Source organism: Eucyclogobius newberryi, unplaced genomic scaffold (genome assembly GCF_026437365.1).
Source record: "Eucyclogobius newberryi isolate DKJ021-1_F unplaced genomic scaffold, fEucNew1.0.hap1 SCAF_18, whole genome shotgun sequence".
Lineage (NCBI taxonomy): Eukaryota > Metazoa > Chordata > Actinopteri > Gobiiformes > Gobiidae > Eucyclogobius > Eucyclogobius newberryi.
This window is the reverse complement of record NW_027315812.1, coordinates 20,308,254-20,452,432: the sequence shown is the minus strand read 5'-3', so window position 1 is coordinate 20,452,432 and position 144,179 is coordinate 20,308,254. Positions and strand designations below refer to the sequence as shown.

Sequence of the window (144,179 nt, the reverse complement as noted above, 5' to 3'; positions counted from 1 at the left end):
TGTGATACAGAATCAGTAATGAGCATATTAATAACCTACTCCAAACCCTAAAAGGATCATGTTCATAGCTGATTATTATCAGATTTCTTTTGTTACAAGATTAAAATGATATGTAAAGACCACAACCATCTGATTTGTTGTATGAGCCCTCCAATTACAATCAGCTTTTGCGTTGCATGTGCATGTCATTTAAACAATATTAAATGTCCAAAAATCATTATAATCAGATTTTGGTGTGCATGTGAACAGTGGCAGAAAGTGTTTTTTGTATTAATGTCATTTGTGCATTATTTTAAAGGTTTGAAAATGTCATACATGGTAAAGTGAGAAGGTTGTACAGGCTGAAGTTAAAAGGATTTTGTTGGTGCTACTTCCATAAGAGATATTCTACTAAGAGCCTCCTCACTCAGGATGAATTTTGAAATGTGTCAGTACAATCAAATGATGCCTTAATAAAACTCTGCAAACAAAATAGTCAAATCTTTTGAGTCTGTAATCTGCAAACACTTTTTGTACTTTTATTTTTCCAGCTTTGCTGTGTTTCCAATATTGTGACTGAAAGTTGTTTTGTTTGAGTTGACCAGACTCATTAAGAGGTACAAGGCTGTCAGCATGAGGCAGCATCAGCAGAATGCCTAACGATGCAAAATGATTAATAATTATCATTGATAAAGCTTCATCTGCCTGTGTCCTAAATCTGATTAATTAAACAAACTGTGATGTAACGAACCACAACATGCCTCTGGTGTTTACATGCTTAAGCCCAGCCGCAGATCATAAAAACACTGTGTTGTGCTGATCGGAATTGTAAAGCGTTCTCTGGCTTCGTTTCATTTATGATTCACAAGTAAATACATTTTGCAAATCTTTTAATACTTACTTTGCACCCTGTATCATCTTTCATATGTTTGCAACTACCTCCATTGGTATGAATTATTGATAAATAGCTGGCTGTTGCACGCTGTGCCTCTTGCATGGGCCAAACCGTGGACCGGATTCCTCTGGAAGGGATCGCCAGTAAGAACGAGGGCTTGGATGTTGGTGTTTTTGTCCATATATTATTCTATTTTCTCAAGGGATTTTCCATTTCTGACAAGCTGTGTGTATATTTTGCCTCCACACATGTCACAGTCCAGTTACATAATAAACTTTGATGTGCAAGCCAGCGTCACGGTTGTACTTGAAACATAATGTGACATGAATAAGATCACAAATGCCTCCTGGGGGAATCTCAGCAGCATCACAAGTTTCATTAGAGTCTAGCTCACAAAGCGATCATGAATTTGCTGCATACTCCAGAGCGGTTTGATGCCAGCAACACTATCAATGTTGTCTTGTTGTTCTCCGGGGACAATGCTTAAAGATTTGATGTGGTCCGCTATGTGCAAGTGATTGCTCAAGGAACATTTTCCATGACATGCTCAGATCAAACCAAACAAGAGCATCGCACTGACAGGGAAAGTCCACCCCGCAAAACAAGCTGCCAGCTGGAATTAGCCCTGTGCATAGCATTTTAGTTTGAGGTAATCTTTAATGTTCCACTGTCCGCACAGCTAATCCATCTTATTTGCATACAGTGTGAATGTGGCACCTCATTCCAGCTCAGTTTTTGCTCTCAAATCCATCTGCCTCGCTGTGGCCTGTGTTGTGTCACAGGAGAATATTGATTTCACTTGCACTTCCAGGGAACGCCTTTATTGACTGACTGCCACCAATAAATTGTTGATTGCTGCTTGATGAAAAGGCTATCGCTACAGTCAATCCCCATATCATATCAGCATGCACCTTTGAATCTCTCATACAACTACACTTGTATATTATATTTTTCAAAAGAACTGGTCCAGTACAACTCTGATTATTTGAAGTCCACACTAACCGTGCTGGTAGCCAAAAGCTAATGTTGGGTACTGCTGCTGTTGCCAGGGTTTTTCTATTGAAGTTTGCATCCTTGTTATTAGATGTGGGTTGGCTGGCCAGCAGGCACAGAGCTGGTGCTGCTCTGCTGCTGCTTGTGCTTGCTCCCAGCAGACTCCCTCCAGTCATTCATCAGTTCAGTGCTCTGGAGTGACGCAGACACTGGCTGATGTGCTGCACAGCTGTCCCTCTGGTGTACAACTTGTGTTTGAAATGAACACTTTGCAAAAAAGCAGGATTAGCTTTGGGCTCTGCAGCCAGAGCCGGCTGAATGAAACTTGTTTTACTTTAATGAGACGTCATAATGCCAGAGTATTGGGAACCTGGAGATATAACCCTCCATGATGTGATACATGACCAGACAAACAAACTGCATTAGGCTTGTGTTACAGACACACATTGGATTAGACTTTTTTTGTTGTGGTACTATTATTTACAGACACAGTCATTCATAATAATGTTTATAGTGATAATTAAAATGAACTAATTTATAAAACAACATCAGAATTACTGATGCTTAGGTCTTAAAATAACATATAACAGACAAGTGTTGAGGGGCCGGACCACTGAGCGTTGAATCTGTATAATCGCACTGTGTATGTGTGTGTGTGTGTGTGTGTGTGTGTGTATGTGTGTATGTGTGGGTGTGTGTGTGTGTGTGTATGTGTATGTGTATGTGTGTGTGTGTGTGTGTGTATGTGTATGTGTGTGTGTGTGTGTGTGTGTATGTGTGTGTGTGTGTGAGTGTGTGTGTGTGTGTATGTGTGTGTGTGTGTGTGTGTGTGTGTGTGTGTGTATATATACAATTATATACTTTTGAAGGAAGAAAATTACATTTGGACATTAAAAAAAATATACACTATCTGGTGAGAATGACTATTGGATGGAAGTTGAAGCATTTTGTTTTTTTGAGTCCAGATGACTACAACTGAATCTTTTTCTACAATGGAACACTCCTGGAATGAGGGATCACACCGACAAATCTGGTGAGTGCTAACCTTATTAGCAGTAAAAAGCTAAAATAAAAATAAAATATCTGTTTTATGTAATGTATTTTTTGTTAATAGTGCCGTAAACTAATTGCCACAACCATAGCACATTTACCATGCATTATTAAAACAAACCTTCTTACCTCAGTCCCATCAGCTCACAGCAGAATCCACTCCAGCCCGGTTGGCACATCCCACTCCAGCCCGGACTTTCCCCGTGTCCGCTCATGTGCAGCGCTGGTTCAGACGTTCAGTGATGCCTTTGCAGCCCACAGACGGAGCGATGCAGGAGGATACTACAGTGTGTGGGACCTTACCATCAAAGTGACATCCTACTGGGCCGGCTCTGACTTACATTCGCCATAAGAACAGCGACTTATTTCATCGAAAGTGCGCGCATTGCCCCTGAACGCGACTGTTGGACACTGCGCTCATCGTAAGGTAAGCGTGAAATGCGTAAACTCATTCTTTCATTCATCCTTCTTCTCATCATACACCCCCATACTTTTCTTTTTTTTTTTTAATACAAATGCCAACTTTTTCTCTTTTTCTTTTGTGCATTTGAAGTTGAATTCCCCTATGCGCAGTCCTCTGTCATGACAAGAACGTGCGTGATGCGTTGCCCGCACCGCGCAACACTTCAGAATGTGCCACTGTAAGTTCCATCTTCGCTTTTAACAACTGTGTATTTGATGTTAACTTGAGTGACTGCGGTTCGTTTACCGTCACGCAGCACCGTGGAGCTCTCCGTAGTGTCCGATCAGCCCATCCGTGCACCTTGACGATCAGCCGCGTCTGCGATTGCGTTAATGGCTTGTCATCGTTTAGCCTGGAACGCGCAGGGTGAGAATTTATTCCGCGACCACAAACTACACTGGCGGCTTGTGCATTTGTGCTGTGCCTGATGGCGTTTAAGCTCTTATGTGGACACGTCTTTCTTGCATTATTGCTTGGTTATATTGTTCTTTCTGGTCCCTGTAAATTGGCATGAGTAAAAAAGACATCGGTAAATGATTTTCCATAGCACAGCTCCTCTGAGGATGGATGACTTGCCTGATGAAAATGTAGCAGTGGCTCATATGTGAGATTAAATAATAGCTCCTGGTGTGGATGGAAATAATATGCTATTAGAACACAGTCTATTATTTCTGCTGTGTGACCAGGGCACAGAGCCAATAGCGGAGTGCTGAAAAGATGAAGGCTAAAGGTTGCTTGAGTATGAAAAAGTCATTTAGAGCAGGATACAATAACTAATGGCAACTATTGAGCATCGTGGAAGTCATGTATTTAATTTGACTTGGTAAGTCATTCTGCACAATCCTCTCTACAAAGGGCAGGCACTGTGTCTTGTAATTGCAGATATACAGACAAGTACTGATATACTAAAGTACCAGCTACTAATCCATACGAGTATCTAAACTCCATACTCAGGAGCAGGCATCGATTCTGGGAAACAAACAAACAAACAAACAAACAAACAAACAAATAAACAAACAAACAAACAAACAAAAGCATAAAATAGACAAGATCTTTCGTAAAATACTTTTAGAATGATGTTTGTTTATCAGAAAGAAAGCTGCATAGTAATTTTATAGAAACGGTTATTGGTGTTGAAAATGTCCTTCTACGGTATAATGTATTATGTTTTTGTCATAATTGTAAGTGCAAATCGTGTATTGCGTGTAAAACGTTTGCTTTTGTATTGAAATCAAGTTCTAGGTTTTACTAGGCTCACGACATAGAGTGTGGGGCCCAGGCAGACCTGAAGTTAGACTTATATTGTAAAGCTGCATGTAACACTCTGGTGGGAGATCGAGAGCATTGATTTGATTACATGTGTTTTATTGCTCCAAAATACCTCGTAAAACATGCATTCTTCTGCATTTGACCCACGCTTCACTGCCGCCGGGGCATCTTGTCCGGAGCAGTGAGCCGCTGCAGCGCTCGTACACTCCACATCTACCAGGGCCAGTATCGCTGGAGGATTTGACCCATTGTGCATGTTTTGGGTTGATAAGAGAGCGCCCGGAGTGGACTTTTAATGGCTTCTCTGGCACAAGAATTTCCTTTTTGGATTAATAAAGTGATATCAAATCTAATTTAAACTCACCTAGACACGGGGAGAAATAGCACCAGAAAAGTTGACCTTGAATGCTGCTCTGGTAACAACTGATAAACATGTTTGAAGTTTTATCACCAGGAAACATAGACTAACCCTACAATGTGTTGATCTCTGTTCCCTCTGCTCCTCATGACCACCAGACATGGAGGCTTTCCTTTGTGGAACACCTTCCTGAGAAGCCAGTGTGCTTCTGATACCACTATGTTCTAATGATCATTAACTGGCTCTTCTCTTTGTCCATCATACAATCATGAGCTCTGTCTGTGCTGAACTCTTCACCCGGCTCCAGCGCTTCATTATCTTAGTCTTTGTCTCCGAGCTGCAATCAGATGTATGATGTCGCACGCTGTCTAACTCACAGGTTGGAATATAAAGGAACAATAACCAGGCCATGTGTTTGTTGTGGCATGTTATTATCGCTGCATTAATTTGATTAGTCTGGAATGCTTTGGCTTTAATTACGCTGCCATTGAACTGAAAGCCCTGAGCTGCGAGGAGGATGTGATTGGCAATACACATGACCATAGTTCACGGATTGATGGATTTACATTTTCATACATTTACACTACATTTCAGGAATGAAACAGCTTTTGATTTCAACACACAAAGGTATACTCAAAAAAGAAAAGTAGAAATATAATGAGGCAGCACATCACGTTGGACCTCTACAAATATAAGTATTAGTTCAGCAGTTCATTTCAGTCTTCTCTCCAAAGTAAATGCTCTTGGTGCTTCCCGGTAGTTTAGTGGTTGAAGCTGCAGCACATATGCAGGTTCTCTGTTGACATCAGTGTTGTAAGATTGATTCCCGAATCCTGGCTCTTAACGGTTTGCTGAATGTCGTCTCTGCTCTTCACCTTACTTTCCGATACTGTCCTGCCAATGAAAACTTACCATAAAAAAAGAAGATAAATACAAGTCCTGGGTGTGTTTAGAATGTGAAATTAATCTGGATGTGACAACATAAATCTGGATTCTATGGGTCTAGTTGTGTCATGTTATGGTAACTTGCCTTTGTCCACTTCCGATCATTAGATAATGTAGATCTACAAGCTCCATCTACAATGCAGAGTATGTTTGTGATGTGTTTGTATTGTTGTTGTTTTAAACTTTGTTACATTTTAATTGGGAACATCAACTTGTCCAAAAACAACTAACAGAAACTGCATGGCCTGTGGCATATTTACTTATGTATCAGATTATGTTAATTATTATGCACAGTAAATAAAGAAGACTTTTGCCTGCTATACAGTTCCAATCTATGACACCGTGGATTATGATCATTATTTTATATTTTAGACATTGATGTATAAACAATAAAACAACAAGTCCGCTGACTTCTGGTTGAAAACTGCTTTGCTGAGTTCACCATAAATGTGACGTTCCATGCTGTGCAGAGCTATTAGCTCACAGAAGTTGATTTAGCATTATATGTCCCTTTAACATATCAACAAGCAGTCAAAAACAAGACTTGAGAAATAAATAACAATATTTCAAGATCCTGTTGATCCTTATGAAAGAAAATACCACCACAAAGATGTAAGTGAATGAAATAGTAGTGGCCTGAATATTGCTTTGTACCTCGGGCTTTACAGTTACAAAAGGCCTGATGTCGGGGGAGCAGATTGGCCCATGTGCAGTGATGACTTGAGCGTTACTAAGAACTGGCCTGAGGTTTGATGACCGGTGATGATGGTGTCGGAGGAGGACAACAGGGGATGAGTCAGCTCTTCCACTGCCCCCCCAAAATTACTCTTTTGGGGAGAACTCTGGGACTTCATGTTCTTCCTGCTACTTTCTAGGCTTTTCTAGAATACAAGATAATATGGTTGAACAATTTTGAGCAATTCTTGAATTTCACTTTTTTGGATACGTTGCGATTTGATTTGCATTGAGTTTACAAGTTAACTACATCCAGGAGCAGATACATTGGAACATCACTGAAGCGTTAACAGTTAAACTAATACAAGAGTCACATGTAGGGATTGTCCAATATGGATTTTTTTGAGCCGATACTGGGATTGGGCTATGGCTATGGCCAAAAACAGATTTGTTCCCATATCAATATTTATAAATTAAAACCAATCGAAGGCCCTCTATTTCAAGTTGAAGTAAACAAAATAATAAAATAATGATTGTGTAAACATACAGCAATATTTTAGCTCTTATATTTCCATGCAAACTTTGCATTAGTTTGTTCAAAAAAACAAACCCGATGCACCGAGGAAAAACTGGGAATGACACATGGTAAAATATTGGCCGATTTTTGTTTTCATTTTAATTTAGTTGTCAATATTGGAACCGATATGATGCCCATCTACATGCCTTTTGAGCATGTTCGTCTAAATCATAGTGAGCAGGTTTTATACATACTAATAGATGAAATAAGATAAGCTGATACCCATTCAAATTGTAATTTCACTTCAAATCAAACCACTATTGTAGCTTTACAAGAAAATGCAGGACATTTTCAATTTCTAACACATTCCTCTCACATGTTCTCTCAGTGACGCATCGCTAGTTTGACTTGAGGGGGCTCTAGAAGTCTATAATCTTAACCAGCCCCTCTCCCTGCCCCCCCCTGCTCAGGATATGTCAGCAGGCCAGTGTAATTTCTTTGGCTTTTCTCTGTTGTAATTGTTTTTAAAGCGGGAAGAACAAGCTAGCCCCGGGGTGATTACCGGACTCTTGTGTGTTAAGCTTTATAGACACCTTCTTTATGGAGCCCTTCCAAAGAAAGAGAGAGAGAAAGCAACTGCCTATAGAAAAACGCTTCAGTGATAGAGGTGTGGACTGGCTGTTTCTCACATGCTGCAGTGCAAACTTGTACATATTGTAATTTGCATGGCATAAATAGCTGTTTATGCTGTTGTATGGCCATAATGTGCAACAAATATGCATCAGAAAGCGTAACGTATAGAGCGATGTTTTATTTATTATCAGCTTGTGGCATGACTGGGTTACATATGAGACAATATGGATGTAAGAAAAGGAAAGCCAACAATATTTATGTTTTCTTTATGTTAATGGTTATTATTTAATTGTAAAGGTAGACTTTTATCTATAAATCGACGGCCTCATAGCATAAGTGCCTATTTCATTTTTCTGTTTCAACTCCAGAACCTACTGCGTCTGTAGGATTGGTTCAATCCTTGGCCAATCAGAACAATTTTTACATTTCTTATTGTTTGAAAGATTTATTTCACTATTTGGGCTCCAATGAGAACCAATACGACGAAGTGTAAAACTGCCTAAGTCACAGTCAATTCAGAGACTCACAAATTGTGACTTTTTACTGTAAAAATTGAAAGATGACTGAGGCTATTGACATTTTTGTATGTATAAAACCTGCTAACCCTGTAGTTTAGACCTCAAAACACATGTTCTGAAATACATGTCAATTTTCTATTCATATTCAAAACAGAATCATGATGTTGAAATATAAATCAAGAATGTAATCAATCAAAATCGTAAAACAGAAAGAGAAGTCACATGTTTCGGTCAGCGTAGAGGCAGTTAATCTCATCATAAAACTGTTTTGCTTTGACTGCTTATTTATGAACGCCAGTGCAAATATAGACATGAGATCAATTGCATTACATTTGCTTTACAGTCATTTTCTCATTTGAGTTTGATTACTGATTTTCACGTTCGGAGTGGCTAAGTGCTGTTGAATTCGCTCTGCTGAGTGATATGCCTCTTCGTGCTTACACATGCCTGCGGGTCGCTCAGTATTTCACCCGGGGCTGTTCTAGTACGTGCTTACAGTCAGCAGCGTACAGTACGGCCCCATCACATCATCACCGCCACACCGTCTCGTCAAACCTCATCCCTTGTCTGTCTTTTATCTCAGTCACATCCATCCAACCCTTTTGTCATTACAAACATGGCTACCCTTTGTGTACGCGTTTCTATTCACGCTCGGCTGAACTATACGGCGCGATTGCTTGCTTTTCTATGGCCTCCTCCCGAGAACTAGGCCACACGTTTGTTGATATAAAGACGTGCTACGGACCTGCGTTTTACCACTGGGACGGGGTTGATTCTGGGGGGAGCGCCGGTGATGAGGAAGAGGCAGACGTGTTTGTATCGCTCCCAGCTATTGGAGCGTGCCCTGCCGCTGAAAGGCCACTGCCATTGTTGGGTAACATAATCCACCAGGGAGGCCATTGGCGAGACACAGGCTGGACTCTCCACTCGCGCTCTCTCCTAGCTTCACTTTTACCACCTCAGTATCAGCGGTGGGAGATGTTACAGTATGTGATCCTCCTATTTGAAAAGATAAACTCATATAGGAGTCTTGGTTGACTAAAGACATGCTTTGCTGTTCGATTAGGTGACTCTCTATGATCTGACACAAACAGGACTGAGGCATATCATATTGTTCATGATATATACACATTTCCTTTTTGGGCAATATGAAATATGAGCCATTGCGATATGATTCCTCAAGCGCTGCAGCTGATTTTCCTAATATTGATTGAAAATGGGTGTGAGGAGTAGGGTGTCAAAATTATTGACATTCAGATACTAATTAATACTAAAATTAGTAATAAAACTTGATACTCACTTTAACAAATACTGATTCTAAAAAAAAATCACATAAATAGGACACAATAAGATCTTTCCTGAACTGATTTAGAATGATCTAGATTTTTTATCAGAATTAGGAGAGTTGGAGTATTGTACTGAGCCTTTTTTTGAGCATTAAATGTTAGTATTGTGACTACACTAGTGAGGAATGGAAACATAACTTATATAGCTAGCAAATGAATATCTATTAATATCCTTAAAAAATTGTACAAAATACTTTAGATTGTATTTAAATGATTTAAATGACACTGCCCTGGACCCAAACGTCACTTGCCACAACCACACAGAAGTTCATGCAAAAACAACTACAGACAAGTACTAGGAAATTGTGTGAGTGGGTTATTTTTAAATATATATGTATTTTTCTCTTCGGAAAAACTGTTTTATAAAAAGGCAGATTAGACTCCTGATTCACAAACCAATCCATCCCACTCCATATCTTCACCTTTGGGCATTAATCCTTCAAATTGAAATAAAATGATATCTGAGTAATACGGGTTAAGGTTAGCTCAACTAAAACGGTCTAAAACAGACAGTCCTACTCTCACATAGTTATTTATCGTGACTCATTTCTTATCAGTTTATTGTTGCCTTACTCTTTATAGTGATCAACCTCTGACTGAGTGACACAGATTCTACCACTCGCAGTGAAGTGTGAACCATCAGAAGAAGGATTGCATTTAAAAGCTGGGCGTGCAGGACTTTTTTACTTGTCAAATATTATTATTGTATTTCCCAAATTGGTTATACAACTGTTCATCCATCGTAACTCTAGAAGTGTTAGCGCCGGATCAGAGTGTGTTGCATGGGCGGTCCACTCTCCTTCACGTCGCTGTGAGGCTGGGTGAACTGCCAAAAACATGAAACAATTATTTTTTGTGTATTGACTGATTTTAATTGGCGATTGAAATGTATTTTGTCTTATTAAAATCCAATTAAATGTATTTAATTCTTCCTGATAATCAAAATGCTCCAAAACCATATGCTTTTACTGAAGAATGTTTTGACTGGGACCAGAAGAATTGAGATATTTTGATATTATATCTTGATCAATATTCTACATTATGTAACAGTTGAATTTATCCCTATGTGTCATACTGTAAGCACTTTCCCCTACTCTGAGCAAAAGAATTTGGTCCAAATTACAACTCTCAAGTGTTTATCAAACGTAATATTAATCATATTTTTTTGTATAGAATTTGGTTTAATAAAATGATCAACCCTGAACACTTCACATTTTACTTTAAAAACAATGTAGAGATTCATTGACACAATAAATCGTCATCTTCATGTTCCAAAATGTGTCACATCTCGAGCTCAGTTTTGCCTCAATCTTATTTATTCATTTGTTGGAGACTTACATAAGCCCTTCTGGGTTCTTGCCTCTTCCGGAACCTACTTTTTTTTATCCAATGCATCTTTTTCTGTTATATCAGCATCAGAATCAGATTTATTGCCATTGTCAGTGAGCAAAACTCATAGACTAGGAGCTTGCAACGTACAACAATGAACATTAGTAACAGCAAGATATACGAAATAAGGAATATATAAAAACAAACAAATGAGATTTACCAATAAGATAAGAATAGACCTAGTATGTACTGTGGCACAAAAGTTTTTTGCATCCTCACCCACCCATCCTCTGAATGTTAAGCAGCGCAGTGCCTCTTGGAGCTCGCTGGCTTATTTACAGACACCGCTAGCTACATTTTGAAGCTTCTCGCTAATGGTAAAGCCTGGGGCCAGAAGTGTCTAATCTGGAAGCTTTCTTGAGATAACTGCCGCCTATCTGTAGTACTTTTAATGAAGTAGTCAGTGTATATGTGTGTGTGTGAGCGTACAGTGCTGCTCATGGTCATCTGAGAAGTGCCGGCAATAACCAGGAGAAATGAAATTGCACTGTGCTATCAGCGGCTCATAATAGATTAAAGAGGGTGCTGTGCTCCACTATCAGATATCCTGTGATCTAATAAATCGAAACACTACGGCTGCGCCTGAATGTCCACCCTAGTTCCCAACCCGTCCTTCACTACATAATCTCACACTATTTAGCGTACTCTTAAGTGCACTCAAGTGAACATTTAGCTCACTACTTTCTCCTCGCCGCGGGTCATGTGACTCTAGCGTCCGGGTGAAAAAAGTCAGCAAAACTCAGATATAAATAGGTTTCTGTAATAAATATTGGTCAAATCCGTCTGACACGACATGTTTATGGACTTAAAATCACCATGAAAGTCACCGATCTCACATTAAAGAACAAACTGTGATGGCATTCTCAAGCTACGGTAAGCGGCTAACGCTAGCAACTTGGCGGTGTAGCGTCTGTTTTGTCCATGTTCTGGAGTCGACAGTGCGTGACAGAGCCTCTGTTTTCATTGAGTCGTGTTGTGTCCAGTTAAAGACCTGCCGTGGTACGCTCTTCACTGTTGTTTTTCCTACTTTCGCAATACATTATAGTCTATATATCGACCGGTCTAGTGCATCAAGGTGCATTGTGGGAAAGGTTTAGTGCATTCGTTTTTTACCTAAATAGTGCCCTATGTAGAGAATAATGGACATTGCAATGCAGGACATTTCTCCGTCGAGCATTTGGCTTTACCCTCAAAAACGCAGCATTTGGCAAGTTCAGGTTTATATCCGTGCGACTCATGGAGCTACTTAAATATCCGGATAGGGTATTAGTAGCTTAAACCTGTTATGGATTGGACAAGTGGCCAGTTATTCACGTCTTTCTTATTCATCCAAAACATACATCTATAGTAAAGCATGTTTTTATCTAGATGTTTTTGCTCTTTTGTTTGCTTACTGTAATTCCTTGTAATCATCATCATCATCATCAACAGTCACATGATCAGTTCACCTGTCCCGTATGTGAGCCTCTGAACACAACGATGTACTTCATGAGTATTTTGGATAGTGGTGGACTGTAATAATGTGCAGCTTGTTGGTCCCAGACTGCAGTGTGTCATGATCATGAATCAGATCATGATCAAGATGTCTTTTCCTCTCTGTTTGAGAAGCACAAACTCCAGCATGTATCACCTCCACCCCACTTTTTAATAGATACAAAAAACAAAACCACCACAGTTGGAACTAACTCGATGATATGACTCGACGATATTATGTTTTAATAAACTTTTATTAATCAATATGCAACCAATGAATCAGTTCAAAAGAGTTGTGTACCGAATTACTACACTTTTAGTACTAGTAATACACTTCAAACACTTTTAATAACTACAGTTTTTTTAACAATGCAATAAACAAACCGTTTATTAAGAATGATTCAGGTTTAGTAACTACTTAAAGACACATTATGTAACTTAGTATTTTCAAAGCCCAACTCCAAATACTCTCAATTTTATCACGGAAAAGTAAGTTGATTAAATAGGTAAATTGATATAGCGCTGCCGTCCACATGCTCCCGACCGTTGGCACGGGCAGGTCACATGGGCGCAGGTGTCTCCCTAGGGTTCTCCTGTCATGTGAGCGCCCATTGAAGAAAGCCTCTGTGAGCGCAGCACCAGTTTATTTAAAGCACGGGGATTTATTTAAGAGGTCGTTACACAGGATAAGCTGCAAAGTTTCAGCTCTAAATGGACGAGTGGAGGCTATTTGTGAATGTTTACACACTGGAAGCTGGCTCCTGCAGCTGCCTGCCAGAAGAATAGCTGGGACAGGGACAATCACACGTTATATTGATAATGGTCTCATCATTTTTGAGGTCAATGTTTAATTGAGCTCTCACCTCAGCTACAGTAGTACTCATGACGACTGAACAAAACAACACACTAACCTTTCAGTCATTCATTTCACATTGTGCTTCCTAATTTTTAACCTTTTCTCAGTTAAAAATGTGTTCAGAATTAGGACAAACACTTTTCACCGAGTTAAGTCGGGGAAAGCAGACACACAGAGTGGCCAATACCAGTACAGTAAGGCTAAATGATGATGAGGCTTAATGATAATGAGGCTTAATGATACAATCTCATATAAAATTGTAAAACATAAAAGTAGCTTTTTTACCCCTTTATTCATCAATTTCATATCTATTATAATGTGAGGGGTTTAGACACAGATGGGGTGCCATGTTCCTGTCAGTCAAACCCTATTGCGGTGTGAGGGAATCATGCGATGTAAAGTGCTTCTTGTGAGGTGCAATTAGACAGAGGCGTTATTAGGATTAAAGGACACATATTAGGCTTGACTTTTTGAGCTTTAACCATGATATGACACTGTTCGCTCATCAAAAACCTGCCTGGAGTTGTCTAGCTTCATCCATGCTTCTTTCATTAATCCTGTTTACGATGCTCCTTCTCAGAGCCTCAAAAAGTCCACAAATCATTGCCAGACCCGTTCTGCGCAGTTCTGACATCAAAATCGTATTCATTGCAACTGCGTGTTTACTGTATATTATATTAACATGCTGGGTCAAGCTAGCTTTTGTTTATTTCCCCACAGTAATTTCCTCTGCTGCCTGAAGAGAGAATGTAAACACTATATCCTGCAAGGACCTGCCAAACCTACAGAAAGTAATTGGTCGTTTTCAACAAGTACATTGTAAAATTCTAAGATCAGTAAACAAGTAAACAAGTAAATGAGTAAAAGAGTAAAAGAGTAAAGCAAAGGTACTCAAGGGCATGTTTAAAGGACAATTACACATACATTATTCATTTGACTGACTGACTTTAATATGTATTGCACAAGTGTTCTATCATATTTACGGCAGCATGAAAACAAACAATTGGCCTCACACTAATAATTGATAAAGAGTCAACGTGGTGGACGTAGATGTAATCATAACATGCGCTGGAGTGTTACACAGGCTCATCTGCAGTGGAAAACCCATGTGAGGAAAGGCAGCCCCTAAAACTCTGCCAGATTTCATTTCACGCACCGCGGCACACAGCCTTTGAGATGCTGACATTTACATGGCCCTCTATACCACTGCCAGTGCTGCCGGCCCAGGGCTCCGGCTAAATCAGGCACAAGGGCCAAGAAATGAGGAGCCAGGGAGAGCAGAACAACGAGAGGGCTGATGGGCTGCTGCCTCTGCTGCCCCTGCTGCCTCTGCTGCCTCTGCTTCCTCTGCTGCCTCTGCTGCCTCTGCTTCCTCTGCTTCCCCTGCTGCCCCTGCTGCCCCTGCTGCCTCTGCTGCCCCTGCTGCCCCTGCTGCCTCTGGTGCCTCTGCTTCCCCTGCTGCCCCTGCTGCCCCTGCTGCCTCTGCTTCCTCTGCTGCCTCTGCTGCCTCTGCTTCCTCTGCTTCCCCTGCTGCCCCTGCTGCCCCTGCTGCCTCTGCTGCCCCTGCTGCCCCTGCTGCCTCTGCTGCCTCTGCTTCCCCTGCTGCCTCTGCTGCCTCTGCTTCCCCTGCTGCCTCTGCTGCCCCTGCTTCCTCTGCTGCCCCTGCTGCCCCTGCTGCCCCTGCTGCCTCTGCTGCCTCTGCTTCCCCTGCTGCCCCTGCTGCCCCTGCTGCCCCTGCTTCCTCTGCTGCCTCTGCTGCCCCTGCTGCCCCTGCTGCCTCTGCTGCCTCTGCTTCCTCTGCTTCCCCTGCTGCCCCTGCTGCCCCTGCTGCCCCTGCTGCCCCTGCTGCCCCTGCTGCCTCTGCTGCCCCTGCTGCCTCTGCTGCCTCTGCTTCCCCTGCTGCCCCTGCTGCCCCTGCTGCCCCTGCTGCCTCTGCTGCCCCTGCTGCCTCTGCTGCCCCTGCTTCCTCTGCTGCCTCTGCTGCCCCTGCTGCCCCTGCTGCCTCTGCTGCCTCTGCTTCCTCTGCTTCCCCTGCTGCCCCTGCTGCCCCTGCTGCCCCTGCTGCCCCTGCTGCCCCTGCTGCCTCTGCTGCCTCTGCTGCCTCTGCTGCCTCTGCTTCCCCTGCTGCCCCTGCTGCCCCTGCTGCCCCTGCTGCCTCTGCTGCCCCTGCTGCCTCTGCTGCCCCTGCTGCCTCTGCTGCCCCTGCTGCCTCTGCTTCCTCTGCTTCCCCTGCTGCCCCTGCTGCCCCTGCTGCCTCTGCTGCCTCTGCTTCCCCTGCTGCCCCTGCTGCCCCTGCTGCCTCTGCTGCCCCTGCTGCCTCTGCTGCCTCTGCTGCCCCTGCTGCCCCTGCTTCCTCTGCTGCCTCTGCTGCCCCTGCTGCCCCTGCTGCCCCTGCTGCCCCTGCTGCCTCTGCTGCCCCTGCTGCCCCTGCTGCCCCTGCTGCCTCTGCTGCCCCTGCTGCCTCTGCTGCCTCTGCTGCCCCTGCTGCCCCTGCTTCCTCTGCTGCCTCTGCTGCCCCTGCTGCCCCTGCTGCCCCTGCTGCCCCTGCTGCCTCTGCTGCCCCTGCTGCCCCTGCTGCCCCTGCTGCCTCTCAATATCAATATTCAGATTATCCAACAGAAAAGTCACAAAAGTTTACAATTGTTTGAAAGTTTACAATTTAACTTTTTTTACCAAATAATCTTGCAAAGTGACAAGAGCTATTACACTACGTACAGTTTATTGCCCCTGTTGGGAAACTTGTCCTTGGATCATCCCTTAATGCTGCTGGGGTAACCGTGGCAACCGCACTGCAGCATCTTCATGGGTCCTCTTCTCCAGAACTTGTGCGCTCATGGTCAGGAATGGTCAGGAAATATGCAGAACATGCAAACTCCACACCGATTTTAACAGTCATGTATGATTTCATACTGGGAAGTAACTGAGTATGCGTACTGAAAATTGTATTCAGAATACCTTTCTTTTGGTGGTATTCAGAATACTTACATGAAATTCAGGCTTTGAACTGCACTGAGTTAGTGAAACAAATAGTGAGAGCTCTCTAGTGGCCCTCTCCACTTTGTTATACAGGTTCTCTAATCTTAAAAACGGGTAGGAATACTTTGAAAATGTATTTAGTTACAGAACACTGAAAGTTCTGCATTCAAACGTGTTTTGTAATTATGTTGTTACTTCAGAGAATACTAGTGTGGAAACATGACATAAAAGAGCTGTATTTTCAATTTTTCTCACAAATTCAGAGATGTTTGAAGCCTGAGTAAATGTTTGAAAAAAGTAAATGTATTCCAAATATTTAAAAGTATTCTTCTCAACACTGTATTTGGGGGAATAAAGCTTGATTTCTCCATAATGATGGTTTTATGGAGCAGTATTAACTGAGTGGGGGAGGGTGGAGGTTATTGTTCAGACTGTAACCAGCTTTTCCAGGGATTATCTGCAGTAAAGTCTGACGGCTCCTCGCACAACTCGGAGGTCATCAGGCTACTTTAACTCACGCTTTGACCTCGGTTAATGTGATTGGCCCTCGTGTGTCAAAAGTTCAGTCTTTAGTTTGAACATGGGGTTTTTTCAGGTGCTGTACATTCAGAATAATACATGTTTGGAGCATATTTGAGTCAGTTTATGATGGCACTTTTCCAAATAATAGATCATATTTCTGTTACTCCAGTGGGATAGAGTAATGAACATTAGCAAATCCCAAATGCTGCATGTTTGGATGTACCATCATTTTCTTTTCTGTCTTATTCATAAAATGTATAACAAACAAATGGGATTATTTTATAGATTTTTCAGTCCATAGTCCTATTTCATTCTGTTTGGTAAATCTATTGGACATGATTAAAATGTGAAATTCATTCAATAGAATTCTACAGTTAAAACAAAATCGCCACTCTAATTGTAATTGCAATAATAATATTATAGTAAAACTTGATAGAATCCTGTCTTAGTGGTCTACAGACAGTTCTTTGGGCTTCATGTCTGGTTTGTGCTCTGACATCACTGTTAAGTGTGAGACCTTATGTAGACACGTTTGTGCTTTTCCAAATCATGTCCAATCAACTGAGTTTACCACAGTTGGACTCCAATCAAAGTTGTAGAGACATCTTCAGGATGATCAGTGGGAAAAAATGGACCTGAGCTCAGTTTTGAGTCTCAGAGAAAATGCTGTGAATATAAATGTACAAGTGCTTTAAAAAAAAGTTTGGAAATAATTCTAACAACATTCTGTCACGTTGTCATTATGTGGTATTGTTTGAGGAATTTTGAGGCGAACAATGAATTCAATTCATTTTGTAATAAGGCTGTAACATCAATGAATTCCAGATGCACTGTATATGCCTCTTTCCATGAATCGAAATTAGGCCTGTAACTCATTTTAATGTGCGATACATTGTTCCAGAAAATATCAGAATAAACCATAATATTGAAACAACTTACAGTAACCAGAACTCCCAGGATACACTATTCCAAATGAGCCATATCATAAAAATAATTAGCTGTAGTAAATAAATAGCAGTAATATATATATATATATATATATATAGTATACATTATATCTACTACTAAAATTGTAATATTTATATATACAGTATATATATAATACAATGATGAAAACAAGTCAGAAATGTTTCTCATTGTTCTATTATTGTTTATCTATAAGGCACAATTCATGCACAAGCCCCAAAAGACTTCACAAAAGACAAATAATACAAAAATGATAAATTGTATTTATTCATCATGCGAGACAATAAATGACAAAAATACAATAAATAGATATAAGAAATGAATTCAATTCCATATTCCTAATATCTGTACGGACTCTTGCTGCTGCATTGTGGATCAGTAAAAAAGACCTGTAAAAATACCATTACAGTAATCCAACCTACTGTAAAAGCATGTACACCTTTTTCAAAGTTGTTTAGTAAGAAATTGTTTTACTCAGGCTATATTTTTAAGATGGTAATTGATGGTAGAAAAAGCTTCAGTTGTAGTCATCTGGACTCAGTTAGAAAAAATAGACGTTTCGACTCTCATCCAAGAGTCATTGTCAATAAGAGAATTTAGGTCGAGAACTCCGATATTTATACTGTTCTGTGGTAAGTCCTAAATTCTTTTATTGACAATGACTCTTGGATGAGAGTCGAAACGTCTATTTTTTCTAACTGAGTCCAGATGACTACAACTGAAGCTTTTTCTACAATGGAACACGCCTGGACGAATGAGGGATTACACCGACATGGTAATTGATGGTTTTAACAATTGAATTTAGATTGCCATAAATTTGTTATCAGAGTCGACACATTTCTGACTTGGTTTGTTTTATCTTTCCCACCAAAGCAAGTTCCTATGTTTGTGAATTGTGTTCATCGGCAATGGTAATAAACACTTTTGGATTCTGAGTCCGATCACCTAAGAACAGTCCTGTCATGTCCCCCAGATTGACCCACACCTCCAGTTCCTCTAAAAGCTGTAAATCAGATTGAATCACTTTAGTAGCTGCTGTAACGAGGCGGTAACTAAGTTGTGTGATCATTAGTGACTGGTGAGCATGTGTCTCGGTGGGATGGCCAGGCAGAGCGGAGTGGCAGATGGCTGCGTGTGTGTCAGCGTGTGAACCAGTCAACACTTCATGCCATGTTTTGCTTAAAAACAAGAACATGCTGAAGCAAAGTGTTGTTTAGCCTTTCAACAAACTCTACAGTGATTTCATGCTGTGCTAAACAAAACAGTAGAGCTTAGTTTGACATATTTGTGTGATTCAACAATATTTCAATAGCAGATGTTTTTTTTTTTATGGGGGTTTTGAGTGAAAAGGTCAATTTCTTAGATTGCAGTTCCGATGATGCACCTGTACCGAGAAAAATGGATCCATTCAAACGTTTTGACAATGCGCCTGTCTAAAAAAGGCTCTACTGTAATTGAAATCTTCAACAGCTGAGTCGAATTGTGTGTTAGTCGCCTTTTTGCATAATTCGTTATTTCTAAACGTTGTGTGGTTTGGCAATATTTTGAATGAAGTGTAAAAGATATGGAATAAACCACCAACAAAATACATTCCTGTGTATATATAATATGCAATACTGAATTAACCATGTGCAATACCGTCATATTCATATGCAATACTGACTTAACCATGTGCAATACCGTCATATTCATATGCAATACTGACTTAACCATGTGCAATACCGTCATATTCATATGCAATACTGACTTAACCATGTGCAATACTATCATATTCATGTGCAATACTGACTTAACCATGTGCAATACCGTCATATTCATATGCAATACTGAATTAACCATGTGCAATACCGTCATATTCATATGCAATACTGACTTAACCATGTGCATTACCGTCATATTCATGTTCAATACTGACTTAACCATGTGCAATACTGTCATATTCATGTGCAATACTGACTTAACCATGTGCAATACCATCATATTCATGTGCAATACTGACTTAACCATGTGCAATACCGTCATATTCATATGCAATACTGAATTAACCATGTGCAATACCGTCATATTTATATGCAATACTGACTTAACCATGTGCATTACCGTCATATTCATATGCAATACTGACTTAACCATGTGCAATACTGTCATATTCATGTGCAATACTGACTTAACCATGTGCAATACCATCATATTCATGTGCAATACTGACTTAACCATGTGCAATACCGTCATATTCATATGCAATACTGAATTAACCATGTGCAATACCGTCATATTTATATGCAATACTGACTTAACCATGTGCAATACCGTCATATTCATATGCAATACTGACTTAACCATGTGCAATACTATCATATTCATGTGCAATACTGACTTAACCATGTGCAATACCGTCATATTCATATGCAATACTGAATTAACCATGTGCAATACCGTCATATTCATATGCAATACTGACTTAACCATGTGCATTACCGTCATATTCATGTTCAATACTGACTTAACCATGTGCAATACTGTCATATTCATGTGCAATACTGACTTAACCATGTGCAATACCATCATATTCATGTGCAATACTGACTTAACCATGTGCAATACCGTCATATTCATATGCAATACTGAATTAACCATGTGCAATACCGTCATATTTATATGCAATACTGACTTAACCATGTGCATTACCGTCATATTCATGTGCAATACTGACTTAACCATGTGCAATACTGTCATATTCATGTTCAATACTGACTTAACCATGTGCAATACCGTCATATTCATGTGCAATTACTGTCGTACTCACAAGCAATTAAGGCCATATTCATGTGCATATAACTGATGTAAATAAGAGTGTTTTATTTTGTTTACTTACATTAGTATTATTTAGTCTTATGCTAGCTATTTTTACTTTATTTTATTTTATTTTTATCTTGATCTTTTTATTTTATTTTATTTATATTTTATTATATTTCCCCCCCTCCATTCCCTATTACGATATGAGAGGAGTTTTGTTAATAAGAGTTTTTAGTTTTGTTTATAAGAGTTCTTCTATTAAGAGTGTTTTTTTGAAACTTCCTATAATCTGTCCTTTCCTCCTGTATCTACTGCGTTGTAACACTGAAATTTCCCCATGTGTGGACAATAAAGGATTATCTTATCTTATATATGTCAAGAAATGTCAGTAATGATATAAAACATGTTTGGTTTAATGTATGTCATATGTATGTAATTATTGCCCACCTCAGTTACACAGATAATAACCCATTTTTGAGGGCCACGAATGGTCAATGTGGGCTGTGTTTGTTCTGTCACCCTCACACATTTTGGTAACACACATAATCTGCGTCTGGACGTATTAGTGATTTCATTAGTGTGGAGGTAAAAAGGTCACGCGTTTGGTAAATAGTGAGAGGAAGTGGTTTGCTAATTGAGCACAAAACGGGCCGACAGCTGGAGGTCACTCTGGTCCTGTGAGCCCTCCGCCTCCTATTGGTCAGCACCCACCAAGCTGAGCCTTTTCAGGGACGAGCCATTTTTAGTATAGATAATCTAGATATACATAATAAAAGTGGTTTGGGATTGAAGTCAGGGCGGCAGATTTGCAGACAGATCAAAATCTGTGCGCGCTGAAGCTGTGTTGTGAAGATAGAATCTGAAAAGAAGATGAATGACTATAAGGCGGTTATGAAAGGATATATTCAGCACCGTGGACAGCACCTGTGCTTCACCCGTGTCACTGTGGTGTATTTGATCTGATAGCCTGACACTTAAAATGCAAATACAGTTTTAAGGATTACCTTTATGTGCATACAATAATGGCCTATCTGATTGCAGTAGCCTTTGATGTTTATCTGAATATTATGCATATTTTATACAAGTTCTTTACAATTCAAAAACACATGTGCCTAGAACTACTATTATGTAATTGAGCATATAATATCATTCAATATTTCTGCCATATTTTTTTACTTATACCTTTTTATAACTGCATAAATCTGCATTTTCCCACATAAAGCTATACATTAATTCAATCCTATGTGCAACGAATTATTTACCTTGAGTAATGAGCAGGGTTCTTCACACTCTGCTTGAAATTATATTGTAACAGTATGTAATCTTAGGTGCCAATTACATACTTTTCCCCATCATGAATTACAGAGTCGATTCGCTGTATTACTCTCCCTGTGTGATCCTCTAAAGACTGTGTAATGCTCATTTATTGCTGTGCATGTTTAATAGCGTTTTTATCTGGCTTACTCAAACTGTTTATGGGACCCTGGATGTGAATTTTATTTCTAGGACAAAATACAGGACATGTTTGTAATTTGCTATTGAAATATATTATGATGTTTGTTCCATTTAAAGAGGATGTACCCAATTGATTCCACGTTATTTGTTTTGTATGTTATAACAGCAGCTCTGATGGTCAAAGTGAGATGGCTGAGTGTGTTCTACATCTAATTAAGGAGCGTTTTATTCTCTGAAAAGCAGGAAATGCACTGAAGACATGTCCCCTGTGTTCTTCTGTATTCTTCTATGTAGCTGTTTTACTCACCTTGTGCAATGAGTTTATGTTTTCTTGTATGGAAGAAAGGTTTCATTCATTGATTAAAGGTTTCATCAATTCATTACCATGCTAATTGTCGTTAGCTATGCAACAACAAAACTCGCTCTGGCCTCTGAAGGTTGTGAAAAGCTCTTGTAAATTCATCGCGGTGAATAATTTGGATGTTCAGAAGATGTGAGAAAACCTTTGGTCTGCTGCAAACAGATCAAAATGAACAAGTTCTGTCTTTATGTAGAGCACCTTTTAATGTAGACCTTTACAGACTGAAATACTATTGTTTAAATCATGAAAATAATAGAATGTAAAATCACAACTGGTCTCTTAGAGCTCTGTCTTCTTTTCTGTCATGTGATTTCTGCTCCTCTATCAGCCCTGTTTGAGAGAGCGCAAGACCTGATCAAAGCCGTCACCCACCTGACAGACCCGTGACCATCCGGCACTCATCTTCATCTGCACTCTAATAGAATATTTATTGCCATCTCACTTGCTCTAGCATTTTCATTCAGACAGGCGTTTCATTGAACTCGAATGAAACCAATGAATGACTTAAGAAGTTCTAGCCTCCAAAAGCACAAGCTGAAAACACAAAACAGACACACATTTTGCTCGCTTGTTTTAGCGCTAACAGCAATGCAATGGATCCAATGCATTATGAACAGAAGGTGGGTTTTCATGCCGCAATTAGCAAGAGGCAGGGAATTGGATCGCTGGCGGTTTTCTGAGCTCTCTCTGAGCAGACGGACATGCGTGAAATCCTGGCATTGGTTCGCGTGGACAACCAAGTCTCCTCTGGCAGGGAGACGGGCGCAAAGACAGCAGAAAGTGGCTTAGTCTTGGTCGTCAACAGCCAATACCTCTGGACGGCTGTGACAAAACTGGGCATTTTCTCAGGCTCCAATAAGCTAAGTGAGAAAAGATTGTCAAACAGGCTCCAACAAACACTTTTCTCACGCTCTTAATCAGCTCAGCTACTGTCGTTAACCTGATTTTTGTTTTCCAGCATGGTTGTTGATATGTCAGTTGGGGAATAGATTGACCCAGGCTGTTGTCGATCTATATGTGTGTGAGAAACGCGGGTGGTGTGACAGCTGTGGCCATAGGGTTTATGTTTCTGGGTTATCCATATGCCCTCTGTTAATTATCATGAGCTGTGGAGATAAATAAGTCATTATTATAACACTAATGCAATCCGATCAAATGATCCCTGGGTTCATGTGAATGGTTTACAGTAGCTGGATGGCAAGAGAAGAGGTAAAACGTGTCATAAGTTGTGTAAATGTATACTACGTAACGAGAAATCCATGTATTGCCAAGTTGTGATCGAACATGCAGTGAAATGTGCTGTCAAATCTATAATGGTGCTATATTGGTGTTTGCCAAATCGTTGTCGGGCTATTATAGTGATCTGATCCTGTGACGATCTGCTTTTTTGACGAGTTGTCCAAATTTGAGCCCAGTTTAATTCTGATGTTGACTTGATTTGGTCCTTTTTTAGTCTTGGCTTTTGCCCTGGTGTTTAATGATTAGTCTTAATTTAATTCCAATTTTGATGTGGTGTTTTCTCATGCGAGTTAAGTTTCTTTCTGTTTAAGTAGCTCTAAAGCTCAATCATAGACACATTTCTTCACCTTTTTGACAGACTTCGTTGTGCTGTGAGTGAGTGACGACCAATCCCAGTGAAGTGTGAACCTCAGAAGCTGTAGCTGACGTGTAGCCGACATATAACAAGATAGTAACCGCTTGAATCATGATATAATGTTTTTGGCACGTCGCCCATTCGAAATATAAACTTTGATCTAGTTTTGTTGATCAGTTTAGACTTTAATTTGGCTATTGCGAAACAAAAAATAACATTATGCATCATTACATATTTGATTTTACATCCATAGTTGATCAGGAAATGTCAGGAAACATTGACTTGCAGGTAAAAAAAGATATATATATATAACGACATGATCATTTGCAGTAGTAATGCACTTATTTTTCTTGCATATTCGCCCCCCACAGGCTCCCTCTGCTCCTTTGCTCGCATAGTAACCATCTATGTACCATCTATACTTCAAGAAATGCAAGTCAATGCTACGACATGGTATAGCACTGTTCAGACTAGTTTGCGTCGTGTCTTCAGTATTAGATTATAGAAAAGCGGGTACGCGTGCATGATTCACTCACCAAAAACAAACGCACGATGATGTCATTTGTATAATCTGCTGGAATCTGGGCCAGTGTTGACGAATGAGGCGGCAGCAGGCTGAGCAGTGGCTGTCAGAGTGATGCTGTGTGTAGGAGGGGATGTATGGAAGCCATGTCACACTTATTTGGGTGTAGATTGCGTGAGGCTGTATGACAATGGAAGGTGCGAATACAACGGAATACATGATGTGGTTTTTCTGAGACGAGACACAAATATCACATTTTTGTGTCAGGATTACAGTGATATATGTGAATCATATACTTAAAATATTTCAGTTAACATTAGCTTTTTGTACATTCAGAGTGACTTTTTAGAGTGTAGAGTTTACGGAAATAACTGTTTTACTTCACATGATTCTTTTTCAGGTTGTACGATTTTATTGTGACCTGAATAATAACTTTACCAAATCATTTTATATTATAAAACAACTTTTTTTTTGTTTTAGTGAAGAGATGAGATAAAAGATGCACACATTGGTTGTAGATCAAATGGCATATGAGATTTGAGACACATAAAGATTGTATGATTTTGTATTATTATTGACACCATGATCCAGAAACAGGGAAGTCCTACATTTGCTTTTGATGAGGAAATTGCACTTCTGTACCAGCACCACCAGCTCAGCTCATGTTGACAGTTCATTGACAATGGCTGACCAATGAAATCAACCTTTCTGAATATTACAGTTCATTCATGCCTGAGTTATATTCATGTGCATTTCAAACCTTCCAAATCGTGTTGTAAGAGCTGCAGTTTTATCCAGTGCAGCTTAAAACAATGGTTTGTGTTTTAAACTATGAGAAACGCATTAAAAACGTCTCAGTTAAAGCAAGAATTTGAACTGTTGCATAAGTTTAGTTAAGTAACTACACGTGGAGATGTTGGTGATTTTTCAAGCACTATTTGTCCCTTTAAAGTTCTACAATCAAACACACTCCTGCTGAAACTCAATATTTTCATACTTGACCTTTACATTTCGGCATTACTCTTGATGTCTATCATGTTTCCAAATGCCAGCCGTGGAAGTGATCATTCCTACACCTCCTCCTGGGGCCGGACGGTAAACGGAAAAACACTTGGAACATATCCTCTGAAAACGACACCAGCTTTCAGGCGTCTAATTGTGCTCTTCTGTGGTTGCCAAACATTATTATGCCAGTACCGGTGCTCACCAGATGGAACCAAACACAAGAATGGTTTGTTTATATCACATTTGAAGACCTAAATCATTCTTTAATAACATATATATATATATATATATATATATATATATGAGACCGGCAACAATCAATGTGTTTATTGATTTACCCACCAGCCCAACACAAACTAGACCACAGCAGTGTGATGCGTCCACACCTTGTGATTGCCCCAGAGCACGTGTCAATAAGAATTAGTGATTAGAGTGTGTGTGGATGTGAGAGAGACGTGTTTCCTGCCTGTTGATGTTCAGCGCTTTCTTTACTTTGACATATAATTCTATTTTTAAATCTTTGTCATAGCCACGAGCTACTTCCCATCTCACAGACATTGTATTAGCAAAATGTCACTTTATGTGATCCATGTTTTAGTAGCTATTTGTTCTCACATTAACCCCAAAGCAGGATAAGCACAGTAACTCCTTCTAAATATACAATACTGTTTAATTCTTTGTTAGTTTAACGAGGCATTAAAGTTAATTATTTGGCCCTTTACAGCTAAGCTCTTATCGTACTACAAATCAAAAGTTCCACTCTCCCGGTAGTTAACGAAGAGGTTCACACGCTAAACATTGAACACCCAAAATTATTGTTCTTCCAGTCGTTAATTGTGATTAGTAATTATTGTGACATTGTAACTAAGACATTTTAACTACAAACCGTATAAAGCTGCAGGAAGTATTGCCAAACCTAGAAGAAGGAAGTGTATCTCATATTATACAGTTCTCTCTTCACTCTGAAGTATTCAAATACAGCTGTAGGTTCTTTAGGCAGCAGGTCAACCAAAACAAAAGCCTATGCTGGAGATTTAAGGCCGATATGCAAAATATATGCAAATATCGGCAAAACATATATCAGCCACCAATGTATCGGTGTCTATATAGTGTCAAATAATACATTAAACTATTAAAATATGCTTTGTATTTGAAATTGTTGAATGCATCAACATTTTAAAGTGAGTGTGAGTTTATTTTGAAGACAAAGGGTTGTTTTTACCTTGACATTTTCCAGTGGCCCTTTGGTCCCTGGAGAAGGGCGACCCAGACGTGTGGGAGCAGAAAACGCCTCTGTTCATAGCTGTTGTAGCTCGTTTGCTGTTCCAGCGTTTGTACTTCTGTGGTACATGTTACTTTACTGAGTATTTGAGTTGTCTCAATAATTCTCCCGTTTGCAGTATTCTCCAGGTGTGCTCTCTCTTTTTCTACCTTTGTTAGTTCTGTTCTAGTTTTTCTTGTCACATTTATTTTGATCTTCCTTTGGTCTTGTACTGAGACTCCTCCCGTTTTCCCTGATGTAATTTAGTGCATATTTTCCTGGAATATCAGCTGATAAAGTGACATGTCACAGCAGCCGGATGACACTTCTGAGGAACATGAAAACACTGAAACATGTCAAGATAAACCCAACTTTGTGATTAAGAAGAAAATGTTCTGTATATAAAAATAAGACATGCATTTCAATATTATTTTTGTGGAGGTCCAGCCATTTATTCAATTAAATTAAGGAACTAAAAATGTCATCGAAGGGGGATTTCTTAAAACCAGGGTAGGTTACATCACTTCCCTGACCCTGTGTAACGTTTTGGACACATTAAAACAAAAAGTGCCGCACAGGATCACATTGAAACAGATGTACTGCCCTCTGCACATTTCCCTCTGCACTATGTGTGTCGCATTCTTCCTAAGCCTTATTTTGTTCAGCTTGTGTAATCCCCTTTAAATTCCCCTCTGATATCCCAACTACCTTCACTTCCGATTAGCCCAGGTGCAGATTAGGACTAGGTCTTCTCACTATACTGGATGTGGGACGACACAGATGGTCCACACAGCCAGTAGTATAAACAAAACACATACGGGGTGTGATATTATGGATATACTAACCCTCCGTGGTCACAAACTGTATGATTCTCCACGAGCATCTGTCCAGCAGCCTTATGCGCTGTATTGTATCAGATCGTTAGGCCAATAAACATGAATCTTTACAATATAGTCCTTTCCATTGCCAGGCCTCCTCCCACGCTGCATTAATCATGTACTCCCAGTCTGTTGTGGACAATTACACACTAGGTAACAAGTTAATGTCAGCCAGCATAGTGGCTGATGGGATGGCAGTATGTTCATCTTTGGGGACTTGGAGAGAGAAAGAGAAGCCAGATGGAGCGTGCACTGTTTGGGCTGCACTGTCCCAGCCACTTGAGCAACGTGGATAACAGTATGCAAGTGTACAAGAGGGCAAAAGTACAGGGAATTCTAAATGACTGCACTAGAAGGCAAAAAATGAATAATAAGAAAGCCTTGTGTGTGTTTTTTTAGCTGTTTTTATATGTTTCTAAAACCGTTGCCACTTGTCTGCTGGTACTGCTACTACGTTACTCTCCTACTTGCTACTGTTATCCTCGTTATGTCAGCTTGTATGTATTAACATTATATTTGGGCCAATATATATAGCAGGCCCAAAGTCACTGGGATAGGCTACAGTCACCCACGACCCCAATTTGAAGAAAATGAATGAATTACTAAACACTGTTGTCAATATAAAAACCTTTCATACTCTATTTTGACAAAGGAAAAGGCTTGATACTTTTATATATTATAGAATTGAATTTGCAACTCGACATAGAAGTTGCTGGGATAATATCATGTGGTTTCATAATAGTGCATTAGACTGTAGAATAGACTAATGAGGAAATTGAATGTTTTTCATGGTTCAAATTAGTATCTAGTTTTGATACTAGTTTTGTGTTTAGACTAATCATGTCAGAGTTCACATTTGGCTTGGACAAAAGAAAAACATTCACTTTTCTGAGGAGCTGTAGTTGCAGAAGAAGAAGTGCAAAAAACAACGTATAAAATTAAAGAAATACAAAAATGGGAGGACAAAATTGTAAAGTGCACAATTTATTATGACATGATATGGACATTGTATGGTATCATTCTTGGGACCCAGTCCGTGTCTTGTGTCTCGTCCCACGCCTACATAGTATACTATACTGAGCTTGACCTATCCATATGTACTGCCATCAAAGAAGCCTAACAACTACTTTTCAGCTTTACACTGTGAAGTATCTTCTTTACTTATTTAAAGACATTTTATGACATGCTACTCATTATTCTCAGATTCCCATGCATTATCCATGGTACAGTGGTCAGTACACTTCCTCCTCGGACCGTCCACTCAGGCTGTTTACCACGTCTATAAGGTTCAGTTGAGTTTAATGAAATGCGAGATACTGCGAGTACATTGGAGGTTACGAACAAGCGCCGCGGGCGACGGAGGCACTGTGCATGTGCAGAGAGGTGGAAGTATGGAAACAGTGTCGCATAAGAACGCTCATGAAAGAAGGAGCAGCAGCTAATGTTTTATTAATCTATTTCCTCGACAGCCGTGTGTGGTGTACTAAAGACTTTCAAGCCACTGTTATCCTATTATCTATTACTGCTGACTACGGTCTTCTCTCATCAAGATCTAGCGTTTATTCGAGAGCTACGCAGATGACTCACACGACTTTAATGCATATTTCATACTGTTTATTAACTCCCACGTTTGACTACTACAGCTTTAGTCCTGATGTCTTGCTCAGTTTCTTTACAGTGCAATATGCAAATTAATCAGAGCTAAGAATTTACAGAACTAATACACACAAACAAAATGTGCGACATAGTTTTGAAGAACCTGTTTAAAAAGTTAAAGTTCTTCACAGTGATTTAGTGAACTGTTAAAGCGATACATTTCTGGTCAACAAAGGGTTCATTCGAATACATTTCTTTATTTTTCCCATACATTGTTGTGTATATTTTTGTTTGCTCAAAGCTGGGGCTTGAACTCAAAACCTTTTGGCAGAATGTCACCATGAACGCGCAAAAAATAACTCCTCAAAGCACATTCAAAAATATAGTGGAGTAGAAAGTACATATATCTGATCTCCAGAATATATGTGGTGAAAAGTAAAGTACAATAGAGTACTGTCCTTAAGTAAGATTTTAGGTATCTTACATTGGATTATTTTTACTAACTCATTAACTAACCATTTGCTTGGTTTAGATCCATATTATTTTTTGCCAAGAACAAAAATAAATAAACAAATAAAGATACAAAATAAGAATGAATAAAAAATAAAGCCTGCTTACGTCAGCTGTAGTTTGTTAAAAGCAAACCCTGTGTTCCCCTAGTCTGCCATTGTGTTGTCATAGCAAAGTGGTTTCCTTCATAAAGACCGACAAAACCGTTGCTGTGGTAACGGGATGACAGACAATTATAGGAGTCCCAGGAGCACAAGCAACCAATCACTGCATGTCTAATGTCGGACTGCCCGGGTCTCATGGATTCAAGGGTCCAGCCGGTGTCATTGAGTGCATTTGGTCATTTAAGGACAGGATGAGCTAGAACTAAGAATAAGGATGTTTTGGGCATGTTTCTGTCTGGATTCTGGGTTCTGGGTTCTGGGTACTACATACTGCATACAATTCAGTTCCACAAAACCCAGTCTTTTTTCAATTATCTCAACATTATATAGACTCTTGGAAGGTTGTAAACAAGACCAAATGGAGGACAAAGTGAAGCGAAACATACTGTGATTTCAATGGAGAAATGAAAATTAATCTGGTGGATCCATGTGAGTGATTAAAGACATTTATATTTGTATTTTACATGATTTGATTGTTCACTAGGAGATTAGGATAAAAAGGCCAAATCCTGAAGTTTATGTTTTACTGCCAAAGGGTTTTGTAGTTTTCCCGCGCCGAGAAGGAGGGTCGAAGGACAGGGCATTATGGGACATTTCCTATGAACATTGATTAATCTGTTTTTCACTGTCGTCCTTTGGGGCAAATGCTGTTTCAGGCGTTACAAAAATAAATTCAATTAATTGAATTTAACTGGACAAATGCTTAGCTCACAATAGGGTTTCATTTAATCTTTGAATACATTACAATCAAATTATTCTGTTTGTGAAGCTCAAATACAAATGTAAGGCTTTTAATTTATTTTATTATTACTATTTTGTGTAATAGAAAAGCAAACTAACCTTGAACTAAACGATACTGAAATTTAAATGTGTTGCTTGTTTTGGTTCCAAAGACTTAATCCATTTAATGGATTAGAGTTGTGATCATATGTAATGGTGATGCTCGACTGCACTTTTCACGGCACCAAAATGTTTGAAATGTTCTAGTCACCACAGCCTCATACGGTGTGTAAAAAAATCCTGTAAAGTCGTTTTTATCTCTTAAAACACAATCTAAAATGCATTGGATGTCTTTATTTCGCATTATTTCAGTCTTCTCTCACATTTCGATATTTTCCCCAACATTGTTCAGCCCTAATCCACTTCCTTAAAAACAAATATGCAGCTCACACACCAACAGACTATTGACAGAATGTGTAGATGTGTCGTCCTAGCGCCACAATTCAAAGCTGCTCCGACTTGTCCTCTGCAAACACACTTCTAATCCTCTATTCATTGTTTTACGTTCGTCCAGTGTCCTGAACAGATTAAAAGAGCATCGAGCTTTTGGAAAATCTAGACTACTGCAGCTCTCCCGTGACTTCCGCACAATGCTCTCTCCCGCATGTTCACTTTCTTTCCTCTTCACCTAATCTGTTTGTTCCTTTGATAGTCCTCTGCGCAGCACAAAGCATCTGTCTTGGCTGTAGCTAGTCGGCTCCCGGGCCTCTGGCTGGATCCGGGCCGTTTTTGGAGGAGGGCGGGTTCGCTCTGCGCTCCCCTTCCTCACTTCACCCGTGTCTGTTACAGCGCGGTGGACACACACTGCTCGGGTAATGGGATATCTGCTTCCTCTTTATCTCCCTGTTTCCAGCAATCTGCCTCTGATACGCGGTGCAATGCAATCGCTACTTGAAATACTTAGACAAAGTACTGTAGAGGTGCTAGTACTCTATGCGCTCAAGTGCTACTAGAGCTACTACTACGTTAAATGTGCTATTATTCTGCGTTATGGGTTTAGACTGCAGATCTACTGCTTTGTCGGTGTCAGCGTTGTAAGATTTTGCTGAATATCTCCACACACTCTTAACCCCTTTTCAGGCTAGTGTCATGCAATTACAGAAAATAAAATGTGATGATGTTATACCCTTCAGAGCTTATTACCGGCTGAATATAGGCCACTTTTCTCATGTATAAACCAGCTTAAAGCGTTATTGTTTGGTTCCATTCAGCTTTAAAACAACTCACTGGAAACTGTGATATATTTTAACGTCAGTGATTATAATTAAACCAGACTTCGACCTGCTCCTGTTGCTTTCACGTCTTTCTGCGTGTCATTTGTCCCGTTGTCGATTTCTCACACAGGAGTTTGTTTTGATCCTGAGCCTCACGTGCGTCTCAGCGTGGCCCGCGTCACGGTCACTTCCTGGTTTTGTTCCGCTCTTGGGGTCGTTGGTGTTCACGAATCAAACGAATTGCGCCTGAGTTCAATCCAACTGGACGAATCTAAAGTGAATTCATCTATTGTGAATTGTGCACCCTGAGTCTCCACCCCCCACCTCACAGTCAGGGTCCACACAGGCACAAGCGGCTATGCCTGTGGTTAAGTGCAGTGCAGCATGAACAGAAGAAAGAGCAGGCAAAGTGACTTCAGTGTATTATAATCTTATGTACAATAAGTGGCTCCGACTATGATAATGTGCAGTGCAGCATATGGACAGACTCATGATTCACATGATTATTGCAGGAACAGAACTCCATGGATTTCAGAACATGTTTGTAGAAGTCTAAAGTACACGAGCTACAGGCGTGACAAGATTTCTCAGTAAACAGACAGGATATTTTGTTCTTCGCAGAGGACATTCTGTTTTCTAAATAATTTCAGCCCTTTTTATTTGATAATTGCCACCTCAAATTTCGATTAGATTAGTATTATTGTGCTGCCCTAGCTTTTACTACTACTACTACTACTACTACTACTACTACTACCACCACAACCACTACAACTACTAGTACTAATTTTAACAATTCTTCAATGTTTCTAGACTTTTTTATGTCTATTTTGAACTCAAAACCTTCAGACAGGATGTCACCATGAACATGCTAAAATAACTGCTCAAACCACATGGAAAATACTGCCTACTTTTCAGTCCATTTCAAAAAGTGGAAAGAGTGGAAAGTACAGATAGCTGCTTTCAAAAGTAATGAAGAAAAAGTATCCACTGTAAACTGCACTGAAGTTAAGTACAGACTCTTACTCTTAAATAGACTTATATACTTTACATTTACTGAGTTTACACCACTGCACCACCTACTACAAATATTACTACGCCTTTTATGGTTTGTTTGCCTCGGCCTCTTGGATAACCCAGGTGGCCCTCGCTCCACCGCAATTAATTTCCACTAAATGCCTTGTGGTGAGATGAGGGCATAGATAGTGAATAATGTAGCTGTGTGCATTATTGAAGAGGCTGCAGCAGAGGATTGACACTTCTGTCTTTCAACGGACTCATTCATTAATGTGTCACTGCTTATCAGAGGCATACCAGTCACAACTAGAGTAAGATTCATATTAAACAGATGTATGTTATTAGCGATGGTTCAATATGTCTGTTTTTAATATTCTTTCTTTTCAAACTAAAAAACTACAGACACAGAGAGAGAACAAAACGGTCAATCCCAACAGATATGTGATCAAAATATAAATAAAGTTGTTTTTTTTACACTTTTCTCTTTTCTCCTTCTCGGATATAATATAATTTGTTGTACTTTTTTATGATGAGCGTGTATTGTAAACTTGTGTTGAATGAAAACATGATCCAATATTTACAGTTCTAGATGAAAAAAACAAAATGCCAATCTAAATTCACAAGCTTATCCTTTCTTTATTTTTTATGCTCATTCTCTTAAGCTTCGGCTGATTGTTTGCACTCAATTCCATCCGTTTTGAGCCTGAGCTTCCTGTAGTTACTTTTGGAACAAACTGTACTCACAAGTGGTACGCGGTGATATTCCATCAAAAGTCTAAGCTGTTTTGCATTTTTTTTGTGTTCCGTGTGCTTCCAGTTTGCTTGAAAAGTACTAGGAATATTAGAAAGCTGGAAAAGTATTAAACACAAAAATACTGGCGATGCAAAATGATCCGAACAGAGTCAAAGAGGAGAAATAAAGTAATGCTAAAACTTGCCATTTTACAGTAAACCTTCTCTTGGGTCGGTCCTGTCATGTGGCTCGCAATCATGAACTCTCAGTCATTCCGTTCACAGATACAAGCGGACATGAATTAAATTAGGCTCTGGCCGCTGAAGCGCAGTTTCTTAATTGGCAAATTGATTTGGCCTGATTGGAGCCTTGCGTTTGCGTTAGCGCTTAATCACAGCACACGTCTCTCAGCCCACTGTATTTGCACGTGTCCTTGTGCTCCGGTCTGTCTCTGTCTCTCAGTCACTATAGTAACTAACTGACCTGTTCGGTAAGGATAATATATGACAAACGTTTCAAGGTTTCATGCACATTGTAGGCCAGTGAAGAGCCAAAATGAAGCCCCCCACTGGTCGCACAGCCCTGACTCCCGCTGTGGCATCGCCTGCGTTTCAGAATCAGATCAATGTTTATCATCAGTACACAACGTTTCATTTCGATTTTGATTCTACGGCTGGGAATCGCGGGGTCCCTGATGATGCACGATACATAGCTGACGATGAGATAATATCACCATATGGCAATACTTAGACGTGTATTGAACGTGATATTTGTTGATTTTCACAACAGAATTTATTTGTTAAATTGCTGCCTGTTCTTTTTCTCTAACTTAGCACCAGAATTGCAGGGCTGCTACAACTCGGTTATGGAAAGTATGCCAAAGAATATGGAGAAAAGTAGAAAGCAGAGGAGAAAAGTATTAGGCTACTTTGATTTGATGCACTTTGCTTGAAAGTGAAAGAAAGACCACGGGAGCTCCAGAGTGTTTGATGGAGCGCCAGGAGAGGCAGCAGAACAGTGTTGATCTGCTATAGACACTTTAAGAATAACGAATCATTAAACATTTGGATACATAAAGTACCAGTATTAATGTCGGAACACAAAAAGGTACTATAGGTCAAGAATAAAGTATAGGTTCTTAAAGTATAGGTTTTTAAAGTTTTATAATAAGTCAATTCATACGTAGAGAACATTAAGACCCCGTCGTTCTGCACAATTCAGTTTAATCCATATTTATAACCAAATTTGGGTGAACGCTTAATTTCTCATATCCTTATTTTATTGTTGTACTTATATAAGATTGCTTTATTTGTATTTGTATGCAGTATTTGAGTAATAATCAATGTTATCACAATTTGACACATTCACTGCGATGAGTTTGCGCCGCAGTAACGTTACTTCCTGGTTTGCGGACAATACGTGCTTCATAATTACATCCACTGCACAGAGTGGTCTCATTTTTGTCCCTGATATTATTTTATTACATGAACAAAAATAGGCACAGTCCCCTTAAATATATATGCAAACTGCAATTATAAGCAAGTTGTTTCCTTATTAATGACATTTTTGTGCTACAACATTTTAGCGGTATGGCTACATTTTGCTCTCATTATTGCATTTTTTCTGACCAGTTCTTTTAAGCAATCAGACTATAATCCGACACGAACCGTAGTGTAACCAGAGTACTCTTTTGTGTGTTCAAGGCCCCTGTATTGCCTTTATTGGCATTATTATTACTACAGTGCCTTGGTACAGCAAAAACCAGGGCAGTGCCAGCTCCGCAGAATCACCCCCGGCTGCACACTTGCCTGTGATAGATGGCCGCTGTTCCTCTGACTGAGGAGCGGAGAGCGATGTGGAGCGATTGTCTCCTGGGGAAATAAAGCAGAGGACAGGGGGAAAAAAACACACACGATTATGCATGGGAGAGAAGAAAAGAGAGGAGAAGGCAAAGATCACCAATAAGGTTTAGACCCAGAAGGAGCAGATAAGACAGGCAGTTATGAATGAGGCGGCTGAGGAGATATAGACCAGAGCTGTGACATGAATGACTATAAAACGTTTTGTGTCAGAGCCTGCAGTACATTCAGATTTATTGCATTAGTACAGGAAACTACCAGGCTATAAGGAAGCATGTCTACAGCCGTTTTCTATGGATTTTGCCATTACAAGCGTTCAAAGGAGCATTCAGGGCTTATTAGCACGGCTCGGTATAATAGCTGAACATGCAGTTACAGCAGTAATAACACAAAACACAGATTTTCACATGACAATACTAGTAATTATTCAGAGAAGGGGAAAACGGTGTTATTAGTGTATTGGGTTACAGGAAGTGTGCGTGCTTGTTAACCACATTGTGTGCTCCACTTGGTGTCGCTTTCTTGTTTATTCAAAGCAGGACAACACGACAAAGGTGTTTTTGGTGCTTTGTCATTTTAATAATGCTTGAATCTGAATGGTTAGAACAGTTGAACTTATGCATGTTTATTACTCACAGCAGTTGAAGTATTTTTTTTTTTTTTTTTTTTTTTTTGTGCCAGGAATGTCCCACAGTATTTTATTAAAAGCCTGACTTTAATTCATACATTATAGTTGTTCTTTTGTCTTAACCAAATTGATAAATTGATTACATGCTTTCCTCTCCACAGATCTGACCTAACTTGGTCTGGTTGTGTTACTTGCTTTGTCTCCATGGAGATAGAAATTGAATGACACACTGCAGAACAAGTTGGCAGGTTACATAATGCACCTTTAAAGTAGAACTAAACTGGTTTATTATTTACTATAAATCATGGGTGTTAGTTGCATTTAAATTGTACCTGCATTTTTGTTATAAATGTCGCAAAATGTAATAATTGATTACCAAACTCAGCTGTCATTTTTAACTTTTATTTTCATGTTTTCTTCACAAACGGCCACTTTTTGACAGTGTTTTGACTTCTGAATGTTTGCCTCAGGTTCTATTCCACCAAACTAAGTAATAATTACAATCACAATTTGAGCTGTGACTTGTTGCAGTGTTTCTTGATCCCTGCGAGTGAAACAGCAGCCGTCCCAAAATACTGCTCCTCTCTTTTCTGTTGCTGTAAAGTTTATGGTGGCAGTTGGCAAACATGGACAGGTAGTTTATAATAAATTGTGGTTTCATGGTGGAAAGTGCTCTTTGTACAGGCATTCAGCGTGTGTCACCAGCCCATTGACATGATGGGCCTTATTATAGCCCGTAAGAGACACTCCAGCTGAAATCTCAGTGTTCCAGACCTGCTCCAGGGACACGCTGCTGTGACAATCGAGACAGGAAAAGAGCAGGTTGTTAGGATAACCTATTCTAGTCGTTTGTCACCACCAAAGTGAACCTAAATGGGGATTGAAATAGACCTACATGTGCATTTTTGTATGTTTACAGTCTTATCCATTAACCTTTTTACCTTCACCAATGTGTGATTTTGTCTAATTTAAGAGAATAAAAGAAGTTAGGAGGTGGTGTGATGTGTGGTGTCATGTAGGACATACAGAAGGCACACTTTACTTTATCTCATAAAAAAACACATAAATATATACCTTTTACTACAGACATTTAATCCATTTAACACAAATTTATTCCTCCAAAATCTGAACTCCAAAAATATGCTTTTATTGCCTTAGAATAGTCTGTATAAACTTCACGTCAAGGTCATGAGGTGAAGGTAAAAAGCAAAGCCATGCAGATTTTCTGATACATTCCACGCCTTTAGTTTGTGCTATAAATGCTGAATATGTACAAATACAGTTGGCCAGTAATTTGGCTCTGGTTTTGATGTCTTACTTTGTTTTTGATCTGCCAGAAACAAGGAAATTAAAGAGTCCGTCTTGATACAATAATGTGCCATTAAAAACAGATGTGTTTATCTCTTGTCTGGTTATGTATGGTTAGTTTGACCAAAGGCATACCGCTGTGGCATCCATCTAAAATAGACTTTAAATGTATTAGTCCTGGTTGAATTATGGCAGATGCACGAGTATCGAACCGGAGACTTGCTGGAGTTGGTGTAAATCAGCCTTGAATATATTCTGATAGCCCATTGCCAGATAGGGCCAGAACCTGTGCTTTTCACAGTCTGGAGACTCGCTGAGATCAAATACTAGATCCGACTCATCCGTCAATCAAGTACTTCATGTGGAAGTGGGTATTGCATATATTTTGTCAGTACCACAGTGCAGAGATTACATTGGTATTCCGCTGCGCTCCTGGTCCAGTGTTCACACAGTGGGTCCTAATGTGCCATATGTCTCCTTTACTCTTCTCCTACACTCACTCCACAGGCCTCTCAGCCCATGCCAAATGTTAGGCTCACATCTGATTGCTTTGGCTGCTCTTGTTGTGTATTCGAGGATTTATCCTGCATCGTTCTCTAATGTGAGCTGACAGCAGAGTTAAAAAGGCAAATGCAAAGACACTTATACAGTTTTATTCTCTTTCTGTGGTCTTCTTGCCAACAGGTCTGACAGCACCAAACCTCTGATGAAGATGTTCTGCCATTTTCCATTTTGAGTATTAGCTGATTGCAGTTTTTCTGAAAGACATTATAATTAGACTGAAATGGAACAGCTAAACTAATAAGAATCACACTCATTTGAGAAATCATCTGTTTTTTGGCTATTAGGCTTTATTGTACAGGACTGCGTAGTGCGAAATGAGGATAAGAAAGGAAAGGACATTCAGGAAAGCCTGAAACAAACTCACGAGGCTGCGGGCCGGGTGCACATGGAGCCTGGCATATGTGCTATTCACTCAGCCACCAAACGGCACTCAAAATATTTTTTGTAAGTCTTAACTAGAGGTTTATCACGTTTTATAATTACCCAACTTTTTTAAAATCCAATGTGTTCCCTCAAGATTTTGACATTTTGTGATGAAATGAGACCGCTGTGCGCTGTCTGCATCTACTTGTTGTAATAATGTCTCGTCAACCAGGGAGTCAAGATGATGGTCTGATTAGCCACTGACTTGGGTTGTCAGTTTCACGAAAAAGCATTTTAAAGACACTCACCTGAAAGTCAAAGTGTGGATATTAACAATGTAGCACAGGGTTTGTTAGAGCCAGATTGAGTTACACAGATTTAAAAAACGGTTTCCAGCTTTAATAGGACTCAATGGAGATATTTTGGTATTTAAAGAAGCTTCCATCCTTTACCGTTTGCTATCGTAACTGTTCAAACTGTGATTTGTTTGCAATTTATCTGGCAGCATTACACCCTGGATTAGACTGGTAATGAGACAGCAGAGCCTTGGAATTCTATGGTGCCATTCCCGTCCTTCCTGAAGTTTTCCCCTTTGGCAAAGCACTGAACTCTCCATACTTTCCTCCTGCCGGCTTCATGTGATTTGAAAGCCAATAGCGGAAAAAAAAGGCCCTAAATAAATTCAACAATTTAGAGTTTTATGGATCAGAGGAGGAAATGTTTTTTTGAAGAAGTTGCAAATCAGACTTTCATATTTCTTGAGTCTGGATATTGGCTCTATATTTCTTTGCAGACAATGAACCTCCTCTGACATTGTTAGTAGAAATTGCCGTCTTTTGTTGGAGACTCCATTACAAATTGAACTCGGACGTTGCTTTTGCACACCAGTGTTATGAAAGCCGGCCTGTCACCAGCGTGTAGTCGTGTGATTATGGCGCTGTGAATTCATTAAGTGTGCCCTTTGGAGGCCTCACTAACCAGGTGGGGAGCCGTCAGCCTGCTCCACCTCTGGATCACGCACTGCATTTCAATTGCAAATGAAAAGTCTATATGCCCTTGAAATAAGTCCTCCGCTATTATGTTCAGCCTTTAATATCTTACCATTTAATCTCACTTGACTTTCGCTTGTTGCATTGTCCATTTCTCGTTCTTGGGAATAAAAACAAATGATCACAGTAATACTAGTCTGTGCTTTTCAAAAATCTGGGATATTAATCATGCAGAGATTTGGGTTGCATTTCGAGTAGGATTAGTGTATGTTTTGTGCAGAAAAAAGGCATTCTGTCGTTGTTTTTGCCTCATCCATTATGCATTACAGTGCTGTGGCCTGCAGATTTTCTGTGGATTCTGCTGTGTGGGACAGGAGTGAACACCCAGTTTATTTATGGTAACCCAAGACAGCGTCCCACCTCGCCGCTCTGTGCCAGTGTGTGGCCCTGTAGTCAAAGGGCCAGTGGGGGAGGCATAGGCTCTATTCCCTGTATTGAGGCTCTTCAAACGAATATGTCCCTGATAAAAACATTCAAACAACATATTGTTCCTACCAAGCTGCGTTTAATTCTGCTGTACAAGAAGTTATTATTGACTAAATATTCATATTAAAAACAAAATGAAGTAAAGTCAATTCAATCTATCGTCCAAAAGAGTAAACCTAAATGCCAAGTGATTTTATTTATTCAATTTTAAACAAAAACATTAAAAAACAACTCGGTAACATACATAATACATTACGTAACAGGATTTCAATGCACAGCCAATGCACATGTACAGTACCTTTTTATTGGGCTCCCAACTAGAAGTTCTAGTTTTTTCAGTTCATCAAAGATAATATTTCTAGTAAGGTAAGTTTATTTGTAGAGCACATTTCATACACAAGGCAATTCAAAGTGCTTCACAGCAGGAAAAATGCATTCAAATCACAAAGAAATTACAGAAACAGAAATACAATCAAATTAACTAAATTAAAAATGAAAAATTAAATAAAGAACACCTAGCCACCAAGGGTAACGTGTTTTCGGAGTCCAACTCCTTTTTAAATAAATCACAAACAAAAGAGAAGAGTGCAAAGAAAAAATCCTTTCAGTCATATGCGCAGCTAAACAAAACTGTTTTTAGCTTAGATTTGAACATTGTTCATTCTTCAGGAAGACTGTTCCAGATTTTAGCTGCATAAAACTGAAACGCAGATTCCCCATGTTTAGTCCTGACTCTGGCACCAGCAGGAGGCCGGTCCATGTTTAGTCCTGACTCTGGCACCAGCAGGAGGCCGGTCCATGTTTAGTCCTGACTCTGGCACCAGCAGGAGGCCGGTCCATGTTTAGTCCTGACTCTGGCACCAGCAGGAGGCCGGTCCATGTTTAGTCCTGACTCTGGCACCAGCAGGAGGCCGGTCCATGTTTAGTCCTGACTCTGGCACCAGCAGGAGGCCGGCCCATGTTTAGTCCTGACTGTGGCACCAGCAGGAGGCCGGTCCATGTTTAGTCCTGACTCTGGCACCAGCAGGAGGCCGGTCCATGTTTAGTCCTGACTCTGGCACCAGCAGGAGGCCGGTCCATGTTTAGTCCTGACTCTGGCACCAGCAGGAGGCCGGTCCATGTTTAGTCCTGACTCTGGCACCAGCAGGAGGCCGGTCCATGTTTAGTCCTGACTCTGGGCACCAGCAGGAGGCCGGTCCATGTTTAGTCCTGACTCTGGCACCAGCAGGAGGCCGGTCCATGTTTAGTCCTGACTCTGGCACCAGCAGGAGGCCGGTCCATGTTTAGTCCTGACTCTGGCACCAGCAGGAGGCCGGTCCATGTTTAGTCCTGACTCTGGCACCAGCAGGAGGCCGGCCCATGTTTAGTCCTGACTCTGGCACCAGCAGGAGGCCGGTCCATGTTTAGTCCTGACTCTGGCACCAGCAGGAGGCCGGTCCATGTTTAGTCCTGACTCTGGCACCAGCAGGAGGCCGGTCCATGTTTAGTCCTGACTCTGGCACCAGCAGGAGGCCGGTCCATGTTTAGTCCTGACTCTGGCACCAGCAGGAGGCCGGTCCATGTTTAGTCCTGACTCTGGCACCAGCAGGAGGCCGGTCCATGTTTAGTCCTGACTCTGGCACCAGCAGGAGGCCGGTCCATGTTTAGTCCTGACTCTGGCACCAGCAGGAGGCCGGTCCATGTTTAGTCCTGACTCTGGCACCAGCAGGAGGCCGGTCCATGTTTAGTCCTGACTCTGGCACCAGCAGGAGGCCGGCCCATGTTTAGTCCTGACTGTGGCACCAGCAGGAGGCCGGCCCATGTTTAGTCCTGACTCTGGCACCAGCAGGAGGCCGGTCCATGTTTAGTCCTGACTCTGGCACCAGCAGGAGGCCGGTCCATGTTTAGTCCTGACTCTGGCACCAGCAGGAGGCCGGTCCATGTTTAGTCCTGACTCTGGCACCAGCAGGAGGCCGGTCCATGTTTAGTCCTGACTCTGGCACCAGCAGGAGGCCGGTCCATGTTTAGTCCTGACTCTGGCACCAGCAGGAGGCCGGTCCATTTTTAGTCCTGACTCTGGCACCAGCAGGAGGCCGGTCCATGTTTAGTCCTGACTCTGGCACCAGCAGGAGGCCGGTCCATGTTTAGTCCTGACTCTGGGCACCAGCAGGAGGCCGGTCCATGTTTAGTCCTGACTCTGGGCACCAGCAGGAGACCGGTCCATGTTTAGTCCTGACTCTGGCACCAGCAGGAGGCCGGTCCGTGTTTAGTCCTGACTCTGGCACCAGCAGGAGGCCGGTCCGTGTTTAGTCCTGACTCTGGCACCAGCAGGAGGCCGGTCCGTGTTTAGTCCTGACTCTGGCACCAGCAGGAGGCCGGTCCGTGTTTAGTCCTGACTCTGGGCACCAGCAGGAGGCCGGTCCGTGTTTAGTCCTGACTCTGGCACCAGCAGGAGGCCGGTCCATGTTTAGTCCTGACTCTGGCACCAGCAGGAGGCCGGTCCATGTTTAGTCCTGACTCTGGCACCAGCAGGAGGCCGGTCCATGTTTAGTCCTGACTCTGGCACCAGCAGGAGGCCGGTCCATGTTTAGTCCTGACTCTGGCACCAGCAGGAGGCCGGTCCATGTTTAGTCCTGACTCTGGCACCAGCAGGAGGCCGGTCCATGTTTAGTCCTGACTCTGGCACCAGCAGGAGGCCGGTCCATGTTTAGTCCTGACTCTGGCACCAGCAGGAGGCCGGCCCATGTTTAGTCCTGACTGTGGCACCAGCAGGAGGCCGGTCCATGTTTAGTCCTGACTCTGGCACCAGCAGGAGGCCGGTCCATGTTTAGTCCTGACTCTGGCACCAGCAGGAGGCCGGTCCATGTTTAGTCCTGACTCTGGCACCAGCAGGAGGCCGGTCCATGTTTAGTCCTGACTCTGGCACCAGCAGGAGGCCGGTCCATGTTTAGTCCTGACTCTGGCACCAGCAGGAGGCCGGTCCATGTTTAGTCCTGACTCTGGCACCAGCAGGAGGCCGGTCCATGTTTAGTCCTGACTCTGGCACCAGCAGGAGGCCGGTCCATGTTTAGTCCTGACTCTGGCACCAGCAGGAGGCCGGTCCATGTTTAGTCCTGACTCTGGCACCAGCAGGAGGCCGGTCCATGTTTAGTCCTGACTCTGGCACCAGCAGGAGGCCGGTCCATGTTTAGTCCTGACTCTGGCACCAGCAGGAGGCCGGTCCATGTTTAGTCCTGACTCTGGCACCAGCAGGAGGCCGGTCCATTTTTAGTCCTGACTCTGGCACCAGCAGGAGGCCGGTCCATGTTTAGTCCTGACTCTGGCACCAGCAGGAGGCCGGTCCATGTTTAGTCCTGACTCTGGGCACCAGCAGGAGGCCGGTCCATGTTTAGTCCTGACTCTGGGCACCAGCAGGAGACCGGTCCATGTTTAGTCCTGACTGTGGCACCAGCAGGAGGCCGGTCCATGTTTAGTCCTGACTCTGGCACCAGCAGGAGGCCGGTCCATGTTTAGTCCTGACTCTGGCACCAGCAGGAGGCCGGTCCATGTTTAGTCCTGACTCTGGCACCAGCAGGAGGCCGGTCCATGTTTAGTCCTGACTCTGGGCACCAGCAGGAGGCCGGTCCGTGTTTAGTCCTGACTCTGGCACCAGCAGGAGGCCGGTCCATGTTTAGTCCTGACTCTGGCACCAGCAGGAGGCCGGTCCATTTTTAGTCCTGACTCTGGCACCAGCAGGAGGCCGGTCCATGTTTAGTCCTTACTCTGGCACCAGCAGGAGGCCGGTCCATGTTTAGTCCTGACTCTGGCACCAGCAGGAGGCCGGTCCATGTTTAGTCCTGACTCTGGCACCAGCAGGAGGCCGGTCCATGTTTAGTCCTGACTCTGGCACCAGCAGGAGGCCGGTCCGTGTTTAGTCCTGACTCTGGCACCAGCAGGAGGCCGGTCCATGTTTAGTCCTGACTCTGGCACCAGCAGGAGGCCGGTCCATAGTCCGAGATGGTTCATATGGCACAAACATGTCTGAGATGTACTTTGGTGCTAGGCCATGGAGAGACTTGTACACAAGCAGAGCTGCTTTAAAGTCTCTTCTCTGAGCCACAGGAGCCAGTGATTTGATGTGGCTGTTAAAGTTCAAGTCTGAGTCCATTATTACCCCCAGATTTCTAACTTGGTTTGTAGGTTTTTTAGAGCGAGACTCTGGAGGTGACCGCTAACACTACCGCTAGTAGTCGTCTAATAGAAGAGGGATCTTTTGTTTCCAGTTATCAGTAAGATACAGCGCCTTGCCAAGTGCTATCCTCTCTGTCACATTAACTTTACTTCATTATTCAAAATGCTGTTCAACACATTGTATCATATTAAATTACAGTAAAAAAAGAAGAAATTGGCTCAGTTTTGAACTTTTTTGCCAAAAAGTAGAGTAAAATAAACGCATGTATTCTGGCTGCGAGCTTACATCCCACAAACCTGATTCGTACTCGGCCTCAAAGAGGGTCGTCCTGCTTGTTTCCATGGAAATGTTGGTCATAACTATTCCACAGTATGACATAAAACATATTTCTCTCCATGGAGCATGTTCAGAATTATGGATTTAACTTCTCTCCATGGAATCATACAGTGAATGTGCCTCCTCCAGAAAGTTTAAGTCATGGTGTCATTTCAAGATTATGTGGCGCTTCTCACAACTATCCTAATACTAAAATTGAACATCGTGACATCCCTAATAGTGTTTCAGACATTCTGCACGTTTTTAGATGGCAAAATTGCACTGAATGAAGAGCGCCTTGCCTCTCTGTCCCGGGGCTAAAATAGACGCAGCTCTGATCCCACCACAATTTTTTTCACAGTAAAGATTTCTCTCTCTGACATAATCGTTTTTTTGTTTTTTTGCTCCTCTAATTCCATCTTTGTCCAAAACATTAGATCCAGTTTGGACTGCTGTGCCCTCCTGCTGTTTGGAGAACCCAATAAACCATCACATCATCATCTTCCGTGCAGCGTTGAATAATGGCCTGTACAATGGCTGCGCGCGCTTCCACTGTGCACGTTATGGATAGAGCAGGCAGACAGACGGCCCACTGCTGCTGACTCAGAGCAAGCTCGGCTCCGCTCTGGAGGGGTTAATGTGGGGGGCCACTGGCTCATCCTCGGCCCATCCTCATCTGCCAAAACTTCAAAGCAGGCGCGGACAGGGTCTAAACGGCCATCTCCCATGTTCCCCTGCTTTGCACACGACAGCTCCTCCCTCCTGAGGTCGCACCAGCCTCCTTCTTTATCTACACTAGCCCTTCACTCATTGTGCCGTGGCAGGTTCAGGAAAGTGTAGGGACATTTCCCCCCGCTGTCACTCAAACGTATGGATTTTTCCCCCCTTGTGTGATAAATTTGTGCTCAGCTTTGTCACACATTTGAATTTAATTTCCTTCCTTTTACTGGTGTGGTTACAATGGAACATATGTGCCTAAAGAATGCATTCATATGTAAAGCTAAACTGGACTGCTTTCCTGGCACACCTCTCTCCATGCTGGGAAAATGAGGAACTAAAGAAAAATAGGCTAGTAATCCATTATTGCTTCTTTTATACCGCATGGTTATTGCACGATTCATCAGTTATGGAAGTGGGCGACATGGTGGTCCGCCGCTTCTACTAAAATTGACTGAATTGGTAATTCATTAAGGACCTTTTAGCTTGAATGCGGAATAGGTTGCGTTCACGTTCTAGATTTTTGTAATGTTATAATCTGGGCAAGGGCCTCTCGCAACTCTTTCTCCCTCTCCTTCTCTCTCTTTCTCTCTCTTTTGCCCTTTTCTTTCTTTCTTTTTTAAATGTGGTATAGCGTAAAACACATACTTTGAAGACCTACAACTAGAGTAGGTGGCAGTAAATGCACCTTTTCACTTGACCGCCATTAAAAGCAACACAACAACTCTCTCTGTGGGAAATGTTCTGTTTCTGAAAGACACATCAAAAATAGAACTCCACATAAATTGATCCCATTATTTGTTGGGATTGCGTGCCCAAACCTGCATTATTAATCTTTTACGGCCTTTTAAAGTCCTTCCAACCGACAACAATCATGTCTTTAGTTTTGAATAATGCCACATCTTTCTGAGGCTGAACATTGCTTTCACTTTTGTTCGTTTGTACTTACAAAGAGCTGACAAAGATGTCGGACCCAACTTATTCCTTGTGCATGTGCTCGTCGAGGAACCAATTATATATTTTAGAGAATGACTTCCCCTTACTCTTGTTGATGCAGAAACAAATCCCCTCTGATGCCGCTTGTATCTTCATCACAAATTTAACAGAATAATAATTTCTTTTCTCACCTGTGTATTATCTTGGCTTTCTCCTCACTCATTTTTATGCTGTGGTGCTGTTTCTCATCTAAGCCTTTTTGCATTGAACTCCACAGTCATTTTCTCTTTGTGACAGATCCCTTTATCTGTTCCCTTTTTTGGGCACGCTGAATTATTGACTTCAGTGAATATGGTTAATATAGCGGCTATTAGATACGACTTACTGTTTTTGCTTTGGTATGTCGTACATTTTGACAAAACAACATGCAAATTATAGCACGCTTGAAGGCAGCCATTTTGCGGCGATGAAAAAAAAAGCTGTAATAAAATAAACATGTTAATAATTCATGCAGCTTTTTCATTTTGACATACATTGTACACTTATCTCTTACATAGCTTTGTTTACTGTGCTCTATTTTGGCTTTTCAGAACAATTTAAGCCTTGACATCATCTGTATATCTTGAAATGGTGTTGGAAAAACCTCAAAGTCTTAATCGAATACAAGAAATGCATATAAACATCAAGAAAGGAGCATCATCTGGCTAATTGAGGCATTATTGAGTGTGTAAACCTTTTGGTGTTTTATTTTAAGTAATAATTAGCAGGTAAAACTGTCATCTGAGCTAAAGGCGAGCTGACTTGGACTGAACATTGTCTTTTACTAGTGAAGAGAGTGCACAAATATATATAAAATGTAGTAATTTTGTAATGGATTTTTTTTTTTTTTTTTTTTTTTTTTATTATTATTTTTTTTATTATTATTATTATTATTTTTTTTATTTATTTATTGTTCCTCTCCATTCCTTATTAGGAAATAACAGGTTTTGTCTATAGGAGTTTTTGTTTATAAGAGTTCTTCGATTGAGAGTGTTTTTTAAACTTCCTATAAGTTATCTGTCCTTTTCTTCTGTATCTACCTGCGTTGCAACAATGAAATTTCCCCATGTGTGGACAATAAAGGATTATCTTATCTTATCTTAAAATAAAAGTGTAGGACAATACAGGATTACTCAAACATGCATGTGTCAATCAAAATACAACTTTGAGGAGGGTCAAAATCTCATTCAATTAAATCCTACACAATATGTCCCCTTTAAGATGAAACATTATAACATAGTATAGCGCTAGAGTTATAAGTCATTCCAAAATGTATTAGCAGCTGGTGTTCATTGGCGCTTCTCCTTAGGTTGTTTATGAACACATATGTTGATCCATTTTGAGAAGGACGCATGTGTTTAAGTGTTGTGTGTTATGCACCTCAGCCAAGTGTGAAATTGAAATTGTCCCCTGCAGAGGTGGCATGATTGACGGAGAGGAAAGGACACAGCAGAGAGATGGGAAATCTCATCTGTTACTCAAGTTGTTTCCACTTTTCCCCCGTCGACTCCAAAGCAGTTTATTTCCAGACACTTTCATCTCCTGATAGTATTACATTATACTACACTTGTCAACATGTTTACACTGGAGAGCTCACCTTATATGACACTGAGATTAAAACACAGTGTCGGCATCATTACCTCTCACAGAAAATAAACACACAATGACAGTAGAACAGGTAAGCACGGAAAATATAGAGCAAGATAGAATCCATAAAGAAAAGTCAGCACCAAGTTCATTGCAAACAGTATGGACCTCTTCTCATAAGGGCTGTACTGTTCACCCTTGTGCATAACAACATAATAAAGACATAATATACCAAAGTGTAGCTCCAGCTGAATATAAAAACACACCAGAGACAATGCTTTCTCCTGGGTAAACACACATATACATTGTTTGCTGTCCTGTCATGTGAAAGTTCCCCCTGGAGGCTGGGTGCCCTCCCTCTGACTTGTTTTGTTTTGCGGGTGCCAGTCCCACGTCCCGCCCGGGGTGTTCTGGACAGACCACCATCTGCCCATGGGCCGCACGCTGCTCAACACACAGTATTTTGACAATGCTGTGTATATGTTGCATAAGCGGGTTAATATAAACTGAAATCCTTGATGAGGATGCTCTTGAGGGAAGCACTTCATCCGAGTGAGTCACTGCCCTGAGAAAGTCTGGCTTCACTCCACATGGAAACACCTCGAGGAATTAACGCACACATTTAAATAAATGCAAATAGGCTGAAAATGAATTTCCACCTTTTCTCTCTTCTGCCTTTTCCTGACAGCAAATCATTCTCCACACATTCTCCTTCTGCTTTTGTGCTATTTCTGAATCCAACATGCTGTTGTTTGAGTCACAATGACTAAGAATGCATGTAAGACTAGTAAGTCAAGATCAGTGAGATCAAGTGAGACTTGGAGACAACAATGTTGTTCTTTACTGCATCAGAAAGTACAAATACGTTTCACGAAGACAACAATTTAGTACTATTTTCATGATAATATTGTGCTTTATGGTGCTGTAACTAGTGTTGTAGTCAAGCCAGCCACCACCACAAAAGTCCCCTACTTAAGTTCAGTACTCTGGTAAAGTAAAAGTACTGCTGAAAATCATTGCTTTAAGTAAGGTACAAAAGTACACCAAGTATTTTTTCTACCGCTTGTTCCCTTTCGGGGTCGCGGGTGACTGGAGCTCAGTGACTTCGGGCCTTAGGCGGGGTACTGCCTGGACAGTGGCCAACTCGTCGCAGGGTCATCCCAGAGACATAGACATTACAGACTATTCTCTGAACGCTGCCACTCAGTTTAGCTTCAAGGGATCAGTAAAGTCTCAATGCTGAAGCGAGACACCTGCATCTGCACTAAGACTTCAATATTCTATGTCTAGTGTGTGTGTGTGTGTGTGTGTGTCTTTGTGTGTGTGTGTGTGTGTGTGTGTGTGAGTGTGTGTGTGTGTGTGTGAGTGTGTGTGAGAGTGTGTGTGTGTGTGTGTGAGTGTGTGTGTGTTTGTGTGTGTTTGTGTGTGTGTGAGTGTGTGTGTGCCACTTCTCTGCCTGTCACCAGTGATTGCACCTAAGGGAGCCAGCCTCACGGTGGGACCACATGGCTCTTGGACCAGTGATGGAGCTCTCCTAGAAAAGTTGTGAGGACTTATCAACCACAATCTCTCTTTTGATTTGTTTTTCAGGGGGAGAAATGTGCACGCATGACAGACCAGCTCTGTGGAATTAAGCCCAGGAGGAAAACTATGTCCAAGATGCGACAATAAGAAAGGTAAGAAAGTTTGTGGATTGTTGACGTTGACAAGACATAGAATTTTCAACTTTCAAAAACAGCTTTTACAAATTAACAAAGAGATTTTTTTTCACATTCATTTCTTAAGAGACGTCTACTCTTGTGTTCTCAACGTGCAAATTGCTGTTGATGGGACAGACATGATTGCTGTGCTGAACCCAGAAGGGAAAAGCAACAAAACAAAGACAAACGTTAACTCGTGGTGCATATCCTGTGTCAATAGCTGTAATAAAGGATTTTAATTTTCAAATCCCATCATGCCTTGGGATGCTTTTCTCTTGTAAAAAAACACTCCTTCATCCAATTGAGCTCATGTTTTTGATAATATTTTAAGATTTATATTTTAGACACCTCTCTTGTAGTTCATATTTTACAATTCTGTGAAGCTAATCTGAACTAATTACTCTTATAGTTAAAATGTTGTAGATCACATTATTTTAACTGTGGTAGTATTTCTTTTCAACAAAAAAACATGTATTTCTCCTCAGTTATCCCCAAATCCAGCTGTAACATTGACCCCAGTGTTTATTTTGACCTGGTAAATTACCTTTAATGGACTAAAATGTGTTTTGTCTCCACATAGTATAATGTAAATGTAGTAGTATATATTTGTGAGCTATGACCTATGTGTAAGTGCTTTTACATTGTAGGATCTTGTGCTGAGAGAAATTTCTGGAATAGAAACCTTTACTTTTTAAGCTAACAGCTAACAACTAATTTGTCTGGTGGGGGTCCGGCCCCAGACCCCGCATATGGCCCAGACAGTATAGGCAAATGTGAAGGGCCCACAATGAAAGGTTTTATAGTCTACATTTAATGCACATGAAGAATTGTCACCTTGGAAATGAATTTTGTTGGCAAACAGTTTAACTCTTTTTCTCTGGGTTAGAAAACAAGAGATCTCTAACATTCACAGTTCACCTTTGACCTTTTGATATTGGCCTCCTGTGTGTCAGTGACAACAATGTGTTGTACTTTTATTGCACATTTGTCAGCCGGGTGACAGGCGGGCAGCGACAGAGTGATGTCAAGCCAAGTTCCCAGAATTCTAGAGACAAAAGGGGCTGAGAAGGTGGACAGTTGAGAACATGACACAGAACGGGGATCACACTCCCCTGTGCGCCCGCTGTGATAAGTGCTGACGCAGGAGATGGAGCTGGAGGCAACAGGGTCAAAAGTCTGTGTAATATCAAGTGTGAATTTAACTATAGCTTTGTGACGTCTTTGAGTGCTTCTGTAATAGTAGAAAAAGTTTCAAAGGTAGTCATCCGGACACTTTTTTTAAATTGAGATGTTTCAACTGCCATCTGGATGTCATTTTCACTCTGAAGGTACTGCTTTGAGGAGCCAGAATTTATATTGTCCTGAGCTACATTAGTCATGCCCTAAAAATAAGTTATACCCTATAATTTCTCTGCAGTTGTTAATGGGCTTTTCTGTGCTCTATTGTTCTCTGTTGTTCTCTACCTCGCAGCTGTTTACATGCTAGACTCTTTTTGGTCGTTCTACCCTATTGTTCTCTGTTGTTCTCTTCTGCTGTTTACCTGTCAGCCTCATAATGGTTCGTTCTATGCTATTATAGTATATATATATTATAGTATAGTTCTAGTATATATTATATTATCCAATTGTTCTATCCCCGAATGTCAGAGAACAATAGGTTAGAACAAATCATATGAGGCTAACAGGTTAACAGCTGTAACGGAGAGGCCAACAGAGAACAATAAGATAGAACGATCCAGAACTTTGACAACCATCAGACCATTTATGTATTAACCCTTCGGGGTCCGGAGCTTTTTGGGCCGTTTTTGGGTACCTTCAATTTTGCCCTGATATACTACATTAAGAAATGGTTACCAGACCAATGTTGGGTATCTTTTTTTTCAGCACAACCTCACCTATATGATGAGTTAGTTAGTTTTTCACTTTGACATACTATTTCAACACACTGGACCTAAACACACACAGAAAACACAAAGTCCGTCTAGAAAAATTATGTTTTTTTCATTGTGAAACCCTCAAACATGCTCAACCAAGCGTTTAAAAAGGTTCAAACTGAACCACAAGGTGCGAATATGAACATATAAAAGTATTTTTGTGATATATACAAGCAATAAACCACTATTTACAATAAAAAGTAGGTAAATCCTCAGGCGTTTTTCTATTTGTGCAACTTCTCAAAACAGTTTCAGTCCAAAATGACACAGAGAGCCACATCACAGACCTTGTACTTCCATGTGAGTGATGTTCAGAAGGAACTCTAAACCAGGTCTAAACCAGGTCTAAACCAGGTCCAACCCAGGTCTAAACCAGGTCTAAATCAGGACTAAACCAGGTCTAACCCAGGACTAAACCAGGTCTAAACCAGGTCTAAACCAGGTCTAAACCAGGACTAAACCAGGACTAAACCAGGTCTAAACCAGGACTAAACCAGGACTAAACCAGGACCAAACCAGGTCTAAACCAGGACTAAACCAGGTCTAAACCAGGACTAAACCAGGACTAAACCAGGACTAAACCAGGACCAAACCAGGTCTAAACCAGGACTAAACCAGGTCTAAACCAGGTCTAAATCAGGACTAAACCAGGTCTAACCCAGGACTAAACCAGGTCTAAACCAGGTCTAAACCAGGTCTAAACCAGGACTAAACCAGGACTAAACCAGGTCTAAACCAGGACTAAACCAGGACTAAACCAGGACCAAACCAGGTCTAAACCAGGACTAAACCAGGTCTAAACCAGGACTAAACCAGGACTAAACCAGGACTAAACCAGGTCTAAACCAGGACTAAACCAGGACCAAAGCAGGTCTAAACCAGGTCTAAACTTGATCAACATGAAGTGTGCCCCTCATTTTGCTTCACAACTATATTACTGACAATGAAATACTAAAACTCTCCAAAACTACTCAAAAACAGTATAATTCCTCTCGTTCGTTCTTCCTCTTTGACTAATTGTCATGTGACTAATGTTTACGTTCCTCGTGTGCGTCCTGAACATCCGGGTTAGCACAAGGCTAACGTTTTTTTCCGTTTCGTTGTATCACAAAAGACGACAAAGTTATTATAAGAAATGTAACGCGCGCAGAAAAGAGCGCATATTTTTCCGCAAATTTTTAATGGAATTGAAACGTTCATAACTTTGGTTTTATCTGGTGGATTCGAAAAAAACAAAAACTCAGATGTTGCTACGGGTCCCCACTTCCGTATGACGTCAACGGCAGCCGCCTACGTTGTTTGGTTTTCATGCTACAGGGTCCTAAACCCGACCATGTTTTCACACGCGCCGGCGCGGGCGTCGACCCCGAAGGGTTAATATTTAGTTACTGCTCACGTTTTAATAATAATCCGCTTGGAGGCACTGATTGCCCCCCACACTTCCATCAGTGTACCCCAGGGCAGCTATGGCTACAGACTTAATTTAAAGCAGAATTAAGTAACTTAAGCGATAAGAACTCACCTTGGAGCTCCATTGTCACTGTCAGAGAACAGATTCAAAATGTTTTTATTTCTTTTTTTATTGAACTTAGGAATACAAAAACATAACGTTGCCGGTCATGTCGCACGGGTGATTTTCTGCCCAAGGACAGCAGGGGGAGACGGCGGACGCTTTAAACACCCTGTAAATACATATTTAACCAGCACAGAGACTTATAAAGACGTTTAATAAGGAAAAAAAAAACACTTTGTTCTTTTTTAACACCGCTGAGTGTGCGACGTGAATAGTGCATGAAGCGTTTTCTTTTTTAAAGATTTTGTCGCCCGTAGGCTTTATTCGACAGGAGAGAACAGGGTGAAAAGGGGAAAGAGAGAGAAGGGAGGACATGCAGTAAACCGGGTCGGGATTCAAACTCACGACTGCACTTGGAGCCTGGCATATGTGCTGTGACCCAACCACTCGACCACTGGGCAGCACTGCATGAAACTTAGAGCATCTTGAAAAGCGATATATAAGATACACATGATTAAATTTGCTTAAAAAGTAATTCCTTGGCATGTTTAATATGTGTTTCTTTACCCAATTCACAGAAAATCCTCCTAAAGGGGCTGGTTTAAACTGAGCGGTGTAAGATCTCCAATTTCATATGCATTATTCTGTATTACTAACCCCAAAGTAGTGTTCTTCAATCTTGCCAGACAGTTTAGTGCTGGGTCATTACCACATGCGGTTAATGTATAATCAGGCCTGGGATCCCTTTTGTGGCTCCGTGCTCGTATACAGGCCAACTCTAAACCCTGACTTCCTGACTTGTGCCAAGAATCCGGATTTATGGCGACCAAAGTCGAGCTCCTAAAACACATCATTGCACTTGCTTGGGTCATCCACTTCAAAGACTGTTTTGAAAAACGCACTGTGGTTTACCGACTCACCGTGTGCAAGTGTGCGGTGTAAAGCAAGGATTTAGCACGGAGCAAGATAAACGGATAGCACAGAGCTCCCGCTGCAGAACTGAACATTTTCAATTCATGAAAATAGATGTTATCCAGTGAAAACAACATTTGGGGCGCTCTGACATAAATGATTGTGTGAAGTGTTTTTTGTAGAGATTTGGTGGGGAACATGAGTCTAATTAAAGACAATCAGATGAAGGAAGTCTTGGCCAGCGGGAACGGAGCCACGGCTGAAACTGGCAGTGCTGATGACAACATGGATACAAACAAAAAGGGACAAATATTTGAAAATATACTTCTGGTTTGCCTTTTTCTGTTGTTGTACTCTTGACTAAGAATGAAGATCCAATTTTAGTCATAGTATTTTACGTGGGTTCAGTAGATCTAATGGGGCAGTGGTTCAATGGCAAGAGCTTTTATCTAAAGTAGTCTAAATCAGGTACAATTCCAGCTCCAGCCGTTGCCTTTTCCAATTTTGTTCAATCATGGCCAAGATACGTCACCCGCCTTGTGATCAGTGTCTATGCACCCTGTTTTATGAATGTGTGAACGCAACAACTTAGTCTGCCACGTTTAAATGTACGTATTTCATGTGCTATTGACCCTTCCAGGAACAGCTGCATTCAGAGCATGGTACTTATGTAAACACTCCTCACCATTCATTTAAATATGAGAGCAAAATATGTAATTTTGTCATTTATAGACAACGCAGACTTATTGTTGTTGTTTATGTTCATTACATTAGTATAACATATTTGCACATCATTCATCACAAGAAATAATTATCAATATCTAATCTTTTCTTATCAAACTGTTGTGGCTCGCTATGTTTTTAGCGCACTATTGTCCAGAATGACGTTAGATTTAAGAAATGTTTATTATAAGGTTGTTAGCTTGTATGCTAATTTTGGCGCTAACAGTAATAATCCGTACAAAAAGCATTTCGTACTGTACTGGTAAATAAGTTAGAGACCAGTGCATTGGCAACTGATTTAGCAAAAAGGTAAACTGTGAAGCCTGTTTACACATTTTGCTCTGGAGATAATGAGACACTTTAATCACAGCCGGTCATTAATGCCCCAATGATGAATGCACAAATGACTCAAAATATTAAAGTACTTTTATCATCTCTATGCTAATGAGCTATTATTGGTGCACGCTGAGAACACGACTTATGCGAGATTATTTCACATGTTTTAGCTCATCTTTTTGGAGGAGTTAGATTGTGTCTCCTTGACCCACATCTTAAATAATACAAGCCTATCGCTCAAACTGAAATAAATGATGGTTGTTTTGGAGCAATGCAAAATTTGAATTATTCATATTCAGATGTTGCATATTCATAATAAAACTAAACTTGAATCCATTATAAAAACTAACCAAAAGGACTTTGAAGTAGTTGATTAAAAATAAAACAGACCAGTATAGTCAATTAAATAAGCACAGGGAGAGACACATTTCCTATAAAACAAGATGAGACATGAGATTTTTTACACAAAATAATGAATATAATCTGTGGATCCGTTTACAATTCAGGCTAACAATTTTTGATTTATTTTATGGAATATTTGAGCTGTTATTGTAAAACAGCTTTTTAAAATTACAGATCTCAAAAAGGTAACTCAGCGCTTAACCTCCTTTTTGTCCAAGCCAAATGTACACGCATGGGGGGGAAAACTTCCACGTTCATGTTTTGTGTGCATGATATTTCTGCAATTTCATCTTGTGAGATAAGAAACTATTGTATCTGTTAAGTCATATTTCTGCACTGTTGTGGTTCATTTTGCAGTTCAGTCACATTTGCGCGATATACAAACAATTACTCACATGTTTTAGCACAATTCTGATGGATTTCCACAATATGGTCTGAAGATCATCACAAGCATTGTGTAAACTGTACATCAGGATCAATATGGCCCACTTCTAATCCAGAATAGTCTTGTGCCAGGCCATCCTCCAAGCTTGGATAAATAGTAACATCATAACATAAAAATACATCACACACTAAAAGCACTAAAAATAACTGCACTTGAAGAAAAACATATTTGTAACTGGTTGTATTATAACAACAGCAGAGGACACGGTGCTCTCTGTACCTGGAGCTTGATATAGTTGTAGCTAATTTAAGTTTTTCAGTGAGGAGCACATTTCATGCTTCATTTGGTTGTTTATTAAGACACTGAACAGCACATCACCTCACACTGCTAAACCGTGTCTCTGATTCCAACGCTTGACTGTGCATACATATACATACTGTATTTAACACTACATCAGCCATCATGAAAAGGTGTTCATGTCCCTGAAATTACATCCAAAATTCAGATGAGGAGACAAAGTTGAGGTTTGCTCACTTTCCAGAAAGTAAAGTCCAGCTTTGGCCTACCACCCAAGGACCCAAGGATAGGCCAGTAGGGTTGACAACTCTCTGCGTCTCCTAAAATTATACTTTTGTCAATATGAAATAAATGTAAATACATTCAATACTCTCGCGTCCGCCTGTCCGTCTGAGGGAGTCGGATCGCTCCATCACTGTGGAACTCCTCCAGATTTCTACTTTTTTCCAAGGAGGTTTTGTAGTTTTTCCTGGCCGAGAAGGAGGGTCTAAGGACAGGGGACCCTGGGACATTTCCAAGTCCCTATGAACATTGTTTAATCCGTTTTTCTCTGTCGTTCTCTGAGACAACCACTGTTGTGTTTTTGGGCATTACAATATAAATTTAATTGAATTGAATTTGATATATTCAGTGTTGAGACTTGTGCAACAGTGTCCTCCTCTTGAGTCATTGATAGACAGTGGCTAAGCCTTGGTTGACAGGAGACATAATTGAGTCCATTCTGGTGACATAAGCTTTGCTGATTCCATTTCCTTGGGACAGTGGAAGCGCAGTCCTTCTCTGTCGCCTGCCTGTGATTTGGCGGTAGCTGGGAGCTAGCGCGTAGCTCTTACCTGATGTGACACCTGCTCTGTGCGCTACAGCATATTCTCCTGAGCTGGACTAGTGCCTGTAACCAGTGTGTGTGTGTGTGTGTGTGTGTGTGTGTGTGTGTGTGTGCGTGTGTGTGGCGTTATCGCTTTGTGGGGACTAGAATCTGCACTCATACTTCATGGGGACCTCTCTTATGTCTGGCTCACACATCCAGCGGTGCAACCATCCCATAGCATCCGAGAGGACCTCAGTTAGGTTGTGCTGGCAAAGGTGCCGTGGTGCTGTGGTTTCTTTCCGTTGGTATCAATTTTCACTGGCGGCTGAAGCCCACCGCAATCCATTTCCCCATGTTATTATTACCACGTGGTCTTGTGAGTGTGCGATCAAAGCCTGTGACCGCAACAGCACCACAGAGCTGTGGGCTTCAAGTGAGCTATACACCGCTCCAACACCGCTCCAATACCACACCGCTCCAAACCCGCTCCAACACCGCTCCCACACCGCGGCGACACCGCTCCAACACCGCTCCAACACTGCTCCGACACCGCTCCGACACCGCTCCAACACCCCTCCAATACCGCTCCAACACCGCTCCAACACTGCTCCGACACCGCTCCGACACCGCTCCAACACCCCTCCAACACCTCTCCAACACCGCTCCAACACTGCTCCGACACCGCTCCAACACCGCTCCAACACTGCTCCGACACCGCTCCGACACCGCTCCAACACCCCTCCAATACCGCTCCAACACCGCTCCAACACTGCTCCGACACCGCTCCGACACCGCTCCAACACCCCTCCAATACCGCTCCAACACCGCTCCAACACTGCTCCGACACCGCTCCGACACCGCTCCAATACCCCTCCAATACCGCTCCAACACCGCTCCAACACTGCTCCAACACCGCTCCGACACCGCTCCAACACCCCTCCAATACCGCTCCAACACCGCTCCAACACTGCTCCGACACCACTCCGACACCGCTCCAACACCCCTCCAATACCGCTCCAACACCGCTCCAACACCCCTCCAATACCGCTCCAACACCGCTCCAATACCACTCCAACACCGCTCCAACACCGCTCCAACACCAAACTGCTCCAATACCGCTCCAACACTGCTCCAACACCACACTGCTCCGACACCGCTCCAACACCGCTCCAACACCGCTCCAACACCGCTCCAACACCGCTCCAACACCGGTCCAACACTGCTCCAACACTGCTCCAACACCGCTCCAACACTGCTCCAACACCACACCGCTCCAAACCCGCTCCAACACTGCTCCAACACTGCTCTAACACGCTCCAAAACCACTCCAACACTGCTCCAACACCACACCGCTCCAAACCCGCTCCAACACCACTCCCACGCCGCAGCGACCCAGCGGCGACACCGCGGCGACACCGCTCCAACACCGCTCCAATACCGCTCCAACACTGCTCCAACACCGCTCCCACACCGCGGCGACACCGCTCCGACACCGCTCCAACACCGCTCCAATACCGCTCCAACACTGCTCCAACACCGCTCCCACACCGCGGCGACACCGCTCCGACACCGCTCCAACACCGCTCCAATACCGCTCCAACACTGCTCCCACACCGCGGCGACACCGCTCCGACACCGCTCCAACACCGCTCCAATACCGCTCCAACACTGCTCCAACACCGCTCCCACACCGCGGCGACACCGCTCCGACACCGCTCCAACACCGCTCCAATACCGCTCCAACACTGCTCCCACACCGCGGCGACACCGCTCCGACACCGCTCCAACACCGCTCCAATACCGCTCCAACACTGCTCCAACACCACACCGCTCCAAACCCGCTCCAACACCGCTCCCACACCGCGGCGACACCGCTCCGACACCGCTCCAACACCGCTCCAATACCGCTCCAACACTGCTCCAACACTGCTCCGACACCGCTCCGACACCGCTCCAACACCCCTCCAATACCGCTCCAACACCGCTCCAACACTGCTCCGACACCGCTCCGACACCGCTCCAATACCCCTCCAATACCGCTCCAACACCGCTCCAACACTGCTCCAACACCGCTCCGACACCGCTCCAACACCCCTCCAATACCGCTCCAACACCGCTCCAACACTGCTCCGACACCACTCCGACACCGCTCCAACACCCCTCCAATACCGCTCCAACACCGCTCCAACACCCCTCCAATACCGCTCCAACACCGCTCCAATACCACTCCAACACCGCTCCAACACCGCTCCAACACCAAACTGCTCCAATACCGCTCCAACACTGCTCCAACACCACACTGCTCCGACACCGCTCCAACACCGCTCCAACACCGCTCCAACACCGCTCCAACAGCGCTCCAACACCGGTCCAACACTGCTCCAACACTGCTCCAACACCGCTCCAACACTGCTCCAACACCACACCGCTCCAAACCCGCTCCAACACTGCTCCAACACTGCTCTAACACGCTCCAAAACCACTCCAACACTGCTCCAACACCACACCGCTCCAAACCCGCTCCAACACCACTCCCACGCCGCAGCGACCCAGCGGCGACACCGCGGCGACACCACTCCAACACCGCTCCAATACCGCTCCAACACTGCTCCAACACCGTTCCCACACCGCGGCGACACCGCTCCGACACCGCTCCAACACCGCTCCAATACCGCTCCAACACTGCTCCAACACCGCTCCCACACCGCGGCGACACCGCTCCGACACCGCTCCAACACCGCTCCAATACCGCTCCAACACTGCTCCCACACCGCGGCGACACCGCTCCGACACCGCTCCAACACCGCTCCAATACCGCTCCAACACTGCTCCAACACCACACCGCTCCAAACCCGCTCCAACACCGCTCCCACACCGCGGCGACACCGCTCCGACACCGCTCCAACACCGCTCCAATACCGCTCCAACACTGCTCCAACACCACACCGCTCCAAACCCGCTCCAACACCGCTCCCACACCACGGCGACACCGCTCCGACACCGCTCCAATACCGCTCCAACACTGCTCCAACACCACACCGCTCCAAACCCGCTCCAACACCGCTCCCACACCGCTGCGACACCGCTCCGACACCGCTCCAACACCGCTCCAACACCACTCCATCTCCACCCAACACCGCTCCGACACCGCTCCAACACCGCTCCAATACCGCTCCAACACCGCTCCAATACCGCTCCAACACCGCTCCAACACCGCTCCAACACCCCTCCAATACCGCTCCAACACCGCTCCAACACTGCTCCGACACCACTCCGACACCGCTCCAACACCCCTCCAATACCGCTCCAACACCGCTCCAATACCACTCCAACACCGCTCCAACACCGCTCCAACACCAAACTGCTCCAATACCGCTCCAACACTGCTCCAACACCACACTGCTCCGACACCGCTCCAACACCGCTCCAACACCGCTCCAACACCGCTCCAACACCGCTCCAACACCGGTCCAACACTGCTCCAACACTGCTCCAACACCGCTCCAACACTGCTCCAACACCACACCGCTCCAAACCCGCTCCAACACTGCTCCAACACTGCTCTAACACGCTCCAAAACCACTCCAACACTGCTCCAACACCACACCGCTCCAAACCCGCTCCAACACCACTCCCACGCCGCAGCGACCCAGCGGCGACACCGCGGCGACACCGCTCCAACACCGCTCCAATACCGCTCCAACACTGCTCCAACACCGCTCCCACACCGCGGCGACACCGCTCCGACACCGCTCCAACACCGCTCCAATACCGCTCCAACACTGCTCCAACACCGCTCCCACACCGCGGCGACACCGCTCCGACACCGCTCCAACACCGCTCCAATACCGCTCCAACACTGCTCCCACACCGCGGCGACACCGCTCCGACACCGCTCCAACACCGCTCCAACACCGCTCCAACACTGCTCCAACACCACACCGCTCCAAACCCGCTCCCACACCGCGGCGACACCGCTCCGACACCGCTCCAACACCGCTCCAATACCTCTCCAACACTGCTCCAACACCACACCGCTCCAAACCCGCTCCAACACCGCTCCCACACCACGGCGACACCGCTCCGACACGCTCCAATACCGCTCCAACACTGCTCCAACACCACACCGCTCCAAACCCGCTCCAACACCGCTCCCACACCGCGGCGACACCGCTCCGACACGCTCCAACACCGCTCCAACACCACTCCATCTCCACCCAACACCGCTCCGACACCGCTCCAACACCGCTCCAATACCGCTCCAACACCGCTCCAACACCGCTCCAACACCGCTCCAACACCGCTCCAACACCGCTCCAATACCACTCCAACACCGCTCCAACACCACTCCATCTCCACCCAACACCGCTCCAACACCACTCCATCTCCACACAACACCGCTCCAACACCGCTCCAACACCGCTCCAACACCACTCCATCTCCACCCAACACCGCTCCAACACCGCTCCAACACCGCTCCAACACCGCTCCAACACCGCTCCAACACCACTCCATCTCCACCCAACACTGCTCCAACACCGCTCCAACACCGCTCCAACACCGCTCCAACACCACTCCATCTCCACCCAACACCGCTCCAACACCGCTCCAACACCGCTCCAACACCGCTCCAACACCACTCCATCTCCACCCAACACCGCTCCAACACCGCTCCAACACCGCTCCAACACCGCTCCAACACCACTCCATCTCCACCCAACACTGCTCCAACACCGCTCCAACACCGCTCCAACACCGCTCCAACACCACTCCATCTCCACCCAACACTGCTCCAACACCGCTCCAACACCGCTCCAACACCGCTCCAACACCGCTCCAACACCGCTACAATACCGCTCCAACACCGCTACAACACCGCTACAACACCGCTACAACACCCGGACTGCACCCGGAAATGCTCCGTGAGGCACAAAAATCATCTCCCCATGACATAAATCAATCATCAATCGAGTAATACATCAGCAACTTAAGCAATTTAATGTTATGGGTTAAAGTTTAAAGGAATCAGGTTATAGTTAAATATAAATTAATTGTACACCACAATATTGATCTAAAACAGCTTAGTAACAGAAAAAGGTCAATTGACTTCCTGTTCAAAGCAGCAGAACTGTAAAAAGCAGATGACTTAAAAAATAATAAAATAATTAAAGTAGCTATGTGACATGTTTTAATCCAACATGTGTGACTCAGAGTATTAATCTTTCAATGTGGGCGGGAGTAGGGGGTAGATAAAAACAGGAATTTTCTGAGCGCTCAAGCCTCCGTTTCAGGAAAGTGCAGGATTAACTGCTTGAATCAACCAAATAAACCTTGTTAGAGTAAGATGAGGAAACACCATTGTCACAAGGTTACAAGCTCATTAAATGGGATTTAGCATTATATTTCCCCCTTAAATTAAACTTAACCAAGTAATTATGGTTAAGGTTAGGGTGAGTCTACAAGAAAGGAATGTAATCTACCCAAACAACATGAAACTTATGTATTTTTGTACATGCAGACAATGTTCACAGAGGATTATAAGTACATTTTGCATAATGCTTTAAGGGTTACGTTGTAAGATCCCCGCAACACACATGAGCCCAGCGTGTGTGTGTGTGTGTGTGTGTGTATGTGTGTGTATGTGTGTGTGTGTGTGTGTGTGTGTGTGTTCGTGTGTGTGTTGTGGCAGATATGAAGTAGGCCTAAATGCAGCAGCACTTATGTGAAGAGACAGTGGGTCAGACCCCCCTCTCGTCCTGCGCAGTCGGTTCCAACTCGTAGATTTGTCAACCATCTGCTGATGTGTCCGCAATGTGACAGGCCTCCCACAGCGAAGGAGGGGAACAAATCTGCCGCTGTTTTTTCAACCAAAATTCCTCCTCCTGCATGCACGCGTACGACCCTTGACCCAGGAAGTTAAGCAGATAGGCTGGTATTAGAGATTGAGTCTATTTAATCCCATCAAAAGGCTTCAGTTGGTCATCCACCATTTATGGGTCCACCAAAAATGCACTCGTTTTGCCAGAATCAAAAACATGAAATCAGTCATAACCAAATTGAATATTTAAAGGTGCACTATGTAGTAACAACAACAACAACAACAACAACAACAACAACAACAACAACAACAACAACAACAAAATACCTTGAAACACATGCATTCTTACACAGATCTGACCTGTGATTTACCCTGGTGTCTTCATGGAGATAGATAAGTTTAATGCCGCACTGTGGAACATTTCAGGCTAAGCAATAATATCTCCGTGGAGAGAAGCTGGAAGACCCTTGACCTGGAAAGTTACACAGTACACCTTTAAAACCCAATACTTTGTAAAATATACAAAAGATAGCTTTTACCAAGAACAGATTTAGGATGTTTCCATTTATATTTTCTTGAGACTTTTTAATTTAACATTTTGTCCAAATTTGTATTGTATTAGTACATTTGCTTGTACTTGCTTGTACAAAACTGCTTCTGCTTTTTACTACTTCAGGTACCAGCAACAGCAACTACTACAACAACTATAATTCCAACAACTACTAATCTTAGTGCCTCGTTGTTGTCATATTTGATTCCAAACGTGAAGACTTAATATGGATGTGGGGTTGGGGTCAGCGCTCTTGTTTGACACATCATTAACTGTGGATGAGTCGCATGAAATCACCTGACTCCTACAGCCTTTGGCCCGCTGTGACACTAACCTTCTCCGACAGCGGCATGTGACTATAATTACATCTCCATAATATTGTAGCAGCGGGAGTATGTAGTGTCTCAGTAATGTGAAGACTTTATACGGGGAATATCATTTGGTAATTCTTGAGGATGTGCGATTATGAATTCATGAGGGGGAATCTCATTGAGGAGGTGCCAGTCTTCTTAATTGAAACAACTAAAATAGACAGGAAGTAGGATAGAACGTTGCTTTTGAACATTCTATACTTTAAAGTTCTACTCATCCATTCTGAGGTTCAAACTATGCAGAGTAATTTGAATAGTATATGATGCTCGCCTTGAAGCAACCCTTATATTTGGTAAATGTGATGGTGGAGTCAAAATCCTGTTGGCTGCAAGTTGTCAGGAGCTCGGTGTTACCAGTGACACGTCTGCGGTGTGTTCTCAAGAGTTTCAGTTTGGTTAATGGTCAGGAGTACTGACATGGGGGATGCATGACTACAGATATTAAGGTATACTTTGGGTACGTTCATAGTTTTAAGCCGATTTAAGAGAACTCTGGTGCGTTTCCCAATCATTCAGCTCCACTGCTACTACACTGCTGTTCTTTTTACTACTATATTTCTACTAGGGTTTAACAATAACCAAGATACTGTGATATTGTGTGGCTAAAAGTGTCACAATAATATCAAATTATAAGCGTCTTTGCTTAAAAGCATATTTGTTGCAGCAAGAGCTAAAAAAAACAAAGGGAACTACTTAGACCATGCTCCTTTGCTCCTTTTCATTGCAAACCACACGAAGCAATTACTGCACTTAATTCTTAGACAGAAATTATTTACACCAAAGTCTTGTCACGGCATTTTAAAAGGAAAAATTAGCATATGTAAAATTGTTCTTCCATATCTTCTATATCGCTATAAATATTGTACGGAGTATCATGATAATATCTACCTCAAGATTTGCATAACGTCACAGCCCTAATCGCTAACACCCTCTTTCCCACCTCAGAGGCTTTTCTTAGTGCATACAAGAACATGCTCGCTATGATCTTCTCTCATATTTCATACTGCATGACAGCACGGGCCCAGGCAGTTTACTTTACAACCAGGCGATCACAATTATGGATGGAAAACCTATCCGCTTTCATCACTGCCACATCCTTAAGAATGATAATTTAGCAAGTTTTGAAAGCCTCAGTAGCTTGTGTTTTCTAAAATTATGTTTCAAACCTATCAATTAGCCGAGAGACAAGAGGCTCCTCAAACCATAACTGAAAAAAGGACGTCTTTTGGACAATCAACCATCTCCTGTACGAGCAGTAATCTGTGGAATTCATTACCCACTGAAATAAAGTGCATCTCTGAGGTAACGACGTTCGCCTCCAGACTTAAGTGCAGCGGATGAGTGAAAATGTATGAGTGAGGGTGAAAGAATGAGCTGTGTAGATCGAATAAATACATACATAAAAACACATTTCCTTTCATAAGATATCCTACAATATTTAAAGATATAGTCCCGATGCAAAAAGGCAGCATTTGTTGTTTATGTGTGTCATATGCCACTGCTTTTAATGGAAGGCGCTGTGTGGAGCAAAGGCAGAGAGAGTCACAACAGGCTGTCTCTATGGAGTGTGATGTAGTTATCAGCCTCGCCATATTACGCTGCTCTGCATACGCTCGGATTATTCGCCCCAGATTTCACACTTCTTAAGGGAACAGGCGTAGACGGGAAGCTTGTTATTCAGTGTATCTTCACATCCAAACGCCACCGGTGCTCTTACCTGCTGTATTATGAGTTGGTTTGCAAGCCCAGAATAACACAGAGAAAATACCTGGGACCCATTTTAATAGGAATACTGATTGAATACACATTTAGCAACCATGTATTTTTATCCCCTGTGAAGTAAATTTGCCATTGAATTAGAGTTTTGGCGTGTGTGGAAAATGACTCACTTGTTCCATACCTGGAATAAATAGAGCATCATGTTTTGTACATTTAGAGGCCATTATCTTTCCCCATTAAAAAAAAGCATCTATACATTCTTGTTATTTTTAAACACATAAATGAGAACTTTTATTAGCCTTAGTAAAGCAATGAACAAGCAGTTTATTTAGAATGATTCAGATTGTGTCTTTATTCATGCTTTATTAAGGCGAATTAGGCTGTAGTTATTGTTAAGTGGTACCAAAATGTTTAGTGTCTTAAATAAAAGGATAAAACAACAGTATGCACTAAGCACATCATTCATCATAAAAGAAAATCCCTGAATTCTGGAGGTATTAGATTATTGAAATGTCATATAAACTGTTATGTGGTGTGAGTAATCTGACTTCTCTCTGTAGTTTCAAAATACAAAGAGTAAGTCTAAAAATATGTTAATTAACTGGCGTGTCACCCTGTGTTTTTGATGATCACATGTAAACACACACCAACGATCAGATCTAGGGGTGCACAGACGATAAGTTTGGAGCCAGAACACCATTTCATGCACATTTAGTATCTTTATATTACCATGAAGAGCTAATTAAAGTCATCTTGCACTTCACTGCAGTTGGTTAAATCCACCTGTCACTCAGAGTTTTGCCGTGGCTGACCAATAGCAGGCGTGTGTGGTCCAGCTCCGTGTTCTTTGGCCTGCAACAATCATATAAAGATATAATACAGGAGAAACGGGAAGTGCCGTCTGCCCGTGATTCCACTGCATTGTACATAGGAGTTCTCATTAGGTGAAAACACATTGTTTTCAAGCAGAAAATCCATTTGTTTCCATAGTGATGTCGCCCTCGTCCAATTTCCTTGCCTTTTTATGGATACTTTTATTGAAGATTATACGCGAGGAGATGGAGGGAGGACAGGGACAGGGTAATTTTTACACTTGACAACACTTCGAATCATATTTTATTCATGACATGTTTAAGAAAGGCATACTGCTTGTATTAGGGCCCCATTTTTAACACAGGGCGTTTGTTCAAGCGCAGATGTCTGAATTCCAATGAGGCCGACAGAATACAGTGTCATACAGTAAGCCATAGCTACTTTAATTGCTTTGTAAAGCCTGTTGTGAAGCTTCCAATCTTTATAACTTAGTGCAAAGTATTTCAACAGAAAAAAGCCTCAGGGCAGAAAAATAACTGAGTGTGTATAGTCTGAAATAATTGGGTAAATATAACCAGATGTCAAAGTAAACTAAATATTGTGTTGCTGCTCTTTACAAATGGGATTCAGCTATTTTATTGATTCATTTTATTGCAATTTTATCGGAGGTTGAGAGAGTGTAGTTACAATAGCAGTACTTAATAAAGTAGAATCGCAATTGTCATTTTAGAGATATGCAAAATTATAATATCGAGGATGATCTATAATCAAAGCTTTAAAAATGATTGAACACAAACATCTAGTCTAGTCTTTTTGTTGTTGTTGTTGTTGTTGTTGTTTTATGGCGGTTGGCATCCGAGTGTTGCATTACCGCCAGACTTTATTCTCCAGACTTTGTCGTAGTCCTAAAAGCTGTTCTTCCAGTGCTTTGACAAAGCCCAAGAGGTCATGAGATCCCTTTGTCATTGAGATAAAACTGCGTCCTTTGGTTAATGTTATGGTCCATTCATGATAAAGAGTATTTCCTTGGCATTGTTTTCACTCAAACCCAGCAGAAAGTTTATCTAAAAATAAATGTATGTGCAAAAATAAACAGCGTATTTGAAAAATGTATTAATTCATTTGAATTAAAAATGGTAATTATTTGAAAAATTGTAATTATTATAATTTTTTTCTTGCATGAGAGTCGACACTTTTTGATACTGTATAAATCAAATATAGTAGAGTATAAGACCAGAGTCATAAGAAATGTTGAAGTGCTATTTTAGTTCAGTTTGATACTTTCAGCTAAATTGACAGTTTTCCTTACCTTTTTCTCACCTCTCTCTCTCTCGATTGGTTTTGCTGCATTGTCGATGTTGAAGTTCTTTTAACGAGCCACCAAAGTTTAGTGGCAGTTTGCGAGGCCTTAACCCTGCTGTTTATTTGTTTACCGTGATCAAATAGAGTCTGTCACTGGAGGATTTCTCCCCAGAACATGTTCCGAGGGTCTCTCCATCCTGAAGTCCACACAGCCTCTCCATTTGTCTGCATGAGCCCCGACAGTCAGGCTAATTAGTTTGGTTGTGACAAAGGAGCTGTCTGAGGAGAACTGGGAGCATACATCCAATTACGTACTGTGGTGTTTGTCTAAGCAGTAGTACATTTGGTCCAATGAGGTAAAATAAGGTAAAATGTTAAAGTGTATTGAAATGGCCCATCAAAACAACAAGAATGAAAAAACATAATGGAAATGAATGGAAGCCGAGGATACGTTGTCTTAATTTTAAGAGACAAAGTACCCCTGTTGTCTGCTGGCACACTGAGGAGGGAAGCAGTTCCAATAAGGCAAATAACAGCCATCTTCAATGCTTAATACGTTCAGTAGTTATCAGATATTGACACCAAAGAGTTTTGTAAAAAAATTTATTTAAACTCTAGTTTCAATCATTTTCCATTGGACCCGAGGCTTTCTTTTTTGAGCTTCTTTGATAGAGAAACATTAACTTTAAGACTTTTTAAGAATCAGTATTTTTGAAAGAGATTTTATACTTTTTCGTGCCTTATTAGTAACAAAATGTCAGTATTTTTTAATCGATCCGCCCATGTCTGGTTTTGAGCTGGTTATGGAAAAGGAGATTACCTAACGCATAAAGAAATGAAACAAAGTCTATGGTTTTGTTGAGGAATTTTAAAAACATGACTAAAAGTTAAAAGAAAAGAAAAAATGGTTTATATAACTTTAGGACCATTAAAGCCAGACGCACAGAGATTTCCCCTTGTTCTCTCTTGCCGTACAGGACAGTGAAGCGAAACAGCCATTCATCACTGAGCAGTTTAGCAGCATGACTCCTATAGCCTCCGCCGACATTTCTAAAAGCCACTTCAACATAATCCAGAATAAACACAGGGAAATTAGCCTATCCCTCAGAGCTGTGTGGCCCCTGATGCTGTCTGAAACCCTCGCCACATAATCCCCACGGAAACCACTCTAAAAGCACTTTTCACACTATAACAATTCCCTTTGTCACATACTTTTGGCAGCGCTTCTGGCTCAGAATGAGGCTCACCGTTTGATTTATTAAAACTTCAAATATCTGTGCAATCAAATATTTAGATAGCTAGTGGATTTCATCATTATTGCAATCACGAGTAAGAGGATTTCGTTGGATTCAGTGAGATTCTCCTATGCAATACTCAAAGACCTCTTCATTTGCACCTCTAAGCTGTCACTCAAAGCATTTTGGCTTTTGAATGTGAGGCAAACATCTTCAGAATGTAGAGGAAAGCACGGTGTTTCTAATCACAATCATATCACGACCACAAGGAGATGTTCCAAGTGACTATGTGTTGTATTTGTATTCATTTTTTAAAGTCCTTTTTTTTAAATCTGTGTAACTCGTCCGCTGCTCTCACAAACCCTTTGCTACACTGTTAATATTCACATGCACAGCTTTAAAACAGGTTTTTCAGAAGGTAAAGTTAAACTGGGGCGGTTTGCTGAAGCACAGCCAATCAGTTTGCTGCTTTCAGCTCTTAATTTCTGGCTGACGAGACATAAAATACATTATTATTAGATGCAGTCTAATTTTTGTCCCAAAGTCCGGCTTTCACAAGATTCTCTTTGAGGGGAAAAGACAAAATGTTCTTGTTTGCAAGAAAAGGTCTGGTACCTCAGCTTTATTTTGTATAGGATTTGAACTGGGGAAGGGCAGTATTGACAAAAATAAATATGTCAATATATAACAACCTATATATAGGTAGATAATGATATTTAGACAATTAATGTCAATTCAACAGAAATGTGGTAAAATGTCTTGTCATGTGAAATATAAAATTCCTCACAAAAGTGCAGAATTATCACTTTATATTTTTTCAGCATTTAATGAATTATGAAAACATTTAGCATATCTTCAAAGCAACATTTACAACACTAACTGAATTATTAATGTAACGTACTGTAGCTCCATTTTGCAGCCACTAATGTTGATTATCACAAAACTCTATTGTAAGTTTGTGTTTTAATCACTATTTTGTTTTTCTTGTGACTTATCTAAGCTACTTTTTACGGACTTACAAATGCTTCAGATATTTTTGTATACTTACATATTCAAAGTAATTGGTTTTACAGTGATATTACTGCATTAAAACACACCATTTTTCATTTAAGGTTTGCGTTATGTATAAATGTTTAGCATATTTCTGCATAAATAGCAATATGCCATTTGTGTATCCAGAGTATCAAGATGCATGTTTTGTTTCTAAAGCTTGCCTTGAGCGGTCGTGATGCTCCTAGAACAGACTGGTGTGGCATATCTGGGTCATAGTCAGTGGCCGTATACACGCTACAGTCCACACTTCTCCGCTCTCTGAGGCCAAACGCTGACAAACAAACAGTCGAAGCAGCACAAACTCCACTTTACAAGCTTGCACGCTCACAACTCACCCTGGACACACCTTCTGTCACATACATTATGCATTTGTGGCGTGTGACCCGACTTTTGCAGTTTGGCTTTAGAGCGGCGCTGTAGACGGCTGTGGGAGTATCACCGTGAGGGCCCTTTATTTAGGTCACATTTGGAGCTGGGGACAGAAGGGATCTCTGTCCAGGCTCATGAATACCTGTGGTCTTGATGCTTTTAAGTGGCCTGTGTGGAGTGGACACTGTGGGGATGAGAGTGAGAGATGTACAGGATGACTTAAAGGCAGAAGGAGTTGAGTACTTTCTGAAATGTGTGATCTAAAAAGCAAAATTAGTTTTAATCTTGGTTATGAGATTTTCAGGAAAGTTAATTTATGGTTGTGGGAGGGTTCATATATTTTTGCAATAAAGACTGAAGATAACAATTTTACTATCATAATAACAAGAAAGCATGTATTATTTGTTGTTTTTTCTTGGTTCTCAAAGATGCTTTATGATTTTATTTATTCACTTCCTGTACTCAATTGTGTTAAACCTGTGGAAGCGACTGAACCCCCAATGTTTTGTAAGAGAACAATTGATAAATTGAGCCACTGCCACTCGGCAGGATAAGCATCTAGTTTATATAAATTGGATATTTATTTACATGATATGAATTATTTAAAGGCGGTATGGACGATTTTTCGGCGATTTGAGAACGCAGGCGGAAGTGCGCATGCGCACTCCCCCGTGCGGACTGATACAACACACACGTGCGTTTGTTTATTAGCGCGACGGAGCGCATCGCATCGCTCGTCTCCTGTAGATTTCTGTCCACTTCTGCGTCAGCTCGAACTGTCTTTCTCCGTCTTCATTTTGCCCCGTACACTGAGGGAACTATATTATGATAGATCCATGCGTTTAGACACGCGGAAATGTGGGATGAGCCGCTCGCGGCTGCAGGTGAGCGGTAGGTGCGTTTTATGATTGATACGTGGTAGGACTAATCGGCTGTCCACGCCACGAGGAAATAAGACTTAGATTTATGCTAAAAAAATAATCCATTCAACCTTTAACAATTCATATCATGTTAGAAATTCATATCCATTGTATGTATGTGTTTTGTTAGAAACATGAGAATTCCTTTGCACATCTTCTTTAAAACTAGTCATTGTCCCATGCTTGTTTTACATTTTTATTTCATAGAATGCTTTGATCTTTTGTGTGAAGGTAATTGAATGAATAAATTCTCAAGTTTGCCATTGTGTTATAGCCACTTCAGTAATATTACACAAGCTTCCTCCTGAGTTATGCATGCAAATACAATGTTTATATGACCTGCATACGTTCCTGAGTATACGTACTGTACCGACATGACATTTCATTCCACACTGCAGTCTCCCTCATTTTCCCTTGTTTTGTCTGTCCTTCTTTTATTTACCGCTCTGGCCTTTGCGAGCATATTAAGAATTGCTTTAATGGATTCCCGAGCAACAGCATTGCTCCAGCGCATGGTCTCCTATTATCATCTTATTAGCTGCACCTCCAGTCAGTGGGTTCAGCTGCCGGCCTCCACTTCCCTGCAAGATGGAGGAAACGTTTTGTACAGATGCTATTGTGTAAAGAAAAGAGTTCATAGTGTTCCGTCACATCTTGCCATATCTTAATGTTAGCTTTTTATAGCACTAATTTGAGCAAAAAAAAATTGATCCAAGCTTCGTTATTTGTTTGTTTCCTGCGTCACCTTTTCACAGAAATCCACTCAGGCAAATGGAGAAGGGATAGAGATAGCTGGAGGACAGAGTTGGATGTCAGAGATCACATGCTGAGTTGCTATATTTAGATACGGCCTTTTTGAAGTTTTGAAGGACAAAAATACTGGCAGAGAAGAAAGGGTTCTCCGCTCATCAGCATCAGCAAGTTCTCTCAAGTCTAAAGGAGTGTCAAAAAGTGTATACTTCAAATTAAGGAAGACAAGGCAGCCACACTTTGAATCTAAGCAAATAAGAGATATTTATAATTCTGTCACAGTATCAAATAAGAGATATTTATAATTCTGCCTGTTTATCCTAATACCTTTGTGTGTTTGCAGAGTTGACGTGGGGCCAGCGCAGACTTCCTGTTGGATGTGCACCTCGAGCCCTCAGTCGCGATGACGATGAAAGGTCTGTCCACCAGCCGCAGTCACCACCACACCGTGACCTGCGACCCCTCCTATGACTCCATGACGCTGGGCCATGGAGATCGCCGCTCCTACTTCGTCACCTCCCCGGAGCCTCACCCGTCCGATCACTCCTGCTTCTCCCAAAAGAACTCCTTCGGGGCGGATTGCGTGGCCTACCCGGACTTGGCCAGCTGCACCTTCCCGCGCAGACACTACAACTCGCACCACGAGCTTAAAAATGAGTGCAACGCGGTGGTGGCTTACACGGGGCAGACTAAAGGGAACGCTGGCGGTGCCAATAATAATCGTTCGAACGCTCTGGAGCAGTTCGACCACCAAGGGCCTATGCGGAGGGAAGGCTACCACACACTGCAGTACAAGAGAACAGCCATAGAGCACCAACGCAGCGATAGCCCCGGCCGAATCCGCCATCTCGTCCACTCGGTCCAGAAGCTCTTCACAAAGTCGCACTCGCTGGAAGGGCCAGGGTTGGGGCCAGGAGGAGGAGGCAGCGGGAAGATGAATGGCAGCAAATCGAGCCCAGACGACCCGCCGTCTTCTTCCGGAACTCTCAAGCACAGCAAGAGGAGTAAAAGCAAAGACCGCTCCAAATCAGAGCCGAAGATGCGGACGGCAATATCGGGATACTGGAGTTCCGACGACACGTTGGACCGCGAGATGTGCCTCTATCACCATCACCACGGAGGCAGCAGCGGGGGCATCCCTTCCGGAGTCATGACCATGGGAAGGCATCCGAACAAGTCCCAGTCGCAATACTTCATGGAGTCCTACAACACCATCAGCGCCCACTCCCTGAAGACATCGCGGAGCAACAACGACGTCAAATGTTCGACCTGCTCAGGGGGTGGTTCGGCTCTGCCCTTGGTCCCGGTGTTGGACGGTCCAATGCAGGTGAAGAAGAGCTCATGGTCATCCACTCTGACGGTGAGCAGGGCCAGAGAGGTCTACCAGAAGGCCTCGGTCAACCTAGATAAGGCTCTAGTGAAAGCAGAGCAAGGGCGCACCTGCCATTTTCTACAGGTAGGAGGTCCCGGGATTCCACTTTTTGGCATGTCAAGCATCATGCATCATCTACCGCCAGCTCCTCTTGTTCTGATGTCCGCATGTGTGTTGTGCCGTGCTGAGCAGACAGGTGGTGCTGGGGGCAAGTGCACGGGCCCCTCGCTCTTGTCTCTCATTATCGGCAGTCACTGAGCGCTGTCGTGTGCTGCTTGTTTGTGTATGAACAAGCATGTCACTGTTTACATCATCACCTCTGAATGAATGATGGCATACGTGACCTTCACTGTTAACCCTCGTGTTTATTATTTTGCTCCCGCATATACTGTTATCTGTCATCACTCATGTCAACCATGAGCATACAGGAAAACAACAACATTTGACTTGGTTTGGTTTGCAATTTTAGAAACAAGATTGAATTTAAAGCACTTTGATGCGCATTCACGTTTGATAGTGTAGCTTTCTTTGTGTTTCCTCCCGCTTGTCACCATGGAGATGTCATTTCTTTGCCTTCAATGTTCCACAGTAGGGTATTAAACTAGTCTATATTGTATTTATTTGCTATAGTCACATAAAAACATGCTTTGTTATTGTGGAACATTCCAGGCGAAGCAATAAAATCTCCATGGAGACAATCAGACGGCCAGCCCTCCTTCCCGAAAAATGACATCACATTTCAGAACATTTTGGAGATTGAATATATTTGTTTGGGAATCTTAAATTAGTGCAGCCTTTGTAATTTGCTAAGATCATCATTCAGATATTGATTAATCTTGCACGCCAAATTCTAACACATTTACTTGTACAACCCAACATCAATACAGTGTGTACAATGTCTGTGCGGTCACATTATTAACTGAGTCTGGGTTGTGTGCTGCCGTGAAATCACAAAGAGACAAAAGATGACGAAAACAAGCTGCATTCCCAAAGCCCTGAGCGCCACTATCACACAGACCAGCTCCATGCTCCTACCCTTCTGTTTACACTTTCTGTTTTTGGAAAAATAAAATGTTTTAGATGCAAACCTTTGCCTCGCAGCTGTAAGAATTTCCCCCCAAGAGAAAAAGGAGGAAAAAGGTAGAGAAAGCAGCGAGGAGGCCTATAAAAGCATGTTTACTATTGGAAATGGAACAACAGAGAGCAGCTCAGGCCAGACTGTTGATCAAGTAAAAAACAGGCGCATTAGCACCCTGAAAAGCCCTGTGTGGTCGTGAATATTAACAACCTGTAAACAAGTAGACGTGCGAGTAAAGTTTGTGCCATGTTGGATTTCCTCCTGACTTGGTTTTGTAACGATGACGTCAACAGGAACAACCACACATTTCTTTTAAGCAGGTTAAGATGTCTTGGAGATGCCCAAGGTCGATATGATTTCACGTCTTTTAGTACATTTATTTGACGTCAGCTGCGTGTCAAGACTAAAGTGCTGTTGTCCCTAGCATCAAGGTCAGGTCGGTCTCCTAGCTACGCACTCGCTTGTTGAACGATCACTTTTTTTTTAAAGCCTGTATCTTATTTCCTTCCTCTCTCGGAGCTGGTGCCCTAACAGCCTCTCACGATGGGACCGCTATGGTTCGGTTCAACAAAAACCTCTTTGTTTTGCCTGGCTCTTCCTGGTTCTATCTTTGTCTCCCTCTCTCTCCTTTTCGATTAGAGCCAGGAGATAGGTTGAGGCGTTTTATTTTTACCTTCATTAGCGAGTGTGAAAAGTCGGGAGAAGCAGACAGGGCCCAGACTGCTGCAATGCTTTTTGTCGAAACAATTAAATGCTTTCAATTGATATTCTGCAAGGATTTCAAGAAGCCTTCTGCAGTTATAACCTCATGGTAGCACTATGTTTTTTCTTTGCCTGTGCCGAAATGTTACTTTTATTTCGATAATTTTTAAACCTATTTTTTTCGTAAACAGGTGCCTCAAGATGACTGGGGTGGATTCGCTCCTCTGGGAAAAGATGATGAGATTCCATGTCGGAGGATGCGCAGCGGCAGTTACATTAAAGCCATGGCAGAAGAGGACAGTGGAGACTCGGACTGCAGCCCCAAACCCTCTCCCAAAGTCCAGGCACGACGGGCCAGCTACCTGAAGGCCACACAGCCATCGCTCACGGAGATGACAACACTCAAGTGCGTCTACTTATGCATCTTCTTAACATATTGTCTGCCTCAAAGGAAAAGTCATATGTATAATTGTTGTCTTTTAACACCTTCTAACCTTCCCATTATGCATTTATATATTGTGCACACATATTATATTTGGAAAAGGCTTTAGAAAGTTAATTGGACACAGTATACAGTGGCTTTCTTCAACTTTAACTTGACATTTTATTGGTATTTTTTTGTGGAAGAGCAACATCATTGTGAAGTGAAAAGAAAAGTATACATGATTTCCAGATGAAAATAAATAAATTAACAACCGAAAAGTGCAGCGTGCTTAGGTATTCAGCCTCCCTGAGTCAATATTGTGTGCAACTGCCTTTGTCTGCAATTACACCTGCAAATATTTTGAGGTTTGTCTCCACCAGCTTTTCACACGGCTCATGTTCAGGCAGATTTGATGAATAGCATTTGGGAACAGAAGCTTTCAGATCTTGTCACAGATTTGATTGAATTTTGGGCTTGGACTTTGACTGGACACATGAATGTGTTTTATTGAAACCGTTCCATTGTAGCGCTGGCTTGTTTGCTCCCCAACTTTTCCTTCACAAACTTCTGTGGCCTTCACAGAACAGAAGCATTTATTCTGAGATTAGATTGCACACCAGTGGACTCTTATCATTAGGTCATCATTCAATCTTTCAGCAATCATCAGGAAACTTCTGACACCAACTGGTTGTACTGGAAAAGAGGCTGAATACTTTTGCAAGCTGCACTTTTTTATTTTTATTTATCTATCAATCTGTAAATCACGTACAAGTTTCCTTCCACTTCACAATTGTGTACCACTTTGTGTTGCTCTTTCACAAAAGAGACCAGTACAATGTATTTAGGTTTGTGGAAACGTTCCAGGAGCACAAATACTTTTGCAAGCCACTGGATCAGAATCACAATTTGACTTGGTGCAATTATCAAATCCCCATGGCTACAATTATTTTATTTCACAGAATGTGGAAAGACATCTCTCTTTTATGTAGAAGCACCTGTTGTAACTGTAGTTTAGACCTCTACAAACATCGCTTCATATTTCAGCTTCTCTCCAACATTGATGCTCCTGGAGGTGTTTACAATGTGCACTTTGAACAGAATTATGCTTTTCAAACATATATTGCAAACTTAAGGGCAATCGCTACCACTTATCAGAAAAAATGCAATTAGCTTATTTTATTTTATTTTTTTAATCACGCTGCCCTTCTTCTTTATGTTACCAAATTACAACCAACATGAGGAAATATGTGTAATTAAACTCAAGCTGTCAAATTATCTATAAAAAAAAAAAAAAATGAAGCCTTTAATGCCTTAAAAACTTGAGCCTGTCCCTTTGCCCACAGTGAAAAAACATCTACACAACCCTGGACATAACCTCTTAAATACAGTATTTAAATCACTCCATCTTTAAGCATAGATTATCTAAAATAATTATACTTTTTGCAATAATGTATTTAAATGTACTAGTACTACACAAATTTAAAGTTCTGCACTTCATAACACAACTTGGGGCTTGACAATAGCTGACAGTGAAAGAAACTGTTAATGGTGTCGGTCTCTATTGAGTGACTACAAACAGTACATTTTACAAATATGATGAAAACACATTTGACTGAGTGCACCTCAAATGAGAATACACAATGTGGGTTTCTTTTCTGAGCAGTCGCTTCAAAAAACAAATGACATTTTCCGCAGTACACTGTGAGCCCTGCATATCAAATATCCTATGCCATTCCCTTTGAATCTTCTGACGTGAAAGGTAAAAGACAAGCTTCATCATTTCATTCTTTCCGTGCATAAGACAGTGTTGGCTCGGAAACGGCATATTTTCCAGCGAGCTCATGAACTATTCAACAACATTAGCGCTAATGGAAAAAAAATAATACTGAATTAATAAAATCCCGAGCACACAAAGATGACAATGTTGTCCACAAAATAGATTCAATTAGACATGGCCAACTGAACAGCGCAGCATGAAATAATTCACTTTGCTTGTTTTTTACACTTGGGACAAATACGATGAAGTTTGCCTGCTTTGCCAGTTCTTTTTAGATCTCAACTCATGTATAATACAATACGGTTTGGTCTACGGTTTATACCTTTAAAGCAGACAGGAAACAGGAGCTTTTCACAGTTACTCTGGACAAAGTGAGACGTTATTCTGGCTGTAATTGACACAATGTGACGTGAGGTTGTAAATACTGTGGAATTATGACGCTTTAAGTCAATCTAAACAAGTTGTGTAGCAAAAAGGTTTATACTTAACTAGTGGACAGCTACAACAAACCCGTTTAACACCTCTTAGTTCTCGTACATGACTTTGAAGCCCTGCCTGGTGTTGCAGAGCTTTGTGACTGATGGCTTTGAAAAAAAAAAACACATATGAGAAGAACCCAGAGGCGCTCGCTCACTGGTGCTGCTCTCTTTCCCCCTCGATCTTTCTCCGTCTTATGAAAGAGCATGTGGCGCAGCTTGGGGCCCACTAATGACTTGAATTCAGCCCAAGAAACACTGTGATAGTTTGTCAGAACCCAATGGAAGACGCTGCAGAGCTGTGCAGTCAAGACATTCGCAACGTTCTTTTGCATCAGATGTTTTTTGGAAAGATTAAAACGTGCACTTTGGGTTTCTGTATGCTTCTGTGAGTGTTGACCTCTGGGGTTTGACAAAATCGGCTTTGCAATTTAGCAAACTAAAAGAGCAAATCAATTAATTAGATTGCCAAAAACGCAAATTAAAAATACAAACAACAAAAAAGTCTTTGCACTCTTTCAATCAAGGGTATAAGGTGATATTCTGCACTGTTATGTGGGTGCTTACAGTCTATTCTTGATTTGTGTGATATTTTACCATCAACCAAGACATTTACAGGCCCGCTGTAGCACATTTTTGATGGATTGACCTTAAGTCATTGGGATAATAGGGTGATCATCCTCATTTGGCATTAACACTGCTCATTCACTCTGTCAGCGAGGTACTTTTAAACATAGATCAAATACACCTTCAGAAACATATTTGAGCTCTATTGGCACACACCTACAGCGGAGACACAATTTAAGTGCCAAAAATATCACAGCAGCTCACGACTGGATAAAACTGATGAGAAGTTTGAGGCACACCGAAGAACGGATCTGTGCTGAGCAGCGGAAACCCTGATTGTGAGTGGCGGCGGAAGACATGTTCATTAACGTCACTTGTTCCAAAGACGGACACCCGGGGACACGCTGACCTCCCCCTAAGGTGCGACTGATTACACTTGAGTCTACTATTCAGGTTAAGCCAATACACTGCAGCCGGCTAGCTATAATCAGCCCCAGAGGGAAATCAGCAGAGATGTGGAGGAGCTAATGGAGCAGGTAGACTCTTCTCTGACGTGGTTTCTCCATGGCATCCACTCCAGGTTGACTCCAGGGTGATGATAGTGCTCAGGGTTCTACATGGGGTTCATTCATTTAGACTATGGAACAGGACAGATACTTACTACCAAAAGCAACAATTAGGACCTATGTCATCCTTGCTACTCTGACACATCTGTCTGTAAAATTGAAAAAAAAAAAAAAAAGTAAATTTTTTAAGTACAGGGATGTGGGCGGGGATAGGGGGTAGGTGAAAACAGGAATTTTCCTCAGTGCCGGACAATACAGGATTACTCATATAAAAGAATGAGTTAAAATACAACTTAAAATACACTAATGATGAGGAAACACTGGCTAAAAGCTTTTCAAAATGTGTCCTTAAGTCCATTGGGATTGTTCCTGTGGTAAATATTTATAAAAGAAACACTAAGCAACGTTCCAATTCAGCAACAAATGTCTTCAACACTGAATTTCAATTTGACTCTCGAACAATGTATCTGGGCTGTAGGGTTCCAGCGATGGAGATGCTTGATGGATACTTGTGGAGTGCACTGTTGGCTGGTGCTGAAAAGGCAATAACACAAAGTGGATGACAAGGATTTTTAAGGACTGGACTGAAAAACTCACTTTTACTTTGATCCAACGTGAACAAATGGGACAGATACAGGAATGGACATTTCTTTTCTGTTTCTTTTGTGTTGTATTTTCCTGAAAAAACTATAAAAGGAAAAAGTTTTAACACATTTATATGGATTTTGGCCCTTGTTTACAGTATGGTTGCTAGGGAACAGTTTTGTCCCATCTGCTACCTATGTCTAATCAGGAAGTAACATTAATCATCACCAAAATGGTCAAAACATATCTTTTTGTAGTAAAATCTTAAACATAATCATGTTTCTGTGTTTTAGTGAAATGTACAGTCTAGCCTGCCATATGCAATTAAAAATAATTAGATTTAATTAAATTCTCTGCTAGTCCAAGACTTTGATAAATTGAGTTGTTTTCAGCAGGTAACGAGGCCATCTGGTTTAAAAAGATGCCCCTCCCACTGACTAAAACTGATTTGTTGTAGGGCAGAGGTTACACCACTTTGTGTGCATACAAACATACATATATACATTATATTCACATACAGAAACCATATTTGTATTGAGCCTTTTCAGTTTGACTTCTCTGCCTTTTTGGCATCCATCTGTACTGAGCACACGTTTCTTTTTCGCTGCAGTAATGACAGCCTATTTTAAGACAGAAATGCATAATTAAACCCGACCTGGCAGAGGCTGAGGCCATCGTACGTGTGCATAAATAAAACCCACCTGACCCTGTACTCCGCTTAGTCTATTAAAATGGCCTTTCTATTTCAGGATGTATTTTGCCCTGTTTCTTTCTAAATGGGTTTAGTAGGCCGCGGCATTTATCAAAAGCCACAACCGCTGGCTTTTCAGGGGTTTTATCCTGATTAATGAATTGTTTAGCTAAATTCCAGCTGCTCTGTAACCTGCGCTCCTTTGTTTAATACAAACATGCAGAGGAAAGAGCCACGCTGAGAGTGGAGGCAGGTGAGCGGCACGCTAATGAGACAACTGTTAGAGCCAACACACACCTGAACACATCTGTCCTTCTGCTCATCTTCTTTCAACATCAAAGTCATTTATGTCATTCTTCTTTCAGACAAATATATGTGGTTTAGTAAGTGCTTTGAGGCCACACTACATAAGGCACTGCCGCTGTTTCAATGCTGCTGCACTTGTTGATGAGATAAAGGTGCTTTCTGAAGCAATTGTGCATTGATCCATATCTTTTGAATTATCTCCAGAAACTTATTTTCACTGTGCTTTTGCTGCCTTTTTCTGTTAAACTACACTAGGGTTAAATCATTTTGGAACATCTTCTGTAATAGCATTTTTTCTGACTGATATAATTGTGTTCCTTTATGTTTCAAAGGTCATTGTTCAGTTCAAAGAACACATTTTTAAACTCGTTCTGGAGCATTAACATGTGAGGGAAGTCAGGATTAAGAACTACCAAACAAACAAAAAATCTCTTGCGTTTGAGAACATTTGTAGCGGCTTAAAGTCCTTGAGCTCTTAATACGGTCTGTGCAAAACCTTTAAACCCTGTACCAGATTTTTGTGTTGTTCGTCAAGAAAATGTTTTAACATAAATAACTGCAGCCTTTGCGTTGTGCTACTTATGACCTTTCAAAGTAAACCCAGATGTGAGTGCTGTATTGAAAAATGTTTAGTATCACTATGGTGTCTTTGGAGATATGCAAACATTATTATATAGATCACACTTTCTCTCTTTCTCCTCCTCCTTCTCTCGTTTACCACATATCTGGTTTCAAATATTTCACGACTTTTACAGGCACATTGTAGCACATTGAAAAAAGACTGGCCTCAGTAGTGATGGGGGAGGCTGTCGTGGTGATTCTGGGCATTGTACTCCAGGTTGTTACCGCTGCACCAGGACACCAGCCTGTCCACCTCCATCATATAGACGGACTCATTCTGGTCTGAAATGAGCTCAATGAGGGTGTTGTCCGCAAACTGGAGGTGCAGCAGTTTGTGTAGAGGGAGAATAAACTGTCTGTACTTTGGTAGTTCATGGCTGAGATTCACCTTGTCAAAATCACCCAGGGAAATACACAAGGAGTCGGGGAAATTCCGCTCCACACTCAAAACCTGGTCCGTGAGCGAGCACTGTGCCTCCTGCAGGTTCACGCTGGGTAGAATGTAAATAGGGGCCGGAATGAACGAGGTGAACGTGGAGAGTAGAATAGTTTCCAGAGCAGGAGAGCAGTGCTTGGAGACCACAGTCACATCTGAAGACCAGGCGAGCGGAGCAGCTGGAGGCCCTCCAGCGGCACAGTCCGGGACCGACTCACTGAGCCATGTCTCCGTGATGCACAAAACAGGAGATGAAGAAAAGTCTCATTGTCGTCTCAACTGCAACGTCAGTTCATCCAGTTTGTTAGAAAGTGAGTTCACGTTAGAGAGGAAAATCCCAGGTAAGGGCGCCCGTGCGTCGCGCTTCTGGAGGCGCACTAGGGCCCCCAAGTCTCACTCTTTTGGCCAAAAAAGGACTAATTCTGCAGCAGATGCTAAACAAACTGGAACTAGATCCATAGGCGTTGTAGTTCTGAAGGTTACGAGCGCTTCACGGGTGTAAGAGCACGCTGACACACAATTTACGAACAAAAGCAGACAAAACAAAGTGCACCGAAACGCCAGGACATCCGTCTTTGTTTTATCTGATGGATTTGTCATAATGTCTGAATTGTGTCATTTTTCTCCATATCCCGTACCTAAACTACACTGTTGTCTTGTCTTTCTGTCTCATACTTTCACCACAGGATCTCCACGGAGCACTCGCCTAAGCTGCAGATCCGGAGCCACAGTTACCTGCGGGCGGTGAGTGAGGTTTCCATCAATAGGAGTCTGGACAGCTTGGACCCGGCGGGGCTGCTGGCCTCGCCTAAATTCCGCTCCAGAAACGAGAGCTACATGAGAGCCATGAGTACCATCAGCCAGGTCAGTGCAGCGCAGGCACATGCTTCAGAGATGCTTCAGCATGCAGTTTTATTAGGCCCCACAAGGAGGCGCAGAGGGGAGGAAGCACCTGGAGCCTTTCTGCTTTTGAAAGGCAAGAATGAGCAATCAGGTCGCCAGGCACTAAAGTATGTGCAACCCCAACTTTTAATTAGCATAAAGCTTTTCCGGGGCTCTGATGATTACAGACAAATTTGCATTGCCTAATTAAACAGAGCCATGCAGAACCATTTCCTACATTACCAGCTGTATATTCTGGGTCAAAATGACAAGGTCAAAATACTGCATAAACATGAAATATGGAAGATAATTTGTTCCATCAGATTTTTAAATGCAGGAAAATGTCTCACTTACATATTTTAAACTCTGAAAAAACATGATTGAATTTTAGATTTCAGTTGCAGATGTTTTGCAGTATACATTTTCATTGCGTTTTCCTTACTTTTACTTTTTTTTATAGCCAACTTTACACTTTTATTTTAGACTAGGCTTTAAAATCTATTGAATATTGCACTGAATATTACTGATAAGGTGATTTGTTTTCATTTTGAATTGTTAAAGTGAGAAAAACACATTGAAATTGTACATTGCAAATTGAATAAAAACTATTTAAATGTGTTTTTTTTTAAGGTTTTAAATTCAAATACCCCATATTCACCTCTTCTATAATGAAAAGTAAAAGAACACATTTGCAACGCTGCATTTTAATTGAATAAGCCACCATTTAACCAGACAGAGAGAGTCACCATTTGCAATAATTGACAGGGTTGAATGTATTAACATATGGCACAAAGAAAATGCAAAGCAGACTATCAAAGGAAAAAGTCTGACAGAACGAAATGACAACCCAATTCTGACTATAAGAAAAATATTACCGGATTCCTGCAAGACTCTTCAGAATGTATGTGACGATGGGACGGCTTTACTTACCTTTGCTTGGGGGAAATAGGGATATTGCTTCCTCCTTAAAAGCCTAGAGGGCACACCAGCCTCATGAGACCTGCCTTCAAGTCCTGATGCGATATCGGCCCAGTGGAGACGGACAAAGTGGACCAGGAGGTGCTGTTGTACCTGTTATTTCACTCGCTGTGTCATGGACAAACTGAGAATCGGGCTGAGGGCCAAAGCATTCTGATTCCAAGCTCGACAGAGAATATGTTCACTGCTTAACATTCCACTTATCACATTTCTGAAAACCACTGATATCTGTCTGTGAAAATGCATTCCACCAGCTGAGTCAAACGGAGCATATTTAACGGACATGACTAATCTTTTATAACGGGTAATTTTATCGAAGTGGAATGGAACTTTCAACAGATGCACTCAAACTGTCGTGATTAGAATAGCTAACTAACTCTCTCACTTCCTCTTTAGTCACCATGTCCCTAAAATAATAGTTTTCTCGCCTAGTTTTCAGCACTTGTACGCACCACTTTTACTGTTTTCTTCACTGTGTCCTCTGGTGGTCCCTCCCTTTCTGCACTCTTTGAATGCTATTAGTCATACTCCATAGTAGAGATGTCTTTTGCACAATGCACGCCAATAGAATCTGCATATCATGGGAAGTTGATAAATAATCAATGAATGATGTCTGGCAAATGCATTCATTTTTTGTAAGTATTCAGTTTTTTTGTAAATATTCAGTAAAATCCTACTTTATTTTTAATTGACTCATAGTTTGGATCCAACAAGCAAAGAAAAAAGGGGGTTAAAAGCAAATATAGATTAGTCTATAGTTATTCTCTGTGTTGATTTACAATGTAGACAGAAACTTCCTATGAAATTCTCATTTTAGTGGCATGTGCCTTGTCCTTACCACTTGCTTGCAGCACTAACGTTTCCACTTCCAAACGACTTTATTACCTGTGTTGATGATAAGCGTGCTCTCTGGCTCGCCCGGCTCCGTGCAGGTGAGCGAGGTGGAGGTGAACGGGCAGATCGAGGCCGTGTGTGAGTCGGTCTTCAGTGAGATGGAGTCCCAGGCAGTGGACGCCCTGGACCTGCCTGTGCCCAGCTGTTTCCGGATGCGCAGCCACAGTTACGTCCGCGCCATAGAGAAGGGCTGCTCCCAGGACGAGGCCGATGAGGACGGAGTGCTGGTGGTGTCCAACAGGGGCCCCAGCTCCCCTCCCCGCACCACCACCACTGTGAGGACCATCCAGAGCAGCACAGGTGGGTGGACTCGTGCACTTAACTCACAGCGAAGTACGCACTGGTGAACATGCGTGCATACATAATCCACTACTCATTATATTTTCATAAGTGTGGCTAGAAAAAGGGCATTATTTATAGACTCTTTGTCAGGTCTGACAGTATGTAGACATGGAAGGAGTGAAGTATTCTTATCCACGTTAAAAGTACTTTTAACTGTATTTAGTTAATCTGCACAAACTAAACTGTAAAGTATTTGGTCTTGATGGTTTATCGGGTGAAATTCCACGCACTCCTTGAAATCCAATCATTTATCTTCAGCTTCTTTTTAGTAGTAGTAGTTTTAGTAGCTGTTGTAGTAGTAGTAGTAGTAATAGTAGTAGTAGTAGTAGTAGTAGTAGTAGTAGTAGTAGTAGTAGTAGTAGTAGTAGTAGTAGTAGTAGTAGTAGTAGTAGTAGTAGTAGTAGTAGTTGTAGTAATAGTAGTAGTAGTAGTAGTAGTAGTAGTAGTAGTAGTAGTAGTAATAGTAGTAGTAGTAGTAGTAGTAGTAGTAGTAGTAGTAGTAGTAGTAGTAGTAGTAGTAGTAGTTGTTGTTGTTGTTGTTGTTGTTGTAGTAGTGGTAGTAGTAGTAGTAGTTGTTGTTGTTGTTGTAGTTGTTGTTGTTGTTGTAGTAGTAGTAGTAGTAGTAGTAGTAGTAGTAGTTGCTGCAGTCGTTGGTGTTGTTGGTGTTGTTGGTGTTGTAATTGTTGTAGTTTCAAAAGACTCTCAGAGCAGTTCCCAGCGAGATGCTATACTTTTCTGATGACTTGTACTTCTATACTTGTTGCTATTTTACCTCCTCGTGCTTATGCTGAGTGGGGTGGATTTTGAAGTGGAAAGCTGTAGAAATCTATTTGGCATGTGACCAAAATCATTTGATTCCAAATCTCCGCTCTAGTCCCATTCTCTCCAAGGCCTCGGTTCGCTGACCACTCTGTAGTTTCACTCTTCCAACCTAAACCCTGTGCTTTATTATCCATCTGACCCAGTTTCCCTCAAATACAAATGATGAATACAGAACAGAGCTTATTCAGCCAGTAACGCTCTTATTTTAGCCCTCCTGTTTGCCTCGTGGTCCTTCCCAGCGTCACTACATGCAGTTGTGATGCTTAGAGGCACTGGCATCGCTCCCTGAATACTTTTACTGCAAACACGACCCTGGTCCGCTTACATAGTACTTCCTGAGTCACTACGGGCATGACGCACACTGCCTTTGCTTCTACACCCTTTGTAATTATGCCAATTAAACAACAGCAATTCCCAAATCATCGCGGGGGATGCTACAGTCAGCTAATTAAGCCCATTTTTACTGCAAATTGGAAGAATGGTACAACTGGTTCAATCAATTCAAAGTTCTTAGCACTGAGTCGGCACAAGCATTAATTTAATGCTACTTTGGAAAGGCATTCAATTGACTGCCTCCATCTACACATTAAAAAATAAGGTGATAATAATAGGAAGCGGTAGTGCAGTATTTACTCATTACAGGGCTATTGACTGTACGGCTAATAACACAATTAAATGCAGCGAAGGATCCAGCTGATTGTTCCATTGTGTGAGGCTACTTATTGATCCATAAAAGAGACAGATACGATCAAGGCGCTGACAATCGGAGCCGTCTCCCCTGAGGAAGAGCAGGTAATGAAGCCCATCTATCAGATACTCCGTGCGGGGGACTAAACTGTGCTTTGCCGGCTGCAGTCGCTCGTGGTGCTGTGTACAGTACGTCTGCAGAAGAGAAGGGGATTTGCATAAGGGAATGAAAGCAATTTGTACCAACTAAAAGTCTGCAGTGCTGCTGTCTGGCTTGGCTCTGAATCAAGTCTCAAAGGACTACTGAGTAAAAACAGTATGGCTTTGCTTCTTAATAATTCATAAATCTTGTCATGTTTTCATGTGGAAATATGTTCAGATGAAAAGATGTCATTTTTATGGATAATTACAACAACATTTAACTTGTGTGCTTTGGTTATCACGCCAAGTATCCAAACAAAAATTAGAATGATCTTCTTGCATTAGGTTGCCAGATCCTACAACTAAAACAGTAACAATCCCAAAAGTGTTTTTTATTATAGCTATTTATTAAAAATAAAGCTACATATAAATGTGTATCTCTCTGGTTGTTTGCATTTGAAGAACAAAAACAGGACAAAGTTAAGTAAATCAATAATCTATGGCTATATAATGCAACATATACCGTATATATGATGAATATAGAGTGTTAATGAAAATACAACACTGATGAAAATAGAGTGTTTATTTTACCATTATTATTAGTATTATCTTGTCTTACGCTAGCTGTTTTTTATTTTATTTTATCTTTATTTTTCCCCAACATTCCTTATTAGGAAATGAGAGGTTTTGTCTATAGGAGTTTTTGTTTATAAGAGTTTTTGTTTATAAGAGTTTTGTTTATAAGAGTTCTTCTATTAAGAGTGTTTTTTAAACTTCCTATAAGTTATCTGTCCTTTTCCTCTGTATCTACCTGCGTTGCAACAATGACATTTCCCCATGTGTGGACAATAAAGGAATATCTTATCTTATATCTTATCTTATCTTACATATATGTGCAAACATAACAATAACAGAGTGAGAACTGTATAAAATATGCTCATTTAATTCCTCTAAGTAAACTATTAATTATTTTTACATCAATACATAATCACCACATAAGCAATTGCATTTTAACAACGCCATTTCCTCATTGTAGCTCACTTTTCTGTGTGTAATGGTGTGTATTCTCAGCAGCAGTGCCTTCATAGCCTCTCCGTAGGGCAGTTAGCAGTCATTCATATTGAGCCCCAGCTGCTCACATGATGAATGGATATGGTATAGGCCTCCATGATCATACAACGTCTGTCTGCAGTTTCCAAACGAGGTCAACTTTTTCGTCTTTTTGTCTTTTCTCACCTGCTCGGACGTGACAGGGTGATGCATTATGAGGCATTGTGCCGAGCGGTTTACAGTGGTCTGCAGCAAGCGTATGGATTACCCGAGATTACTGTCATAGATGAGTCACGGCGTCATTTGTCACCCCCTTAGATCTCCGCCCAGAGTCGTCAGTCAGAGTAATTAATTAGCTGCCTCTTCATCTGCTGTACCTGAGGGGAGGAAGCACTGGAGAACGGTGCTGGGAAGTTGAGCCGAAGAAGAGGGAGAGCAGAATCGGGATTTACCACGTGCATCGTTCACTGTAGGGAGTTTCTCTAATTAACACTTGTGGACTTTGCCTCCAATCCTCGGTCTTAGAAAGCCGGGGATCCCAAGTGGTGTGTGACCTATGACTGGCCTTCTTCTCAGGGTCTGTTCGAAGAAATCTCTTTTATACCTAGACAATGTAACAAGTGTATTCATTAGTTCAGCGGTGCAGCGGTTAGCACTTCAGCCTCACACCAAGAGGATCCCGAATTTCACTCTGTGGGGCTTTTCTGTGTGGAGTTTGCATGTTTTCTCTAAGTTTCTCACATGGGATGATTCTGCAGACCAGGAGGTTGTACTGTTATGAACTACAGTAGATGCCCTGCACTGGGACGCCCCACGCTTGGACGCCCCGTGTATATTTCTTAGTTGTGCTATGTATAAACCATGTCTCCTCTATTTTAACGTTATTATATATTATTTATTCGTAATTATTTCCTTCAGTCGTGTTCCCTTCTTAAAAAAGCTGTACAATACCCAAAAAAGTAACGCAGCTTTACAACAGCATCCACCGTTACTTTAGACATCTCTAAATAAGTCCTTTGACGTAACATCTAAATGGGCTGCTTAGTCGCCTCATTATCAAGCTTCTAAATTGTGCCTTTGGGTACACAAGACGAGGTATAATCTTCAATAATAAGCAAATAAAATAGCTCGATATTAGCTGTTATATCTACTTCTCACACACGTCAGCTCATTCCAAAAATGTATAAATGACTGTATAAAGAATACAGCGTTTATATAACAGCTTGTTCATTTCCGTCTCTGTGTAGTTTCTTGTGTCTTTCTTTCTGTCAGGACAAATAAGAGAGTAGCTCCAAGATGAGTCAATAGCCTGAAATAAAAGCAAACAGAGTAAATGAGCACGTTCAAGGCTCAAACACTGAACACTTTGCACAGGAAGTGAATCTGGGCTATCACATAGTCTAATAGTGGCCTCTGACGCTCTGCTGTGTTCTGAAATGCTCTGAAGCTCTCAATCGTAGAACGCATCACAAAACCTTTTTTCGTCATGTGTATTCCAGTACTTCTTCTGGACATGGTAGTACATGCACATATACATGATATTGGGTATTTTTTATTTGACAATCACTGAACTTTTGCTTTCTGTTTCTGCACATGGCTCAATAGTGGAAGACATCTGCTCTCAAATATCCTCTTGAAACGTATAATTCAAAGCAAAATCTATAACTTGTCTTACTTCTGTTCATACTAGGCACACACTTCCGCAGAAGTTTTCACAATCTTTTTATTTTTGTCTCCTTTGTTTTGACACAAACGGGCCGTGCGTTTCTCTGCTTGGTTAATCTGCATGTCAATCACAACCGTCAGAACTGTAGAGTCTCGGAAAAGCCTTTGGTCCGTGGCGAGACTGGCAACATTTCGAGTAACAGTTAAATTAGCTTTAGTCTAGTCCACTTCTGAGAGCCGTGTATTTCATCATTCTGTCTGCACTTCACATAACGTCTGCAGGATCCCAGAGTGCCAAGTTAAGATATTTTTGTGATGAATATTGCATGTCGCTTTTGAAAAACTGTTCAGCCACTGGTACCGGTCCCACTTACGCTTCCTGTCACCACTTCTCCTTCCGGCACAGTGCCAATCTCACACTGGGGGATTATCCTAAATTTAACCATAGTCACTTTGGTCTAAATCTGCGTAAAACCCTACTCTTATCCCATTTTAACCCATATCTTAACTTCAAACCATGTTGTTGATCTAATAATAAAGGAGTCATAGTCCCCACACCCCTGCTTTAACCGCGATCTTAACGTGGTGGAGGGGTTTGAGCACCCGAATGATCCCAGGAGCTATGTTGTCGGGGGCTTCAACCCCCTGGTAGGGTCTCTCTCAAGGCAAACAAGTCCTAGGTGATGGGTCAGACCAAGAGCAGTTCAGAAGCCCCTTATGATGTGTGCTGGAACGAGGCCAGTTACGCCGGAATGGCGTTACTGGGGCCCAATCCTGGAGCCAGGACTTGGGTTGGTGCTCGACGGCGAGGGTCTAGTGGCCGACAAGCAACGTGGGGCCATGCTCCCGTGGACCCACCACCCGCAGGAGCATCCGTAAAGGGGCCGGTGCAGAGAGATCTGGGCAGCAGTCGATGGCAGGGGCCTCGACGACCAGAACTCCGGACACAGAAACTGTGGACATGGAACTCTGGACTCTGGGTCATCTCGCTGGGGGGCAAGAGCCTGAGCTTGAGCAGGAAGGTGAGCGGTACTGATTAGATATAGTCGGCCTCACCTCCACGCACAGTTCGGGCTCTGGCACCCATCTCCTCGAGAGGGGCTGGACACTCCACGTCTCTGGTGTTGCCCGCGGGGAGAGGCGGGGCTGGTGTGGGCGGGGCTGGTGTGGGCGGGGCTGGCGTGGGCTTGTGTTGTGTCGGGAGTTCACCCCGGTGAAGGAGCAGCAATGGAGAGTACCCAACCTTCAGGAGTCCCTGGGAGGGGTACTGGACAGTGCACTGACCGGGACTCTGTTGTTCTACTGGGGGACTTCAACGCCTTGGGATCCCCCCGGTGGAGTTGGAGGAAGTGTCTGGGGAGAGGGAAGTCTGGGAGTTCGTGCTTAGACTGCTGCCCCCGCGTCCCGGCCCCAGATAAGAGGAAGAAGATAGATGGATGGATGGTCCCCACAATGTGATAAACACCTCCCACGCGCTACACCAGACCTGTGAGCTTCCGCTTGCACTCTGAGAGTCTTGGTCCATTATTATTGATGATCTTTTGAGCCTCAGAAATAGCTGTCCTTTGATCATTCCTCTTTGAAAGCCAAGTGCCTCTAGCCTGATCAGACTAACGCGGACAGTGCTGCCATTATGAGCACTCACTTTATTTCTTGAAATGCAGTGGACACGGTTTTGGGTTTTGTCTGACTCCATTAGAAGGTCATTTGAAAACAATTACTGATATTATAAGATATAATTATTGCTACTACTAATTATAATCTTTTTTTTATTTTCTCTTTTAAAGATATGACATTTATAGACATGAATAGAAAATAAGATATTACTTCCATTTCTTGAAGTATGTAAGACACATTTAGTACATTTTTAATTGAACGAGAGTCTGGATGACTCATTGAACTAAAATGCAGTTAAGATGAATATATTTTGAATTTTAACATTTAAACCTTTTTTTAAATGTTATCAAAGAATAGCAACATTTTTAGGTTTATAATGTAACTTCCTGTTTGTAATTGATGACATCACACTAGGAAATTACCCAGCAAACACTGGGCAAAAACTGTCACAATATTTTTAATTTGACAAATAAAAATATATGAGAGCGACGAAAAACGTTGTTGTTTTTGTGTGTAAATTATGCATAAACTTTGACTGGAATAAGTATCCACAGTCATTTTCACTGCAAATACTTACTTGAGTGGTTTAAAACTATAATTTATATGCACAACAGATATAAATACACCAAATAAAGTAAACATTTGAAAAAGGTAAAAACCTGTCATATGCACTTTAACCTTCCATTTAGCTGAGTTTGACTTTTTTCTTTTCTTTTTCTTATGATGTAATAGCCGAACTTCTTTCTCTTTTCCGGGTCAATTAACAAAGTACACTACAACCATTAATCAGAAAGATTGCACTTCCCTGGCGCGGGGAAGTGTGCCTCTTCTGTTCTTCTGGCCTGTTGTCAATTATTCAGTCCCAGTTTCTCTCGCTTATCTATTTTCCAGAGGTGTTGAGGGATTGGCTAAAACGCTTTCTTCATCATGTTCGCGTAAAAGTCGGCGAACCAATGTTTAATTTAATGCTTGGGAGTTTCCAGTTGCTCCTGTTCTTTTGCTTAGTATAGCAGTTCATAAATAAGAGTTTGAAAAGTGCTGCTGCTTCGTTTTGCTGCTGGCCTTGTCAACAGAAACACAGGGGGATTTCACCTCGGAAACAAACGCTCGCTGATGCTCACCTGTTGCTATAATGTCATTTAAAACAACAAATGTAACTGGAAATTAGATTGTAGAAACACTAGGTCATTAGGTTCTTGCAGTAAACTGTTGGTTAATAATGAATATCAGTAATTGTCTTTATTTGTACTTCTTAACTGTTGCTTTTTAGTCAATGATTGCTATTTATGGAGGTTTGCATCCTCTTCTAGTGTCATCCAAAGCAGAAAAGCATCCCTGTAGTGCTTCTGCTGCACATGAGGAGTCAAAGCCAGTACAACACTGCCCCCAGGGGCCCACTGCAGCACAGTGCTCCACTCTGCACCTTCCTGCTGCACAAAATGAGTGGGTGGACGAGAAGAAAAGTACTTGACCCAATTACACTATCTCTGGTATTAACGGCATGTGTTCAGATCAAAAGGTCTTTTTTTTTTTTTTTTTAATGCAGCGTTTAAAATACTTTCAATTTCAGTGGGTTTCACTTCCTGGATCTCATTGTTGTGGTTTTTGTGGTGCATTCTGGTTTATAGACTGGTCTTGGATGTTGAATATGCATAACGTTTATATCATATATTTTTTGTAATGCACGGTAAATACCACAGTACAAAGTTTAGGTCGTCATTTCCATTTAATTACCATGTATGGACACTGCTTCTCAACCTGCTTCTGTTGAAAGTTTTGAGAATCACATAGTAGGCCTAACTGTGTCTCTTCAAAATCAAGATTCTAAAACATATTTTCACTTTTATGCACACACAAAATCGAGAAGCCTGTTTGTGTTTGTGATACAGGCCAAACATTTTTTACACTGCTACAATGATTGAGCTTTTGTTTTAGTCATTATTGTGTTGCAAAGTTGGACGAATCTCCCAAATAGAGCAGTGTGTTTCTAATTCTCTGTTTCTAGGGGTCATATTGCTTGAAACAATTTGGTCATAACTAGTTTAGGCAAATGTGTAGTATTTTATGATATAATGTATGTGTTTTGCCTCATTATTTCCATAGTTCCAAATTGTATTGCATTTTTGCGTGAGAAGGCAGTGAAAAATAGGCCTTTACTCTCCAAACTAAATGTCCCCAAGTCACTGTTACGTCCTTCACAGGAACACAATGGATTATAAATGTAAGGGAACTATTTTATGTCAAGTGGAATTATAATTGTCAATGAATCCGCCATCGCCATTGGCCATTGTTCGAAGACACCACGTCGCATTTGAATGGAGCCAATATTTTTTTTCTAAGCAACGGGACAGTCCCATCCAGAGTGTGCGCGGCGGGGCGGGGGGTTTGTGATCGAGGCGCGTCCACATCCTCCTGACATTAGATCCAACATCGTCAGAGTTAAATACGTAAAGACCCGGAGAGACGCGCGCCGTTTGCACCGCGGCAGTTGTTCATTTCTAGTCTTAATGGCGCTAATGGAGCGAGTGTCCAGCGCGCTGCTCGCCGTGTGGGACTACGTGGTTCGCCTCTGTGAGTACCGCCTCAGTTCTTCTTGTTTACGGCCGCAGCATGAGCTGCAGCGCGCTGTGCAGCGGCGGAAAGTTACACGCGATGTAACCGGAAACGAGAACGTGCGCTCTACAAAATACAGTTCAGAAGTTTCAAGAACCGTCTATTAAAATGTAGACTATTATCGCTCACGGGATTTTGACCATAAACCGTGGTGTTGTAGAAAAAGCAGGGCCAAGTTTGTTTTCAGTGCTGTACAATAACTTCTTTTAACATTTAGTTTTACTTTTAAACTCCTCGCCAATGTTATTTTAGATCTGTGACGCACTTGACAGAAAATCAGCCCATCCCAGTGTTTTTGCTTATTCATGCATCAATAGGGATTAGTTCAGCAGTTGTTTTAACTTGTAGGGATCTAACTTCTATGGCATTTAAGGCGAGGCACTGCAAGTGAATAGAAAACAACATTTTTTTTATCATGTAATAATAATAAGTAAGTGTAAATATTGCCAAAATTGCACATATTTGAGACATACATCTGAAGGGTTTGATTTAATTTTGTTGACATAATACATATGAAAAATGTACAGGGGATTTTAGATTATATTCGAGAAAATTAGATATTATGGAAAATGTTGTTTCCAGGTGAAAGTTTAGATGTTAAGAGAGCAAACTGACCATAAAGTACTCGTGTAACTTAAGTCTACCTTAAAATAGGCTTGTAGTTACAGGTGGGCGGGCGATATGTTATATGTTATGTTTTTATATTATATATATATATAACAAAATCTTTACAAAGCATCAAGAATGTGTTAAACGTGGCTGTAAATGTCTTGGTTGAGATTCAAATATTGCACAAAATGGGAATGGACCATACAATTAACCACAAAAGGGCAGAAATATCACTTCATACCTTACACTAGACTAATTTTGAACACCTCCAAAACAACAATAGCAATATTATAGTTTTTTCAATATATCTCCCACTTCTACTAGCTTTTTAAGTTGAATTTGAATTGATTTAAAGAAAAAAAGGTATTAAGTTTAATTATTGGTAAAAAAGGTATGAAGTAGTCACGTAATGTCCCTCCAGCTTCCGGGGAACTGAGACTTGTTGAGCTAATGACACACTTCTCACTCATGCCAGCTGCACTCTGTTGTGACAGTCTTCCGGCTCGCAGTCTATTTCAGTGTCATATCTCTGAAGGGGCCAGTGACAGGTGTGGCCCTGTCACTGCATCCCCACAGTCAGCCCCTGTAAACCCCCTGTATGTGGGTCAGACGTGAGAGCGGGAAGGCCATTACAGGGGGTCCTTCTGGGGGCGAGGTGTGTGTGTGTGTGTGTGTGTGTGTGTGTGTCTGGGTTTGAGTCATGCACACTTGAGTTGTTGCATGCCAGCGATTCCCGTGTACCTACAAGATTTTCTTTTTTTAGGCCCTAGAACTGTCCAGATCCCAAATGCTCCTCTTGCTCATACAGTATGTACAGTACACTTAGATCCAGGTTTAGTATCTGCGTCACTTTACCTCCATTCGATTCTTCAGCTGAATATATTTGTCTTTACTTCCTTCAGAAAGAAAGAAAAATGACCAGCGTTTCTTATTAATAAATTGTACGGACGTTGATTTGCCACAGTATCAACACTGTCTGTAATATATTATCTGATTGGGAAAATGTGTGAGTGAATATGAATGTATGAGTATTGTCACACTGTAAAATGTTGCACTTCCATTTTAAGGACTGCAGATGGAAATTTGCTTCCATAGCCATAATCTGGAACACGGACCTGTATTTTATGTTGTCTTTTTGTTAGAATTGTGTTATTGAAATCTATAAAGGGCTGAGTTTGAAAGAAAGACAGTAACAGTTGTTATTCTGTTCCTATATTGTTTTAAATGGTGTTTTATAAGTATTCAGTAACCAAAACTAATACATCTATGTTTGAATGTGTTCATAATTCACTTTTTTTCATCTGATTGTAGATTAAACATAATGCGTGATGCTCAGTACTCGATACTTGGCAATAAACAACACAAATAATAGTACTGTCTTTATGTAGTACTGTCTACCATATAGTCTTATTCTAGTTATGATAAAATGTGATTATTGGTAGTATCAACACTTGCTCAAATGGTATAGTTTTGAGGCTATTAGTTTTAGATACTTTTGACATCCCACTTTGAACCCAATACCCAATGATTTCTTAAACTTAATTACATTGACCAGCTTTTCAATAGTCTGTGTTCCAGCTTCATTAATATTCTGCGTTCATCCTCATCTTGTACCTTACTCCAGCCTATAAAGTCATCACTGTTTGTACCTGGGGCACTATTAGTCTCCCTTGGGTGCGTTCTCAAATTGTTCCAGGCCATTGGAACCCGCTCAAAATGCACGCTCAAATGTGCCTTCTCCAGGGAGCGGTTACACAAGCAGATGTGGCAGCTGTTTCAATGTATTAGCATTTAAGCCGATAGAGCGATAAAAGGTTTTCACAGAATGGCTTTTCCCAACAGGCAAGGTCAGAATAAGGAGTACAAACTAAAGCACGCAGTAGCTTCCAAGATGGATATTGTTTTTAATGCGTTTTAAATTACAGTAAGGTTTCCGCTGACCTTACAATGTATTACTAAGCGTATTACTCACTAACTGGAGCTGAAACTTGAGCTGCCCCTTTGGTCTCCTTCAGAATCTATTATTGTATTATGTTTTCTCTTATGACACACTCACAGATGCTTAAGAAGTTATGAATTGTCCCTAGTTAACTTTGGACGATGATGTGACGACACCACGCTTAAAAATGAGCACGGATCTGTTCACACAAAACATTGGTAAAAGGACATTTTAAATGTAGCGTAGGGATGTGACAATATCACATTTTTGTATGGTTATTGTGAGAAAAAACGGAATCATTATTCCTGATTACTTAGAACGTGAACAGCAGGGAAATCTTTCAGGGAAATTTATTTCTTTCCCATTGTCTAATACATTATTGTTCGTCACGTTTGTGCCCAACTTTACTAAATAAAATAAAGAAAATGTGACAAAAACAGCTACACAAAAAAGTGTTTTACATTTTGATGTATTTTTCCACAATCATTATTTTATTATTATTTTGTTAAATAATCGATTAACCTATTCATTTTGACATCCCTATTACATTTTTATTATTTTTTGCAATGTATGTGTTTATCACCAGGCTATAGGCAAGAATATAATAATGTTGGTTGACATTTCTTTCAAAGTTTAAGATTGGTTAGTAGGCCTAAAAGTATATACCAGTAGTAACAGCCATCCTAATATGAAACACCAGTTGTTTTATATACGGTATTTTCCGGACTATAATTTGCACCGGAGTATAAGTCGCACCAGCCAAAAAATGCATAATAGAGAAGAAAAAACATATATAAGTTGCACTGGAGTATGAAATGCGGTTGCAAGTGTGAAAATTACAAATAATACCTCTCAGCCTGTGGTTACCCCGCTTGGGCCCTCAACAGAGTGAAGAGAACCAAGAAGCAGGACAAAAGGGAAACTGAACAGAGAAGGAAGCGTGTTTCTATCCCTTATGTGTCTGGCCTGTCGGAAAAACTGCAGAGAATTTTTAGAAAACACGAAGTCCCTGTTTATTTTAAACCAGGAAACACTTTAAGACAAAAACTGGTTCACCCTAAGGACAAGTTGCCGACTCAAAAACAGAGCAATGTAGTTTATTCGATCCAATGCAGTGAAGAAAGTTGTAAAGAACGTTACATAGGTGAGACTAAACAGCCTCTACACAAGAGGCTTTATCAGCACAGAAGAAATACAAGTTCAGGACCACAGAGCGCCGTGCATCTCCATCTTGAAGCCTCTAATCACTCGTTTGAAGACGGTGAGGTGAAGATTTTAAGCAGGGAGAAAAGATGGTTTGAAAGAGGAGTCAAGGAAGCTATTTTTGTTAAAAAAGAAAGACCTTCTTTAAACAGAAATGGAGGGCTAAGATTCAATCTTCCTGGTATCTATAATGGAATACTGAACCCCTGGAAAGGTAGAGGACCAGGACCAGGACATTTAGATGCTAATCAGGTACTCAGGGTGGTTGAGCCAGGGTCTCACAAAGACAAAGAGGTTTCTAATAGGCCATTAAGATTCTGAATAGGCTAGCTCGGTAGATACAAGGGGGGAGTTTCTGTTGAAACAAACAACTCTTTCTACTTCAGGAAGGCTCCGCCCAGAGTTCTCGATCTAAATTCTTTTATTGACAATGACTCTTGGATGAGAGTCGAAACGTCTATTTTTTCTAACTGAGTCCAGATGACTACAACTGAAGCTTTTTCTACTACAAATAATATCACGTAAAAGTCGCTCCGGAGTATAAGTATAAGTCGCACCCCGGCCAAAATTATGAATAAAGGTGCAACTTAAAGTCCGGAAATACGGTATCTACACATTCTCTTTCATCTAAAAAAAAAGACTAAAATTAAAGCATGTTTTTTGTTTATTTTTCATTGTGCATGTTTTATTCCACTGAACATTGCAGAAAAAATGTAATATAATATAATGTTCCTCTGTATGAAATACAACTCCATACATCACCATGGAGAACGTTCTGAAGTATTAGTCGTAGTTTTTTTTAACTTTCTACGTGCCACTCCAGAATGTTATTATTGCTCATAAATAGTACAGCTGCATTTCTCATTTCCAACCACTAGATGGCGTCAGACACCAACCTTCCGCGCCTTAATTGCTTTCGTCTGTTTCAACCTCAGCGGTCGGTCCAGGATATTTGGGGCAACACGCTAAATGTCCCCCACCTGATAACGCTGCACTGCCGGGCATTTTGAGACCCTGGGACGGTCGAGAGAGGCAGGATGTTTTCTGTCTACGTGTGAGATATTATAGCCTCCGGCGCTGCTGCACGGACCTGACACCCGCGCGGATCAAATGAAACCCCCTCTTTGAAGACGCAGTGGCGGAATGCGTCTCTGCGCTTTGTCTTTTGCGCGCGCACACTCAGCGCTTTCTGACTGTACAGCACCGCCCCTGCTTTAATTACAGGGGGGGGGGGATGTACGGCCTGTGCATGCGAACTACACCTGGATCAAAGCTGGAGTTATTATTCAAAGGGAGGATGGAAATTAAACAGTGCGCGTTTCCTGCTCGTCCGTCTCTTTTGGCGCACACCTGCGTAATGTTGTCACTCCCGCGTGTTCTTTTGATGGTGCAGGGAGGGAAGGAGGGAGGGAAGGAGGGAGGGAAGGAGGCAAGGAGGGAGGGAAGGAGGGGAGTGTTTGACAGGAAGCGAAGGGTTGGGTCTGGGCATGCGGTGGGTGACACAGTAGACGTGCGTGCGTGAGGAACCAACAACAGAAAAAAAAACCGCGGTGCCCATATCTATCAGGAGCATGCGGGGCGTGCGCGCGCAGAAAAGGCGTAGTTACGTAGCTGTCAAAAAATGAAATAAATGGGCTGCGCGTGTGAGGTCTAGAATCGTGTGCATGTGGGTAAACTGTGATTTGGCGATCCCTTCTATTCCTGTAAGAGAAAAAGTCGAGCCACGTTGCTGTGTGCGTGCGTTTGTGCGTGCGTTTGTGCGTGCGTTTGTGCGTGCGTTTGTGCGTGCGTTTGTGCGTGCGTTTGTGCGTGCGTTTGTGCGTGCGTTTGTGCGTGCGTTTGTGCGTGTGCGTCAGCCCGTAATTACTTCATTCTGTCACACAACTGTCTGAGAATGCAAGCCAGTGGGAACTTGTACTGTCGCTCTCCACTGACTTGCACTTCAAAAAAAAAAAAAAATAATTGAATCAGCGTTTTGTTTTACATGTTCGACATAAAATGGGAAACAGATTTGCGCGTTAGAAGTTTTATTACGACGCGTCTTAGATCTCACGTGTTCATCATTCACGTCGTGTCACAAACTGGCATGTGTCTTTCTTTTTTTTTTGTCAGTTAAATGCAAGCGATGCAAGAAAGAAAGACAGAAAAAAAAATAAAGGAAATTAGTTGCAGTCTCAAAACTTTCACTAGGTGTCATCATAACCCCAAACTGACGCACAAACGCCTACTGTCTCATCAAACTAATTATATAAGGCGCCGTTCTAAACATCCAACGCGTTCACCTGCAGGCACATGTTTAATAATTTCACTGCAATTGTTACGGAATGGTATCAATCACCTGCGTTTATAATAAGACTGTGCATTAGCTGTGATTTCCTGCCCATGCACGCTCTAATCCTCAATGACAGTCAATGGGATCTATGTGCAGGATTTAGAGCTCTAGTCAGCGGTTGCTATGTGTTTACTGTATGTTTACTCATGACTAAATTGGTCCCAGCTTGATCTCGGGGGCGGCTTTGATTGTGCCCGTTTATGGAGGAAGGAGCAACATTTGGAAATCTTTTGACACAGGAAGCCGAGGCATAAGAATGTCATTGAGGAGACAAGAGAAGAGAGAAGGGGGAAATTTTAGAAGGGCTTAGGGAGGAGCTGACAGGAGCACAGCAAACACAAAGAATGGCTGCGGCACTGCTCCCCTGCTGTCCCCCGCTGCATGTACCTCTGCAGCAAAACACCCCGGCTTTTCAGGGATAATCACTTCTCAGGATACAGTAGATGTAAGGACGGTTAAAGGAGTGATATGTCCTGTATGAGTGTGGGTGGACGGTGGCAGCGCTGTCGGATAGGCTTGTCCCACTTGTCTGCTTCCTCATTGTGTTTTGGGCACTGGAGAGAGAGAGAACAGAAGAAAATCCCCCAAAGGATTTCCTCAGTGTTGACTGTAGATGATCCTGGCGGCTCCTGCGTGCTGACGCTAGGCCGGGCTGGGCTGTAAAGCAAAGCCCTGGGGGAATGAAAAACATGAAAGGAGTTCTAAGGACAGTTTTCCCAGATTGGAAAGGGATAAGTCCGGAAATTTCAGTTTATGTTGTGCATTCCTGGGATGGAACTGTAAGTGTTTGACAGGTTGCTTTCACTGCACACACACAAGGGGAGTAAGCTTTCCTTCAGCGTTGGAATGGTGCATAGCTGTAAGTGGGTGGTTTGGGCTGTACAGTGTGGGAGGCCAGGCCCAGTTGCAAATTAAAGACTTCTTTTTCTGTGAAAGTCCCTGCCGCTGTAATGTGTGTGTGTGTGTGAGAGAGAGAGAGACCAGACCTCCCCTCCCACTTTTTTTTTTAAACTAGTCATTAAAAATAACCCACCACTCACCCCTTAGTCCACACTGAGAGACAGCAAGCACCAGAGAAAGAATGCATCTCCTCTTTCTAAACTCTTTTCTTTAAGCTTTGCTGCTTCACTAACCAAGTAAAACCGGAGGAAAAGGGAGGAGGAGGAGGAGGCTGAGGATTGTGTTCAAGAGGAATGATTCCACTCATAAGGGTTCTGCCGACCCCTCCCCCTGTTAAAGAGTAGCAGGAGTTTTTCTCTGTGTCCAGGAGGGGTGCGAGAGAAAGAGATGAATGGGGAAAGGAATGCCGGAGACAAACGAGAGCTCTGCAGGAGAGTGGGAATGCAGCAGAGCCATTGTTCCTCCCCCTGTTAAGAATCTGCCCTGAGTGGATGTAAACAGACACAGACAGAGGAGGAAAGCGGCGCAAAAATTCACACCTGAGGAAGGCGCATTTGTAGAGCAATTCTTTGGCCAGGTTGTCAAAAGAGCTGCCCATAGCACTTTTTTATAAACGCTTTTAAAACAACTAGAACATTTGCAGCACGTATTACAACTAATACTACTACTTTTGCAGCATACTAACTTTCTTCACAACTTCACAAACTCATCCTAACCCATTTGCTCATGCAGAAATATCATGCAAACTGAACTTTAATGAGCATTTCTTATTTTTTTTAACAGATTTCCCCCATCATTAGTTTGCTCAAAGTTTATTTTAATTGATTCCTTGCATGTTCGGGTAATCCTGTATTGTCCTGCAACTGAGGCTTGAGTGCTCAGAAAATTCTCGTTTTCACCTACCCTCTATCCCCGCCCTCGTTCCTGTGCGAAGTAAATATTTCACTCAGATATGTAGGGTTGTAAAATGTTACGTAGCCACAAAAATAAAAATGTCAATCTTCTGCTTGTTACAGTGAAATGTCACTATTTTCTGCAGTTTTGAACAGGAAGTCAAAGCACCATTTCTATTACGAAGCCGTTTTAGATCAACATTGCGTATTACAATGAACAACATGTTAAAAGTATGATCTCCTTATGTTATAATTCAATACTAAGTACCTGAAAAACGGCACTATATGTCTCCTTTAATGACAAGTTAAAGTTATATATAGTTATTTTGTTACATTTGTGTCCTGCATTGACTTGGCCTTACTCGGGGCTTACATAGTGCCTATAGCTCGCTGCCATCTCATCTTTCTCTCCCTCCCTCCTCCGCCAACAGGATGTATAGGGTCACGGGGTCGGGACTTGAAACCACAAAAGACAGTGTGCGTCAGTGTAGCCTGGTTCTCGTTCCGAATTCCCTCCCCAAATCCTACTCCTCCTGCACCCATTTATGTCTCTCTTTCTCTATTGCTTCTGTCTTAACTTTTACCGCCCCCTTCTCCCGTCGCAGGTGATGGGCAGAGCTGAATGGGCCTTGCGTTTGGTTTTAGTGGCACAGATGTCTTAAGCACACTTCCAGCTCCAGTTTAAGCCCTGCTAGTGTCTCATTCTCCCTCTATGTGCAAGTGGTCAGAACAAAGAACTTCAGGCAGGCAAATTGGGGAAGGAATGTGAGTAAGGGAAAGGGAAAAAAAGTCAAACAGAGAAGCACTCAAGCCCAGTGTTTTAAGACATTCCTGTTACCCAAAGAGCTTGTAAAAGTGCGAGCTAATATTCCCAGCTTTTTCATGTCAAATCACTTAATCACATATTTTTGGTGGCCGTGTCCAGAGTGGCACGTGAAGTGATCGCTTGACCTCATTCTGTTGCATTTATATGTAAATAGCAGTGATCCTTCTTGTAAGAGCATGACACTTGTATTGTGTGTTGATTTTGTTGTTGTGCCTTGTTTTTGAGAAGTGTCCTGTCAGTGTTCATAGTTGTGGTCAAAGTATTTTTGCACTCAGTTTTGACCTCAGTAACAAATAGTTCTTTGTGGACAGGTTATCATGTTTTATCATGAAAGAACTGTGGTGGAGCACGGAAGCATTTGGAGATTGCATTGACACATTGCTGTGCTGTTAACCTGAATGTTTATGCCTGGTAGAAGTGGTCATTTTGCAACTCAAAATGCCATGATAAAATTCTGACTTTGGAAATGTATTTATTTATAGTCGTAGTCACCACTGAATCAGACTGCCGGTTGATTGTAATGCGTGTGGTGTTCTGTGATTGTGTGCTCTGGTATGCTAGGGCTTGTTCCATGGCCCATGCTGTCAGTGTCGACACATGCGATGTGTCACTCACACGGTCAGTCTGCTGCAATACCAGCAGTCAGCCGCTCAGCAATGTTGTGGGAAATGAGTGCAGTGAAAGCATGCGTGAGATGTGTGGGTGTGTTAGCTTTAGCGTTAGTGCTAATGCTTCGGTTTATACCCCACAAAGCAGCAGGAATGTACAGGAACTGAAGGAAAGAGCCAGGCGAACTCACTCATCTCCCCAGCACTGTTGCCCTTTATCTCCTCCCTCTGTCTTTCCTGTCTTTGTGTCAGGTGACTGTGCTCTATTTTAACCCCCGCAGGCAACCACCAAACAGAAACAAAAGAGTGATGAGTCTCCTCTGGTGGTGGTGGTCCTGTCAGACTAAAGCTCTGCCAAAAAGCACTGGAGAACAATAGAAACGGCCTGCAGCCCACCAGGGCAGGTCTAATGAATAAAGCCATATAAAAGCCTTTAGAAGATTAAGCTGGTTAAGTAAGTCCTTATACCTGACATTTGTGTGTGTTTTGTCATATCATAGAGTTCTAGAATTGTGGATGAACATACAGTCTTCTGGATTTCCTTTTGTTTACAACCACAAGCACATGTAACCGTGTTTGAGCAGCTGAACCTGATGATTTTCCAACAAAGGAAAATGTCACAGACTGTAGATTCAGACTCGAGCCTGTCTCTCCCTCTGCTGTCACTCCATAGAAGTGGAATGCAGGTAACCTGGCTGTTTGAACTTGGAACACGGAAAGTGGGTTAAGTGATATGAATGTATTGCCTAACTGGGAGCAGCTGCCTGCCAGATTAAGCAGCGGCTGACAGTTGTAAACAGTCTCTTATCTAGTCATTCCGGAGACACAGGCCCATGAGTGCACTCACCCTGTGTTGACATGTTTTCTGTCAAAGAGGCCGCACTCTGCTCTGTTGATAAATGTCTGAACACACCTGAAGCACATTTAACTATTTTCCGTGCAAGTTCTGGTGACTTATTTTACTGCATGTTTTTATAATTATATCAAGATACCAAGCCAACTCTCCCACACAGGCTATATATACACCCTTTTAAAGGCCACTAACTAGCCTCACTCACACACACAGGAGCTTTTGTGTCTGAGAGGTCCAGGCATCTGGAGAGCAGAAACCCTCTGGGCTGACCCCTGACCTCTGCTGGCTAAGAGCTGCAGACAGACATGAGGCTCTGTTGGAGACTTCAGGTGACTCAGAGCACTCAGCTCATTCAAAGCACTATTGTATGTGATGTGAATGCGGCTTGTTGTGGCTAAAACAAGTGTGAGTAGCGATTGTGTCAGTATCAGTGTCTTTATTATGGCCAGTGAAGATAGTGTTATTTTCCCCAAAGTCAACAGTTGTCCTTCTGGTGCTTGTTGTTTGACTGTCACGTTGAGTCGTTGGGATGTGCCATGTATATCTGCATTGTTTTCTCAACAGCAGTGTAACGTCACACGGTGTGAACATTTCACTTTATTGTCATCTCATGGCACTGTCCCAGAAAAAAGGTGACAAGCCTTTTAACTGTTGTCCAAGCAAACTGGTTTGTAGAGTTTAGTGTTCATCTACACAATGGAACCGCTCAGGGGTAGAAACATCAGATATTCATTTACTGTGTGCGCCGCATAATTGTTATCCACACTCATATCCGGGTGTTTGTGACTTATTGTGTGCTGGTGTGCAGCTGCACTGTACTCTTTTCAAGGTAAATAAAACAGAAGCTGTCTATTGGTGAAGCGCCATGCCTGCACAAACTTCATGTTTCTGTGGTCGTCATGGTAATAGTATCACAAAGGACTCACACTGTGTGAGTGAGCAGGCAGACGGGGCTACTCTCTGTCCTCTCTCCTTTGGCACAACCTCATCCCAAACACAGAGAGCTGGGCTCAGCTGTCAGTGCTCCAGGCCCCGCCCCTCTGCGCTCTGGGTTTGTTTGGACACTGCTGGACATGCCCTTGGCCCCCGCGTGGGGGAGCCCGTCGGCCCTCTTTTAAGTCAGAGCGTCTGCTCTTTGAAGTGGCCCTATTGCACAGACACACAGATTTGAGATTAGAAAGCAGCTGCCTGCCTTCAGTCTGTCTAGGACCCAAACATGTGATTAAATAAAGGAAACAGAATACACCTATGCAGGCTCACACACAAACAGGACATGCACTGAGCAGGGCTGTATGGAGGCAGCAGATCTGTTTTTGTTTGAAAGGCAAAAGAAATGAATGAGACGGTCTTGGGGGAGGGCACGGGCCTTTCTTTGATTTTATCAGCCCAAGAGGTCGGGGGAGTGCTCAGTCAGAGGAACGGCTATTCACACCAACCTGTCAGCATGGGGCTAAAGTATTTGTCAAAAGGGGGATTTAGTCACCACACTTTTATCATTCCCAATGAGAGTTTGCCTCTATAGTTCTGCCTCTGGTAGTGAAGAATACTCCCATAGACTATGTTATAACTTTCTTCTGTGTTTGGTGATTGCTCAGGCCTCAGTGTGGTCATGTGTGTCTGTTGAACAGCTCTTCTCAGTCCTAAACAGGCTGATGAATCTGCGTCACATTCTTGTTTCTGTCAAACACTGCGTCCTTGACTGTCTGTGTGTGGGAGGCTTCAGGCGCTGAGGTGTCTCACGCTGGCATGTGAGCTTCTGCTTTTATTACTTCTCAGTGGATACTAAGAATCACTCAAAAATGAGTCGGATTTGATTGTTAAAATGTTAAATCCAGTGACGGCAAACACTGAGCGTGAGATGGGCTGGGTCACTGTCAACAGCAGCCTGATTGATGCAGCACATATCAGTGGCAGGAAGTCTGTGGTGTGCATTGATGTGGAGAGGTGGGATCATGGCGCTGGCTTGTGACAGTGTTATTTGCGTGACCCTTTGCCTGCCTGTGTGTGCGTATAGGCATGTTCGGACTCCTGATGTGTTTACTCAACCTGTCTAGGCATTCAAAACCTCTGTCGTTCCCCGGTACTTGGAGCCCTCTCAATGACAGCTAGGTGGGACCAGGCCCGGCGTCTCCCGTTTCATAAGTAGCTTTATTGAGCGGATGAAAACCCTATGCTCTGGGACTTGGGGGAATGTGCACGCAGACACAAACACAGGCTCTGGTTTGGTGCACGTACACATTGGGTGACTTTTAGATGACTTCGGGGGATAGAAGCTTTGAAAGGGCTGATATTCGATCCTTTGAACCTCCGCGACTGATAGGCTAGGACCTCGCCCTCTCTCACAGTCTTTTATACATGTGTGTGTTCCTCTGGCTCTGTACTCTGTAACCTTTCAGGGTCCTTCTTTCATTTCATCTGTTCTGTTTGGAAGTTGCCATATGCGGCAAACCACCTGCCCCTACTGTGCAGTGTGAAGTTATTTATCTAAGCGGGTCAAGGTGGTATGAGTATACTAAATAGAGTTGTGGTATGGCGCTGTGATGAAGACTCATGGTGTCTACTTTACCCCACCAACTCCTCCTATTGGTCAGCTTGTATCTTGGTCTGAGTGAGTGACCACATATATCCAATCACATCAAAGCAAGAACTACTAGAGGAAATTGATCACTTTGGCTGGCTTTAATTGCATTTAATGCCGCATTAAGCTCCAGGCATTGTAATAAAAATGAAATAATGACTAAATTAAAATTGAAACTTCGAAAATTCTACATATAAATGTGTCATATTGCCCATCTGTGCACTGTTAGAGCTCGCTTTAGGGAATGTGCAATTATAACACAACTTAATGACTGTGAAATGCTTATAGCGTCGTGACTGACCCCCTCTTGTTCTATCACTCATGTCTTTTTTGGTTTCAATAGTTATGTCGATTCAATGTGCTCACATTGTTGGCCATGTCTTCTCTATGTGTCAAAACAGGTGGATCCTGCTGTCCCAGGACACATTTCTTTTCTTTTTTTTTAAATTTTAAAAGCCTGTATAGTTTTGTTTACAAGAGCAAAACAACCTGTACTTTCTAACATCCAAACTTGAGATCCCAACATCCTGAAAGTGAATTTCGTGCATGTTCTGATAATTTGGCGTTGTTCCCTGGATTTACAGTATTTCGTAATGACTATTGCAGTTGCAGGAAACAGTGCGCAGTTTTTCACAACCCTTCATGTGGCTCTTCTTACCATCGTTAAACACTGATCTCATCTCTTAGACATAAAAGTCATCCTGGCTCTGAACTTTCCATCTTGTCAAAACCTGACGGAGAATCTCGCCTGTCATCATCCAATTGCCTCAGAGGGGGCAGCGGGGGAGGAAGAGGGAGGGGCGGAGTGAGGATGACTCCGACAGTATGAAGTCAGACCTCAGTTTGCCCAGAGTGTGTATAGAGCTATCACTGAGATGGCGAGGTGCAGCATAAACAAAACCCCTCTATAACAGTTTTAGACATGGCTCCCTCAAATAGGTGTGGTGACGTTACACTCGATGCCACACACGGAGCCGCCGTCCTGACAACGCTAGGATGTTTGTCTTTTGCTGGGATTAAAGGGATCCAGGAAACCCGCTGCCCTACTTTTTTCCGCAGTGTACTCAAAGTGACCTAGTTTTGACGCCACCGCCAGGCCTGGAAGAAGATTCCAAGGCGTAATGTAGTTAAGAGCTAGTTGTTTTGTTTCTGTGTTTAGCCTGGCCAGAAGCCTGTTGAGTTTGTCATTATAGAGCACGTACTGGCATGCAAAGAACTATATTTCAGGGCCAAAACATAATTGGTCTGTAGCTTTTTTTGTCAATTGTACAAACAATTATATATAGGGCTAATTATACAGCAAGGAAATCCCTCAGCATGTGCAGTTGCGTAAAAGATGCTATAACTATCTAGATTAGTGGGTCAAGTGGCCGACGTTCTAATCCAATTACAAGACAAGGCTTTGATTTGTTAAATTTGGCCCTAATCTACTGGTCACTTTGTTTCCAATGCGTGTGTGTACAGTTCTACATTAAGTCAAAACCTCATTTGTCAAAAGGTCTCTTTGGAAATCATAAATTGTTATATTACTTTAGAAGACTTTAATAGCTTTTTCTGTAGTTGGACCTAGAGGTGGGTGATAATGACAATATTGGAGTATAATGATAATAGGACAGTATTGTTATGTCAATCCAACAGAAATGTGTAAAAATATGTCTGTAAACTGTTTAGATGAGGTTTAATTATCAGGCAATTGAGAAATGTCTGTAAAATGAATCACAAAACTGCGGAAATATCTCCTTATACTGTATTTGAATGTTTACAATATCACTTTTTCCATTTTTATCTTTAATGAGCTCATTTTGTAGAATTTTTGCTATAGTCTATTCAACACATTTTACAGAACTTCAAACCAAAATTCACAATAATATCAACATTTTTGATATATTGCCACACATAAATGTATTACTCCTTATTGTATACACACATTGTCTCCACTGTAAATATGTTTTAAGAGGACTCTCCTAAGCAATTTTAGCTTCATGCATAGAGATGTAGCAATAGCACACTTTAAAATCACTGTATTGTCTGCACATTATCAGGCCAATTCTGTGACATGGAGCACCTACAAAAGAAAACACACAAGGAGAAATACTACACCAATTGATAAGAAAAATTACATTTTGTGACTTTGTAAGGGGTCCGCCTCCTACTTGTCTCCATAGTGATGCTTTTACTTTGCGTTGAAAGTTCTGCAGTACATCATTATATCTATCTTGTATTTATTCAATTGCAATTTTTTTCTTACATACATTCTTATTACGAGTCTGGTGGCGTTACCTTATTGTCCCCATGTAAATAGCTTAATGCCAATACAATACAACATTCTAGGCAAAAGAATAGTGTCACAAGCAGAGGGCGGGCCCTTCACTTGAAAGGTTACAGAGTGCAGCAGGTAAGAAGGCCATTATGACAAAATGGATGACACAAAACGCACCAACAATCAAGGACTGGACCGAAATTATTACTGACATTCAAAAAATGAAAGTAGTAAAGTAAAAAAATAATAATAATAAAGTATGCACTCTCTCTACATCATGTTTATGTTTTATGTTCTTTAATGAAAAACCAAAAACAAGAAAGAAAAGATACATTGTGCACCTTATTTCTGTTGATATATAATGTAGGTTTTCACATGTTGTACAATATTTTCATTTGCCATATTAGCAAGTGCAAAAGTTATTTAAAATGTTATCATCTTTTTCCAGTGTCGTCATGCATCACCACATACAAGAAGACGCCTCCCCCAGTCCCCCCGCGGACCACCCCATCCAAACCCTTCATCTCCATCACCGCCCAGAGCAGCACTGAGTCGGCCCAGGACGCCTACATGGACGGGGGCTCGGGGGGCACCAGGGCCGGCATCAGCTCCCAGCCCGGCCTGTCGAACTCCACAGAGAGCATAGACAGCATGAAGGCCCTGACCGCGGCCATCGAGGCGGCCAACGCACAGGTGCACGGCCCGGCAAGCCAACACGTGACCAACAGCATCACCATCACTGCCACAGCCACCACCTCGGTCACCGCCGACACCAAGGCGCAGAGGGACGCGCTCCGGAAGTGCCTCTCCATAGGGATACAGGTGAGCGGGGCAGACAATGGGACTAGCAACATGCTGCTGTATCTGATACTACAAGCAATTTCAATTCAATTATGTATCAGTTTTTTGGTCAGTTTGCGCTCTCAATTAATAAACTGTGATGTGGTTTATTAGTAAATTTGATTAACGTCCATCGATTTATATGGAGCATTATTACTTCAAAAGACATTCTTTTCCCATAGAGACACAAAAATCAGCTCTTAAAATAGCACCTACGCACACCAAACTTTACATTCTTTTATTTAACAAGATTTTGACAGACCGTACAGAAGGTTTGTATACATCTAATTCCAAGCCGGCTTTATTAACGTTCTCAGAAAATGAAGCAAAACTGTGCATTTTATACGAAATGCTCAATGAGACATTGAAATTAACCTCTGTATACTTTTTTGTGTGTAATATTAAATAATGAGTAAATAATTTAAAAAAATGCTGTGTACATTTTTTAAATGTATATGTCCCAAATATGTGCATCACACATTGGAAATCTTTATGAATAAAATACCTAATTTAATATGACATAATGAAACACACAGGTAAGTAAACTACAGTAGAAGATTTTATATTTTATTTTAAAAGGTTTTGAATTTTTGAATATTTTAATATCATGTTTTGATTTTCCCCTCTATTATATTTTAATGTACGGTAATATTGACTGAAGTAAGATATATATATATATATATTAATAATTGAAAAATGATGTTTTGTTTCTAGGTGGATCCTGAGGAAGAAGGCCAGGCCATGGAGGAGCAGGAGCCGTCCAAATTCCAGTCAATAGGAATTCAAGTGGAGGATGAGAGATGGTACGTTTAAGTAGTATTCATTGTGTGTGTGGATAGCTACAGTCTTTTGTACTGCTTTGTACTGATGCACCTGTGACCCATTTTGGTATAATAGCATGAGACAGCAATTTTGAATTATATGGCAAGACAGGCAATTACAGTTTAGAGGTGGCAATGCTGACATTTTTATGCTCCTCAATGTGACAGACTGTAATTCATCTGACGTGTTAGTACATTAGACTAGGTATAGCTAATCTTAACAAATTTAATGGCTAAATTTGAACATATCAATACAGTGAGATGAGTTATGACTAGAACAAGACAGAGTAAGAGTTGTATTATTTTGACCGATGAAAAAGGATGCACAAGTTTAGTTTTACAGTAGATTGTATGTACATTTTTCTGCGGTAACCTATGAAGATAACACATATTAGATTAGTTCAATTCAATTCAATTTTTGACAGTGAAAAACATATTATACTATGTTTATAGGAAATTAACTTATGTCCCAACATCCCCAACATCATTAGAGCCTCCTTCTCTGCAAGGGAAATCTACAAAACCCTTTGAGAGAAAGTAGAAACCTCAGGGAGAAGCACAGTGAAGGAGAGATCCCACTCCCACGGACATGCTTCAATTTACAGATTGTCTGAGGGGCTAGAACCACTCGAGAGGAGAGCGGGGGGTTCACCTAGAGAGACATCACATCCAGGCAGATGAAGAGCTGTTCATCTAGAGTAGAGAACATTCCTCCAGGCAGTTGAGGCACATCCGGAGCTACAGGTCAGCATCAGCAGTGTCTGATACAGTCTCACACCTCGAGAGGAGGGGAAGGAGGAGAAAACATGTGAACAGCAATGAACAGAGACTGTGTCGGCCTCTTTAACATGGACAGGAGCCGATTCCATAATACAGGAGCTTTGTAGCTATGAGGAGGCAGTGAAGAGACTCCAGCATGTTAACAGTTATTAGTGTAATATCAATACGATACGGTTAAAGCTTAGTAATGGCAGGAAATAGCATAACAGTGAGATAAATGCATTTGCTGCCCTGTTTCATCATTACCTCATATTACATTCTTCATACTGGGATTAGGATTACCGTAATTAGATAACCATGAAATTAAAGTGGAATAAAATATGCTATTCTACTTTGCCTTTACGGTGCTGTAAAGTGAAGTATTACACCCATCTGGTCTATTTTCTTTGCTGTACCCTCTTGTCACGTGCCTGTTACTATCCCTCTTTGTGAAGATGATTCAGTGCACACCCCCTCTGTTGTTAACATGTGAAAGACAGAAATACCACACAATGGAAAAATACCGGTAATGGGAAGCAGGGTGGTAGGCTCTAAACGTGAAACCGGATACAAACACGCAGATGAATCAGAGACACTGCAAAGGCCAGTGAGAGGCAGGTTTGTGTGTATGCCATGGAATAATGAGTATTGCCCTTCCTTTATGCCTGGACTTGGGCGACTGCAGCAGCTGCCCCATGCACAGTCCAGGGCAGGGGTGGCGTCAGAGCCCCTTTAGCCACAGGGGCCCCTGGTGACAGCTGGGCCAGAAGATGTGGTGCTTTGGCTGGACAGGCGGAGGGGTGAGTTGACAGCCATCTGTTGCTCCAGTCATTGTGATTCAGCCTCTGTGTGGGAGGGGAAGATACAGAGACAGAAGAGTGCTATTGAGTGAGTGGTTGGTTCAAATTATCTGTAACGCGTTCCCAGTTTGAGGAGATCCAGCTTGTTCCATGTTTTTTCATTCGCTCAGTGCATTAGGCTGGTCTTATCAGAACGGCTATTGGGACACAGAGGCATTTATGGCCCCTTTTGTCTGCTTTCCCTCAAACTGTCAAAACACTGGCCTTCTGTTTAGCAAGGGAAGTGGGCAAATTCAGTACGGCTGTCGCCAAGGCATGGACCTGGAATTTCCAAAATACTAAATGTTTTCTCAATGAACTTCAGACACTTTAAATTGTCTGGCAAACTTATTCCTCTTACTTCTGTTTGATCGCAGTTTGGGCTCAGAACCAGATTATTGAGCTTATCACATGACTTTTAGGATGTTCCAATCAAAGCAGCGTGTTCGTAATATGTCTGTCAAATGCATTGTTTTTTTGTTTTTTATATTTGTTTTAGGTAAAGGTTTTAGACAATAGAGTGCAACACGAAATAATTGCAGTTTTTTTTATTAAACCCTATGGTCTTGTTCTGAGAAAGCTCAAGACTGTTCTAAAACTGTTCTGAAAAGGCCAAAATGTGTCATTTTTGTAATTATTTTGTATTTATTGTCGATATCGATTCGGTCAAATTATTATTATTTTTTTCGATATTGGGATGTTATTGATTGAGTTAACTAAACTATTAACTATTGATTAGTATCTGATTTTTGAACTTTTGACCACACTAGACCATAATGTCCAGGCAACACGTTTAGGAGCAGGAGTTTGACACATTTCACATTATAATCTTATTTAAAACATTACATTACAAATTTCTGTGCTTTATTTATCCAAAATATTTTAGACGTCCTGTTATAAACAAAACAGCTGGGGTACCTGATTTTCAAACTGAGAAAGGAGGAAGTCTTTAAGGAGAGTATTTAAATCTACCCAACTCATCTAGCTCTCACACACTCTTTGTATTCACATTCAGGTGCATTTTCACATGAGTAGTACAGCTTTTTCAGAGCGACAAAGTGAAACTGGGAGCCAATCAGAGCACTGCTTTTGGTACTTACTTCCTGGTTGAAAATATATCAAATATGCTATTATTAGCTGTAAACAGGAAACCTGGGTCTCATTTTGTCTACTATTCAGGGAAAACCCCAAATTCCCAAAAATAAACAAAATAAACAAAAGTATGGTACCCCAGCTTTGATATTATAATAATGCATACCACTATTTGGCATTATCTTGTACAATAACAGTAAATAGCTCACCTCTGCACCCGCTGACACAGAGTTAGCCCAGGGAATATTAGGGACTTTCTGCAGGAGGAGGTCTCAGCTGACTGACCAAGCTACATTCCATGAGTGGCCAAGCCAAATATTAACCCACAGAGACACCTTTTAGTTAACTTAGACTGGTCACATGAAAAAGTACTGCAGTTTCATTGATACTCTGGTTAATATTCTGAAGATCAGTGGGTGTATTGTTTTGTTTTGATTGTTTACTTATTAGCATTGCAGTGTGAGTCTGTGTACCCAGGAGGTCGTAGCATCAGATTCCCAGACAGTGAGAGTGCCAAACACTTACGACCTCAGTCCATTTGAGCCTCCCCCCTCTCTCTCGCTCTCTCTAACCCCAGAGACTTCATGAGCCAGAGTAAAAGGGGAAAAAGGCTTGTTTATACTGTACATAGCACTGACTGGTCATAACCTCACTGTGCTACTAAACTTAAAAGCTCCAGCTGTAATGCACGCTGAAGCTGAACACTTTGGGCTTAATCATAGTTTCCAGATTCTGGATGTGATCTTGGAGAACCATGGAGTTGGCTTGTGGTCACCATATGGCTTTGTAGTCACAGGCAAAAGTTGGCACGCTCGTAGTGGCTTAACCATATGTACTGCCAGCTTAAAAGTCATTTAAAGGAACACAATGTTCTTGTCTTGTTTTGCAAAAATCCACGAGGAATGCAAAGTACGAACTAAAACACATTTGTTACAGTTGACAGATTCAGTATGGAGAGTGAAATACATTAAGCTGCCATTATTTAAGCTTTTTTATTTTTATTGTTTTGGTATATTTTCAGGAAACATGTAGTATTAAAACATAAAATACCTCACTCTTTTGATCCTGAACATATCTAATACTGTGTTTGTGTTCCTCATATTGAGATGAAATGGATAACTGTCAACCTCCTGCACAGAATGTTCATTTGAGCAGCTGTTATTTATTACTCATGTATTGAACGTGTACGTGTACATTGTACAAGGTACTTGTCTCTGAACATGTCCTCTACATGCCTCTCTCACATGCTTTCTTATGGTAATTCCTCTCCTTGTTCTTGAGGCTTTGATTTGTCCGCCTGTCTGTCTGGAGCTGTTTGGCCTTGCCCGCCTCTGCCGCTGCAGGAAACAGTTAGCCCGCTGCTCAAAAGCACACTGAGGTCATTAGATGTGAACACCTGCGCAGAGGAGTTACTTTTTAACTGCTCTTCACACACACTCAAACACTTACCGGCTGCTAGTATGTACACACAAAGCCCACAGTATGTTTGATCTATCCGGGGCCAATCCCTTGTTCTCAGTGAGGCTCTTCATGCAGCAGGAGCCGTGGACGAGTGGAGGCGGGAGGAGGAGACAACTTTCATATAGTGTAAGCATCTGGAGTTAAGTACAGTAGGAGTAAAGCTGAACACAGTGTGCTACAGTCATTTGTTTTTTTTCCCCCTGTAAATGTAATAATTGCACCTGAGCATTTAATAGTAGACCTTCATTGACTTGATAGAGTTTAGCATGTGTTAGAAATATATAGTACTAGGGATTACATCTATTTACAACACACACACACTCTCCAGGAGCCATTCATTACTCGGGTGCTGGGAAGCTCCCTCGAACACGGCCAAACGTCTGGGTCGGCTGCTCCGAATAGTGTGGAGAGACTTGGCACAGACGGTTGGACAGCAGCACAAAGAGGCCACGCCCCCCTTGTGCAGCCTGCAGGTGTAGTGTTGTGTGTGCTGCGTAATAACAAGAGTGTTAGGCAAATGATGCACACTTGACTGCTCCGGAATGAACCAGGTGACAAAACGCACAACAACAAGCCCCCTATACAGAGCATTCATCTTTATCTGAGGAGATCTGTGTGGCTTTTTATACTGGCAGCAAGTCCGAGGCCTGTGAATATACACTTCACACACTGCTACTGCGTGACACTAATGGCTTTCCTTCTGAAAATGAAATGTCAATCACAGGCTAATATTGTATAATGTACTGTTAGTTCACCGATATCTGTATGTTTTTCCTGAGCCGTTACTTCAACTTCAATACTTTTAGTACTATCATTAATGCTAGCCAAGTCTTTTTGGTCTGTTGGCTTTATTGAACAGGACAGTATGTGAGATGGGGATGAAAAAGGGAAGGACATTCAGCAAACTGAGCAGGACAATCTATTTACGACTTACCACATTTTTATTTGGTTATTATAATGTTCAGGTTTCTCATGGTTTCTGGACAAGACTGTCTTTCTATTTTTTGTTTTTTGTGTTGTAGAATATATGGAAGTAACCTGAGAGTGGTAAGAAAATACGTTTATTTACGATCACTACAGTGCCCAGGACACGGAGACTTGCACACTCAACACATTGTGGTTTTGTCCATTCGAGCCTAGCTATGCTTCCTTGTAGGGAGTATTTCCTCTGAAGACGTAGGCCAAGATAACAAGGACTGAGCTGGGTCAGCACAGCATTTTTTATCATTTACCGGTACATTGTATATCATCCACTGTTGTTGTTGTTAAAAGTTTTTATTCACTGGTGAGGACAATGAGTTACTTCTACTTCTGCTACTACTTCTACTACTACCATTACTACTTCAAAGAGTTGATTCTTTTGGTCTTAGACAGGCTTTATTGGTCCACAAGGAAATTACTGGACCACATTACCTGACAAATTACAATAGAAGAATAATTTAACCTATATAATTGCTTTAATTGTTATATATGTTAAATTGTTAGTGTTTACCCTGTGACTCCCGGGGTCATGAGATTATCTGCCTAAGACCCAGCACTTCTGATAGTAGCCCACAACCCCTTTGTGCACTAACAAATGGGTAATTGCTTATGTATTATCTAACTGTACCATATCTAAGTCTAGCTGTCACTGTCCTAAAAACTCAATTTCTTGCAGCCGCTAAGAGAAGTAGCTTCTTGTCACTTTTGTTCAGGAAAAGTTGCACCGAGGGGGGGAAAGGTCAGAAACAAATAGATGAAATATATTGTTATATTGTGTTCTTTCCTCCCAGTTACCGGCGGTTGACGCGGTCCAACAGCGTTACCACGGCGGTGCAAGCTGACCTGGATGACCTCGCCGACAGCTCAGCCGTGCCCATGCCGCGCCACTGTGCCACCATGCCCCGCCAGCACTCCCGCGACGCCGCTTCCTCCACCGTCAGCATCCAGGGCTCGGGCAACCACTACCACGCCTGTGCTGCCGACGACTACGGCGAGGTGGGCTTCGACCCCTCCATCCTGCCGCCTCCCGACCCCTGGATGGACAGCCTGCCCGATGCGGAGGGGCAGGAGCTGGCGGCCGTGAGCAGGTCCGTGTGCCCCCGCGACGGACGCTGGTTCCTGAAGCTGCTGCAGGCCGAGACGGAGCGCATGGAGGGCTGGTGCAGGCAGATGGAGCGGGACGAGACGGAGAGCGAGCTTCCTGATGAGAGTGAGTCATGCAAAATGCCAGGATGTGCCGTGCAAAAACCTGTTCTTCATTGTATTCATCGTGAAACAGAACTTTCTGATGAATTGAATGAATTAGTCTGAATTAGTCTGATGAAAAGAAAAAGCAATGAAAATAGCACTCAACATTTTGTACAGTTAAAATAAAGAATAATACTTACATTTGAGGTAGAAACAGACCAATCTAACCAATATTTGTACTTTTAGTTTATGTGCTATCAGCAATGAATTTTCAGCATTGACCTTTGACATTTACGCTTTAGTTTGAAGATAGCTTTGATTACACTGCTCCATTATATTTAAGCGGTAAAATAGGGCTGTGGATGTCTAAGAATCCTTTCTATTGGCATTATATTTTCTTATTATATTATATTTTATTATGTCGAGCAGTGCACAGTATGTATTATATATAACTTGGTTTGTAGCCTTTTCAAATAAAATATTTGGGGGAAAATGATCAAAATCAGTCCTATACATCAGCTTAATCTGTGTTGCAACACTGGAATTTCCCCATTATGGGACAAGTAAAGGTTATCTTATCTTTTCTTATCTTAAATGTATCATCAAGTCTTATCGGATTCTAAAATATCGGCTCTGGATTCTAAAATATCGGTATCGGCAGGGAAAACCCATATCGGCCGATCTGTATATTGAAAACATAACATAAATATAACATGAAGAGAAGAGAACTAATACAAAATTTATGATAATGAAAATAATAATACTAAAACGTTGTCGCGACGGGACTCACTTTAAAGAGCAGCTTCTAAAACCCGAGTGCACAGTGTCACTCACCCTGGAACACTCTGACTACGTGCCGTCTCTGGTGAAAAAGGTCAAAGCCTGTTACTCTCAGATGAAGTCTCTTTTGGATGATGTTCTGGGCGCACGACTACAATAGCTGCTTGTTCCTGCCCCGGACCCTCTGGCCTCCACAGACATACCGAGCATACTTATCAATAAGGCAGTGCCGGGCCCAGCCACACATCTGTCCTCTCGACACATGCTGTAATGGGCTCGCACAAACACTCCTTCAAGGCAGCCATTTGATCTGCAGCCAGTTTATGCACAGCCGCGGATTCCATGTACGTGTTCAAATATCCTCATTCATAAACATGGCTGAGCAAGAGGTGGGTAGAGGAGCCAAGAATAATACGCAAGTAAGAGTAGCGTTACTTCAAAATGATATTATTCAAAGTAGTGGTCCAAGAAATGACTCAAGAACAGAGTAAAAAAGTATCAAGTAAATCTCAAGTAAACGTAGTTACACAGTAAGAATGTCACAATATCAAATGTTAGTATTATGTTTATTGTGAGAAGAAATATCACAATTTTACAATTATTCACACTATGACCAGACAAAACTCTAGCTTTATGAAATCAAACTTTCTGAATGAAAAAGTAATTATATTGTCTCATAAACAGCCATATTAAAAACGTACTTTACATGTAGTGAATTGAAATCACTGGGGCTGCCTCTTTTCATGATTCATTTTTTTTATATTATGGCCTGAATACTCACGATTATCGATTAACTGAACAATCTTGACATCACTACTCCCCAGAACTGCCCAGTACTACCCAGTACTACCCACTTCTGGTCACTATACTGGTACTATAGATACATTAGAGTTATTGAATAATTAGTCTGTGGAAATTCAATTGTGAAGTGAAGTTGTCACTGCGTACGATGTATTTTGACCTGGTTAGGTAGTTGTAGTAGCAGTAGGCAGAAGTAGATGTAGTGTTAGTATTTGAGTAGTACTTCTAATTGTAGGTTTTTCAGATGTCTAAATAATATGATCATTCACTCTTCAAGTTTTCCCTCTTTTGATTTCATTACATTTCCATCATGTTGAACTACATATTGTCATCATTCATATTAATGTCTAGCTTCTTAAAATGGCCATATTATCCACAAATTAATCTAAATAGTGGTTTTATAGTCATTTTACCTTCCCTCATCTCTATCCAATATTATAGGCTGATATAATGTTCTTAAACCCAACATTATCATAACAAAAACTGACACTATTCCCTTCTCCTTAAGTTCAGATTTTGAGTTCTACCCATTCTTCTGTTTACATGTTAATTACACCTCATATGTCAGTCGGTAAGAAGGTTTTATTCCTAATCAAAACCTGCTTAATCTGGTGTTTTGAGACCAGACAAAAGATGCTTTCACACAGCGTTCAGGCGCAGGGGCAGCGTCTCAAGGTTATGTCCTCCCCGATCTCACGCTACAGCGCCAAACACGCTCACATCCTGAAGGGCTGCGGGAAAGAGTGTGTAGATTCATTACCCTCCACCGCTCCAGCGCTCCACCTTCTCATCCCATTCTCCTCACACAGCAATGGACGTGCTGACAGGTGCTCTCCATAGGGATCTGTGAGCCCATTGCCTTCTGCAGAAGAGCTGTGTTATGTGCACCGTTCTAGCACTTTTCTGTCAATAATGAATATGGCAACACTGTGTCTTGCTTAGAGGCGGGAGTTATGTTGAAAAGTGGATAATATTGCAATTGTAGTCAGCTAGGAGAGCCGTTATCTGTCAAACAAATTGAGATATTCCGGTGTTTTTTATTCTTCAGAAAAAGGCATCAAACCTTTATTTTTATTTTTATTATGACTGTGCAAAGTTCCAGAACAGCAGAGATAGAAATGTAGTCTCTACACAATAAAAACAAATAAAAAATAACTACAAAATGGTGATACAAAAATAATAACAATGTAAACTTTAAAATAAGGGTATACATAAGCATAAGCAAGTTACACTTTTGCCCTTCTGCGTCAATTTGTGTTATGTTTTTGCACATTTCTGATGGAACGTTTCATAAGATAATTCCCCAAATTATTTTTTTTAATAGCACCCACCCTCAGTCGTACCTGCTTTCATGTTGCTTTGGTTTACATACTGTATTTTCATCTCGGAAGCGTCATTGTTCACATGGTGTAAAGATCGTAATAGTGCACTGTTGCATTTCTTCTGCAGCCGCCCTCTCATTGGTTGAACGCGTCTGCTCGATGCGGCGCTGTGACTAACCTCATTGTGGATGCTGTTTGTTTGTGTGTGTGTGTGTGTGTGTGTGTCATGCATGTGTCTGTCTGCAGTCCTGGGGAAGATCCGCAGTGCAGTGGGGAGTGCCCAGCTGCTGATGTCCCAGAAGTTTCAGCAGTTCCGGGAGCTGTGTGAAGAGAATCTGGTATGTGTCACCTCATCCTCTGCATGTGCCCCCCCTCCACCCCTTCCTCGGACCCCTCCCCCTCACACTGACATCATCCTGCACAAATCATCCTGACAGAGGCACGCCGCTCATTTACTATGCACCCAGGGTAGACTGTATCTGCACTGCCTACTGTCTTACACACAGACAGGGCTGTGCGGGTGCAGCAGCCAATAAAGGGCTGTTGTTTACTGTTCATTGTCTTATCTGCATTATATATAGGGCTGTTAGTTGATTAATCACAACTAATCAGTAATTGAAATAACAGTCAACTCATTTAGAGATGAAATAATCATTAACTGGTCAACACATAGGCCCCAAAACATGTCATGTGCTGAGAATTGCATGAAAATGACTGTATTTGATGAAAACACTTTTTGGTCTGTAAATAATCTCCACCCGGCTTCATGTAAACTTCTTCTAGGTCAAATTTAGCAAAATATATTGTCATAGCGTGAATTTTGCATTCTAAACAACTAATCAATTAATCGAAACAATCGGTAGACTAATCTAAATTAAGCTAAATTATTGCTATTTGATGCCATAATTATATAGATTCTGTGGAATAGTAATAAAAGTGGCTCACAAATGCTATGACAATTAGATTGCACTGCAACATATCAAAATATTTCCCAACAATATTCCTGATTATGTTAGTAGCAGTAGTAAAACATTATATATATATATATATATATATATATATATATATATATATATATATATATATTCATAAATGAACATTGCTGAATTATTTGCTGTGTGAACATTATTTCATTACATATTATTTTAAGTTATTGTGACAACATAAACATCAACTAATTTTCCATTGCTTCTGTGTTTTTCTGCTTAGTATTAGAGAAAAAAATCAATTGTATCGTCTGGACTCTGTTTTTCTGTCCGGATGATTGAACTGATTTGTTTCTACAATGGGACTCTCCTGGACTAATGAGGGATTACACTGACTTTCTGCTTAGTACTTGTTACAATGCTTTGATATCTTTGATTTCATGCAACAGGACATAGTTCTTATCATTGTGTGCTGTCTTGTGTGTGTCCATGTACATGTGTGTCCAATAGAACCCCAATGCAAACCCGCGACCCATCTCCCAGGACCTGGCAGGTTTCTGGGACATGCTCCAGCTCTCTATTGAGAACATTAGCCTGAAGTTTGATGAGCTCCACCAGCTAAAAGCCAACAACTGGAAACCTCTGAGTCCCCCGAAAGTTCAGGTGCAGACACACATGGCAAATGAATATGAGCACTTTTCATCAGGCTTTGCTTTTGGAATGCCTTATTAATCTGCATGCTATCACCTGCCAGTACTGTATATTAAAGATGTCAATCTTTGTTAGCATGCATTAATGTTGTTTTCATGTTGCCTGCTGACGTCACCATGTATCTGTGTTCTGTCTGTCTGACAGTGAGCAGCTTGTGAGACGCTTCTGTACCTGCCATGCACCAAAGAGGCCTGTCTATCTCCAGTGGTCACTTAACCTCACCAATGTCCTCCACGTGCTCGCTTACCCCACACAAATGGCTGCCACATATGGTCATTCAGAATGCATGCTCTGATTTAATGCCAGCGGCCGCTAAAGCGCTCTAACTCGTGTGCACAATGGCTGCAAGTGTCACTCCTCACTGTGTTTATGCAGCTTGCCATTACGGACTTAGTGGTGTGTCATTAAGACTGTTTATGATTCCTGTCCAGGAGAGAAGGATGCCCCCTCCTGTGCCAAAGAAGCCCCTGAAGGGCCACCCTCCTCTGGCCAGGGATCGTTCTCTAGAGAGCTCTGAGCGCCAGCGCCTGGAGGCGCGCAAACGCCTGCTAGCTGCCAAACGAGCTGCTTCAGTCCGGCAGAGCTCAGCCACTGAGAGCGCAGACAGTATTGAGATCTATATCCCTGAGGCTCAGACCAGACTATGAGACTGTACATGTATTCAATACACTGGCCACACATGCTCAGTAGCACTGACACTGTCATAGTTTTACAGACACTGTGGATCCTTTAACCATGAAAGTCATTGGAACAAATATGTACATTTGCAGTATTTACTATATTCTTTTATATACTTATACATTTAGGTATTTATTTCCCAGCATTGATGTAGCACTCTCTCCTGTCTTTGGATTCCCCACACACCCAAAGAAGTATCCTGTATAGACCCTTTTAAGTGACTTCATATTCCCAAGCAACTCGTAGCACAGTGTGACACATGTTGTTTCTGAGGCTTGGATGGAGACGGTGGTGTGTGTGTGCGTGTGTGTGTGTGTGTGTGTGTGTTTCACATTTAAGTGTGTGTGTGTGCGTGTGTGTGTGTATGTGCGTGTGTGTGTGTGTATGTATGTGCGTGTGTGTGTTTGTGTGTGTGTGTGTGTGTGTGTGTGTATGTGCGTGTGTGTGTGTGTGTGTGTGTGCGTGCGTGTGTGCGTGTGTGTGTATGTGCGTGTGTGTGTGTGTGTGTGTGTGCGTGCGTGCGTGTGTTTTTCACATTTAAGTGTGTGTGTGTGTGTGCGTGTGTGTGTGTATGTGCGTGTGTGTGTTTTTCACATTTAAGTGTGTGTGTGTGTGTGTGTGTGTGTGTGTGCGTGTGTGTGTATGTGCGTGTGTGTGTGTGTGTGTGTATGTGCGTGTGTGTGTGTGTGTGTGTATGTGTGTGTGTGTGTGTGTGTGTGCGCGTGCGTGCGTGTGTTTGTGTAGAATTCACAGAGACAGTTCTTTGATTTTACTATTTATCTAAAGAATATTTATAAAGTAAACAGTAGTAAACATTCTGGAAATGTTACTGACTATTCCAACATTTAGCAGCTATTGGCCTTGAAATTCTCAGTCAGACCTGGAGCAGGAATTTAATAAGAGCAATTATCATGTCAATTATGAAACAAATGGGTGTCTGTTTAAAAGCCGGCCTGAGTGAGACAGGCTTGTAGGAGGAGGCCAGAGGTCATGCTCTGCTCCTCCAGGTGACTGGCTCATAAGCCCCAAGTAAAATCTGGAGTGCAGTTTTCTTAAAGAATCCCTGTTTGAAACACCACAAAGCTAATCTGTGTGAGTGCGGGTCAGAGAGGAGTGCGTGTGATTGAGGTGTTCATTTCCAGAGTGCTTCCCATTCACCCGAGGTCTCCACACAGTAGCTGTATCTACACTGTAAACAAAACAACACTTTATGAACGTACTTGTACAGCACACAATGACATCATGGAATGCTTACACTGATATTTTGTCCATTATTGACAATCCTCATTCATTTTTTGAACTAATAGGCAAATATACTTGCTCCAATACAATACATCTATCTTAATAAGTTGTTTTATGTTGACTAGCAAGATTTCCAGGTATTATTATGACTAAGGAACTATATTCTCCTCACTGTGTGCACTATCTCTGCCTCCAAGTCAAACAACTTACTCGTCATCAAATATTCACTTTTTTTGATTTTTTTTGTATTTCATCTAATTGAATGGGTATAAAAACAATGACTGTTTAATGACGTTGCGATTATGCTTATTATTATGCACTGACAACAAGGCCCTTATACTGTGCTTATGTTAGATGATTTCTGTTTGCATAACTGGCACCTCTTTTCCCTTTCTGTTCCAGTGATCAGCCTTAATTTCTAATACAATAGTCGAGCACAACAGCCGTCTCAGGGGAAGAAGCGTGTTTGATTGTTTGTGTACGCGTGAGAGAGAGAGTGAGAATCATGTGACTGTGTGTGACCAATGGTGTTGCCTCTACCTGTAAATAAGCCCAGTCATCAGAATAGGCCATATTTTCAGAATAAGGGGACGTACAGTTCACTAGCATCCACAAAGAAACTCTATGTTACAAGGTATTTGTGTCAGCTGCTTGAATGTGGAGACAATCTAGAGCCAGTTGAAGTTTTGTGCCATCCGATATATCGTAATAATATACTGTATACCCGACGTCAGTCCCTTTCCAAAGCCTACCAGATGTTTTTATTCAACGTGAAGGAACTCGGATTTATTGGTCATTTTAGGGAGAGTGCGTAAGTTCAAACTGAAATGCCATTTACCTAAATAGATATTTTAGTATTTTGCACTCACAATTGTAATGAAATCATGTCTGTCGAATAAGATAATTTATTATTAGTGTTTATTATATTAACATATCAATAGGATTCTCCTGACACCAGAATGCTGGGTTGTCTAAAGGCAAATGATTCTTCAGCAACCCTGGCTATTATAAGCTTGTGATTACAAAGGGATGATGAATATTTGTACATAAATGAATGTTTCCTTATTTAAATGTATACTAAAAGCCCAATGAATTAACATGTGAAGCGGATATACATTTTTTTGTAAGTAACGTTATTACACTGTTGATGTTATGGCACGTGTATGAGCTCTTATCAGCATTAAAAAATATCATTGCCATAGAAGTGTCGTGTTGGTTTCTGAAAGGCATGTGTTTCCAATTGGAATATAATTAAGCAGATTACAAGGCCGGCGCGCGGTGTGCTTTTGGGGCATGTTCCTTCCGCAAGGGCTGGGTCCCCATAATTAGACAGCACTTTTAGGCCTGGGCTGGAGCCTCCGCGCTCCTGTACAACAGAGATCTGCTGGTGATTTGTCATCCACTCATCAGTCACAGTGAAGGCCGGCTGGCACGCTGACCCCACTGACCAGGGTTCAGTGCAGGGGAAGGGGGGCCCCAGAGTGCTCGTCCATGGTGGGCCACAACTTCTCAGTATGTGTCTGGAGCAGCTCTGGTGGAATCCTTATTGGTCATTACATGCTGCAGATGGCTGAGCGGCTATTTGACAAGTGACGGGGGCCAAAAGGTGGGCATGCCAGGGGCCAAACAAATGTGGTGTTCTTGATAAGGAAATGTCTTCTTTGTTTGTGTCTTGAAGTTTTTGACAGGATGTCATGACCCTCAAACCAAACAGAATTGTGGGGAATGATTCAATTAGTTGGATTGGAATTGGAATTTCTAACTTTGATTTTTTAATCTGGAAAAAACAACAAAAATACATGTTTGATCTGTTTTATTCTAAATTTCAGCTGCAGATTTTGCTGCGTACATTGTTTTTTCTCAGTTTAAAATCGTAAAATTAAAAAACACCTTAAAAGCGATTATTAAGCAATTTAGAAATCGATATTGAGGGTTTGAAAATAATTTATATTCAAATTTTGGAGATAAACACAATGGAAATGTATATGGCAAAATACAGCAACTCAAATTCAAAATAAAAAGTGAAATATCTGATGAAACAAATTATCTTCCATATAGAAAGTACTTTTAACTTTTCATTCCTTTTCAAAAATGTAGTGCAGTAGAAATATAGCGAAGTAAAAGCACCAGCTGTAAAACGTCTTAAATATAAAAAAAGCCAAAAAAGTTACATAACTGTACTTTTTCCTTGTGTACTTTCCACCAGCCGACAGTTTCTTCATGTAACTATCATAATCAAATCATTGCTCAGGACATTTCGACTCTGTGACAACTTGACAGTGTAATTCAATTTGAAATTTAAAGAGAACTTGCTTTACATATTCACAGCTCCAAATGTTTTTCTTAATGGACCCGAGGAGGCCCCAGCTGAGTCCTGCCTCAGATGAGCTTATAAGCCGCCTGCACTGAGTCTATTGAGACGTATAAAAGCTGTTGGCCAGAAACTGTTGACGTCTGCCGTTTGCCTGTTAATTTATGCAGGATTATGCTAATTGTGAGGAGCCGTTGTAAACCACACACACACACACAGGAATGTCTCTGTGTGCCTGTGGAAAGACTTGGATGCCGTGCTATTTCTAGGTACTGCTTCATATAATTAGTACTTTTTCATGAATGTACTATTTCCAATGGCAATTTTATAGTTTGGGCCTATATTAACAAAATGTAGTTAAGGTTTGTCAGTATTTTTCACATTTACCTGAAGATTGGAAAGAAAATGCAGTAATTTTCCTCTTTTTTTTTGTAAAATTTAAAATGAAACATACCAAATAATAAAGTAGAAAAATGTAGAAAAAACAAAACTTTATTGAATCCCATGTGACCCCAATTTGCCACAAAACATTGCACAGTATGAAATGAAATCACATCATTGGGCTTTGTGTCACATTGACTATACACATGGTCCTATAATACAGGTAATTGCTTTTTGGTGATTTCAAAATGCTGTCTCCGTCAGGAAAGACATCTGTAGTGTTAAGCGTTACTGTCCACTGGCCATTTTTGTTTTCGCTGAGTTGATGGCGTGAAGGCTCGCACTAAGAACCTGCTACATTGGTCATCTGAAATATAACCCCAACGGGAAAAGAGTAAAAAAAAGTAGAGTTTTTTTTCTTTTTAAAACAGCTAAAAGTAAAGTACAAAATCAAAACTATACTTATACTCATGAAACACATAACATCTTCTACAGTAGTGAATAACTTTGTCATAGATGCCAAGAGCAAAGTATGTTTAAGACACTGAGATGACCTTCTTCTGCCGTAGTGTGCAAATGTACGAGGCAGACCAATCATGAACCAGTCTCTGAAATGTAACGGTAAACATGTGGAACAACCAATCCCTGTTGGTCTCACTGTGGAGAAGGGCTGAGTCTAGCTCTGCTCTGTAAAATAACATACAGTATAATGGAACGACTATAGACAGGCAGCATTTTCTCTGAACATTTTTTGGTCCCTGTGCAAATAAGATACACATGTTGATACATACAAATGTCTATGAAATGAACAAACAACTTACAGCCAAGGCACCTTGATACATTTTTTTTTCAATAAAAAACATTCTCAATTTGATTGGTTTACCAAAAATAGAAATGATCAGGCTTTCATGTGGTTTTGTTCTGTTACGTGCAGAAAAGTCAATGAACTCCACAGAGTTCTACAGTCGACAAAGTCAGTCCTGTCCCTCCGTGTCCCTTTAAGAAACCAGCTGTTTGGCCTGCAGCTCCATCTCTGCGGCCCGTTTGAGGGCCACATCCACCAGGAGCTGGAAGCCACTGAAGTCCTGTGTGAGGTCTGGGGGTGTGGGGGGAGGGGTGTTGAAGAGCCCGCTGCGGGGGCTCAGGTTGCCCTCCATGCTGGTGCTATTGAGGATTGTGGTGGCTGCTGGGACGGGCCCGTCGTCACGGAACCGGAGCAGTGCATGGGCCTGTACTGACTGCAGCAGCTCGGCAGCGCGCTCACAGTTCATGATTGCCACAGGCGGACTGGTGGCTGTGGGACTGGTGGCTGTGGGACTGGTGGCTGTGGGACTGGTGGCTGTGGAGCTGGTGGCTGTGGGACTGGCCTGCTGCGCGCCTGTGACAGTGGTGTGACAGATGACAGATGGCCGGGTGGGCAGGAGCACTGGCGAAGGGGGCGTGGAGGTGGGAGACGCTGACACGGGTGAAATGGCCTTCCTCAGGACACTAGGCACAGCCAGTTCAAAGTTGGAGGGGTGCAGAGCTCTCTTGTCGTAGCTTTCGTCTGTGGAGGCTGTGGGGCTGCTGTGTTTGGGAGACTGGGAACTGTCAGAAAAGCCATCTCCTCCTTTGCTCCCTTTTCTGGATATTGTGAATTGGTTGGGGTCTTTTCCATCTTTGCGCAGCATCTCGGGGAGAAGTCGCCGCCGTGCGTTAATGAACCAGTTACACACCTGTAAAAGACAAACACATGCTCTCAACACTGTTCTGCTGGTGCACTTATCTCCAGGTGCAGCTGCACCTGGCCTTTCAAACCAGACATATAAAATAAAAGACGCCTATCAAACAATAGTTCAGACCAAGGCTGCGTTACTTTATAATCAACCGTTTACAACAACTCTTTACTTCAAAGCACATTAGCTACATATTAACCTTCATTTCAAAGTACTTAATTGTGTGTTTAAATATTTAAAACACAAAAGTAATCTCCTTTGTCAGCAAAGTAATCAGGCTGAGTCTCTCCCTCCCTCCCTCCTGCAGGCTAGTTGTAACTGGCTCAGGCTCTATGTAAATGACTCTGCATTGTTCCCAGACAGCTGGGATGGAAGAGGGCTGGAGGGAGGGAAATTCCTGCGCCTGAACGAGCCCTCAGCAGCTCTGTTTTACTCACGGTGTCTCATACACTTGAATGTCGCAACAGCGCGTTGCTTTGGACGACCTTCAACACTGTTAGTGTGCATGTTGTGTTTGTGAAGAAGACAGGAAATGACTCAAGAAGCTAGGTCCAGCCTCTCGAGTCAAACCTGCCCTCCGACAGACACGCTGTGTGGTTGTAGTAGAGTCCTACCTGCAGAGTGGACAGCTGGGTCTGCTTGGACAGGAGGGCTTTCTCCTGCTCCGAGGGGTAGGCGTTGTAGCGGTGCTCGTACAGCCAGTCTCGGAGGATCTGCACGGACTCCTTGGGCAGATTGCCCCTGCGTTTCCTCTTGCCGCTGCTGCCGCTGGATGACAGGTCCAGAGGAGCATCCACGCTGTCTTCATCATCTGTCTCACTCCCTGACAGCATCATCAGGCCTGCGCAGGCCAAAACAGTGCATGAGCAAAAAGACAATAAAAAATAATTTGTCTTTTCTGACACATGCCCTGTCGTCAGTGCCGTTTACTGAAACCCGTCCGTGTAGAGGGCAGCTGATGTGTCAGAGGCAAACTGTCAGGTCCAGCCATGTGATTCATATAAGGAGAACAAGATGGTGGGGGCTGGAGAGGAAGGACGTGGACGGAGGGGGGCATCACAAAGGCCAGTCTGATGCTGTGTCAGTTATAAAACCTGCCTAGACAAATACAGGCCAAGTCTTGAGCACAGCACACCTTGCATGCTTGAATAAGTTAAGCACTCTGGGCTGACCACTAAAGAAGCACTGCTCAAAAGGGGATTTTAGAAGAGAAGCAGCGGTGTGTTTGCAAAGATTACAGACTAGCTGACTCTTTTTTTTTTAAGTTAGGCATGTCTAATCAAAGTTAATCTACATCACAGCGGATTGGCCTTTGATTTATCCTAAGTGGTTTACACTGCCATGCAAACCAGAATGCACAGACACCAGGAATGCTGCTATAAACCACTGAAAATGACGCTTAAAACTCTGTGCTGTGCGTAATGGCAAAACTAACCAACTGTCAAACACAGCATCACGCACGACAGGAGCAAAGACACAGTGAACGTGACTGTCTCAATGTTCCCTCCGAATCAGACGCACAGCGGTGGGAAAACGAGCAGGAAAGTTCCAAAGTGTGAGCCGCGGTCCACAGGATGAGGTAATTACGCAGAGGGGACGGGGGAGGGGAGACCTGTTGCAAATCAGCGTCTCCAGACTAAACAAAAGAATCCGGAGCTGCGTGCTTCTTTGTACGCGATTCAAAAGTTTCTACTTGCAAATTTCGACCCGTCCGTTGAGCAAAAGCACTCCCAAACCGCCAAGAGTCAACCGTGTGACCGAGAAACGGCACGAGACGCGTTCAAATGCCACGTTTTGGCCCAGTTTGAACAACTTGTAAGGAGCGATCTATTGTGTGCCCGAGCACCACGAGGTCCGCCGATGTAACAAGGCAAACAGCAACTTCCACAACGAGGTCAGGGCGGTTATTCGAACGATCAGACGCGTTTTTATACGATTAAAGCACGCGGGATGTGTTTGCAGACGATACATGGAGGCGATCGACACGATACATGAAGGTTATGAGCGCGTTAACGTCCCAAAAAAGCAGCGTCTGTAACGTTTCAAACTGGCAAACTTATATCAACTGTCAAACGGAGCGGGACAAAAGGCGCACTTTCTGTATTTACACCGCATTTCACTGAGAAAACTGGAGTGATTATTTTTGGACATTTGGTGACATCAAAGTTGTCAAAAAGACGCGATCGCAAAAGATGATCGATTGACAGCGTTTTCAAAAAAAAAAAAAAAGCACTGACCTAAATTAAACGTGCCGAGCGTGGATTTGAAACGATCTGAAGTTAAACGCAACGGTTGTGTGTGTGTTTTTAAAGTAGTTTGTGTCGATGTTGGAGCCCGCGCCAGCACATGGCAGCAGAAAGCCCCTGTCATGTCTGGGAAGGAAACAATAGACTGCATGGCTCGTATCGAGGAGGAGAACCGCGTTTTGAACCGTGTCTCGCCGCTGAAAAAACAAACACGTGGCTGGATTTAGAATCAAAAAATCGCAATCTTACCTTTTTTGGACTTCATATCCGTGCAAAAACTACTTCAGCACGTCAAAAAACGACTCGTCTAGTGCAAGTATATCTCCCAAAGTGTGCGATCCGAGGAATATCCCCCCCAAAAATATCCGGTATTCCTCCAAAAAGTGTTTCTCGTTCGGTGTTTTCCCGGGATGTTTTCTTGTCTCGCGCCTCTGTCCCGGACACTGAGGGGGTCTTTTTGTTTTCACCTGAGCCCTGCGCTGTGTCTCCTCGGAGCCCCTTTTCTCATTGACTGTGTGTGTGTTTGATCCTGAAACTGGGTGACAGCTATCTTTGACAGCTGCGTGACTCAACGCACGGAGATCCTCCCACCAGCGGCACCGGAGCGAGGGCGCGCGCGGGGCGGGGAGCGCGAGCGTCTGACATCAGCTCTGACACCGATCTGTTCACTTTAAGATGCGGGATTGTTGTTGTTTTTTTGTGGATAACGGTGGTGTACGTGGAAAGCCTCCCCGTGCGCGCGCCATGAGGTGTTTGTGAACCCGCGCGTTACCGTCTGACTCTGCGCGCGGTTCCGGATGAAAACAAACAACAGGCTGCCCCCCCGGCGGCTGTGACGACGGTTGAAGGCGCTGAAGTTGAGCCTTTCCAGTACGCGCACGCATCCATCCGATTTAAAACAACTTTCAACGTTTTTTTTTTTAGATCAAAACAACGCTTTATCCCAGTTTTTATGAGATAATTTTTCGTGGCCAATTAAATTTTATAATATTACATAATGAACAGCTTTGCCTTTTGTTTTCTTTGACTTCACCGTGCCTCTAAATCCAAAACACATTGTATTGTATTGTTATTGAATACTAAAATACAACGGCATGACTTCAAAATCAACGTAAACGTGCGTAAAAGGCGTTTGTAACATGTTGGTAACGGCCCTGCGACAGTTGGAAGGTAGTACACAGGCGCAGGTCACTAAAGACAAAAGTACGTGAAGGGAAACGATCAGTGGTCATTAGTATGCAGCGCACAGCCCTGCGACAGCTGCTGGAACGCCGTCTCTGCGCGTCCATTTGTCCCACACGCGGCGCGGGCCTCGCTCTGCGGCTAAATGTCGCCCTCGTGTGGCGGAGGGAGGTGTGTGCTCACAGCGCGCGGGGCCCTCTGCTGGTGAGGGGTGGAACATCACTGTCAGTGGGAGTGGGAAGTACTGAATGTTTGTTGTAGGCCTACGCAGGTAAAAGAACAGTAGTACATGGCTAAATTCTACTCCTTTACAAGTACAAGTATGTCTGCTTCCACAAATATGACTTGAATTATGCCTGCTTTGATTTGATATATGTTGCTTTATTGTTGTTCATTGTTTTATGTTGCACCGATTCACCAAAGCAAGTTCCTATGTTTGTGAATTGTGTTTATTGGCAATGGTAATAAATCTTTTCTGATTATAAGATGAGATAAGCCTTTATTTGTCTCACAATTGGGGAATTCCAGAGTTGCAACATAAAGTAGGTACAGAAGTAAATAATAAAAAACAGATTATAAAAAACGCTCTTAGAGAAAAGCTCTTATAAAACTTAGAAAAAAACCTCTTATTCTATATGTTAATAACAATTCTGATTTTGATTCTGAAAAGGTACACACAAAATGATACTCAACGTAGGCCAACTTACTAGTTTTTAGTTTTGGTCAGAGTAGCTCTACTGTACATGTTGGTAGCATTTTAGCTGACAATCAGAGCAGGCAATGCAGTGCAGTGTGTGTTGGAGCAGAGACAAAGCTGAGACAACTGTGCATTGGGACATTTGTACTCTGTACAGTAAGTGCAGCGAATTAGTTCCAGCTAAAAGCACTATGATGCATGGCTGCTGTCCTTCAGCTACTCAGGATCCGACCCTATAATTAAACTACTCACAAGTATATTATTATAAACATTCACTTAAAAGGTACAATTGGGCATACCCTCAAAATCTACTCTCTTAGAGATTGTACTTATTTGTTTCCACCTTGTTTTGGTCATAATATGGTTAAACCTTGTAGACATTCATCTAGTTTGGATGAATCAACATAACACATTTTGCACACACTGTGGTCCACACTGGGCTATAATCTGTGACCAGCACCAGTGTAACTACACGACCCAGACTGTGTTTATCATAATCCAGTGGGCTCTGTGTCACAGCTGTCTGCAGTGATGTCACCACATCATGACTAGCATGACATTCTCTTTTTCATATTTATAAAACTGATATTTTTTATAAAACTGATATTTTAACACTCTATATCAATCTAAATAACAACATTGTATGGAAGGCTTTCAGATATAAGCCGGGATACAAAGTCATGGCCAAAAGTGGTTCAAGAATTATTATTTTTTTAATATACATTAAAAAAAAAACATATTTTATAATATTAACACAAAACAGAGTTAAAATAGAAGAAACAATTAACTAAACACCCAAATAAACGAAATCATATATAACATATTTAACTTAATATAAAGTATAATATAAAATAATGTAATATAAGTTAATATAAACTTGGTCCAAAATCTTTCAAATGTATACATTTCCAAATAAACTCAGAATGTCATTTTTCCTTTTGTCTAATGCTATTATGTCAGTCCAGTCCTTGAGGTTTGTGTCTCTTTGTTCTTTATGATGGCCTTTTCCCCCTGTCGCCCAAATACATAGTTCTAACATTGCAGCTGATGTGTCAAAAACAGTCTGCATTGGTAAAAACAGTCTGCCTTGGTAAAAACAGTCTGCCTTGGTAAAAACAGTCTGCCTTGGTAAAAACAGTCTGCATTGGTAAACAGTCTGCCTTGGTAAAAACAGTCTGCCTTGGTAAAAACAGTCTGCCTTGGTAAAAACAGTCTGCATTGGTAAAAACAGTCTGCCTTGGTAAAAACAGTCTGCCTTGGTAAAAACAGTCTGCCTTGGTAAAAACAGTCTGCATTGGTAAAAACAGTCTGCATTGGTAAAAACAGTCTGCCTTGGTAAAAACAGTCTGCCTTGGTAAAAACAGTCTGCCTTGGTAAAAACAGTCTGCATTGGTAAACAGTCTGCCTTGGTAAAAACAGTCTGCATTGATAAAAACAGTCTGCCTTGGTAAAAACAGTCTGCATTGGTAAACAGTCTGCCTTGGTAAAAACAGTCTGCCTTGGTAAAAACAGTCTGCCTTGGTAAAAACAGTCTGCATTGGTAAACAGTCTGCCTTGGTAAAAACAGTCTGCATTGATAAAAACAGTCTGCCTTGGTAAAAACAGTCTGCCTTGGTAAAAACAGTCTGCCTTGGTAAAAACAGTCTGCCTTGGTAAAAACAGTCTGCCTTGGTAAAAACAGTCTGCCTTGGTAAAAACAGTCTGCATTGGTAAAACAGTCTGCCTTGGTAAAAACAGTCTGCATTGGTAAAAACAGTCTGCCTTGGTAAAAACAGTCTGCCTTGGTAAAAACAGTCTGCCTTGGTAAAAACAGTCTGCATTGGTAAACAGTCTGCCTTGGTAAAAACAGTCTGCATTGATAAAAACAGTCTGCCTTGGTAAAAACAGTCTGCATTGGTAAACAGTCTGCCTTGGTAAAAACAGTCTGCCTTGGTAAAAACAGTCTGCCTTGGTAAAAACAGTCTGCATTGGTAAACAGTCTGCCTTGGTAAAAACAGTCTGCATTGATAAAAACAGTCTGCCTTGGTAAAAACAGTCTGCATTGGTAAACAGTCTGCCTTGGTAAAAACAGTCTGCATTGGTAAACAGTCTGCCTTGGTAAAAACAGTCTGCATTGGTAAAAACAGTCTGCCTTGGTAAAAACAGTCTGCATTGGTAAACAGTCTGCCTTGGTAAAAACAGTCTGCATTGGTAAACAGTCTGCCTTGGTAAAAACAGTCTGCATTGGTAAAAACAGTCTGCCTTGGTAAAAACAGTCTGCATTGGTAAAAACAGTCTGCCTTGGTAAAAACAGTCTGCATTGGTAAAAACAGTCTGCCTTGGTAAAAACAGTCTGCATTGGTAAACAGTCTGCCTTGGTAAAAACAGTCTGCCTTGGTAAAAACAGTCTGCATTGGTAAACAGTCTGCCTTGGTAAAAACAGTCTGCATTGGTAAACAGTCTGCCTTGGTAAAAACAGTCTGCCTTGGTAAAAACAGTCTGCATTGGTAAACAGTCTGCCTTGGTAAAAACAGTCTGCCTTGGTAAAAACAGTCTGCATTGGTAAACAGTCTGCCTTGGTAAAAACAGTCTGCCTTGGTAAAAACAGTCTGCATTGGTAAAAACAGTCTGCATTGGTAAACAGTCTGCCTTGGTAAAAACAGTCTGCCTTGGTAAAAACAGTCTGCATTGGTAAAAACAGTCTGCATTGGTAAACAGTCTGCCTTGGTAAAAACAGTCTGCATTGATAAACAGTCTGCCTTGGTAAAAACAGTCTGCATTGATAAAAACAGTCTGCCTTGGTAAAAACAGTCTGCATTGGTAAACAGTCTGCCTTGGTAAAAACAGTCTGCATTGGTAAACAGTCTGCCTTGGTAAAAACAGTCTGCATTGGTAAAAACAGTCTGCCTTGGTAAAAACAGTCTGCATTGGTAAACAGTCTGCCTTGGTAAAAACAGTCTGCATTGGTAAACAGTCTGCCTTGGTAAAAACAGTCTGCATTGGTAAAAACAGTCTGCCTTGGTAAAAACAGTCTGCATTGGTAAAAACAGTCTGCCTTGGTAAAAACAGTCTGCATTGGTAAAAACAGTCTGCCTTGGTAAAAACAGTCTGCATTGGTAAACAGTCTGCCTTGGTAAAAACAGTCTGCCTTGGTAAAAACAGTCTGCATTGGTAAACAGTCTGCCTTGGTAAAAACAGTCTGCATTGGTAAACAGTCTGCCTTGGTAAAAACAGTCTGCCTTGGTAAAAACAGTCTGCATTGGTAAACAGTCTGCCTTGGTAAAAACAGTCTGCCTTGGTAAAAACAGTCTGCATTGGTAAACAGTCTGCCTTGGTAAAAACAGTCTGCCTTGGTAAAAACAGTCTGCCTTGGTAAAAACAGTCTGCATTGGTAAAAACAGTCTGCATTGGTAAACAGTCTGCCTTGGTAAAAACAGTCTGCCTTGGTAAAAACAGTCTGCCTTGGTAAAAACAGTCTGCCTTGGTAAAAACAGTCTGAATTGGTAAAAACAGTCTGCCTTGGTAAAAACAGTCTGCATTGGTAAACAGTCTGCCTTGGTAAAAACAGTCTGCATTGGTAAACACAGTCTGCCTTGTTAATTTCAGTCCAATATTTTTGAGCAACGGGACAGTCCCAGAACATGGTCATAGCCCTGATTATAAATACGTATTAATTAAACTTTCTGACCTCTAATCCTTTGGCATTTCCGATCTGGCTCAGTATGTGCATACACAGTGGGCATTACATTTCCAGTCGTGTAATAGGCCAAAATTGCTTATATTTAAACTTTTGACTGTATTTAGAATATAACATATTTTCTATTAAACCTGACGGGCTCTTTCTAGTTTACATTGTTTATGAAATAGACTGCGGGGATTAGTAATGGTCAGTTTGCCTGTTGTGAAGAAGATGTTTCCAGAAACATCACGCATGATCTTATTTTGTTAGAAACGTAGCGGATGTTGACTCTGTTTGTTGATGTGCCTTGACAGCAGAGCGCAGAGTCTTGTTACTGTCTCTGAAGTCTAAACTTAGGGAGGCACCCAGACTCCGAATGACGCAAGGACACCAAAGTGGACAGTGCGCTCGTGTCCACGGTGAGGACACTGGGCCATGGAGACGCTCCCACAACTTTACTGTTGTCAGTGACACGCCGCGTATTTTTAGATGTTGTTGTCATCGTATCGTAACAGCCCCGCAGAGGCTTTCGCTATAAAGGACTCGGACAAAATGCAGTTGTACAACAGTGTGCTCACACACTACCCAAAGTCAACTTGCAAAGTGACAATAACTTTAAGGACAGCGCCCGAGCGTCAGACTGGGAATACTTCCACTTCCTCTAAAGTTGACTCCAGTGCGTTTAGCTCTCAACAAGACTCAAGTTCAACGACCAACGGAGAGCTCCAGGAGGGCGCGTCTTCTTCCGCCAGCATGCCCGCCTTCTCCTGCTATGAAGCTTCATCCATGAGGCCCATTTACTTCACATCCACCGCTGAGATCTTGATCCGCAGAGCTGATGGAGTGGAGCGGGCTGTGCCGGTTCAGATTGTGGGGGAATCTAAAGCCAAGTCCCCGTGTTCCAGTCCTGCTGCGCACCAGGACGGCCCCAGCTACAGAGACTCTGAGGTGTTTGAGGAGCTCATGGATCAGCTGAGGAACGGACTCGAGTCAGACCAGCTCCCATCGGACTGTCTGGAGCTCAGGAGAAATACATGTTTTAATTCCAGCGTGTGTCAACCCAAACCAGAGGAACAGAAGATGTGTAGGCCAACTGCCAGTGAGATGAGGACCCCCTCCTCCAGGAGCAATGGATGGGCTTCCACACATGAGCAGGAGCTGATGAGCTCTGAGCCAGAAGAACCCGAGGAGGTCCTACTACAGGAGGTCTGTGATCAGCACCCGGCTGCAGGAGACAGAGGACAGTTTGAGCTGAGTGTGTTGCAGGAAGCCCCCTCACAGAGAGGGAACATCAATGCTAAAGTCCAGCGGTACCTGGCAGAAGTGGAGAGACAGAACAAGTACCTGGAAGAGCGCAACAAGTTCAGGTACCACATTATCCCAGATGGAAACTGTCTGTACCGAGCTGTGTGTAAGGCCGTGTTTGGAGAGCAGGCCAGGCACAGTGAGCTGAGGGAGCAGACAGTGCACCACATCGTGGACCACCTGGACGAGTTCAACCCCATCATAGAGGGCGACGTGTGTGAGTTTCTCATCAACGCTTCACAGGATGGAGCCTGGGCTGGATACCCAGAGCTCCTCGCCATGAGCCAAATGCTGAACGTAAACATCCAACTGACCACCGGGGGCAGCCTGGAGAGCCCCACAGTCTCCACCATGCTGCATTATCTCGGTGAGGAGGACATGAACAAAACAGAGATCTGGCTGAGTTGGCTCAGTAATGGTCATTATGACGCTCTCCTGGACACGTGTGCTCCAAACCCAGAGTATGAGGAGTGGTGTCGTCACTCACAGATGCAGAGGAAGCGAGACGAGGAGCTGGCCAAGTCCATGGCTGTGTCCTTGTCCAAAATGTACATAGAACAGAATGGGGACAATGGGAAGTGAGCGCACTTGGAGAGACACTTGGTGTCGAGAGCAGAACCACTGATTCAGTTCCAATAAAATCTTTTTTATAAGATTTCTATAAAGAGGAAAAGGATGTGCAGTGCACTTTGTTTTTTACTCCACACGGCCAGAATAGTGGCTTGTGTTTGACGGGGTGATTGTTATGATGAAATACACACTTTATCATGCAGTATTTATTTCTCTCTTGTTTGCAGACCAAACTTTGTTGGCCCTTTTAAAAGTGACTTGCCTCTTTGCATTTAATATCTGTGCCACAATTGTATTTGCACAAATGTCTTTGTTCATTTATTTGGTGATTTGGGTGAATGCTTCAAAATAAACTTTTGAGTAAGGTTTCATTTGTTAATATTTCATCACTGCAACGCACACATATTTGGTTATCTTTATTTGTTTTAGGAACATCCTTAAAAATAAACATCCTCTTGGGATTCTGTTCTGGTTCAGTCAACTGTAATCGCCTTTTCCTTCAAATGAAGTCATTCATAGGTTATGATCACATGACATCACAACATCCTTGAATCCTGTAGTTTAAAAGTGAGGAGCAGGTCATTGCAGATGGTTTATGGTTCATATCTGTCATTACTGGGCCTATCTACAGAAAACAAACACTTACATAAAGTTCAATGTCGTCTGTCAGAATCAACAAACAAAAGGGAAATGTTTTCTTACAATAGTCTGAGAAAGTGGTGCCATTATTTAACTTCATAGTCGTGATTGCTCTCAGTTGAAAATACTTAAACTTTAGACTTTAATATTGCAGGGTTTAACATAATGATCAGGGTCAATGTTTGTGGATTGTTAAACTGCATATTTCACACTGAAGAGTCACAGGCCTGGCCCAGCGTCTGAGTTTAATGACTTCATCCAATTTATCTTATTGTAACGCCATCACAAGATAAGATAAACAATTTAATAAGTGGCATATGGACTGCTAAAATAAGATTTTATGATCAACAGTGTTTGATCAGATGACGTCAGCAGAGGGGTTTGCTCTTTTCTGTCACTTCTTTACTTCCAGGTTTAGGCTTGTTCTGGTTTACGCCATCAATAACATACATCCTAATCAAACCAGTCTTATACTCCAGAAATGTGAAACACCAAAGAGTCTCAGGTCGATTTACCATCATGTTTCATTCAGACTATTTATACAGTATGTATTTCATCTTCAAAAGTATTTTGTATTTACTACTTTGGTATTTGAATAACAGTTAAGCTGAACCTGTGATAATCTAAATGAGTATTGTGTCCACCAGGGGGCGCTACAGTGTCTTCTTAACGTCAGGAGCGTCTGACCGCAAAGTTTAGCGCATGTTTCAAAAAGGCTGTTTTATTTATTATATTTAGTTTATTAACATTTTATTTACCCAGGTATTAACCCATTGAGACTTAACTCTTTTTCAAGTCTGACCCGGGGCAAAAGGAGAAAACACAGCACATTCATCATCACACATTTCGCACGCGGGGCTCCCACACAACGTGGACCAGCCACGGGGGAACCGGGGGGTCCCACAGACTTGGTTTGATCATAACGTCACTTTTGCAGGCCCACCTTACATACACCACAGCATTATAGTGGTGACGTCACTCTGCAGACATGTGGACACGGGTAAAAGTTTCTTTCATGGCGGGTTAAATAGTGTCACAGAAAGTACGCGCGTAGTGGCCGTGCGCCGGGCCCCACGCTGTGCACTCCGCGTGAGGGCAGAGGGCATGTGACGTGAAGGAGCCGCAGTACTGGCACACAGTCAGCAGCTGGAGCAGCGCGGAGAACTCAATGTCACACGGAGGGTCAGTGAAGGCATCGCACGCGCCGTCTGCCCCCGACAAACCTGCGCCTCGACTCCGGACACACGCGCGCGCGTCATTTGGGGAACTTTCCTCCAGCCCGTGTAGCACGCTCCGGCTCGGCTCTGACCCGCGGAGGACCGGGACATGTCGGGACACCGGGTGCAGTTCGTGGATCTCCCTGCAAAGGATCACAAAGGAAGCCCCAAATTTCACAGTAAGAGATACTGGATATACATCACGTTGCTTATTACTTTTGCATTGGCTTAATCTTGCTGGACATATTTATTTCTTACTCAATGTTTAATGGATTTTGCTGTTTTCTTACTTAGCCTAACTTTTATGCAGAACAATTTAACATTTCAAATCAAACCATATTCCACCTAATCTCCAGTCTAGTAGTGGTCCTGTATCAAGGCTTCTGAACATAATTAAACAGAATATTAACTGTTATAATAGCGTAAGAAGCTCTCTAACTCTTGTCCTCGGTTTATAACAGCTTATCTGGAATAACTGAGCTCATTGCACTTGACACAGAGATGCTGAGATGCCATTCATTATCTTAATCACAGCTATTTGTGTTGTGTCCCGTGTGTGACATTTTCCATGAAGCTTGTGGTTCCCCCTCATGTTACTCTCAGATGAAGTGGCAGTTGCCCTTTATGTGCTCAAACTGTGTGAAACTGTAGCACACACACACACACACACACACACACACACACACACACACACACACACACACACACACACACACACACACACACAGGGGAGCAGAGGTTGTGGTGGCTTGTCTCATGCTTTGCTGCAGTGTGTAACTACAGCACAGACCCGGTGAAGCTGAGTGCATCACCATGGTGACAGTTTGAATGACAGGCCAAGTGAAGAAAGACGCAATGGAAAGTGCCAGTTTGCAGCTGCACAGCCCTCGTGTTCTGCCTCAGACCCAGTGCTTTCAGGAGCTTCAGGAGACGTCAGACAGGCCTCGCTCATGCTTCCCCTTACTCAGGCTGGCAGTTTATACTAAAAATAAACGTTACAAAAAGAGCTGATTTAAAAAAGTGATGTTGTAAACGTTCAAATAAGGGTATAAGGTGATATTTCTTCAGTTTTGTGATTCATTGTCTGATAATTGAACCTCAATTCATAAGTTTAAAGCCATGTTTTAACACATTTCTTTTGGATTGATACGACATTATTTGAATACTCAAATGAATAATCAGGATACTCAAAATAAAAGTGTCAACACATCGCTCACCCCTGGACAGTGTTCCCTTGGTAAATCTTCTGCCACATGCCTATGTGTTAAGTTATTTGTGAATGTGTTGATTCTTTACGGCAAATATAGCACTTCAACCGCATGACTACAGTGCTGACATATCAAATACCATTTAGTACAGCTAATACTTGTTCATTCAGTGCATCTCCTCAAAATGCTATTACCACAACTGTTTAATTATTTGACATTTCTTTAGTAATTAACTCCTGGATGAATGAGGGATTACACCGACTTGTTTAGTGATTAACGTTTCTTGATTTGATCTGCAATAGACTAGATCAATTTAACAGTTGGTGCTTGGAAGTCTGGCTATCATTGAAAAGTCTGATATTCTCAAACCCGTCTTGGCGTGACAGTGACACACACATCTCCCACACGTGTGCCATCATGCCAGCCTGTCGCAGCGCTTTGACGTGTGTGTGTGTGTTTTTGTGGCTCAGTAACATGCACTGTCAGTGGGGTGAATAGTGCTGATGCTGCGCGCACGTTAAGCTCTCGTGGACACAACGGCGCTCCGACAGCAGACCATGTGCCTCGTCCACTCAGCTGCTACTACTGACCAGAGACAGGGCAAGGCAAGGTCAAGGTGTCGCCTCTTCTGATGCTCCTACTCAAACAGCCGGCATTGGCACAGGATTTTCTATGTTTAATACATCCTGTTCCTTTTTGCTGGACTGCTTGTTTAAAGAACTGAGTCTTAAGCTTAAAAAAGAGCATATTGTAGTCCGGAGAATGCAGAGTAAGGGACGCAACAGTTTGAAATGATCCGTCTCCTCAAGTTTTAAAACTAGGGATGTCCATGTATCACGTGCAAAGACGGTTTGGGGAAAAATCTTCACCTCTAACATATTATGAGTATCAGGATTGTATTATATCGTGGGCCGTGTGTCAGGATAGGTATCGTGGGCCCTGTATTGATTTGGTATATGTATTATATTGTGAGGTACAAGGCAATACCCAGCCCTACGAGGAACCATTAAAAGGTTGAGGTAACCATACAGTTGAAAACAGGCAGAAACAGAAGGTTAAATCAGGTCTTTAGTGTATTCTGACTTAATTTTTACATTTTTGTGAGAAAAGGGCACTGCAAAAAACATGGCTACACAGTTTGTGGTGAAACAGGACTGTGGGTGAGTTTGTAGTAAATTTAAATAGCATAATTTGTCAAAAAATATCAAAATCAGTCCCACATATCGCCCCAAAAATCGCGATTATCGGACATCGGTTAAAAAAACAACATATCAGTCAATCTCATATCAGACATAGAGTTGTGTAAAATCTTTATGAGAATGTTCTAGATACATAGTTGCTCTTATTTCTTGATTATTATGGGTGTAATTCATGACATATCTGACCTTTATTATAACGTCTGCCTGGTAATAGGACTGAGAATAGTAGTAGTAATATTACTTGTATAGTTGCTCTTCCTTTCCTTTTACTGTTGATTTTTATATTGAAGTTTTACGATTTATGCCACATCCATCGCTAAGATAATTGTCCAAGATCTCTTTGGGCTATAAATATCCAGCTTGTAATTGTTCGCCATCTCAGCTGCTCTTGTTAACGGCTCCTCCTAATCCTCCATTTTCTCAGTGTCTACAGTGGCAACAGCTGTACTCACACTCATGATATTTCACTTCTTCTCTGGTTTCCACAGACTCTTGAATCTTATGTCAGCAGTATTATTTTCTATACCAAGAGCCACTTGACAAAACATTGATTGAAGATTTCAAACTATTCTAATGATGAATTTTCCCCATTTCCTAAAGCAATAAGAGTCTACTACTGATGCCACAGCATATTCTTTTTACATTTAGGGGTTTTGTTGGCAAGTCCACTCTGCATTTTCTTTTTATATATGTACTGTGAGGAAAATAAGTATTTGAACACTCCCACTTAGGGTCTAACATTTTCATCAGAGGAGCATTTCCAATGTGAGAGACAGACTCTTAAAAAAATCGGGCAATCACATTGTATGATTTGAAATAGTTTATTTGTATGTTATTGCTGCAAATAAGTATTTGAACACCTGAGAAAAACCCCCATGCTTCACAGTTGGGATAGTGTTCTTGGGCTCATCTGACTACATGACTTTCTCCCATGACTCTTCTGGATCATCCAGATGATCATTGGCAAACCTCAGATGGGCCTGGAAATGTGCTGACTTAAGCAGGGGAACCTTACGTGCAATGCATGATTTTAAACCATGACAGCGCAGTGTGTTACCATAGTAACCTTTGAAATTGTGGTCCCAGCTCTCTTCGGGTCATTGACCAGCTCCTCCCGTAGTTCTGGGCTGATTCCTCACCTTTCTTATCATCATTGAGACCCCACGAGGTGAGATCTTGCATGGAGCCCCAGCTCGAGGGAGATTGACAATCATCTTTAGCCTCTTCCATTTTCTAAATATTGCTCCAACAGTTCAGATCTTTTTTTGACCAAACTCCTTGCTAATTGCCTACAATGTAGTCTCTGGTGTCTTTTGACGGCTCTTTGGTCTTGCCCATGGTCGTGTGTGAGTCTGGCTGATTGTGAGGTGCACAGGGGTCTTCATGCAGCTAATGAGCTCAAACAGGTGCCACTAAGAGAGGTGGACCTTTTAAAGGCAGACTAACAGCTCATTGAGAGCCAGAATTCTTGCTGATTGGCAGATGTTCAAATACTTATTTGCAGCAATAACATACAAATAAATTATTTAAAAAATGATACATTGTGATTTCCGTAAAATGTCAGACCCCTCCATAGTTTCTAATTGGGAGAAATTGCAATTGTTCAAATATTTATTTTCCTGTATCTGCTCAGTAAATTTGAGGTAAATTGAGATCTCGGGTGATAAAATATTTGTGAGAGAGTTAGAGTTGATTAGTGTGCACTGTGCAGGGATTTGATTTGACTCTGAATGCAGATCCTGATACTTTGATACATTGATCCACTTTCGGAATTGACAAAATGCGTCGCTAGATTGTGGCCCTCTTGTGGCTGCTGAGTAATTTCATCTCTTACATGTCAAGTAAACATTTCTATAAAACAGAGAAATCTAGCAAAACCAACAGAAAACATCAGTATAGATCATTAAATAAAATTTGTGTTTATCCTAATGTCCAGGTCAATGTGGAGTATTTGGGTACAACTAAAAGTCAGTTATGTCTTAGTGCCACAGTCTCAGACATAACATCACTGCGGTCTTGTTTTATGTACAGAAAGAGTTCACTTGATTCAGAAACATTCCTGCAATTCACAAAACTGTATCACATTTCACATATGCACCATGAAATTAGAATCATGCCCTTGGTTCATGTGTTTATGGACTCTGGACAAACAAAATATAATGTTTGGTGACCATTAGGAGTAGAAAAACATGCAAACTCTATCAGTTATTTTTATTACTTTCCATAGCCTAATTACATGTCATGCAACTGCAGTTCTGAAAACATATGTATTAATGTCCAGAAAAAAGCGTGTCTATTGGAGATGCTGACATATCTGATGGACACAGAATAAACAGCCTGTCCCTTAGAGCCTTGTGCAGCGTTCTTCTGACAGTACGACTCCTCACTTTAATGTGTCCTTCACTGTTCAAGTGCTCATGTTGTCTCTGAACTTCAGATAAATGGAGTGGCCGTGACTTCATATCGACTGTGCTTTTAGTGTCTCATTGTATTTATTGTACTGTATTTAATTAATTGTATATATTTTATTTTATTTTATTTATGATAGGGACATATAGAACAAACATAGATAAACATGAATCTGATGCAGGTATCACAGTATTTATGGCCATGGCTAATTCGCAACACCAGTCTCTAGTAGAGTACTGGTACTTTTACTATTACTCAAGTAGGAGTAAAAGTATAGTGTTACGAAGTGTTTAAGGAGTGGCTAAGAAGTACAAAGTAACTCAAGTGGCTAAGAAGTACAAAGTTACTCAAGTAAGAGTAAGAAAAACTGTACTTTTTATTCTTCATGTGTGGTAAAACTTTCTAGAGTGCTGTCCCACCAGGCATCAGAACCTGTGAGGACGGAGCGGGCACAAACTCTGCACCAACGCTGCACAAACGCTGCACCAACGCTGCACAGACGCTGCTCAAACGCTGCACAAACACTGCTCCAACGCTGCACAAACGCTGCACAGACGCCGCACAAACGCTGCACAAACGCTGCACCAACGCTGCACCAACGCTGCACCAACGCTGCTCAAACGCTGCTCAAACGCTGCACAAACGCTGCACTAATGCTGCACCAACGCTGCTCAAACGCTGCACAAACGCTGCACCTACGCTGCACAAACGCTGCACAAACGCTGCTCAAACGCTGCTCAAACGCTGCACAAACGCTGCACTAATGCTGCACCAACGCTGCTCAAACGCTGCACAAACGCTGCACAAACGCTGCACCTACGCTGCACAAACGCTGCACAAACGCTGCACAAACGCTGCTCCAACGCTGCACAAACGCTGCACCAACGCTGCACAGACGCTGCTCAAACGCTGCACAAACACTGCTCCAACGCTGCACAAACGCTGCACAGACGCCGCACAAACGCTGCACAAACGCTGCACCAACGCTGCACCAACGCTGCACCAACGCTGCTCAAACGCTGCTCAAACGCTGCACAAACGCTGCACTAATGCTGCACCAACGCTGCTCAAACGCTGCACAAACGCTGCACCTACGCTGCACAAACGCTGCACAAACGCTGCACAAACGCTGCTCAAACGCTGCTCAAAC

The 144,179-nt window shown here is 42.1% G+C and overlaps 3 protein-coding genes across 8 annotated transcripts; 2 read left to right on the top strand and 1 right to left on the bottom strand.

Moving 5' to 3' along the window:
* Positions 1–49,092: 49,092 nt before the first annotated feature.
* LOC140364667 (disks large-associated protein 1-like) lies at positions 49,093–123,496 on the top strand. 6 transcript variants are annotated; one of them, XM_072450940.1, is made up of 11 exons: positions 49,101–49,324; positions 71,902–73,014; positions 74,902–75,116; positions 81,846–82,023; positions 83,952–84,213; positions 108,300–108,673; positions 109,406–109,494; positions 115,436–115,854; positions 118,982–119,073; positions 120,172–120,324; positions 120,517–120,762. In XM_072450940.1, exons 2-11 carry the CDS (start codon positions 71,962–71,964, stop codon positions 120,517–120,519), a joined length of 2,838 nt encoding a protein of 945 aa, XP_072307041.1. In that variant the 5' UTR covers positions 49,101–49,324; positions 71,902–71,961; the 3' UTR covers positions 120,520–120,762. The 6 variants fall into 6 exon arrangements, with proteins under 6 accessions (XP_072307040.1, XP_072307041.1, XP_072307037.1 ...); XM_072450936.1 differs by lacking the exon at positions 120,517–120,762 and adding an exon at positions 120,804–123,496 and having other exon boundaries at positions 49,118–49,324; positions 71,902–72,918; XM_072450937.1 differs by lacking the exon at positions 120,517–120,762 and adding an exon at positions 120,804–123,496 and having other exon boundaries at positions 49,118–49,324; positions 81,846–81,903.
* A 1,583-nt stretch (positions 123,497–125,079) lies between these two features.
* Positions 125,080–129,284, bottom strand: tgif1 (TGFB-induced factor homeobox 1). The gene is made up of 3 exons (XM_072450933.1): positions 129,195–129,284; positions 127,314–127,540; positions 125,080–126,699 (listed from the first exon to the last, which is right to left on the bottom strand). Exons 1-3 carry the CDS (start codon positions 129,208–129,210, stop codon positions 125,983–125,985), a joined length of 960 nt encoding a protein of 319 aa, XP_072307034.1. The 5' UTR covers positions 129,211–129,284; the 3' UTR covers positions 125,080–125,982.
* Positions 129,285–134,796: 5,512 nt separating this feature from the next.
* Positions 134,797–136,724, top strand: LOC140364665 (uncharacterized). Its single transcript, XM_072450932.1, has one exon. It carries the CDS (start codon positions 134,972–134,974, stop codon positions 136,367–136,369), a length of 1,398 nt encoding a protein of 465 aa, XP_072307033.1. The 5' UTR covers positions 134,797–134,971; the 3' UTR covers positions 136,370–136,724.
* Positions 136,725–144,179: the final 7,455 nt, after the last annotated feature.

What these genes read in the sequence shown, in the direction of transcription:
- LOC140364665 (XM_072450932.1), top strand. Translation starts at nt 134,972, where the DNA reads ATGTTGTTGTCATCGTATCGTAACAGCCCCGCAGAGGCTTTCGCTATA.
- LOC140364667 (XM_072450934.1), top strand. Translation starts at nt 71,962, where the DNA reads ATGACGATGAAAGGTCTGTCCACCAGCCGCAGTCACCACCACACCGTG. An exon ending in CCATGAGTACCATCAGCCAG is followed by an intron (nt 82,024 to 83,951) that starts GTCAGTGCAGCG and finishes GGCTCCGTGCAG; the next exon opens with GTGAGCGAGGTGGAGGTGAA. An exon ending in AGCTGTGTGAAGAGAATCTG is followed by an intron (nt 119,074 to 120,171) that starts GTATGTGTCACC and finishes TGTGTCCAATAG; the next exon opens with AACCCCAATGCAAACCCGCG.
- tgif1 (XM_072450933.1), bottom strand. An exon ending in CCCAGCTGTCCACTCTGCAG is followed by an intron (nt 126,700 to 127,313) that starts GTAGGACTCTAC and finishes TGTCTTTTACAG; the next exon opens with GTGTGTAACTGGTTCATTAA.